Source organism: Polypterus senegalus, chromosome 14 (assembly GCF_016835505.1).
Source record: "Polypterus senegalus isolate Bchr_013 chromosome 14, ASM1683550v1, whole genome shotgun sequence".
Lineage (NCBI taxonomy): Eukaryota > Metazoa > Chordata > Cladistia > Polypteriformes > Polypteridae > Polypterus > Polypterus senegalus.
Window position 1 is genome coordinate 57,429,732 of NC_053167.1, and position 121,896 is coordinate 57,551,627.

The window sequence follows — 121,896 nt, forward strand, 5'->3', positions numbered from 1 at the left end:
TTAGCAAGAATTTCAGCAGTATGTCTGCCAGTTACAATTTCACAATGGAGCATAGCAAATTGTTTGTTGTCTTCAATCCAGTGTGCAGTTAAGCTCATAGAGGACTGTGAGCACCACGGAGATGTCCATGTGTCTGTTGTGAATGACATTCCCGTTGCATCAATGCAAGTTAAAACTATATGTGGAATTTTTTTTCTGAAAATTTTTTCATGATGGTATCTTTTAATGGGGCTCAAGAACAGCAGTTTCAGTTCATAAAACCACATCTTCAACTATTAAAACAGGCTGTACATCTGTGGATATCACCTGAGCTAGTGCTTCATGAACCTCTAAGGCTTCAGCACTGCACCATCGGGTCTACTGCTCCCACTGTCCTTACAGCTCAACTTTTGCTGTTTTATTATGCTGAATTCTATGGGATACTTCTATTCAAGATGATGTAAAAGGGGTGAGGTCATAAATGGTTCAGCCTTAGCTGACAAACCTCATGAAATTACCACAAAGACTGTAAATAGCCTTCGATTCATCAGCTTCAGAAACTCTGAAAAACTTTCACACTACTGTGTTTTTTCATATTTTTCAGTGAAAGGAGTACAAGATTCTACTTCTGAAAAATTACAGTATTCAAACGAATTAACTAAAATGAAAGAAGAAGGACCAGCATATTGTAAGTATGTGAACATTTTGCTTGGATCCCACCAGAAATAGTATTGTTGGGACCTCTAGGATGGAACCTCAGAAGGACATGCTTTTGTGGCTTCAGACTGCCAGAAGAGAAGGAATATCAGGGAAAGGCAGCATAAAAAGCAGCACTGAATGAGTGAGTGTGGGTGGTACAGATACTGCAGACAAAAATGGAAATATCTACAACATTGATATGTAAAGGCAAAGAAAAACCTGTGGGGAGATTCTGCAATCATGAAGTGTTGCAAACTTAACACCTATACTATAAACAGACCAGGGTGCACATCATCTGTGCATGGCCGCATTTGCAGTTGTCTACGCTAGTGTATAATTGTGTCAATAGAAAGCACCTTTGATGTGGCTTATTTCTACAAAAGCATACAGATCACGATACAGTATGTGACCGCCACAAGTCTCAGATTTGGACCCAGGCCTTGGGTCAGCTCAATGAGCGAGGAATAGTGTAGTATATGGGTTAGCTTTTGACCCCAGGCGAATGGAATGAAACGTGAGCAGACAAAGCAACTGGGACCTTGTGTAAGCAGTGATCATCTAAGCAGCTCGACGGATGCAACGTTGAAAACACTAATGGTCTTTTTAATGGCCAATCATTAGAAATAGGTGTAAAAAGGTTAATTGCATTCCTTAGTCTCTCACACCCCACCTCCCCATCATTACAGTATTTTTAAAATATGTCAAAAGTATTCAACATATTTTTTCAAATACAAATATTCTAAATGTTGTCATTATTTGTCTGAATTAGAAATACAATATTCGGTATAGCTCCACCATCTACTAAACTTTGACGGCAATTCTAGACTAGGACAATTTATTTGTCAGATTGATTTATCAGTTTCCTAATTGCTTTTATAACTGACAAGCTTCTTCAGAATAACAATGTTTTTCCTTTAAAATATTATGAACTATCTCTAAATCAAATCAGTGGCATTTACAATGCCTGAAATCCATCTCCACAAGATGCTATTTACATAATAAGTGCATACATGAGATTTTAACAGAACATGCTGGTAAATAACTGGCACACCTCTTTGCCAGTCTTTGTGGAAAAAGTGGAATACCCAAAAGCTATAAAAGGCAATGCATCTTTAAAAAATGGAGCACAATGAAAAGGTTATCAAAGTAGACATTCATTTAAATATGTTTAAGTCAAGTTGTTAAAAATCATACAAAGAGATGTGTATGTACAGTGGGTATAGAAAAGAATCATACCCCTTCAAAATATTTACACTCTGTTGCTTTGAAGGCTGAAATGAAGGCACACACAAATTTTTTTTCTATTTTGTATTCACTCAATTCAAATTTTAACAGCCAAGTGAAAGATACAATAGCAACACTTCAGGACAAAAAAAAGGTAAAACAGAAGCACTGAGATGGTTAAAGTTTCACCCACTTCGAAAAAATACTTGTAAACTCAATCAGGTGTAACTAATCACCTTCTCTATTGCACACCAAGATAATTGGCTTCCACCTGTGATCAACTGTAATTATTCTGATTAGTTCAGCGTTACAACAGCTATTCCTGCAGGATTCCAGCGCTTGGAAGGGCAACTGAAATCAATCAACTATGTGTGGCAAGGCACTGTCAAAGACTCTCAGGAATACATTTGTGGACAGGCAGGAGATGGGGGGAAAAAAAAATCAAAGGCTTTAACAACCCCTAAGAGCGCACCAAAATCAAATTATTTGGTCTTAACACCAAATGGTGTATCTGTTGGAAAGCCAATAGAACTTAGCATCCAAAGAACACCATAACTACAGTAAAGCACAGAGGTGGTAGCATCCTTTTCTGGGGGTGTTTCTGTGCAGCAGGGACTGGGGCACTTGTCAAGATTGAAGGAACAATACTGTCAAATTCTTGCGGAAAACCTGCTGTCCTGCCCCAGAAAGACGTCAATGGGAAGAAGGTTCAACTTCCAACATGACAATGACCTGAAGCACACAGCACAGTTGACCACACATTGACTGAAGGAGTAAAAGGGGAATGTAGAAAACTACTTTGATAGAGGGTTTTTTCATTCATTAACTTTTCATTATTATGTTTAAAGTAGATATTTTTTATACACATCAAACACAAATATATTACACATGATAAATGCATTCACTTTTCTCCCCACATAATATCAGACACACAAACGCAAGCATACTATACAAAACTTCTTGCAGTCTTTGGAAATGGTAAAAATGTAAACATACTTTACTGTTAAAAATCCCATAGAAAGAACCCCTGCTTTGATAAAACATCATGGAATTAAAAATCTTCCATTACATTATTCATAACTTTAATTCAGGCATAAAATGTAGCAAGTGTGTATACTGAGAAAGGAGTATAAATATGAACATTTTGTCATGTGACATTAATGAGTGAAAGGCATTTAAAGAAAAACTAACTAAACAGGCAGTTTTTATATGCAATGCATTTAGCCAAGTATTGACTAAATCAGGGTTGGTGAAGGTATGGGTTTTTGACACCATGGTCTATTATTCAGATGTGAGTTTTAACATGAAGGTAAAACTCCTATAATATTAAAATGCACTTAAATAAAATTAGCAGCACTTATACTAAATCTTTTTTTTTTTAAATTACAACAAACCTCATTTCTTTAAGTCCTTTGGTTTCAATGACATGTAGGATCTGTTTTGGTGTCATGGGAGCATCTGAAAAGTTTTCCAACACCTGCATAAGAAGGCAAAGTTAAAATTTTAATTGTCAGCATCAAAAAAATATTACCCTTTAATTAAAAAAGTACAGAAATCTGATGCCATTCTTGAGACAGTTTTCTTGGTATTTGCAGCAATTAGCTGACCTTTAGGTTTACTTTTTTTTTATATACTTAGAAAATATTTAGTTGAGGCTTTCAACCAAGTCTACAAACACTGAATGTACACATATTTTTTTCAGAAAATATTTTGGGTTGGTTTGGAATTCCACTCACAAGATATGGTAAAATCTGACGGCCTGTGTTTTCATTTTACTGAATCCACCTGCAATTAAGGTATTACTTATGATCCCACAATGTAGCAGAAGCATCCTTGAACAGCCAACCCATGTTAAAATAGTTGATACTGAAGCACAACTGTACCAATGAAATTGTTTTGTAAGATGGAGAGAAAATAAAATTCCATTTATTATCCATATTCTCAGCATGCTGTGCACACCATAAATATCACATGGCTGATCTTATGTAAATGCCTTGGCAATCACAAAACTACCAAATACACAAATTCCTGCCATACAGTCTGATGTGAGCCAATCCAATGTCAACATTTTCATTAAGGGAAGTTTAAAATGTCAAAGGGGCATGGATAAACAAATATCCTCTTGTATATCAGGTATTCTGTAAATTAACAGAAGTCTGGCAACTGTTTTGACAGGCTTATGATAAAACCAAGAACTTGGTTGGACAACTACAACTTTCTGTGGTAGAGCTAAAGATTATGAAAGTCTCCGCCTAGACTTAAAGAAATCATCTTTAAAAAATTAGAAATAAGGAACGTTCTACAGATTAACTATATTACTGCTTAAAAATAAAAAGGGGAGGGGGGAGATCCCTTTTTCTTTGAATATCTCAAAATTATACACACTACATACCGCCAACAATATTTAAAATGTTTGAATATTGATTAACAGAAGACATAATATTATTAACAGAATTTTTTAAATGTCTCCAAGAAGCATTACATCATTTTTAGAGGAGTATTCAAAATTATGGGTTTCATAGACCATTATATCACCTTCACATATTCTTTAGGGGTCAGTGGGACTTTACTATATGTACTGTGATGAAAGGTGGGGACAGACTGGAATCCCAGCTGGGATGAATCCCATCTACTTACCTGGTTGGGAGGCCAGGATAGGGGATGAACAGGGGAGAGAGCCTCTCAAGAGTACATATTCCCCAAACACACTGGGAGGCAACATTCCTGGCTCAGTATGTCCATTTATGTGCCCAAAGGGCATGCTAGGAGTTGTAGTCTTGTGGAGAACTTCTTCTGCGTCCATGGTTACTGCCTGGGATAACTGCATGGAAGGGCTGTCCCTACTTTTCAGGGCTCCAACCTCATCCTGGAGTGCTTCCTCCTAGTAATGCCCTAACACTGGAAATATTCCTGGGTCCCGTGTAGGGCTTCAACTAATGATTATTTTGATAGTCGACTAATCGTTCAATTTATTTTTTCGATTAGTCACGATTATTTCATGCCTGACTATTTTAATGCTCATGTCTGTCAACCTGTCAATGTCACCCTGATGTCTCTGCATTAACACGATTAAAAATTTATAATAATCAAATTAAAACAACCAGTGAAACTTATGAATTTGAAAATGATCAGATGTTTTTATATTAGTGTGACCATCACAATAAAAAAGAAATACATTAAACAATACAAACTAAAGTGCACATAGTCTTTAAACAAAAAAGTGCATTTAACTTAACCAAAAAATACATTGTTAAAACTGAAATGTTTTTCATATTTTAGTAATAAATATAAACTTTCACAAAAGGTTCAAGGACGATACAACAGATTCCGTGGTGCAGCGGTAGGAATCGCTGACTTATAATCAAGAGTCCCCCCGTTCGATCCTAACTGCCTCGTATATTTACCGTTTTGAGTAGTGAGTTGATCTTATTGTTAATATTATACAATAAACACATACATTTGATTTGCGTCTGTAACAGCCACTGTATTATATGTATAGTACTTGTTAAAGTTAGTTTATTTTTTTCACTTTTATTCTGTCAGTCACGATCACAATAAAAGTTAGTTTATTTTTTTCACTTTTATTCTGTCAGTCACGATCACAATACATACTACCACCATCCACTCCAAAAACCCTAAACCCCCCGGGATCTGACGCTATTACTTTTTATCTGCAGATGTGAATAACTGTAGATGTGAGTGGTGTTTTGAGACAATCGAACTGGGAATTCTCTGATCTGGATGGATAAAAGCTGACACACAAACGGTAGATAATCTGCCTTATTCGTATCTCATTATCACTTTATTATTTTTTTCATTCAATTTTATTGAGTGTTCCTGCTTACGCTGAATTAGTATGTGCCTTAAGGCCCGTGATGTCAATGCTGCACGGACAAAAAAATAGAGACATAGGTATATATGGTATTTGGAATTATTCATTTTATGACCTTATAGTACATTTCGGAAAACATTGTGGCACGGATGCAACATTATTCATAATCATTTGCGTACCTTCTTGTGGTTGTAATCAATGACCGCATTTTTTTTCTCCCCCGATCTTACCCAGTTTGCATAGGACTCCAGGACATGCAGAGGAAAGAATGTTCCTCTGCAAGGTGTGCCATGAACGCTCTTATTTTCTCAGTGGACCCCGTACATGCCTTAAACAGTACATGTGCCTTGATCGCCGCCAGGTCAACTTGTTATACCACAAGCAACTGGCCACCTGCGTGCTGCTGCTAGCACTGAATAAGTTCATGCCTTCTGGTGTCAGCGCGCAGCCCGGGCGTGGAAAGAAAGAGACAAATATATGTGACATTTTGAAGAAATCATTGTATGATCTGAATAGTACCACTCAGAAAACATCACACTAATGCAATACTATTTGAAACCGAACCAATCAGGTGTAAATTTGTTAGCTTTTTTTACTTTTATTTTCTCAGTCTCGTTCACGCTGCCCCTCCCCTCCTGACCTGACCCTAACTAACTAACATCGGCAGCATAAATTCTCAAGAGACGGTGGCATCACATCTCCAGGATACTTTCGTTTCAGATGCTCATGCATCGCGATGGTGCTGCCGTGAAAAGAAAGCTCCGCTTTGCATAATCTGCATTCAACTTTTTTTTTTTACTTTTTCGGTGAAGTGCTCCCACACTTTAGAAAATTTTTTTTCCCCATCTCCTTCCCCCTACTCTATCCGACTCGCCATTGCAACCACGTTTATTTTCCTCTGCATTCTTCTTCTCCTCAGACGTTCTTCTTCGTTGGTAGGACTGTGTGCGTCTTGACAAACAATAACAAATGATACTGCCCCCAGACATTCATGTAGTGCATTGCAATTACAAAAACCAATGTGGTTCTTTGTGACTGGAACATCTATTGAAGGTTCCGTTTATGACGGATCGACAATAAAAAAACTGCGGACACGATTTTTTGCAGTTGACACGTCGATTACGTCAATTAATCGTTGCAGCCCTAGTCCAGTGTAAAAGTTGCCAGCTCCAGTCACTCAGGGAAATTCAGTCAGGAGAAGGTGAACACTATACTCACCTGAGGAAGAAAGAGACAAGGAAAAGAAAACAATAATAGTGAGACTATGGAGTGTGAAGTGCCTGTGAGAAGGTATTCTGTAAATAAAGCTCTCGTTTCAACATAGAACTGTTGTTGCACTATCTGTGTCTGAGATTTGGGGGTCAGTGACACACCCTAGTGGCTATAGAACAAAATAGATGAAAATACTCCTGTATGAAGGCATCAAAAATTTAATATGATCTTTAACCAAATTATAACAATAAAGACATACTTTTTAATAAAACAACATTCATAAATTGTATATAGATTTTTAAATTAGAGCCATATGACAAAATAAATACAATTCGATGGCTTTTTATATGAGGACTTAATTAGCTGTCATCTAACCTTCATCAGGTCCTAAAATTAAATGTATCCTGAGGTGAAAAACACAAAAATGTACTTTAGTTTATTCATATTTTATTCAATGAAAACAAGCATATGACAAAGTACACCATGTGATTCAAAAGCGTGCACTCATTTTTGGCAGCAATTACTTAATCAGTGTCTTTACAAGTTCACATGACTCTTACAGTGTAATGGAGAATTCCTGGTCCACTTTTCCTCAAAAAACACATTAATTCATTGATGTTTGAGAATATCTGTTTATATATAGCCCTTTTAAAGGTTCTGTCAATAGGCAGAGGTCTGGACTTTTACTTGGCCATTCCAAAACCTTAATTCTTTTATTTTTCGTTATCCTACTGCAATTTTAAGTTTTTGGATAAAACTTTAGCTGCTGAACTAATGATCTTGAATGATCCTCAAAGTATATCCTAGAAAAAACTGAGGTTCATCATGGACAACTATAAATCATGCTTGAAGCCTGGTATGATAGTCACGTGGTGGGATGCTATACTTCATGTGAATAAGGACCAAAAAGTCCTGTCTCCACATTGTTACAGCGGTCTTGTAGTTCATCCAGATTACTTGTGGGGGAAGCTTGTCTTACTTGGCTCAAGTAGTATATGGGGAAGCAACACAATGTAATAAAGTGACAAGTGCATATTATAAACTATTCAATAAACAACAAATTGCATTATTAGTCTAACTACACTTAAAAGATCAATGTAAGTTGTCATGCTAAGTATATTTAAACTGTTTACCAATATGAACATGTGTTGATGTTAAACACTACATAATCAGAATATGAAGATTCAGATTTATAGATTCTACCAACATACTTAATAAACTTCAGTAAAGAAACTTAATGCCTATAAACTTGAGCAAGAACATTAACAGGGTACAAGGGCAAAATTCTCCTTATGTTGCAAACAAGGCTACTTTCATCAATTCAATGCACTAATGGAGGCTGCACAGTAAGATAAGTTTCTTCCAGGTACAGCTACCATTAAAAGCTGTGGCTAACTTTGTGAAGTCCAAAGATGACAACAAAGACAGACTGTTAAGCAAGGGTAGAGGATTAATGGCAAGTGTCCATTACATGAGAACCAGACCACTTTGGCTAAGACAAATACTCCTAATACTACTACTAAACCAAGAAAGACCTTAATAGAAACTCAGTTATGTTAATCTAATTCCTGTTTAGAAAAGCTGAGTCAATTGAAACCTGCTATCTTGCATCTTGGACTCATTAGTCAAATGTTTTGACCACAAGCAAAAGTGACTTCCTACTTAATTTGACTGTCAAAGACCAGGCTCACTAATGAGAACTGTTTGATGTCAGACACTCGATAACATATTAAGCCTTATGCCATGTTCCCAATACTGGTGGAACAAGTGAACTCAGGTACCACAGAGGACAGAACTATGGCTAGAGAAATGAAAGAGAGTGGAGTATTAGGAATGGTGCTTGAAATGGGGGTGTGAGGGCTGAATATGTTAAAAGAGGATATGTATGCATAGTTTCTAATACAGGTACTTGTCGACTTACGACCACGATTGGTTCCGACTGACTGGTTTTAAGTTGATCTTGACGCAAGTCGGCCTATGTTAAATAAAGGTAAGAATTTTAGACTGGGTAATGATATTGTAATCATCTTAAAGTAATATTTTATTAACATTTTCTTACTTTCTAAGTCAAACACAGCATACTACAGTACAACTGGCTTAATATGTGGAAAACATACAAAAATAAGAAATACTGTACATTTAAATTCCTGGCACCACTGGTACTTGGCTGCGGGTTGTTGATATCGCCTTCATCAGGCGAGGCTACGGACGGGGTGAGTTGCTCTTTTCATAAACATAGTGAGCTTCGTCTGAATGGTTTTGTTTTTTTTTTCTCTCTTCATAAATTTCGCAATAAGGACGAAATGTGTCCTCTGCGGCGCGTTCCTTTAAAGTAGCGCTTCCCGATTGGGGGTGCAAGAAAAGAGGTGCGAGCAACTGTTGCTGGGGGTGCCAGAATCCATCGAGGAAGAAAAATGAAAAACATTATTTGTACAAAATCTTAATTTGTCTATCCATTCCTAAATAATTAAATGGACAGGCTATTTCGTGATCAGTGCACACGCTTCTTGTTAAAACAGATGACTTCCGCTCTTACGCGCACTTGGTGCTGCGTGGGTATTATGAACTATGATATGAACTCATATTTTTTCATACTTATTCTCAAACCAAGGGGGTGCGAAATCGGCCTCGTCTGTCACAGGGGGTGCGAGGGTAAAATGAATCAGGAAGCGCTGCTTTAAATTCTCAAACAGACTTCTAGCCTTCGACTGTATTGTAAAGAGTTTTAACGGCGTCTGCTTTGAATCTGATCTTCCATTCTAATGTTTAACAATTTCTCCATTTCATGGATGGGCCCGGTACGTTGCTTCGTAATCACTGTTGATCGCAAAGATGCAGAACCTTTCACAGCTTCACAAATTCTATTTTTGTCCTTTAAAATAGTCGACACAGTAGAGTGTGATAACTTCATATCACATGCGATCGCATTCACTTTCTTTCCTCCTTCATACTGTTTTATCATCATCATTTTGGTGTCTAGATCAATGGCCGTTCTTTCCTTTTTGGCAGGCTGAGGAGTGGACAGAGACAATTTCCTCTTGGTAGACATGTTAGGGGTATATTATTATATAAAACTGCCAAAACAACAAGACACAAACACACGTGGGGCAACACTCACTGCTGCGTATATTATTACTGCTGCGTAGCGAGACTTGGGACTGCGGGAAACAGGCGCTGCCAACAGCTGGCGGGGGAAACTGTTGAACACGTCGTAAAGTCGACCAGTTGTAACTTGCATAGGTCGTATGTCGACACCTGTACTTTGTATAAAAGAATCATTGAGTTAACATGCACTTTAATAACTTTAAAGCACTTTATTTACAGAAACCTGTTTTTGAAAATGTCATGTAAACCCTTATTCTGATAAGAAAAACATGGTTTATTGGTCTCTGAGAAGCTTGGTTAACAGATGTAGTTTTTCTGCGAGTAATCCAGTAATTTGGACATGTAAACCCTTAATGGGGATACAGTTAAGGATTTTGTAGTCTGCACATGTCCACTGCACTCTGCTCATCTGCACAGCTCAGTAGCCACAGGCAGAAAAGACCATAAAAGATACATTTCCTAAGGCAAATGCTGAGGTGATTTCATAATTCCTACTCTTGGTTGAAATAATCCAACAACATTTCAGAAAATGCTAATTTTATGTTGATGAGTTGACCGTACAGTGCTAAACTCATTAGCACAATTTCAAGAGCAGTGGGGTAAGGCGTAAAAAATATGATTAAGTAGTCTGATTACATTTTAAAGTAAGACAATAATGCTTTATTGAAGTAAAAATATTTGTGTTGTTATTATTAGTATCCCAGCAGCCACTCCTTTGCAGAGCTCAGACACACAGCCAAGCAGAAAAGAGTGGGCTGCATGCAATCCAGTAATAGAAACATATTAATAAAGTGTCAGCTTAAATTCAGATTTTTGCTACGGATATGTTGAAACAGGGTGATCACGTGATGCTGTAGCCAGTTTTCACACTACAGATCATAAGGGGTTCAGTTCAGAGATGTAAAAAAAGGGGGATGAATGTTATTTACTTCACAACACATGAAGGACTAAACAAATTTACAAAACAATTATTACAGGTTTTATGCTCATTTTTGGAATTATGGTGACCGAGGATGACGTTTAAGTCTTTTTTGAACAGTTTAATGACATTGGAGTGTTTTTAGGCAGAATTTCAGATTACTTGCATATATAAGCATGGATTTAAAAAAAAAAAAAAAAAAAAAAAAACACTGGTTTCTGTCTTAACCGGGTTACTCACCTTATCCTAGTTATGAGTGTGCATTTAAACAGACTCAATGTGGAGAGGAGAAAGTGTTATGGAGATAGAGATTTGCTTTATTAAAGCGTGGACAATAGAAAAGGGAAATGGTGTTTTCGTATAGTTAAAAAACACAACAAAACAGGAAGGTGATGTAAGTTAAGAGAGTTTGTAACAGAGTAATAATCATAAATATTATTATTGGAAAGTGGAATTGCAAATGTAATAATCAGCATATGTGCCGATTAAGGGAAGATTAGAAAACATTTAGAAACAAGCTGGAAGCAGAGGGTAGGAGCCATAAGGGTTAGACACCGAATTATTATGGTTAATTAATATGAATGAGAAAGTGGAAGATGAGAGTAATATACCGTCAACTCCAGTTATTGGCACACTTTATGAAAATGAGCTAATATTAATATTTTTAAAAAGAACCACACATGCAATAAGTGATGCTTTGAGAATATGCAAATGGGTAAGCTATACATTTTTATTGAAAAAAATTTAATTTTCCCTTTAGTAACATAAATTTTCATAAAAATATGTATTCCCAAAATACTGATGCCCTAAATTTCAGTATTTGTTGAAGCCTCCCCTGTCAAGAATGAAAATACTCTTTCTACAATGTTTAACAAGGGTGAAGAACACTTGAGAAGGGATTTTAGACCACTCTTCCATGCAGAACATTTCCAACTCATTGAGAACCTTGGGTTTTCTCTTGTGAGCTGCCCTCATCAATTGAGGTCAAAGATTTACAGCTGGGTTCAAGTCTGGAGACTGAGAGAGACATTGTAAAACCTTGATTTTGTGTTGGTTCAACCACAGTAAGGGGCAGCTGTTACGAGGCTCCAAAAACTGAATGTATGAATGGGCACCGCACAGGTTTAACTTAAATATTGTGTAAATGTTGGGTTTGTGATTTGGTGGTCGGAGACCCGAACACAGAACTCAATGGCTGTTCTTCTAAGAGGGCTTTCTTTATTGCATGCGTGCAGTCTGTCTGACGTACCAAACCCCCAGTTCCTATCCTTCCCATTTTCTTTCTCCTTATAACCAATCACCACACAATAAACGTCTTTGTGAAATTAAAACTAGTTATAAACTTAGACCGCGAGTGTTCAGAATTAAAAAAAAAATTTTGTTATACATGTTTAATTATGGCAGCGCAGTGGGTAGCGTTGCTGCCTCGCAGTTAGGAAACCCGGGTTTGCTTCCCGGGTCCTCCCTGCATGGAGTTTGCATGTTCTCCCCGTGTCTGTGTGGGTTTCCTCCGGGTACTCCAGTTTCCTCCCACAGTCTAAAAAGACATGCACGTTAGGTGCATTGGCGATCCTAAATTGTCCCTAGTATGTGTGCCCTGGAGCCCAGACCGGGGTTTGTTTCCTGCCCAGTACCCTGTGTTGGCTGGGATTGGTTCCAGCAGACCCCTGTGACCCTGTAGTTAGGATATAGAGGGTTGGATGATGGATGGACAGATGTTTAATTATGCCATCCATTCAGGGTTGTGCCCATCCCAGCCTGCATTGTGTGCGAGGCAGGAGCAAATCCTGAATGGGGCACCAGCACATCGCAGGGTGAATACGAGCTATACATACACTTGGGTCAATATAGCATAACAAAACCCCACATCCTACATGACTTTAATAAGAAACTGAAGCATGCCGAGTACACCCACCGGATTTAAGTATCTATCTATCAGAAAAACATGCAAATTCAAGGCAAGGAACACCCGGGACCCCCTTGCAGTGAGGCAGCAGTGCAACCTCCATGCCACCATATGATTAATACATGCTTTAATGCATTTCATCTTGAAAATATCATCAAGTACTGTATTTATCTTAGCATTCTAAATGCTCAGGGAGCAGGAATATAATGAAATGAATTGATTCTGTTTGGTGATCGCAGCCTGTGCCTTGGCTTAGTGCAGAGAAAGTCAGTTTAAGAAGCACATAGCGATTAACATGGGTCGGGGAACACTTAACACAAAGAATTTAAATGTGCTACATAACTTATGATAGGGTTTGAAAAAAAGTCTAGCAAATATTCATTTTAAGATGAAGTTTAGTCTGCAGTGGGCTGGCGCCCTGCCCGGGGTTTGTTTCCTGCCTTGCGCCCTGTTTTTGCTGGGATTGGCTCCAGCAGACCCCTCTGACCCTGTAGTTAGGATATAGCAGGTTGGATAATGGATGGATGGATGTTCTACTTTAATGACAAATTACGAGAATAAAGTCAACATGTCAACTTTAATCTCGACATAAACGTCGAGAATAAAGTAGAAATGTCAATTTTAGGCCTTGTTCACACATGCGTTAAAATCGAGCGTTGTTTTGCGTCAGAAGGTCCGTGAGCTGGATCAAGCGCCGAGTGTTTTCTACACATAGGAGTCAATGAGAGTGTTCACACAGGCTTTGGTGACATGCATTTGTCCGGCAGCGCGTTTATACGCATCAAAAACGTTGCATGCAGCTTTTTCTTGGCGTTCAAAACCCAACGAACGCAAGGAAACCGCTTCTAGTTCGTTTTCTGCGCGTTTATTTAAACGCTTTGGAGGACCGGATATATATTTTCATATTGCTTATTTTATTTTATTGTCTCATGTAATTTGTAAACCATGAACCTATTAATTTATGTTCTAATATAATATTTGATAACGATTATGTAGGGGGGGCAATCCATGGCGGGGGCATTTCAGTGCATAACACCGATGTAAGCGCACACTCGACTACTGTTTCCTTACCTCAAAGTGACAAGTAGTCTCTCTTCAAGAACACCAAGTCGATATTGGTTGATCGGGCGTGCAATGTGGCAATGCACCAGCTGCAGCAGACAATCAAAAGTGGAAACCAACATCCGACAGTAATTAAAAAAACTTGCGAGGAAATTTTCGCATTTCTTCATAAAGCACAAAAAAACTTCCTTTAACCCGACGTTGTGCAGTCAGAGGATGAACCCAGTAGCGGCGTTTTTTCTCTCCCTACGTCACCGTATTACGAGTATTTTTAAAACAAGAAGATTAATATCTAACTTAGCAAAATGGTCCATATTGAAAGGAGGCACTTCAAATAAAACGACAAGGGTTTTCATATCCAGTTCCTGACACTGCCTCCACAGGTTAACACACAAACTAAAATTTGGGCTGCAGGCTGGCGTTAGACAGAGACAAACGAACGCCGGTGTAGAAGTCAATCGATCGCCACCACGATCGCCAGGACGTTTAGAGCAAGTTCGTTTATCCAAAAACTTAACGCCCGTGTGAACAAGGCCTTAATCTCGACGTTTATGACGAGAATAAAGTGTAAATGTCGAAAATAAAGTCAACATGTCTTCACACTATTACACAGTACCCAGGTACATTACACAGTATTGAAAAAAAATAAAACAAATACAACTTGGCTTGCAGTATTATTCAGTAGTATAGAAACAGTATTCACACATTTGAACATAATGGTCCACAGCTGACCTTTTAAAACCAAAGTATCTCCAAACAACAGACACAGCTCCTTTTTTCAGCAAAAGTTCTTGTGTGCCATCATGTTCAACTTTATTGTCTGCTACAGCTTCAGTTTCGGAATGTTTTCTGTCCATTTTCACCGCTAAAGAACTCCACTAAAGCATGTACTTTGTTGCATGCGTGTTTAAGGGGGGACCTTTTTGACTGCTGCACCGCTAAACAGTTTCCCGCTGTGCCACATTCCGAACATTGTTTAGGCTATTTAAACTGGTGTTGCGGTATAAGAAAAATCCATATCATAACAAAAATAAAAAAACTGTTTTTGGTATAAACCGGTATACCGCCCAGCACTACCGTGGCCCTGTTTGCATTTATTGGTAATTTCAACCCAATGCCTTTTTTGAGCCATTTCCCAATCTATGCAACTCATCAGCATTTTTCCCCTCGTTTGATTTGAGAGCTCTTTGGTTTTACCCTTGGTTGATGGATGTCCAAAGGATTTTATGTGTTACCTCATATTTACACCCCAGTGAAACAGGAAATGGTCAGACAACAATCAAAAGTTTCAAGATGCTAAAAGCAATATCAAAAAACATTGTTTCCAGAAACACACAAAACTTCTTTGGTTTTATTTATATTATTTTTCAAGGGTGGCAATCATTTTGTCACATGTGTTTTTGACAGAATAATCTATTACAAAGATAAAAACAATTTTGCTGGAATCATTTTTTTAGAACATGTAATAACAATTTCTCTGAAACATTTTTGTAAAATTAGAATCATTATATGTACAGTTGCAAGTCTGAAGTTTACAAACACTTAAATGAATTCTTTGAAACTTGCTTTATAACACCTACACAGATTTTATACCTACAAACTATAAATTTGGCATATTGTTTAAAGGCATCTAATTTGTGGAGGACAAAGGCAATGTTTTTTTCAACAATGTTCACAGACAGAGTATTTCACTTTTTATTGACTATGGGTCAAAAGTTTACATACACTTTTTTCATATTTGGTAGCATTGCCTTTAAATAGTTTAACTTGAGCAAAATATTTTGTGTAGCCTTTCAGAACCTTCTTACAATAAATTGCTGGAATTTTGGCCCATTCTTCCAGACAAAACTGGTGCAACTGGGACAGGTTTGTAGGCCTGCTTGCTTGCACGTGCTTTTTCAGTTCTGCCCTCAAATTTCAATCGTATGGAGGTCAGGGATTTGTGATAGCCACTCTAATATCTTGACCTTGTTACCACAACTTTTCAATTTGGAAGAAAAACTTATGACAGAGATTTAACTTCCTTGCTGAGCTCGAGATGTTGCTGCAGTATATCTACATAATTGTTCTTCCTTATGATGCTATCTATTTTGTGAAGTGCACACATAACTCCTATAGCAAAGCACCCCCAAAATATAATGCTCCTACTCCCATGCTTGATGGTTGGGATGGTGTTCTTTGGGTTCCAAGCCTCACCCTTTTTCCTCCAAACATAATGATGCTTATTGTGGCCAAACAGTCCAATCATGGATTCATCAGACCAGAAGATATTTATCCAGAAGGTAATATCTTTGTCCCCATGTGCCATTGCAAACTACAGTCTAGCTTTTTTGGCAGCTTTGGAGCAGTGGTTTTTTTCCTTGCTGAGTAGCCTTTTAGGGTATGTCGATATAGGACTTGTTTTACTGTGGCTATAGATACTTGTCTACCTGCTTCCACCAGCACCTTCACAAGGTCCTTTGCTGTTGTTCTGGGATTGATTTGCATTTTTCGTGCCAAAGTACATTCTTCTCTAGGAGACAGAATGTGTCTCTTTGCAGAGTGGTATGATGGCTATGTGGTCCCATAGTGTTTATACTTGCATATTATTTGAATGCAGAACCTTCAGGCATCTAGAAAATGTTCCCAAGGATGAACTAAATTTGTGGAAGTCCACAATTTTTTTCTGAGGTCTTGGCTAATTTTCCCATTATGCCAAACAAAGAGGCAAAGAGTTTGATGGTAGGCCTTAACAAACATCTAGGTGTCGATGCCAATTAGGCTAACTGGCTATCAGAAGCCAACTGTCTAATTGCATAAAAGCTTGAAATTTTCTAGAATTATGATATAGTGAATACAAAAGTGAAGTAATCTGTCTGTGAACATTGTTGTAAAAATTACTTTTGCCATGCACAGTAGATGGCGTAAACAATATGGCAAATTTATAGTTTGTCCGTATAAAATCTGTGCAGGGGTTATAAAGTCAGTTTTAAAGAATTCATGTAAACTTCCAACTTCAACTGTATGATTTAAATTAATGTTTTGGCTCACGTTCTTGAAAAAATGATGGTATTTCTGGAAAAGAAGAACATTAAGCGGGTGTGAACAAATGTCTGCTTACAAAAAAAAAACTAAAAAAAAAACATTCTGGTCAGAAGTAGTGACAGAAATACTAGTGAAGTATAACTTAAAACTGAGGGAAAGCCTGAGTGAAACACCCTAAGGCTTCTCATAATGGTCTTGGAGATTAAACAAAACATGCCTAAAAGGAGACATGAAAATCCACATAGTAACATGTGAGAAATGAAGAGAGAGGTGTTTAGAAAGTATATAAAAAAAGAAAGTAATTTAATCAGTTGGGAGTTCCCAGAGGGAAACGAGGAGGGGGATATTCAGGGAGAAATGAGAACACTGTGCAGAGAAGAAGTGGAGACAGTGCAAAAATCAAGTGGATATAGTCCACTGCAGAAGAGGAAAGATAAAGATGATGGAATGACATAAATAAGGACATTTAAATAATAGAATGTGAAACAGTTAATGGGCACAGATTTGTAATAGAGGGAGGCAAAAAGTAAGGCAAAGAGAGCAATGAAGCTAATCTTAAGATTCGCCAGAGTCAGGCAAGTAGACAATAAATATGGCAAGTTGGAAACAGAAGGAGGAGAAATGTATCTGTACAGGATAACAGAAAATTCACAAAGACCATTTCTGGATATTGGTTTTGTTGTTAAGTATTAGGATATTAAGTACAGAAAAAACCTGCAAAATAGGGGCAACATTAATAACAAAGGGAAGGTAGTACTCTAAGCAACTTTTAATTATGGAGAGTAGGGAGCAAATAGCTGAAAAGGTAGAAGGATCATCAAGATTGGAAAACAAACTTTTTAAAATTCTTCTATTATATCCGATTTTAAAACCATATTCTATAGTCTTGATGTACATGTTCAAAATGAGGGTATCAATGATTCAGTGTTAGAATTTAGTTCTTGTAAAACTGCTCCACTCAAGATATGCTGTAATAAGGGAACACTTGCTCCCTGACTAAATGAAACTACGCGACTGCTACACGCGCCTGTCAAACTGTGGAGCAGTTTTGGGAAAAAAGATGGACTGATTGTTTCTAAACAGATTTTTAGGATGTCTCTGTTCAACTTCCAGGTTGCAGTTAAGAAAGCTAAATATTATTTCTTAGTTGATTTAAGTATCCCGTCATTCTAAGAATCCTAGGGTCTAATTTGATTCAATTAATGTGGCCATTCACCCTCATTTTGTGATGGGATTAAATAGTGCTGTTCTTTCATGTGAGCAGTTTCTTTCATTCTTTGTCAGTAAAACTGATACAATCCGTTGTGGTATTGTTCCAAGTGGCTATAAACTTCCTACTGTTAAACATGGCATTGTCTTGGAATCTTTTGATCTTGTCTCACTTCCACAGTTAAAAAGTACTAGGCTGACCCGCCTTTTAAGGCGACCGACTTTTAAGTTGACCACTTCTGAAGGCAATTCAATATGTAGATCAATTTTATATTTTATACAAACTCACTAATTTGGTTATATTGCATTTGAGCGGTATTACTTTAATACTCGTAGTTTGTTATTTTCGTGATGTAATGTAAACTTTTTTTCTATATTGAGGTCGCCCTTTTGAACCCTCCTGATATTTACTACGCGGTGAGGCATTTGTACTCCATCAACATTAATTATTTCCAGAGACATAATTTTGTCTATTTTTCCAGCGCATCGCGCACAAAAGAAAGGGAACGATGGGAGCACCAGAACTCTGCTCACATCATGTCGCTTTGTGCCGCAAGCTGCAAGTAGTAAGTCTGTGATAAGCGGAATAACGCTACGCATTCCACTCACAGGACGGAAGGACAATCCCGACCGCTTTTATATAGTAAGAAAGAAGAAGAAGATATCGCACAGTCTGGAGTAGAAAATCATCTTTTACCTGGAAAAACGAAACTACAAATCCCATCGTGCATTGCAAAATGGACAGGGTGTGTGTGAAACTCCGCGCCTGTGTAGCACTCACAGGATGAAAGGACAATACCGACCGCTTCTATATACTGTAGAAGGACTATTGACACCCTTAAACCTACTCTCAGTCCTCTTGATATTGTACCACCACGCCTCTTAGTGGAAGCCTTTGATGTTTTGGGTCCATCTTTACTAGCCATTATCAATGGTTCTATTAGTGAGGGGTTTGTGTTCTTATTTTTTTTTAAACATGCTGCGGTGCGTCCCTGTCTAAAAAAGGCAGAATTAGATCCTGGAGTTTTAGCCAATTTTCGCCTGCTTTCCCAATTGCCATTCCTGGCTAAAATATTAGAAAGAATTATTTATAAACAATTGCTTGATCACCTTAACTCCAATAATTTATTTGAGATCTACCAATCTGGCTTTAGTCGTTATCATGGTGTTGAGATGGCCCTCCTGAAAGTATTAAATGATATCTCTATTATTACTGACTCAGGCCGCGCTGCAGTCCTTGTGCTCCTTGACCTGTCCGCTGCTATAATTGCTGTTGCGGCTTGAACATCCTGTTGGGCTTAAAGGGGCTGCTCTTAACTGGTTCAGGTCATATCTAATTGGTAGACACTTTTCAGTGACTTTAAATTCCTCTTTTTTGTCTATTGATCCTCTTAAATGTGGTATTCCTCAGGGATCCATTTTGGGTCCTATTTTATTCTCTATATACCTTCACCCTATTGGAGCTATTTTTAGGACATTTAACATTTCTTTTCACTGCTATGCTGATGATACACAGGTTTATATTCCCATCTGCAACTCTGCAATGAATCAACTGCACAACTGTTTTTTTGAACTAAGAACCTGGATAGCTAATAATTTTCTAGATCTGAATCAAAATAAAACGAAGGTGCTTATAGTGGGTCCATCAGCTAAAGCTCAAATTGGTCTTGGACTTCTCAGCTCTGCAATCTTGCGTGTTATTTTTGACAGTAACCTCTCTTTTGAGAAACAGATTAATTCTGTAGTCAAGAGATACTTTTTCCAGCTTTGTCTTTTAGGTAAGATCAAGCCTTTGTTTTATCTCCTAGGAATCTTGAGAAAGCTACTCATGCTTTTATCTTTTCTCGCCTTGATAATTGCAACTCGCTGTATTCTGGGATTAGCAAATCCCTGATATGCAGGTTACAGTTGGTCCAGAATGCTGCCGCTCGCTTTCTGGTTGGGGCAAGAAAGTACGATTCTGTTTCTATTTATGTTATTTATGTAAATTGTATGGTTTTTTTTTTCTTTTATTGTAAAGCACTTTGGTCACAGCATTCCTATGTGGTTTTAAATGTGCTATATAAATAAATTGACATTGCCATTACATAAAATGAAGACAGGAGAAGAATCTGGACCCTCACATATGCAATAAAAATGATGAAAACTAGAACTGATTAAAGTTGGATGGGGTGATGGAAAAGCCCAGATGCCAGCCTAGTCTCTTCATATAAAAACAAGGGAGCACATTATGAAAGTGTTAAATCAAAGGACAAGTTGGGTGTTTCGCAACACAATTTTGCATGGCAAATGAATATATACCATCTTTGTGAAGAAATAACTTCAACTTGAAAAATACTGAATTTATATTTTAAGGCCAATGTCGTACTACATGACTCTTCCAATGACTTTCAGGTGTAGCCTTCATAAAATCTTAACAAAATCACAGCGAGTTTTGAACAACTGCAGCGCTCATCCGTCACCAAAAGTAATGTAGCGCTACACCCCTATTAATCAGCCACAGCACTCTACAACTTGCTACTACATTAGTTAAACTGATTATATTGTGATGAGTTACAAGTTGTAGGGGTGTGCTGTTGTAGGTAACTGTTGATAGCCAATGATCCTGAAGTACTTTGCCAACATGAATTGATCTCATAATATTATTGTGCAAAACAGAAGAACTATGATGAAATGTTTAGATGAAATTGCAATCAGCCACCCCCTGTAACTCAGTTATTACAGTTTGACACCCCCAGAAGGAGTCTTTAAATCTGGTCTGCTCTCCATCTAAAAATTGTGTTAAGTCATGTAGTGTGACATCAAGTTAAGCAAGCTTGTAAGAATAGATGAACATCAGCACAAGTTCATTAAAAAGATGACTGAACATTAAATGTGCTATTCATGCACTTTACTCTGCCATCGATTATCTCAACAAAATGAGTTATCCCTGTATTTTTTTCCACAACATCATTTGTGAAAACCTGTGGTATACAGAGCTGGGAGTATATTTTCAGCCAGAATGGGTCCCTTTCAATAGTATGATACCGTAAAGTTGCAGTTAGCTTTTAGCAAACATACCAAGAAATTCTTTGACAAGGTTTAATCAAGCATAAAATTTATTGCCATTTAGTAATGTGCATTACTTTGAGTAATTTTTGTGCTTCACAAACTTTTTGCGTTTTTCTTTGTTTAGTCCGCTGACTGCATACAAAAAATTTTAATCTAATTCAGTTTCATATAAAGCTGGAGTCTTTAATTTCCTCAACTAATCTGATGCTTGTCCATTTATAAAGTTGTTATTCTGTTTGTATGTTTGGCAAGTACTTTTCACTAGAAGGGAAAAAATACCAGTATTGATAAAGAAAAAAAAAGTGCTAAATAACCTAGAAATTCTTAATTCTGTATTTAAGGACTGATTCCAAGTTTGTCTTATGAATTGTACTATTATGTGTATATTTTTTCTGCATACTGGAACATGACTGAAGTAATTCACAAGACAACAAAGAAATCTCAGATGTACATTTTTTATGAAATTTCATGGTTCAGTTCAACCATTGGCTGCAAGTATTTTTTTTTTAAATTGCTGTTGTCATTCTGTATCATTGTTTGTGAAAGATGAACTACACCCTGTGTACGTGAGGCAGCTCTTAAAGAAAACTATAAAACAGATCCACTGATGCATGTGTTAAATTTTAAATTAAAAGATAATGGTTGAAAATATTAAATCCTACTGTTATTCCAACAAACTTGTGTATGTGCACCCCTACATTTATCACTGTCTCAAATACGTAATATTAGAATCAGATGCACTGGATCAGATGCTAATGATTAGAACATCACGAGAGAGAAAATTGTCTTAAACCTTGGACATTTAAGGCCATGTCACATTTGATGGTATTTCCAACAATTTTCAATTTTCATTTACATAGTCTTAATGCGCCAGAGCCAATCAGTTACATACTCCTAAAGCAAAGTGCATAATGGCACATGCCCAGCAACTCATTCGAACTTGTCAATGACTTGCTCCAACAAACAGGTTTGATTTTGTCTTTAATAGTAGCAGCAGGCTCTGTGTGCATAGGAGCTGACAACAAATTAATGTTCATATAACATAGCAACAAAAAATAAAGAACGCAAACTATTTTGGAATTCAGAAACGGAAAAGATGCCCCTGTCTGATGTCTTGTCTCTAAAAAAAAAATCCTGGAATGTAAAAGCAAGGCGATGATACGTGATCTTCTCGGAAGTTCTCGAAAGACATTTTAAAGACCCACCAGACATAAAAAGACTGGCCACGGAGCGTCTCGCAGGGACATGGAACATAAGATTCTTGCAAGACACACCCTTCTTATCAAATAAGACCATGGACAGTGAGCAAAACATGCAGTCATGTAAAGTCACGTGGCACACACAGATCCTGTGCCTTTAGCAAAGAATAGCAGCGCGGAGAAAAGAGACCCAAGGCGCGATATATATGCAGAGAAAGGTACAGAATGTGAAAGCAGTAACAAGCGAAAGTAGGGGAGTGGAAATCAAATTTGTTTCTACTTGTCCATGGACAAGTAAACTTAGAAAAGCCACTTGTCCGCCAGTTAAATTCACTTGCCCATAAACAAATAACAAAAGTGAAAAATATTTATTTTTTCTGATCTCTTTTATTGATACCAAAACTGCCTTCTATTTTAAAACTGAAAAAAGTTCTTTCACGGAGTAGTATTTTGCGACCTTGCTCTAGAACATTATATAAAAGATTTCCTTATTTCAACTGGCTAATAAACAATGCCTTCATTAGAGCTACACTAGTTCTTTTTTCATATATTACAGTTACATAACAGAACACTGTTCTGATTCATTTTCTGCCATATTCTTCAGCATTTGTCTTGCAACATCTTCTCCCGCAAGAATCTTTACTATCTCAGACAGCATGGGCTGAATGATGTTCATTTCCGCTTGAGCTGAACTGCATGGTTCCTGGACTGATGATCCTGCAGAACTGGATGCTGATGATTGTTTTTTTATGAGTGATGTGCCTGTTGCCAGCCACAATTCCACAGCTGGTCGTGGGTCAAACTCTTCTAAAGAAGCAGTACTGAACAGCCTAGCATAACGCTCAATCTCCGAGCGTTCAGCTTTAGAAAACGCTTTTTCAATTGAACCAACATTTTTCTTACTTTTAGACTCATGTCTCTATCTGACGTACTAAACCCCCAGTTCCTATCCTTTTTCTTTCTGCACATAACCAATCACCACACAATAAATGTATTTGTGAAATTAAAACTAGTTATAAGCTTAGACCTCTGAATGGATGGCATAATTAAACATGTATAATGAAAATTGTTTTTAAAGTTCTGAAAACTGAGGTCTAGGTTTATATCTAGTTTTAATTTCACAAAGACATTTATCGTGTGGTGATTGGTTATATGGAGAAAGACAAAGGATAGGAACTGGGGGTTTAGTACATAAGATAGACACAGCAAACATGCAATAAAGAAAGCCTGCTCAGAAAAACATCCATTGAATTCTGCATTCGTGTCTATGACCTCCAGATCACAAACCCAACATTTACACAATATTTCAGTTAAACCTGTGCGATACCCATTCAAATATCCAGTTTTTTGGAGCCTCGTCACACCTGCCATAAACTTCTCTACACTGAACGTAGACCTGAGGACCCCTTAATGCATGGGACCAGCACTACAGTCACGCCACAGTGCCCCCCCACCACCCATGTCTAATACATGCTTTAATGCATTTCATCGTTAAAAAGATATCAATTATTTATCTTAGTATTCTGAATGTTTATTGAGCAGGAATATCATGAAGTCAATGTGCGGCGATTGCTGCCGGCGCTTCCTCGTGCAAGAGGAAGTCAGTTTAAGAAGCGCTCAGAGATTAACAACTGGGTCGGGGAACACTTAATATAAAGCATTTAATGTGCTACATTAATTTATGACGGGTTTGAGAAAATCTAGTAAATGAAACATTCATCTTAAGATGAAATTTAGTTTGCGACATTCTACTTATAAAATAAACTACGAGAATAAAGTGGAAATGTCGACTTTAATCTCGATGGAAATGTTGAGAATAAAGTGGAAATGTCGAGAATAAAGTCAACATGTCAACTTTAATCTCGACATTTATATTGCTCCCATAGGTTTTTCGGGGCCTGTTGTGCCAGCTTTAATCAAGCAATGATCCATTTCTCATCCGCGATGCTACTTGTTTCAGTTTCAGCAACACGCATAAAGCGAGAACAATGTGCTTACCGCAGTGCATTATGGGTTACGCAGGTAATTCATAATGACGTATTTGAAATTCCACAAGATGGTACATTTCCAAAGAAGTAAATATTACCGATGTTGTCGGGGGAAAAAAATAATCACGTCTAAGTGAAGATTTTTATTGATATTTCAGAACATTTGGAAACCTTTACAACGTTTTCTTCTTTATTTTTAATAAACTGACAGCGCAAAACCAACTTGTTATATATGAAATATTCTCTAATCAAAATGTATCTACAGACAGCTTATCAAAATTGATGTCACGCAATAAATTTCTTAACTCTTCAATATATCACAACCTACACGAAATCGCAAATTTCAGGAAAGATTAACTGCCTAACAAGCTTTATGTGGCGAAAACAATTGCATCGTAGGTGAAATGACCGCATTTTTATGTATAAAAAATTAATTTTATCAATAATATATAAAAGTTAGCGATTATAATGAAAAATCGTCAAATTAAATCGTAATGTCGGCATGAAAAAAAATGACCGCATCTCCAAGCGTGTAAATAGTAGGGTAAAATACTTATGTAAGACCACAAGAGTGATCCCCCTTTGAAAAATCAGCCGTCATTTTGTAAACAATATTGAATACCAATTTGAGACATGAAGAACATGCCTAAGTATACTGTTTCCGCACAAAGTACATACCCAAATGTTTAAAATTTGAAAGTAGTGGCAAAAATGTGCCCTGCACAGCACATATAATTCTTTTTTCTCCAGAAAATTGCACTTGTCTGCGGACAACTGAAACCAGAAAAACATCCTTGTCCGACGGTCAATTTACCCGTGTCGGACCAGTCGGGCGTTGGATTTCCACACCCCTGGAAAGTATTTTAGCATCCCAGCCAAGCTGAAGCCTTTTTTGTTTTAAATGACTATTAGGACCGATCGAGGGATGGAGAGAGTACAGCACGGCAGACTGATAGCTGGGTGCTGATTGATGCGGTAAGGGGAAGGCGAAACCCGTGGAAGGAGGAGTTGGAGAGGGTGCTAGAAAGTCATGTTTGGGGTTAAGCAGTCAGCGATTGTTAAAGTAGAACGTTTGTGACACTTTATTACGTCAGTCGCTACAGTGTCAAAAAAGAAGATAGCACAGATCTCATTGACGCAAACAAAAGGAAATTAGTTTAGGTCAGAGAATTTCAAAAACGGGGCTTAACTCACATGCATTTATTGGTTACCTTGCAAAAAAAAAAAAAAAAGGAATAATATTAACTGCTGATGATGTGGATCGTTTTGTCTGTGCTGAAATTCCAAATAGAGAAACCTATCCAAAATTATGGTACAAAGTCATTAAACACAAATCTCACAGACCTCATTTAAAAGATTCAGCATATTGGGACAGGAAAGATTCCAAATATTATTTTTACAGAAGTTCAGAAATAAAAGTGCAACTAATGAAATAGCAACAATTCAAAGAAAAAAAAAATCTTACAAGTGTGTATTAGGAAAACCAAACACGGGGGTTGGTGAGCGAAGCCCCGTAGTATTTTAAATTCCAGGACAGAATGGGAAAAATCAGTTACAAAAAACAGGCTAGCACGACTATTCTGGAAAGCCAACATATAGTTGGTAAATGTGTTATGCCAAGCAATTTTCAGTTGTGTAAACCGACATGGTCTGGCAACGAGATCAGCAACTGAAGCCATATCCCACGACTAGAAGTTGTGTAAAGTAAAAACAGCTTTAGGTTGGTTTGCTTTGTTGTTTAAGTGTGTGTTACCACCATGCCTAGATTAAAAGAGCTCTTAAGCCTTCAGAAAGATGGTTATTGATATCTATGAGTCTGGGAAGGGATTTAAAAACATTTAGGAAACAATCTCAAATCAACCATTACTTCGTTTGGTGAATTATTTACAAGTGCAGAAGATTTCAAACAATAGCTAACTTGTCTAGGCCAGGTCGCAGCTGCAGGTTCAGCCCGACAGCAGTCTACAAAATGCTGGAAGAAATCCCTAAGAATCCCAGAAGTTAATCACAGAACCTACAGTACAGGTAGTTCTTGACAGTGTTGACATCAAAGAGCATGAGTTTACATATGAAGTGTGCCAGGAGAAAACCTTTGCTATCCAAAAAGAACAATCAAGAGCAGATTAAAAGTTTCCCTATGAACACTTAGGCAAAGACCAGGACTGCTGGAACAATAGATAGACAGAACGTACCTGTCCCCCAGCTCTTAAATAAATACACACCAGAATGACTATAAAGAAAGAAAATAACAAAGAAAAATGTTCTGACTTGGCTGTCACAGTCACAGGGAGGCATATTGCCGTTGGTATAAAGGAGCCCCAGCAGCATGTCTTGACACACCTCTGCTGAATAATTTGTTGTCTGAAAGTGTATCAGAGAGAGGATGTACAGCATTGTTCACAATGGTACTTAGTAGCGTAGAGAGAATTGGAACAAAACTATCTCTAGTAGGTCTGAAGTGCATCCTAAAACTGAGCTTACCCTTTTAAATTTACTTGTTGGGCTCCTCCAGAAATGATGTTAACACAAAGAACACCACAGCATAGAAAAATTACAATGGCCATCACAGAATTATAGAAGAAGTGAAGGATGGTATTTCCCATATTAAAGGAATACAGTCTCCTAAGGAAAAGAGCCTGCTCTGTCCTTTCTTGTAAAGTTCCTGTGTCCAAAACTCAGTCCAAACGGTCATTATTGTGGACCTCCATGTACTTGTAGGGGTGCACCACCACTACATCTACTCCCTAAATAGAGACTGGACACAGGGGCTCTTTGGCACAGCGAAAATCAATAAACAGTTCCTTGATTTTGTTGATAAGATGCATACAATTCCTTTTGCATCAATAAATTAACTTCTCCACCTGCCTCCTATACTCTGGCACATCCCCTTTATCAATACACCCCAGAAGTGCAGAATCATCTGAGAATTTCTGCAAATTACATGACCTGCTTGTATATCTGTAGTTGGAGATGTACAGAGTGAAGAGAAAAGAAGACAGGAATGTTCCTTGTGGTGCCCCAGTGTTGCTTACATCTGTATCAGAAGCACGGTCCCAGAGTCTCACATACTGCAGTCTGCCCGACAGTCCCATTATCCATAACACCATAGCCCTTCTACCTGCATATCTCGAAGTTTACCCCTTAACAGGGATGTCTGGATGGTATTGAAGGCACTGGAGAAATCAAGAAACAGAATCATTAGAGTACTGCCAGCTTTGTCCGGGTGAGAATAAGCCTTGTGAAGCAGACAGAAAATTGCATCCTCCACTCCAATCTTTGTCCAATAAGCAAACTGCAGTGAGTCCAGGTGGTCTACCACAAGAGGACTCATACAGTCCAGGGGTAGTCTTTCAAAGATCTTCATAATGGGAGATGCAAGTGCCAGAGGTCTTTAGTCATTAGGTGAAAAGGTGCCGATCTTCTTGGAACAGGAGAAATGTAGGAGGTTTTCCACAGCAGTGGCACTTTCTGAAACCTTAGGGAAATACTGAAAAGGTGACAGCGCAGCAAAGTTGGTCAGCACAGACCTTAACAACTCAAGGACTGACTTCATCTGGTCCCGCAGCTTTTCCTGTGTGTAGCTTCCTCAGTTGTCTCCTTACTTGGTCTTCAGTTATGAACAGTCCACACTGATGGTCAGAGGAGGATTTATCAGGTGGAATTGTTGATGTAGTAGGGATGGTGTGGAAAGACTGGTCATTGAAAGAAGGGGACAATGGGAGGGAAAACATCTATTAAAAAATTGGTTCAGGACGTTATCTTTGTCCACATCCCCTTCTAGCACCTGGATTTCTCAAGTCCAGTAATTATACCCAATCCATTTCAGACATCCTTCATGTTATTCTGAGTGAATTTGTATTTTATTTTAGCTTTTACCTTTACTCATCTTTTTCCTTAGTATACATTGCACATACTTCAAAACCTGTTTGTCACCAGATTTGAATGCTATTTAACTTCTTAGTTATCCAGGGTTTGTTGTTTGGAAAGGCACATGCCGTCTTTGTCGGTACAACTGTCGACACATAAGTTAATATAGTCTGTAATGCAGTGACAGAGTCATTTAATATTGTCCCCATGTGACTTGCATATCATTTCCCAGTCTGTCATTTGGAAGAAGTCATTCAGAACCATTTCAGCCTCCAGGAGACACTTCCTCACTCTTCTGGTTGTAACAAGTTGCAATCTAATAGGCTTGTAGCTGGGAATACGATGAATCAGGTTGTGGCCAAATTTGCCTAAAGAAGCCAGTACATTACACTTAAAGGTATCTTTAACATTTGAATATAGCAGGTGCAGCTTATTTCCTTGAGTGGAACCGGTCACAAACTGATAAAAATTCGTCATGGTTTCCTCCAAAGTCACATGGTTGAAGCAAGTCAAATCAAGTTGGGAGCATGCACTGGTACAGTGTGTTGCCGCACCCACTACACGATGAAGCAACTTGGGATCCCGGTTGGCAACCCCCCCAGTCAGACATGCGGTCCAGTCCCACCCTCGAGAAATGACCTTCTATTTGCCGCAGCCAGGTGTTGTGTGGGCGACCCCTTGGTCTCTGATCCAGCCACTAGGGTCCCCAACAATGAGGATCTTATGAGCTGGATCAACCTCTGGGAAATGTGCCACATGGCCGTAGTGCCGTAACTAACGTTCCCTCACAATGCAGGTAATATGCTTCATTTGGGATTCCATGAGCAACTGCTCATTCGAAACAAAGTCAAACCAATGGTACCCAAGGATATTCCGGAGAGACAGTACCAAAGGAGTCCAATCTTCATCTCGGGTCACTGGATAGCATCCATGTCTTGCAACCATATAGCAAGACAGGAAGCACCAGGTCTCTAAAGACTTGGACCTTTGCCCTTTTGCATAGATGTTGGGAGCGCCACACACCCTTTCCAGCAACCTCATGGCACCCCATGCTCTCCCAATCCGTCTACTGGCTTCATACGAAGTCACCAGGGGCATGAATGTCACTGCCTAGGTAAGTAAACCTCTCGACAAAGTCGACACTCTCTCCGCAAACAGACACACTGCTGATGGATGTGCCCAAGAGGTCATTAAAGGCCTGGTTCTTGGTTTTTATCCAGGACACTCGCAAGTCCAGACACTCAGACTTCTCGCTCAGTCTCTTGAGCACCCCGATCAGAGCCTCCATTAACTCTGCAAAGATCACAGCATCGTCAGAAAAGTCAGGATCTTTGAATCTTTCTTCACCAACAGATGCCACACAGCCACTGGACCCCCATGACCTTGCCCAACACCCAGTCCATACAAGCACTGAACAGAGTAGATGCAAGAACACACCCTTGATGAAACCCAGAATCAACTGGGCAAAACACAGAGGTTCTGCCTCCACTCTGTACAGCATATAGGCCGGCCATGATATCCAGCAACCTTGAGGGGATTCCTCAGGATGTCCCACAGGGCAACTCGATCAACTATGTTGAACACTTTACGAAAACTGGAAAAGGCGGCAAAGAAACTCTGGCGATACTCACGTTTGCACTCCATGAGAACCCTCAGTGCCAGGATGCGGTCGATGGCAGACTTCTTAGGCGAAACACCTGACTGTTCCGGCCGCTGGTAGGTGAGTAAGTGATCATAGATCCTATTGAGGACGACCCTAGCAAGGACCTCACCCAGCACAGAGAGTGTTATTCCTCGTAGTTGCTGCAGTCCAGGCGATCACCCTTCCCTTTCCAGATAGGGACAACAAGTCCAATGAAAGGACCCCTGTACACATGCTCCTGTGGCGCACATACTTTATGTAAATCTGGAAGAATCCACCAGGTGGCAGTGCAAGATGCACGGTGAGAACAGGTTCGGCTTTGCTGTGTTGTGAATTGCCTGGAACACCCATTAAATTCTGATGACACCTTACTGCAATAGCTCTAAAAACGATGTCTAATGATTAAATCCATCAATCCAGGGATGTGTCCATTCCAGCAAGCATTGGGCACGAGGCAAAAATCAATCCCTAGATGGGGCATCAGTTCACTGCAAGGTGAATACAAGCACTCACATACACTAGCGTCATTTTACGGTCACCAAATCTGCATATATTTGGAAGGAAACCGGAGCACACTGTGGAAACCCAGCAGGAAAACATGCAAACTCCAGGCAGGAAGTAGCATCAACATGACTTCTTACGAGACAGCAGCGCTACGGCTTTGCCACCGTGTCACCCTGATGTGTGCAATTATTAAAAGTATTAATTATTTAAACAAATTAACAATTTAACTGTAAAATGCAACATACATACTTTAATGCATTTCATCATGAAAGTGATATCAAGTATAAATCTAAGGATTCTTGCAGAGAGTTGGAATATCATACATGTAATACGTCCTGTGTGGCAATTCCTGCTGTTAGGACAGGAGGAAGCCCCAGAAAAAAAAAAGACGGCACAAAAGATGGTATGTGAGACTATTAAAATGTATCATGTCATTACGATCGGGAATATGTGATGCTGGAATATAAAAGCACTACAAATGCATCTGTATGTTGGCATTTGCTTCACCACATCGAACCGTTCATCAAACATCAAAGCACACACATCGATCCCGCAGGATTCTCAAAGAGACTCGGATGTCACATCCCAACTTTTATCAAATTACGCCACCCGCGTTGCGTTAATTTCTGATGACCTTCCCAGAGGACACATCAAATGAACGCTGGGAATGCGTGGCACCCATGATGCATGTGCGTACGCGTTGAGCGTGAAGTATAAATGAGCCCTAAAAATACCAGTAAATTCATCAAGGAATGGCTGAAAAGAAAGAAATGTAGGGTTTTGGAATGGCTAAACCAAAAGAGAGACATATGTGGTATGATGTGCATGCAAAATAGCCCTCAAACAGTGCAAAGTGGAAAGAATTCTGCACTGAGTAAAGGGGGAAAACGGTCCCCTAGTCAATGTTTTCTATAATTGTCTACCAGTCTGACAAATCTATTTGAGGATGTGTCTGCTAAAAGGGGCAATACCCCTTTACATTTTAGGTGTGTTCTCATAGAATACAAAAAGCATCTATTGCAATCGACAATGTCTTTCTGTATGTCCGCATGAAAATGTAGCATGCCATGTTGTTTGAAGCCCAGTAGTCGACTTGCCTCTCACGGATTTCTGTGTGGTCGTCTCAGGGCAAACGTTAGCGTAGGCCCAGCAGCTACACAAGCGTGTTCAGCACTACGAGGAGCTGGAGACCCATCAGGTAATACAGGTGCTTGATATTAGTTTTTGATCTCCAGATCACTTGCATCAAAATCTGAGTTTGATAAATCAAGAGTCCAATTCAGAAATAATACAAAAAAGATAAATATACATGAAGTATTTTGCTTTGCATGTTGCACTTTGTTCTCTTTAAAGAAATTTGTCAAGACAGTGACATTTTTTGTTGATTTCTTGAATAGATCGTGCTGTGCTCATATTTCAAATGTCAAAATCTCCTATCGAAAGGCATTGGCAAATTAAGAGAAATTAGTTTATAGTTTCAATTTTATCTCAACAGCGGTTACACCAACTTGTATACTCTGCTGTTTTTAAATGATACTGACTGCAACCAGACTCCTAATACAAGTTCACAAAACACCAACAAATTGTGTATGCCAATAGTAAGTTACTTGCAGTCACTGGCTAACTGAGCATGCGCGAGACACTGCATGAGCTTGCACGGCTTGAGCACATGCAAGAGAACAAGCGTATCAGCACCTCCGAATTAATGAACATTTACTCAGTATTAACTTTACACTAAATCAACTTAACACCTCTAGTATCTTTAGATAATAACGATTATTTCTCTGGCACTAATCTGCATCCTACCCTACAAGCAGGTCCTCCAACTTGCAGGGAAAACTCAGGGGTTGGTAGCAGAACTGGCACTCCAGCCACCTTAAAAAAAAAAAAAAAAACCTCACACTGTTCCACTTCATCTGAACTAGTGTGGTGCAATACAACTGCAGCATAAAAAAGGCTGATATCAGGGCTCAGCTGGCCATACTTAACATTTTTTTTACTTCTTTATTGCCAGATGGGAAATCCACCGGATGTACTCATTCTACACTGGTGCAGACAGTTTCAAGCCACATCACTATAGCATATTTGAGCCCTGCTCAACAACTTTGTTTCCCTGCCTGTTTTACCATGTCCCAATTTGCCAACATCTACGTTCCAGATGCTGTTCACATTGAAAATAGACATTTTACAGTTGATGAAAATGCAGAACACAATAGTATCTGCACTTTCAATTAAAGCTGTAAACGTCAATAAAAAAAACTCAGTTATATTACAAGGCAAAGCCTCTTTGCTAGGAGGTCCGTTAGACTCATTGACTTGACGTTGAATTTTTGTCTGTACATGGGCAACATAGAGCAAACAACGTATAGAATGGCATCAACATCAGGCAAGAAAACAAAGTGCAACATGCAAACCAAAATACTTCATGTGTGATGTTTGCTTCCAGACTTTGGTGGTATTTATTTGAATCTATTGCTTCCTCTACCAATGGCATACTCCCTGTGCAATTGGCTACAACACAATCCACAAACTTTAATGATCGATAAAACCCCATGCTTAAAAGTTGCTGAAATGTTCTTTTCCTGGAATTCGGCACCCTTGCTTCACTAAACACACCTTTGCGCACTGTGGCCAGAAAGTTCTACTTTGACTTCATCAGTCCACAGGACTGGTTTCGAAAATGCATCAGGCTTATTTAGATGTTCATTTGCAAACTGCAGGTGCTGAATTTTGTGACTAGGATGTAGGAAATGTTTTCTTTTGATGACTCTACCATGAAGGTCATATTTATTAAGGTATCGATGCATGGTAGAAAAGTGCACCACCGCTCCAGAATCTGAAAATCTTCCTAAAGGTATTTTGCAGTTAAATGGGGGCTGGGGAGGGGTAATTTGGCATTCTAGTAAACTTCCAGACCTCACCTGGACCTCCACTGTTCCTGTTAACAGCCATTTCTTAGTAATATTATGAAATGTTGAAACAGCTATCTGAGAAAGTTTTGCTATTTTCTTAAAGCCTTCTTCTGCTTTGTGAGCATCAGCCCTTTTATTTTCAGAGTGCTAAGCAGCTGCTTAGAGGAGCCCATAGCTGCTGATTGTTGGGACAAGGTTTGAGGAGTCATAGAATTTATACAATTTTTCAATATGCATCACGTTGGGCTTCCTAATTATGATTATGAACAAGCTAGTAAAAGGTTTGAAACCTTGGTAAAAGTTACCTGAGACCTCAAATATCTTAAGGAACACCATGCAAAATTTTGGGCACCCCAACTTTTTTCACTTTACAATTATACAAAAAATACGCTAATCTTGCATAAAATATTGAAAAGAAATGTATCGTCTTCAACTTTATGCCTTTTGGTGAACAGTTCATCTACTTCTCAATTAACTATGCACAGTAACAGATATTTTAAGCAACATGTTACCACTTGTGGTCAGTTATCCTAGTAAATATACTACTAGGATGTCAAAATAACAAGATACTTTCAGTACTAGTCAATGCCAAAGTTCCAAAAACATAATGGTAGTAGTATTTTTACAGTTCCAGTACTACTGAATGACAGTCACCACCACACTCAGTCATGGCTACAAGTAGTAAAATTACTTCATAAAGGCACAGTAATGAAGGAAATAATGTGAATAAGAACTAAATATAAAAATGTCTCACAATGGTATTGATACAGCATTGCATCAACACACTGAAAAGAATAACAACAGATGTCATGTCTAGAAATACTCGGTCTTCAACGTAGTAGGATTTCAGCATGACTTCAGGAATTGTGCTTATAAGAAAACGGCCAAAAACACACAGGTTTTCATTATTACTACTTTTTTCATATTACAGAGATAGTTCATAAATAGATTAATATGGGATTTGCAAGCACGGTGAAATGACTGATCAGACTGAGTTAGTGTCACAAAGTTGTAAGAGGTATGGCATGTTGAATCATTTTATAACAACATATGATGTATATGTGTCAGCATCCATCCATTTTCTAATAGGTTTATATAGTTCACAGTCGCGGGTTTATGGGAATGCTGCATGCACCATATACTGTTATACATATAGGACTGTGCACACTAGGCGTGCTAACAGCAGATTTTAGCAAGTAAAAATTGAGGGATGTTTCAGATGAAGTGGCTATCTGACTTGCCAACAATGATGATGAAACAAACTGCTCCACTTGATAATTCCAAAATAAAATGTATTCTTTGCTTCGAAGCAAAAAACCACTGCATTTATGCCTGTTCGCAAAACTTCATTGTTAATACAGATATGCAAATGTTGGTGTCATTATTTTTTGAAGCCAAACTAATGCCCATCCATATAATCGCTAAAATGTGATAAACACAATGAAAGCACATGTCATATTTGAAAGATATGTTGGGGAGTGTAATGCAGTCTAACAGATAAACAGTGCCTGGTTGTCTCCACACATACCGCTTAGAATTAAGGCCAAAAAGTTCTATCTTGGCCTCATCAGACCAGAGAATCTTATTTCTCACCACCTCAGGGTCCTTCAGGTGTCTTTTAGCAAACTCCATGTGGGCTGTCATATGTCTTGCCTCTCCTCAGTGTGTGGAGACAACCAGGCACTGCTCATCACTTGTCCAATACAGTCCCCACAGTGAAGCATGGCGGTGGCAGCATCATGCTGTGTGGGTGTTTTTCAGCTGCAGGGACAGGACGACTGGTTGCAATCGAGGGAAAGATGAATGCGGCCAAGTACAGAGATATCCTGGACAAAAACCTTCTCCAGAGTGCGAAGGACCTCAGACTGGGCCGAAGGTTTACCTTCCAACAAGACAATGACTCTAAGCACACAGCTAAAATAACGAAGGAGTGGCTTCACAACAACTCTGTGACTGTTCTTGAATGGCCCAGCCAGAGCCCTGACTTAAACCCAATTGAGCATCTCTGGAGAGACCTAAAAATGGCTGTCCACCAACGTTTACCATCCAACCTGACAGAACTGGAGAGGATCTGCAAGGAGGAATGGCAGAGGATCCCCAAATCCAGATGTGAAAAACTTGTTGCATCTTTCCCAAGAAGACTTATGGCTGTATTAGCTCAAAAGGGTGCTTCTACTAAATACTGAGCAAAGGGTCTGAACACTTAGGACCATGTGATATTTCAGTTTTTCTTTTTTAATAAATCTGCAACAATTTCAAAAATTCTTTTTTTTGTCTGTCAATATGGGGTACCGTGTGTACATTAATGAGGGAAAAAATTAATTTAAATGATTTTAGCAAATGGCTGCAATATAACAAAGAGTGAAAAATTGAAGGGGGTCTGAATACTTTCCGTACCCACTGTACTACTAAATTACTAAAAGAGGACTGTTTGGAGCTTAATAAAAAGCTTACTATTTGCACTGAACAGTTTTTTTTTTTTTTTTTTATATAAAAACACTACACATTTGGATATTTATTTAACCACAAATAACTAATAAGTGGAAAAAAGTGAAACACAAAATGATAGCACTTTAAAGTATATGCCTAGGATAATACACCCTGTACAACGATTTGGATCAAATCCATACCCAAATTACTTTCAACATTCTACTTTAAACCCTGCTTGGATTGATAACGTGAAAGGATGTACATAAAACATAACATTATTGCTCTACAGTTGTATTATCACTAGTAGGATATGGTTTTTGGTTGAGAAACCCATTAAAGCAGCCTAGATTTTTAATCAACCTCTGACAGCACAGATATCAAATGTTATATAGGAGTATTTTATCAGTGAATTTCTTTACTCCTAAAGGAGGTGGTAACTGCATTGCAGCAATGCTGACTTCATTAGGATTTTACCAATCAGCACGAAGACCATTTAGTCACTTGCAATATTCTATTTTGAAATTTGTCACATTCCTAAAGCAAAACAGTTTCTTTCATGCTGTAAATTTTAGGATAGTCACAATATAAAAAAAAAGAACATGACAAAAAGACATGTTGTAAAAGGTTTAAGTCTAAAGATTTATCCACAATTAACTTAATGGACTTAATGCAGTAATAACAGGTTTACACCCCCACCCCTTTGAATTTAAAGATGAGAATTCAATTTAACTTTAAGGAGGGTATTGCTTAAAAGTTATTGAAGCATGTGCAACAGATTATTTTTAGCCAGTAGCAGGGGAATGATTTCTCTTTCAAACAGAAAACCAGTAGGTCAGATCATGACTGTTTTCTTTTACCTTTAATTACACAAGCTACTGTTCCCACTGTCCCTCCTAGAAGAAAGAATTAAATTATAATTTATGGATAAAACCATGAAAACAATCATCTAATGATATACAAAAGATGAAATACAACAACAGAGGTCTATGAGCAAAAAATTATTTCAGCATTTGGGCTACTATTACAAAATATCAGCTTATTATGTTTTGCAAAGTTATTTAAGCATGATGTTGTGGCATCTGTCTGTTTGTATATGTTTTTATGGTCTGGGGAGAACAAAGCTTCAACTGGTTAACTGATTGGTCAACTAGCTAAAGTAAACTCAATGGAAGTAAATATAAATGGGTCTCAGGGTCAGCAGTTAAAAGTCTATGCTGTTTTGCCAAAAATGTAGTGTAATAACACAGATCTGTGAGATATAATTCCAGCACTGAAGATTATATGAACAGCTGCCAGACTTAAAAAAGAAATTTCTAACAAATGCACTGAAGTGTCAAATGTGTTAAGTTTACAGTGCCACGTCTAAAAAGAAATAAACCTTTAAGCCTCAAATCCATGTTTACCCATTCACAGCTTAAACCCACTCCCTTCAGCAATACTTATTTCCTTTATTATTTATTTTAAAAGCAGAAGGAGTATCATAAAAAGGTACTTTATTTCATCCATCTATTCACAAACTTGCTTAACCCAATTCCAGCTGCTCACTCACATTGGTCTCATGTAGAGCTACCAATTAGCCTAACACCCACATTTTTACAGCAGGAGGGGAACACTGAATATATACGAGGAAACGCCATGTGGACAGAAGGAAGCAGTGCAAACTACAACAGACGCTAACTAGACCAGGATTCAACCCATTGTACCACTACGCCAAACACTGTTTGACTAAGCAATGCAATATTCATTGTCAAAGTAAACTATTTGACAATTTTCTGTACATACTTACATTCAAGTAACACCACGGTAACACAAATAACACACACCCATATACACCAATTACAAAAGCTCTAATCTATTGTCTTATTCAGAACAGTGCTGAAAATGTTAATCTATATAATAAAAGCCCAGCGCGGTGTCCGTGTCCGCGTTCCTTTTGTCTGTATAGCCGCCCCGTAGAAAAGCCCCAGTCCGCCCCCTCTCAGAATTCCGGCTTATCCCCCTCCGTTCTTTCCCCTTTGCTTTTATTTTTCCTGTTCCCGAAAATCTTTTCAAAACAAAATTAAAGAAATAGAGCGTCACATACTACTGTTGTACTAATATACTGTTAAACTGACAATTCTATAAAAATCTGAGGACATAATAAACAGGAAACTAAAAAGTCACATTGGATTGCCATTTTGAATTAAAGATCCATCGTTACTCCTCATTAACTGGTCAAGAGTTATCTCTATGGCTTGTGCCAATTTTTACAAAAGTATCTATTTAACCAAAAAGAGCATTTGGATTATGCAACACAAGTAACACAGTTTTTGTTGCCCCCCTCCCCCAAATGGTGTTTGCCATTGCAGGGCATTGGTCACAATTGGCTTATAACATACTTTTCTTTTTTACTACAGATCTACATAAAATGTAACACACGTTTAAGGATTTTTCTTGGTCATCACTGCAAAATGCTTTGGGTAAGTAACATATGAAAAATATAAATACAAGGTTTAGTGTTCCTTTAATAGTTTGCCTGCTGACGCCACATGCACAACCCACATATAAAATGCACTCAGGCTACCAACAGAAATTTACTGATGATGTTGTAGACAAACCAGACTTTTTTGACTGTGAATGGTAATGACTCGTGATGTTTTTGGGATAATTGCAAAACTTTTGGCTTATTTTGCAGAAAATGTGTTCCACTTTCCTTCAGCCAGAAGCTTCTAATTCTAAACAAGTGCTATAATGGGTGGATCCACAAATGGGGACTTGATTACAGGATAATCTAAAGTAAATTTCTGGAGTATATGGGGGGTATATCATCAACTTATATGAACTATTTACATTTGAGGGTCCTTGAGAAAAAATAAATAAGACTCCTAGGACGCTAAAATACCTTTTCTTCCACAATCCATTTTAAAACATAACTCTAAGTTACTTTCAACATGCCCTTAAGCCACAATTTCCCAACCTGGGCATTTCAGGCAGTGAGACAAACAGTCATGCTGCATTACGATTCAGCAAAATTGAGTGAAGTGCATTGTCCCGACTTTTATCCTGGTGCAATCGTTGTTTCGCAATGTGCCATCTTACATTTAGGTCATTTACTAGTTAGTACTCCTGTTCTATGACATGAAAGGAATCAAGCATTGTGTGAGCAATTGTCAGAAATTCACACCGTTGTGGGTTCCTTGCTATGAATGGAGCATTAGTAAAAGTGAGTAACTTTTACATTTTTTTTTTTAAAGGGAATCGAATTTGGGCCTTGCAATGATCTGTAGAAAGGGATGAGGTCTAGTTTTTATTTCTGTACAAGCCCAGATTGTGAAATGTAACCAATTTTGAGGTTTGACTAACATTTGTGCCTTTAGTGAGAGTGGTTTAGGTGGAACTAAACTGATGAAAAATGAGAAATTCGACTTCTTCATCTCCAAATGTGACATTATTTTTGTAGGGGGGCAAACATATATCAAACATTTTCTAGGTCTGCAGGACATAGAAAATGTCTGGAACCACCATCTTAAGCAAAGAAGAATCATTGGTTTGAACCACAAATGAACAGTGCAGAAAGATGCCAATGTTACCATTGGTAAGGGAAGAAAATCAATGTGCATATTAACATAAAAATAAAAGAACACAAAACAGAAATTTGTAAGTTGAACTCATTCTCTACCCAACTAACTGTGCCACATAGTATAGAGAGACAACTTCCTGTGAAAGGAATGAAATCATTCATTAAGCACGAGAATGTTTGCTCCTTCTCTTCAGTGCAGATGAATATGGAGGCTGTAAATACAGTTGCCATTTTTACTGAAAGAAAACCAAACATCTAAATTTCTGGTTAGCCACCCCAACAGCATAGAAATGACCCCTCATCTTAACTCAAAAAATACCTCCTTGAACTAAATTTAATTAACAAACATTTACAAGAAATACATGAATAAACTGCATTTTATGCAGATTCTGCTTCCAGCATAATGCACATAAAACCAAAAGGAAAGAAAAGGTGGTATGCTGTCATACCTCCCAGCCAATATGGTATCTCATTTAAAAAGGTTAATAACCACTGGTTTAAAAAGAAGCGATGCCCAAAAAGAAGCAGGTTAAGTTAGAATCCACTCAAGCGCAAAAGCAAACCTTATGTCTGCATTATTTACCAATCAGTCTCTCATTATTTCTTTGGGCACCTTTGCCCATTCATTTTTACAAGACTGTCGTAAGTGTATCAGGTTTGTTGGATGTCTTAAACAAATATCCCATTTCAGATTTTCCATTATTTTGACACAATAAACTTTTTGTGAAACAGTAAGTTTTTCTTCTCAATATGTTTTGACAAAATATTTTCTTGAAAGCTCACACTAGATTTTTTTTCTTAGTACAGTTTCAACCAAGAGCACCTAAATGTCTCCAAAGTACTTTGGGATGACTCTAAATTCATTGATTGGTGATCCAATTCCACCACTACACTGGACAGTTGTCATCAGATTACTTCAGTGGTTGGCAGATTTTAATTTTCCATCATTAGATCTTTTTGGCTGCAACAATAATACTGTATTTCAGATTTCATCCAAAGATTATATTGATATAAGGTCATCCAAGTAGCCTCGGACAAACTTAAATCTGTAACACTACTGCTTATGTTTCATGTTCTAGGACTTTCACTGATACACAGCCTGTGCTACATGAGGTGTTATAGGCATGGATCAAAAAAGGAAACATTTACCTGGATCCCAAATTACAGCATCTGACACAAGGAATAATCCAACTCCAGGTAGAGTGCAATTCCATGGCAGGGCAAACTCATTTATACCAGGTACAAACACTGGGCATCACAGCCTTACAAGCAGATTTACAAATGACAAGACAAAAAAAAATCTCTCTCACAGGTGTATTATTGCACAATACAAAAAAACCTTCCTTGTTATAAAAGTAGAACACTACGATAAACCTATACAGTGGAGCAATCCCACTATAGATAAATAGAAACTTTATTAATCCCAAGGGGAAATTCACATAATCCAGCAGCAGTATACTGATACAAAGAAACAATATTAAAGTATCAATTTTGCAAACTCATCAGAGAAATAGAGGTCAATGTTTTCAAAATGTAGGGTATAGCGTGTAATAGTGTATTAGGGCCTGAGTTGTTCACGTGCATTTTAGATCAATAATAAGGCACTGTGGAGAGACACTCCAGCAGCAAAAAATAAAGCCAAAGCACAAGTCTATAATCTAGAACCACAAGAGATATATACGCGGTTATAATGTATATACAAATTACTAAACTACCTGGGCAATATATGGCATTTATACAGAAATCTGTGTATCAATCTGTCTATGACAACTGGCTTGGATAAAAAATAAATAAATACACAGACTGTGTGCACGCACACACACAGAAATCCCCAGTACAGTCTCCTTTCTAGGTACTCAATTTTGCTAGTCAACATCCTGAACATGGGAAGATTAGACCAACTGGATGCCCCTTTATAGCCCAGTATAAGAGAATGCTTGACGACTGACTGTTGCTCTGGCCAAAGTTGATTTCTTCATTGCATCCAAAGCTGTTATGATAAGCTCTGGCACCCTCGTGGTGGGTGCAAATAAAAAACCAATATTCTTGAGTTCATAGGTAAAAAAAAATATTTAGAGACAAGTTTTAGACTCAAAATAAGACAACTGAAACTTCTCAATATAATATTAAATTATTTTCACCTTCAAAAAGATGTATTACAGGTAACCTAATAAACAGTGTTATAATTCCGGTATGAGCAACTGTAAGGTAATAGTTAAGTCTATAAAACAGAATAGATTTGCAAGGTTTAATTGCACATCTGTATATGTTTTAAACTTAAAGGCCTAGCCAGGAAAAGGTGCACATGCAAGCACTGTTGTACCTATTTACTGCCAACGAGTAAATCCAGGAAAGTGTTCAACTGTCCTAAACAATGATTCTGACAAATAACTGTACCCTTTGATGTTTACAATAATTTTAAATTTTCACAAATGAAACTGTCAAATACGCAGCTTCGAGCACCACCCCACAAAAACGCAAATATTGGTAAGATCCAAGCTTACAGTGATATTCGGGGGTTGATTTCATTAGAGACAATTAGGGTTCCTCGTGAGTTGTGTTTAACGCAGTGCATTTTAGCATATTCTCAAATTTCAAGATCTACTTCCTAAACAAAAGAATCCTCGTATTATCTGCTCACCGGTAGCGACTTTAGTAGAACGTTTTTCATTCTCTATCCAGCAAACCCAAATCCATACTCTATCCAGAACTTTCCGTCTAGGTATGATGTGCGGAATGGCACAAAAAATACACATCTTACAGTGACAGATGCTTAATCATGCCTTAAACTGTAAACCTTGAGGATGCGATTAGTGCCAACGCCCCCGCCTCCTGCAGGCTTTAGGAGGCCGACTTTTGAAAGGTTCCACTTTATTACGATCGCCTGCACGAACAAGCCTATACAATGTTGCTAAAATGACATCCTGATCAGCCAGAGTGAAATCGCTCTATTCGAATTTAAAGCATGCCAAACCACGTAACCCTGCACCACAGACGCAAGCGAGGTCAAAGGAACCGTCGCGTCACCCTCTTCAACACGAAAGGAAAAGCAACATTTTACTTAAAATGCAATACTGTAAAAAAAAAATCGAATAGAGACAGAATCTTCCTGCGCCCCTTCGGTTTCTGAAATCGCGCTCTACGCGACAAGAGAAGACATCCGCCACCGTCGATCGTTTAACCCGGCACGCGGATGCAAATCATTTACATCAGATTACATAAATGGGCCATGATTCCTTTTTTTATATATCATTTACAAGTGATATTACCATGCGAGCAGCCTCAGCCCACGTGCGCTCCTTCTTTCTCTTCTGTTTGTCCTTCATTTCCTCGGGTGGCTGCGTCTTTAGCTTTCCAAAACGCGGTGTCGACTAGTTCTTCTTCTTCTTCTTCTCCTCCACGTTGCGTATGGGCTTTTCTCTCCTTTTTTTAAATTGCGTGTTGTCCTCTCCACGTCGTTTTCCTTTCGTGTTTAAACCAAACGCTGCACATTCAGCTCTATCCCGCTAATGCTCGGTTTTCTTCTTCTTAGTAAACACACCGACTACAAGTCCATATATAAACACTACGCCGCCGCTGTTACCGCAGGAAATCCTCTCACTCTGGAATGCAGAAAGGGGAGCATAACAACAGGGTCGAAGGGCACACACTGCAGGAATGCAACACCGCCCCTCCCCCTTCCAAGCCACTGTTTATAAAGCAACGGCTAGGAAACCGTAGCCATTCTCCGCCATCTTGGCTCCGCCTGCGCGCTTCTCTTTGATAGCCGCGCGGGCCCTACTTCTCATCGACGGTGTATGAACCTTAAAGATCCTAGAGTTAAATTGAATACCAACCCGAAACGCCAAATTGCGGTTTTAAAAACTGAAACGATAAGCCGTGGTGTATTTACGATGGCTCGTGGAATTTACCATTTTTATTCAGGGCGGAGTGCAGATTGTTGAAGATTTTGGCCACAAGGTACTTTGGGATATGTAGTTTTCCTTCTTAAAAAGACTGCGGAACAGTACCGTGTCCGTTTTAAAACAGTCTTCGTTATATAGTAAACATTCAGTCAAGCGTGTTCCACTTTTATTCTGTACACTGTGCGTCCTAAAATGGCATGCTGGAGTTTTATTATAGCTATTTGAAAGTAAGCGTGTAAACGTATATAAAAAGGTATTGTTTTATTATAATATTAAAAAGTAACAATTGTATTATATAGCTAGAAACACGTTCATCAACATTGCCATTTACTTGTTTAGCTTTATCATTATTTAATAGTACGTAGTTTCAAAGAACTCAATTACCCAAAATGCACTGCAAGTTTGCGGCTTTTTGTCCGCCTTCAATTTGCGCTCCGTCCGTTGTCGTCATCGCGCGCTTGTTTATGTTGCTTCCGTGTTTATTTCGAAAGGCGGGTGTGCATGTTTTTAATTACATATATAAATAGTTTATCATTTCATTCACATTACAATACTGTACATTAATATTACAGTACTGCGTTCCTAGTCTATAACGAGTCAGCTGACTATTACAGCTATTCAGGATTGTAGGGATGCTGTTAGTATTTACATTAACAACGAGCAAGGCCACCGTTGAACCTCAGCGGGTTGTTAAGGCCATCGAAGGGCGTTTTATTCGTAAGTATTACATACAAGTAACATTCTCAAGTCTGCCGAATCCATTTAGGGATGTGGAGCCCACAATACATAAATCCTATTGTGCAGACTAAATGAGTGACGTGGGAAAGCTTATAAAGTCAGACATCTTAAGTTAAAGGTAAACGTGGAGTTTTTCACATAATTTAGTATTTATATCAAGTTTTAAGTAAACGTGAAATTGCAAAGGCACGGATTGACATATACATACATACATACATTCTGAGATCCTTACACTGTGTGCTGGAGCAGCGTTGGGGGCTACACTAAAGCATCCATCCAAGAAAAGGGGACTGTTACAAAAAGAAAGAATGATTAGATAATCTCGGAACGAATTCCAGCTTGTTGTAGCGCGATTTCACACCAGAGGAATAGCCAGTCCCAGCGATCCTGAATTAACACGCGTTTGCGGCAGAATCGACAAGCAGCTGTTAGTCGAGCACTGAAGTCGATCAATCACAGACTGACTGCCAGTCTGAGAAACATGGAGAACAGCCTTCCTCCATGTCACCAGAGCAAGAGGTGTTCGTGGCGGTGCAAGAAGATTAGCGGCACATCCAAAGAGGAGCAATACCGCCAAAAAAAAGAGATAATCAGTGAAATCTGTGCAAACGTTGTGTGGTAAATTGCTGAATTGTGCACATTGCACCTCTGCGCATACTACCCTACTTGAAACTTTATAGGCCCTCAAGTAGCATTGTACTCCATTGTTGCAATTTTAGCATAATCAAAAAAGTGTACAACCAATAACATTAAGTATTCAGCATAAATGGACTTGTTCTAGTTATTAATTTGAGAGATGTCAAACATTATAGGGCATGCATTAAACCCTGAATTGTCTGGTAATTACAGGGCAAAAGAAAGCAAAGGTTAATTACTTTGATGTACAAGTATGCAACAGCAGACTCACTTTGCCAGCTCTTTGAATGGTTACCCTGTTCAAACTTGAGGTCCTGGATTTTTGGCATCAGCATTTTTGCAGTAATGGGAGATGCATGGCATTTGATAGTATGATTAGGGGGCTTACCCCCCTGCTCGCTGTGCTCGCCAACCCCCCCTTTTCTGCAATATGCACCAGCCACTTCACATCTCTGCTGCTTGTGTTGTGAAGAGGAGGGCTGAACGCACCCCAAGGAGACACGTGCGCTCCTCTGAAGCCCCCTCTTAAATGGTGATACAATGGGAAACTTTTTTTTACCTCCTCTTTGCTCGATCAGCTCCTGGATTGCTGCTGCTGCCGTGCCGTTGTGATCTGCATCTTGTGTGGTGCTTTGAACAATTAAAAACCTGTACTGCAGCTGTCTTTGTCGTCTACTCTTTGTCTTTTATTTCTGGCCCCAGGCATGGTTAAATCTCTTGGCACAAAGTCTCGTCTCGCGGGACGTGCGTTCTTGATATTTTAGTTTATAATTTAAAAATGGAATAAAAATCTGAAACTCTTAACATTACATTAAAGTTTGATAAATTCTGAAAATAATGATACCAAACATATATATGTAGGTTTGAAAATAAGCCCGATTTCCATCCATCCATCCATTTTCTAACCCGCTGAATCCGAATACAGGGTCACGGGGGTCTGCTGGAGCCAATCCCAGCCAACACAGGGCACAAGGCAGGAACCAATCCTGGGCAGGGTGCCAACCCACCGCAGGACACATACAAACACACCAAGCACACACTAGGGCCAATGTAGAATCGCCAATCCACCGAACCTGCATGTCTTTGGATTGTGGGAGGAAACCGGAGCGCCGGAGGAAACCCACGCAGCCACGGGGAGAACATGCAAACTCCACGCAGGGAGGACCCGGGAAGTGAACCCGGGTCTCCTAACTGCGAGGCAGCAGCGCTACCACTGCGCCACCGTGCCGCCTAAGCCCGATTTAAAGCATGACAAATGTGACATAAAAAGTCACATAAAATCGTTGCACAAACTCTTGCACTTTTGGGCTTAAGATTTTTTATATATATAGAGTAGATATACAAACCTGAGCTTCATTTGTGAAAGCTATCAGGCAAATGAACTATAAAATAATACAGAAGTAATGTTGTTGCATTACAGAACCCCCCAAAAAATTTATTAATAAGTATATTGGGTAAAGGTAGCTGCTGAAGATGAGAGTCTTCAGAGCCATTTTTTTTAAAAGCGAGGGACGCCACAAATGGTGGGCATGTTGTTCCACCAGTGAGACTGTTATCCTTTATTATTGGCCAGAACGTTGCAGTTTTTAAATATGGCCTACCTGCAACACTGTGGAATTCCTTTTTGATGGTGGTTATTTATTTCTATCTCAGAAAGACAGTCCAACAGTTCCATCACTTGTAAAAGCATAAAATGTATATGAAAACTATGTTAATCTTACAGAATGTTGGAGAACAGAATAGGAAATCATCTCATCAGCATATGCTTACATTTTACCACGTATGTCTGAAAAACCATCTGGTCAAAAGAGGATGGTGTAGCATCATCAGAATTAAAACAATCATGGTAGCTCATCTCCACAATGTGGCTGCAGTGCTGCTAGTTTTACAGCCTACCATATCATAGAAGAATGCCGTCTGAGAGCCTGTCTACCGATTTCCTGAGTGTGACTCATAATTAAGTCTATTAACAATTTAGATGTTTGTGCTACATGTGATTGCAGTAATTTCTATTACTTTTGTATTGTCATTCATGTGGGTATATTTTGTTTATATGCCACATACTAAATATAATAAGTAACCTGTGCGTGTGCATGTGTATGTTTGACCAGCTGCCACTTCAAAGTTAAGTACAATTTTGTGATTGCTTTGGCAGCATGTGTGGCACCTCCAATGATGTGAAGAAAACTGCACTTTTTGAAAAAGATGGGAAACGTCCATGATTGTCGCATTGATGTCAGCTAAAAGCAAAGATGTATGACACTAAACATGTCATGTTTTAGAATTTGCTCAGATATATTAAAGCCTCAGATGTAAAACAGTAACATTCATCCAGACACTTCCCTGAGCATACCAAAATGTACGATCGGGTTACGTTTTTCTAGGCAGGATTTGGTGTAGGAGTTGGGTGTCTGTGTGGGTTGTTCATTCAGCAAGGGCATGACATTTTCAGCGCTTCACTGGCTTTTTATGCTTCTTAAATAATGCGACTGGGATCAGGACATTCACAGCCTTTGATCTTAGCAGTAAAGCATTCATCTTTCATGTTAAACCTGTCATTTGCAGGTTAGTTTCAGAGCATTGGTTGCTCTAGTAATTGAGCTGGATTTCATCAGATCTCTCTTTCTGGAACAGGCAAATCTTTGGCCCATTTGCAGAAAGCAGTGTTAGTGAGTTACCTGCACTTTGAGCCTCACTGCACATAATACTGTAGTAATCTCCAGAAATGCAGGTTTAGCTAAAATCCAGACTTTCTGGAACACAATTATCCCAATTATGATGAATCCTGACTTAGTGTAGATAGACAGATAGATACTGTAAGATACTTAATTAATCCCAAGGGGAAATTCAAACTGTAACTGGACTTCAGACCATTCCTTGCTTTTTGGAACCCAATGGGTTCATTACACATTCATCAAATGATCTTGTGTTTGGGATATGAGTGGAAAGCTCAGGCAGCTATAAGGAGAACATACAAACTCCAAACAATGGCCAGAGAGGGGTTTAAACTGTCACCTGGAGCTTTACTGTATATGTAAGCAGCATTAGCCATTGTGCTACCTCATCAATGATTTTTTATGTGTAAAATAAATGTACCTTTTTATATTTTCTTGTGACCAGGCCTTTTCAGTTTTTTGCAGCCCAGGTTGTTTTCAGGACGGTCAAAATAGTCCAAACTAAAGATGTATCAGCTTCATAATACAGAAAGGATAAAGAAGTGAATACCCATGGGTGTAGTACAGTGGCACCATAGCTTGTGGTAGAGCCAAATGGCTCGAGGGACATTGGTTTGAAGCAGGATGATAACCAGCAGATCACTGTCTGTGTGGAGTTTTCATGTTTCCCCATAGCTGTATGGATTATCGTTGGGTATTCCAGTTTACTGCCACTAAGTCTCTAAGTGACTATGAATGATACTTCTGGGATTGCTCTCAATCTTGCTAAGGAAAAAGAAAAGACAGATAATAGATAGCAAGAATGAACCCAGAATTTGCAAAGGCTGTGGGCCTAGGTAACATCTGGACATCCATCCATCCATTATTCAACCCGCTATATCCTAACAACAGGGTCGCGGGGGTCTGCTGGAGCCAGTCCCACATCTGGACAGGTAAGAAAAAATATTCTGAGCAGAGAAAATGTATCCCATGTCATCTGTGTGGTGGTGCATCATAACTTCCACTTGTAATGGAGGCATACAAGGAATTTTTGCAATAGTTTTTCAAAATCTAAAGAAATGAGGAAACTTTATAAAAAAATGTTTAGTGTTAATCCCCTTCAACAGTTACAATCTTCATCCAACAAAACCAACAGCAACAGACAAATATATTGAATAGGCGCATATCACCCAAGCAGTGACTACGAAGTACAGAAACTGTGCGAGTACAACAGGTTGTAGGATTTACAACAACTGTGCTCAGCTACAACATAATAGCAATAAAAAATAACAAAAAACGAAGCACAATCCATGTGAAGGTGTGTAGAGTGGATAAACGTCACGGGTCCTAGTGCTGGAGGCATGCTTTCACCTCAGTAATAAACTAATTGCTTTGTAATTTTTAATCCCATGTGCTGTGATTCATCCATTTTGTCTTTTCTTTGTTGATTAGTCCCCTCTCTTCTAATAATTATTTATCCATCAAAGAATAGGACAAAATGAACATCTCCAAAGCGAGAGTGACTTCAGGTTCTCAGCAATTGCCAGTTGAGGGGATGGAGAGCGACTGGTGAGTCACGTGGGACTCGTGGAGGTCAGCCGGCTGAAAAGCCACAGGGGCCGACTGTGATCCTTTACTCTATCTCTCTGTCTCCTTGAGTTATACCGCTTGTTTCTGTTTATCTTGTAACCGTAATAATTTAATTCTTCAGGTATCGGAGATGCCTGGTAGTTGCTGATGCTGCTAAACTGATCTTATGTCAAGATGAGAAACATTTTTTTTTCCTAAAACAGAGAAGAAAAAAAAGAACACTTCAACACACAAACACCAATTAAGCAAGTGACATTGTTCAAGAAAGGTATTTGCTCACCAGTATGTATTATGGGGTAGTGTCTGCTCTGTCACTATACTGTATGCAAACTGTTGGTGTATATCCGAGTACAACAAACACAACACTTTTCTGAAGATTGTACTTGTTAAGAATTCATCATCATAGTTTGAATGGTCATCCACCACACATGGGTATGAAGTTGGGCCAAATTCTCTCTCATCAGTCATATCTGTGGCCTCTGCCCGAGTTGGCAATGTTTCAATAAATTATACAATGAAGAGTCATTTTTATCTGCACAATAAAAGATTTTAAGTCTGTCATGTTCAAATCAGAATCATTTGTTTGGAAAATTTGTGTTGCTTCAGCATGCCTTCACAAATATTGCAATATGGCCAGCAATACCCAGGGGTTGGCATAAAACAGAACAGCCAAGTGAGTAATTTAAAACAAAAAATTAAGTTGCTTTTTTTATCTTTAAGAATTTCCTTATCAATAACAGCAACTTGCAATAAAATTATCAGCAGAAGCAAAATAATCCTGCACAGCTGGGTGCGAGCTGCACCGCCATGTTGGACTGAATTGCAGCTGTAAACTGCAGCGTTATTATTTGAGTGCGTCAAAATGCGGAGACGGACTTTGGTTACATCCATGAATAGTTCTTGCTGTGTGCTCAGTTAGATCAGGTCAGGCACCAGCTTCCTATGCCCAAGTAATTCAAAAAGCATCTTCAGAAAATAGATGAGCGTAGGCTTTGTTAAAAATATGGTGAAGGCTAAACCACACACTTTGTTCCTTTGTCAGGCCTAAAATGATCTACAGTGGTAAATATTTTGGTATCAAGTGTAATATTTTTGTCTCATTTATTTAACTGGCTTCTCTTTATCTACTTTTAGGACTGGAATGAAAATCTGATGATATTTAGGTCCTATTTATGCAGAAATATGGAAAATTCTAAAGGGTTCACAGACTTTCAAGCACCACTGTAGCCCTTACATTATGGAGAGCACAGCACATATTAGTTTGGGAGAAGGGCATTTTAAAATGACAAATCAAACGATTCAGACATGATTAAAGTGCACTGCAGATTTTAACATAAGGGTATCTGCATACATTTCAGTCACACCATGTAGAAATGACAAGACTTTTTCTACACAATCTCCCCATTTTAGGGAGCCATAATGTTTGGACAGGCATTTGGGATTCTTCATGTGTGTTTCATTGCTTCATTAGTGCAGGCATACGAGACCTTGACTGGCCTCTCTACCTGCAGACTGGCTCTGGAGTGCCACTGTTCAAAATGAGGACAAGAGCTGTGCCAATGAAAGTCAAAGAAGCAATTTATGAGACTGAAAAACAGAAACAAAACAAATAAGAGACATCAGTAAAACATTAGGAGGACCTAAATCAACAGTCTGGAATATCAGAAAGAAAAAAGGCACTGGTAGGCCAAGAGAGACCTCCACTACTGATGACAGAAGAATCTTCACAATGGTAAAGAAAAATCCCAAAACGCCTGTCCAACAGATCAGAAACAGTCCTCACGAGACAGATGTGTATGCGCCAGGGACGACTATCAAGTACTGAAAGTATTTAAAGCAACCTGCAGATTTCTGGAAAAAGGTCTTGTGGACAGAGGGTTCAAAGACGAACCTGTATCAGTGTGATGGCAAGAGCAAAGTGTGAAGACCACCTCATTTGTTGAACATGGTGATGGAGGTGTTATGGCTTGGGCACGTATGGCTGCCACAGGTACTGGCACACTTATCTTTATTGATGATGAAAATGCTGACGACACTCACACAATAAATTCTAAAGTGTACAGAAAAATTTTATCTGCTCAAGCGCCAGTAAAAGCCACCAAACTCAGGTCATGATACCAAACACACTGTTAAGACAACATAGGAGTTTTCCAAAGCTTGAAAATTCTTGAATGGCCAAGCCAGTCACCCAATTTACTGTAAATCCAACTGAGCAGGCCTTCCAGATGCTAAAGAGAAAACGTAAGGGGACAAGCCACCAAAACAAGCAGGAGCCAAAGATGGCTGCATTAGAAGCTTGGTAGAGCATCACCAGAGAAGATACTTGGCCCCTGATGATGTCTATGAATTGCAGACTTCAGGCTGTCATCGCATATATGGGGACAAAATTTCAGAACCTCATGTTCAAGTCCAAATCCAGGGTCTATTTTGGTGGAGCTTTGACATTCTATCAATGTAAGCACGCTCTTTCTAAGGGAAATTTAGCTTCCACCGTTAACCAAAAAACCTGAACATTAGTTTCACTGCAGTCTCTAAATTGGCCAAACTGGGGTGTTGAGAATGACTGTGTTCTGTGATAGACCTGCATCTCTTTCAGGGTTCACTTCTGAACTTACTCCTAATGTTATTAAGGTAGTGAGACTGGATGAAATGTCCCTTAAAAGCTGTAAAAATGATGTCAAACCTGCACTTTCGAGTAATTTAACAGTGCAAATAAGCCATCTAATTGATTAAATCAACTTTTTTGTCATTCCATCCATTTACAGGTGCAGCAGAACAAAGTAGCGTCTTAATGGGCCTCAGGACTACATGCAAGGTTAAAGGTTTATGTACAACAACATATAGTATGTCAAAAAGAAAAATCCTGACTAAAACACAGCACACAAGACTATACATTGTGCAATCAGACATGTCTAAATATATAAGCATGACTGCAGTCCTTGACTGGTGCTGTAAAGTGGTAAGTACAATAAAACGGCCAGTGCACTGAGGAGGGTTACAGCCTTGTTAAGGTGAAAGTCAATGACCGAGTTCAGCGATATGTTAAGGAGCCTGCCCTCCTAGGGAAAAATCAGCTACAAAGTCTGCCAGAACTACAGACGCTACAGTATCTCACACAGAAGCAAAGAGTCCACGAGAAGGGTGTCAACAGGTCATCTACTAAGCTGGCGGCTTTGCGGATACAGAAATGTCCTGAAAGGAAGGGAGAGACCCTGATGATGCTCTCAGCCGTTTCTACTATCCGCTGCATGGTCTTGTGGTCTGAGACGTTGTACTTCCCACACTAGGAAGGCTTACAGCTGTTCAGGATGTGCTCTGCGGTATCACTGTTGGTGGTGGTAAGGACGGGAGGGGAAAGCTTACTCTTCTCAGTCACGGCAGGAAATGGAAGTGCTTTTGTGCTTTCTTAGCTAAGGAGACAGTGCTGAGGTTATCACCGATGTGCCTCCATGATGGAGCTGCTCATGTGCAGTGGGAAGCAATCAGCATGGGCCTTCTTAAGTTAACACATTTATCCACATGAACAGATTGTAGTGTTTGCAACAGTCTTCTAGCACCTTCTCCTCTGTTCTGTACGCTGACTCATCATTGTAGCAGATGAGGTCCACCACTCATGAAAATGTGATTTGAGCTGTACATGGGAGAATAGTCTTGAGTTAGCAGAATAAACAGCAATAGGCCACCACACTCGCAGTCCTGGGTGGGGGGGATTCGGTCACCGATCCAGACTGTCAGAGGTCTCTCTATCAGGAAGTCCAAATGCTACAACTTCCATGTCAGTGTCTGGGAAATGGTTGTGTTAGAAGCTGAACTAAAGCCAGTGAAGAGCATTCTAACATTAAGTGCTTGTACAGGTGGGAAGGGGTCAGACAATATGGCATTGTGATGGGCCAGGTTAGCTCCACACTCCCTTGTCGCTACCTGAAGCCTCTTTAACCAGGAACCATTGGTGGTCATGAGCTGAGATGAGCCAGGCAAATTTTGGTGCACACTTTCAGCAAGGGATTGGTGCCTTTATTAAAACAACCAAATAAACAGTGCCCAAATGGTGTAGTCTTCAATAAATAATCCATAAAGTCTAAAGTGAATAAGGAGGTTAAGACAATCCAGTAAATAAATACAATAAAATGAGATTAAAATAATCCCAAGGCAGGAATCGGTTCTAAAAAAAATTCGCAATCCTAGGAGCATCCTTCTAAAAAAACCAGACGTCTCCCCTGCTTACCCCAGATGAGGTGTCTTGTCAACAGGCCCTGCCAACCTTTTCTCAGAAGTGTGCTGCGCCGAGCCTCACTTCGCTCCATTGTCTCCGGGAGCTCCCTGCAAACATCGGGTCACTCATGCTACACCAGCAAATACTCAGTTGGAGTGGCCCTCTTCACCCTCTCGAGCATTGACCCTATGGTCTTCTGTGGGGCTCTCCTCCCACCCGCCTCCATCTTTTCCTCTGCACCTTGGCCGCATTTGTTTGCGCGCTCTCTTTCCTCTTCAACCTCCTTCTTTCATTTGTTCTCCGCCTTCCCTCTGCCATTACGGCTCTTTACACAGCCTGATTGGGTGCAGATGAGGCATCCGACTGATCCACTCACATTTGTACACCAGTGAGCGATCAGCCAAGTGCTGGGACCAACCCCACAGCTGCACCATCATGAGCACAAACTGCATCCATTCTGAGCCTGCACACTCCCAGGATGCGATTATGTATTAGAAACCTGCACAGCGCCACAGACCACTTATCACAGTGCTGTAGGGTCTCCAGCTTTTATGGAGCCCACAAGCAACCCCTTGGAGCACTTCGTGATAACTGGTGTGAGGTGGCATGAGGAGATAATCATTAAGGTAAGACAAGGTCAGCTTCTTTAAATAAGTTAAATAAGTAGAAGAAATGGTTTATTGGAAATCCACCAGTCAGAGTGGGTCTCTGTTTCCTTAGGAGGCATTAGCTCTCCGGAAATGTGTTCTTTTGACATTGCGGCATGTTAAGTAACCGAAAAATATAGAAATATGACAGAAAAGGCGATATCCCTCCCATCGCGATTATGGCGGTACAGACATCACATGCGAGACAAAGATATACTTCAGCTTACTTTACTGACGGTTTTACGCGGTTACAGACGGGAAGCTTATGACAGACTCGATCTAGGTGTGGGAGTCTTGATCTACGCAGTCTGCCATCTTTCGTCACCACGCTGAAAGGGTTTTCCGGACAGATGACATAATCTTCCGCTTTAACTGCTTGTGCCATGTATTTATACTGTCTTCTCCACGTGCAGGCCCCTCTCTGGTCTCCAAACAAGGACAGTAAACTCAGACCCCACCTTCAACAAGAATAGCACAATGCTCACACTGCAGCTAGTCCCATTCTCCAAACTGCTAGGCTACTGGTTTCTAAATGCAGCCTAGTCCCTGTGTACCATACTTGGTCTGCCTGTATGAATGACTCCAACAGTGTGCATAGAGACAGTGACAATAAACTTATTATAACAAACTGAGTATAACAGCCTCCAGACTCAGGATTCAAAACTGAAGTACAGACAGAAGATTAAGATGATGTCTTGTGTCCTGGTAGCACGCAGTCTTACCAGCCAGGTTGTTACATGTCAGTCAGGTGGCATAGTAAGAAACATTTAATGACTCTGATCAGAGGTGAGAAAGCTCAAAGCTTTAGAAATGTAAAAGAATGTCTCAAGTGTTCGATGCAAGAGGAATGGAGAGGCAGACGGCAGCAACATCTTTAAATGTCGAACATTGGGCCCAACAAACACATGAGCTTAAAAATGGCAGCGGAAATTTTAGGTACAGTAATTGAGCCATGAGGAGGCACATGTAGAATGTGGCAGTCAAGCACTGCAGGATGCTAGATGGCCCAAACACATGTAAGCCTATTTTTTTTTTACCATTCCATTTACTTTGAAACAACATGGCTGAAATAGAAATCCAGTATACAAACAGGAATGGTAAACAGCAGCTTTGGAGACTTTGATCAAAACAGCAGGGAAAATGATGGCCACCAAGCAGTTTGAGGAGGTAGGTCCCATCAAATAAGTTTCTTACACTTTCTACTAGGCGTAATGGGGGAAAGCAAACTATATGCTGTTGCACAGTAGTTCTAAAAGTAGAATACAAAGGCTGCCATAGATAAGCAAATAAAAGGAAGGAACTACTGAAAATGTATTCACTTCTGCCAAATTTTACTCCTAGCAGATAATTTTGTCAATGCAAGGTTATCTCCTTATGCCATCTTTACAGATTATCCTTTTAAATTACATAAAGCAGTTCATTCTACCTTTCATCCCGTCATCACTTGTCATCTACGTGCTTATTTAGAAGACAGCGGGTCACCCTGACACTATTCTCCAAAAGGGCTTCACTCAAGTGCAGCACACTATTGCTTTTCACAGCTTTTCATTTCCATCATCTTGAATTATTAATAGCAGACTAATGTTAGTTAGTTAGAAATATTAAGAGCACTTAGTGCAGCCATCTGAAATCTCTCAAGGCATAGGTTCAGCATTGGGCCTGGTTGTTGTCCGCATTGTGTTTGCACATTGTTACTGCGAGGTGCTACACTTCCTAAAAATATGATGTAGAGGTTGATTGTAAACGGAAATGGACCAAGAGTGAGTCTGCTCCGTGACAAGTTGCCAGCATTTATTCCTGCCTCGTGCTTCACGTGAGAGGAAGGCCTCCCACGACTGCGGAATGGAGTTAGTGGGCTTGGGAAATGAATGATTTCATTCAGCCATCCACTTGGCCACCCAAAGCCATCAGTGTTTCTGATTTAAACCTCTCTCTCTCTCTAGTCCTTCTAAAATGATTGGGTTTTATTCGATTCAGCTCTTTGAGAACATTTGTCTTCCTGTAGCATTCACGTCCAAGTAAACAGTTTCTAATTCTTTTTACAAGTTTTAGTATCAGCTCACACTTTTTTGCTTTTCAATTTTTAATTTTCACTAATGGAGATAAATGCAAAAATCAAGAGTCTATATTGTTTATATGCTCTTAAGTTTTAAGAGTGAAACCGTTTTTCCAGATATATTGATTATTGTGAACAGGAGGCCGTCAGTTCCAACAATTATAACTTGAGAAACATCAAACTCCTCAGCAGCCCAGCAAGTCACCCACTGAGCAACAAGCAAGCAAAGGATATTTAGCAGATATAAAGAGGCGGCAATGCTAACAACATTACCCTCATTAATAGTGTGCTGGTATTACTATTTCAAGTTCAACTTAATTTTTAATATTTGGCTTCAAGCTACTTTAGGTGGTCAGGAAAGCTTATTAATTGTAGTAATTTTACTAGTATCTATCTAGCATTTCATCCTCTCTTAGAACATGCTTGATAGACAAAGAAATGCACTTGAGATTTGTGAACTCAGTCAATTACCAAAGAGCCACACCACATTAGACAAATCCCAGTCTCAAGCTCTGCCACTGGAATGACAATCGCTCACCCACTTTATCACCTTAATGGAAAAACCAGCAATGCTAAATCCACGTCACCAGAGCCCACCCTGATGCCACTAGGAGAAACCAGGAACTGACCTTAAATGGGCATCAAAAAAAACTGGAGTAGTTTGATTGAGCCAAAGATGTTGTAATCGTTGCATTTTGGTCATCAAGCTGTGTTTTATTCTCATGACACCAAAATGTATTTTCTTCAAGGAAATGTGAATAATTAATCAACAAGTGCGACTTTAACTTAAGGGTTGTGTCATGCCATCCTACCATAAATGCCAGTATGAGGCACTGCCTTCGATACTGGTGACTTATGAGTTTAACTGCACTTTCAGTGCTGTGCTACAATTTGACTTAAAAGAATTGCGGACCCGCTAGAGGGCTCGGTCTGTTTAAGGGAAGACTCAGTCCAGCACAAGTAGGAACTAAACATGGAAGAATTACATTGTGCTCTACACACACTCAGGCTCTGGATCTCCAAGTAGCTTAGTGTGTGTGTCAATTGTCGTCAAATCTCAGTTCAAGTAAATTTTATTGTGCCAGGAGGGGAAACATAGGTTGTCCATAATGTTTGGTGCAAAGACACATTTTCCCTTGATTTACCCCCTCTGATCCAAACTTTAATATTATAATTCAGATGTAATTAAAGGATATGTATACATTTGGGTTACAGTGCGTAGAAATGACACCACTTTCTCTACATAGCCCCTCTCATTTCAGTGCGCCATAATGTGTCGGACAATTGGCATCACAGGTGTTTGTGATAACTCAGGTGGACTTCATTAGTGCTGGCATACAGATACCCATGCTTGGTTCTACCCTTTGGAGTCTATAGTTGTGATTGTGCAACATGATGACAAGAGCTGTGCCAATGAAAAGTCAAAAGAAGCCATTATGAGGATCAAAAATAAAACCATTAGAAGCATCAATAAAACCTTGGGATCACCTAAATCAACTGTTAAGAATATAATTAAGAAAAAAGAATGCACTGGTGGGCTCAGTAATTGCTCAGGGAATGATAGGCCAAGCTCTAAAGAGTCTATCAGTACACTTAAACTAATTAAATTATCCTCGCTATTCATTTTCCATTTCCTTTGATCCTGACCAGTTCCTCCAAGCACTGGATTTCTGCCCAAATCTTTCTCCCCAATGTATTTTTACATTGACCTCAAGTAGCATTAAAAACCATTTAAAGATCAGGCCTGCCATCGTTAGCTACAATGCCAGTCTAAATCCCCCTCTAGCTGCTACAGCAGCAGTACTGTCAGTAGCCCCCCAGTGTGATGGTCTGGGAGTCTCTTCAACCCAAATGGTTGATAGTCCTGAAGCAAGATGAGCCTGGCAACTGAGGACACACACATGTAGCAAGGGGTTGATGAATAAGTGCCAACTGCTTTTATTTAATATCAAGTGCTATGCATCAACTCTTCCTTATAAATAATCCATAAAACCAGTAATAAATATCTGGCGGTTAAAAAGTCCTAATAAGTAAATCCAAAGGTGATTCTTTCAGAAACATGAGCTCCAATGCTTCCTTCAACAACCTGGTGTCACCTCTGCTTATCCTAAGTGGACCTTGCAGCCACAGGAGCCACCCGTCAAACAGGTGCAGTCATACCATAAATACCCGACTGAGGCCTCCATTGCCAGTCTTTTGGCTTCCATGAGGAGCAACACACACACGTATCTCCAGCCGCCAGTCCTCTTGTGTTTGAGGGCGACACCGCAAAATGTGCTGCTCCTAACTACCTAGGCATTGCTCAACAGGAGCTCTCCTTGTTCAGCCCTAGGCTCCTCCCCGAGACTCCTGCTCAAACACCTGCCTCCATTCCTCTTTAGCACTGGCTTTCCTGATCCGGACTCTCGCTCTCTCTTTTTCTTTCTTTCACATTAACCTCTGCTTTTTTTTGGTCCCTTGTATCTTCTCATTCTCCTCCCTCTCTCCTGTGCAGGTTCCTTTATACAGCCAGGAGCAAATGTGTCCCCTCCGTCCACTCCGAGGTGTGAATGAAGCACCTGACTGATATGCTTGCATTTTCATGCAAATGCCCAATCAGCCAAGCGCCACAATCAACCCTGGAATGTCGCCATCATTCGCACACCTGTGTCCGTTCAGAGCCTGCACACTCTCGGAACACAATTTTATATTTAAAAACCTGCGCTGTGCCATGGACCACTCACCACACCCAGTCATCTCTGTAGGCAGGCCAGCCAAGTTTGTTTCCCGCAGCCTTTTCCCATCCAGATGACACCTCCTCTGTCTAATTACTAGTTTAAACATTAGGTTTTCTCAATTACAGCTCACTGATTTCCAACATTTTGATATAATCTCAAGATGTTTGGATTGCTTTTTTAAAAATTGCTAAACATTTTAAAGATCAATCATGTTTGGGATGTTTCTCCACATCACTAATACATATTGTCAAAATTAGGCACGAATGTTCAATCATAAAAATAAATGAATAATGCATTTTTTGAACTTACTTATTCCATCACAGAATCCACAAGCTGAAAACTGTAATAGTGATGAGCAAGACAGACAGGAACTAGCCGTGGATAAGAAACCATTTCTTCTTAAGTACTTGACTTTCCATTTATGGCCTCTAATACCTTGGGTGCTTTGGTGAATGATGACTCTGTGAAGAAATTCTTAGCTTTATTAGAGTAAAACAAACCCAGATAGAGGATTCTGCCATTCAAGTAGATGGCACACCTTTAATAAGACTTGCAAATGCTCCCACCTAAATCCTAAAGGAAGGAACAATCAAAATGCCTTTCATCAGAGAAATTCTGAAGACCAAACACTCTCTATTTTAATGTTCTTAATCAAAAAAGACTCAGATAGGACTTCACCTATTTTCCATAGCTCAAGTGCCTTCACCAACCGCCCACAAATGCCAAAGCTTCAGCACACACTAAGTGACATTTATGCTGTGTCTTTTAAAGCCTAATGAGTTATTTTTTCAATTCTTTATGATTTTCCCCAATGGCTCAATTTCTGTAGACCAAGATATGAGTGATGAGACTTACAGCTTGCACACCAGCTTATACCATACTGCACTGCAAACAAAACCACTAGAATTTCAGAGTCGCACTCCATCTGAAGACAGTCACTGCCTTGTGGCCAGTGTTTGCGCAGAGGGGCTCCCACCCTCTATGGCTGAGTAGTTTTAAGAATGCTTTGTCTTTTTATGCTGATAGAGGTGGACACCGCTTCTTGGGCTGCGGTCAGTCAATTTCTAATAAGAGAATACACGAGTGGTGCGGAGAGATTATTTTAGAAATACAGTGGTGCTTTAAAGTTTGTGAAGCCTTTAGAATTTTCTATATTTCTACATAAATATGACCTAAATCATCATGAGATTTTCACTCAAGTCCTAAAAGTAGATAAAGAGAAACCAGTTAAACAAATGAGACAAAATATTATACTTGGTCATTTATTTATTAAGGAAAATGATCAAATATTACATATTTGTGAGTGGCAAAAGTATGTGAACCTCTAGGATTAGCAGTTAGTTTGAAGGTGAAATTCGAGTCAGGTGTTTTCAGTCAATGGGATAATAATCAGGTGTGAGTGGGCACCCTGTGTTATTTAAAGAACAGGGATCTATCAAAGTCTGCTCTTCACAACACGTTTGTGGGAGTGTATCATGGCACGAACAAAGGAGATTCCTGAGGACCTCAGAAAAAGAGTTGTTGATGCTCATCAGGCTGGAAAAGGTTACAAAACCATCTCTAAAGAGTTTGGACTCCAGCAATCCACAGTCAGACAGATTGTGTACAAAGGGAGGAAATTCAAGACCACTGTTACCCTCCCCAGGAGTGGTCGACCAACAAAGATCACTCCAAGAGCAAGTCATGTATAGTCGGCGAGGTCACAAAGGACCCCAGGGTAACTTCTAAGCAACTGAGGGCCACTCTCACATTGGCTAATGTTCATGAGTCCACCATCAGGAGAACACTGAACAACAATGGTGTGCATAGCAGGGTTGCAAGGAGAAAGCCACTGCTCTCCAAAAAAAACATTGCTGCTCATCTGCAGTTTGCTGAAGATCACGTGGACAAACCAGAAGGCTATTGGAAGAATGTTTTGTGGACGGATGAGACCAAAAGAGAACTTTTTGGTTTAAATGAAAAGCGTTATGTTTGGAGAAAGGAAAACACTGCATTCCAGCATAAGAACCTTATCCCATCTGTGAAACATGGTGGTGGTAGTACCATGGTTTGGGCCTGTTTTGCTGCATCTGGGCCAGGATAGCTTCCCTTCATTGATGGAACAATTAATTCTGAATTACATCCGAGAATTCTAAAGGAAAATGTCAGGACATCTGTCCATGAACTGAATCTCAAGAGAAGGTGGGTCATGCAGCAAGACAACAACCCTAAGCACACAAGTCGTTCTACCAAAGAATGGTTAAAAAAGAATAAAGTTAATGTTTTGGAATGACCAAGTCAAAGTCCTGACCTTAATCCAATCGAAATGTTGTGGAAGGACCTGAAGGGAGCAGTTAATGTGAGGAAACCAACCAACATCCCAGATTTGAAGCTGTTCTGTACGGAGGAATGGGCTAAAATTCCTCCAAGCCGGTGTGCAGGAATGATCAAAAGTTACCGGAAACGTTTAGTTGCAGTTATTGCTGCAAAAGGGGGGCCACACCAGATACTGAAAGCAAAGGTTCACATACTGTTGGCACTCACAAATATGTAATATTCAATCATTTTCCTTAATAAAGTATAATATTTTTGTCTCATTTGTTTAACTGGTTTCTCTTTATCTACTTTTAGGACTTGAGTGAAAATCTGATGATGTTTTAGGCCATATTTATGCAGAAATCTAGAAAATTCTAAAGGGTTCACAAACTTTCAAGCACCACTGTACTTCACCATTATTAATTACTCTGTCACTGATGGGATATGATGGGCAATCCTTCAGTCTTAAAGAAAACTGGAAAGGTGTTACCTTATTAAAGAAATCCTAGTTTGTGCATCACCTTTTCATCCACTCCCTGAACAGTGACCAGACAAAGTCTCTTTGGAGCAGCTAAAGCCAATAACCAGTTCCTTAGTTTTGCTGATGTTATGATGTAGACACCTCTCTTTGCATCAAGAAACAAAGTTTTCCACTGGACTCCTATACTCTGTTGAACATGACTGCTCAGCTGGAAAATGCACCTGTTCTTGTGAAATTCAATGGACTTCTTGGCATATTTAAAAAATTGGATTAATTTGCATTAGCTATGGAGGTCAGCAGGTATTGTTCTAGGTTGCTTAAACTGTTAACCAATTTCACCACTTGAGCTTACTGTACATGGCATTACTGCAACAAGCACTTCTAATCAGAACATTACCTTCAGATGGTGCATGGACTTCTGTGTGTTGCTATTAACTATTAAAGGTCCACTTAAAATATCTGCATTCCCTACCCAGGTACAATCCTCACTCATGCCAGAGAAAGCCTTATACCACATGCGGTCTCTCTCACATTATGGGCCTGTCACCCTCACCATTCACAGGGAATTAAGTGATTCTATTATATTTATTTTAAACCACATTTATTGTTCTTTCCTATTTTCCTATAAATTTACTCAAGTTACTACGTGGTCAGTGCAATAAAAAACAGAAATTCAGCAAAACCAAACATGTAAAGAACATATGAAAATGGACAGCTGTATTTTTTGAAATACTCATATTAAGGAAAACAGATGCATCTTTTCTAAAGGTATTTGTGTTCTCTGTCTGAATCAGAGTATGAAAGAAAGAGCTCTATAATGACAGTTATACATCAAGCAGTCCAACACTTTGTACGTGACAGGAGAGATACAAATTTAAAGTCAGAAACAGAGAGGATTCTGCATAGTAGGCCAAAGGCAACACAATGCAAGTTGGTCTGGGAAAGACTGGTAATGAAATTACACAAAACAAATACATATAATTAGCATTGGCCAAGTTTGTGAAACATTTAAAAAGTCATATAAGAATGACATTTTATATACAGTGTTTTTAAGTACACTTGGCTTAATGTCCTCCAGTATGAGCTTAGTCATTAGCCTTTATCAGTTCTATATCAGCGAAATGAATTACTATTTAGAATTTGAGCATTTCTACACTTTGACTTGTGAATGAAATCTACCTGTATGTATATGGACAGTAGTAGCTAAGGTTAGAAGGAAGAAAACAATTACTAAGTTTGAAAATGCTAATCTGAATTTTTATCATTAAAGCAAGTCACAAAAATGATATTTAATCAGCCCTGACTGCTCAGAACCTGAATTAGATAAATGGAGCAGGAAATCAGTTGATGCACAAACTAAATTAGTATTAAACAATATTTTTAGGATATGATAAAAAAAAAGATTATCCCAAAAAGAGTAGAACACACAAACACAATTTTAAAATTCTCATCCAAAATAAATACTCTATAAAAAACAATGTTCTGAGTGAATTAATGCTTTGGCAAAAAGAGCCTGAAGCTTAGAAGTCAATACAGATGCTCAAACAGTGATATCCTTTATCACACCATGACAACGCACAGAAATATTTTATAATCAATTTATCATACTGTGTATGTCAAACCATTTGTAACCTCATTTTGTCTTTGTAATCATATTGTTTCATACTCAAAAATGTTCTCATTAAAGGACTACAAAATAAGCAAATTATTATAAGCAGTGCCTGACTAATATCAAAGGTGAGTTCATTCTACCCAGAAAGCTGCAATACAGCACAGAGAACAACAATAAAGCCAAATTACACTGTCAAGATTTTTAATAAAATTATCTGATGCAGTCCTTAAAAAACAGTAATTATCATATAAGTAGAGTTACTTGGACCTGAATATAAACAACTTTTGAAAAGTGATGTGACAATTTGGTACATGAGTTTTGTCATGTATATATTCAATACATTTTCAAAACATTTTTGTCTCATGCTTTAAAAGATGCTAAACAACAATGGACTGGAATAACTTCATTTACAGGGTTGTAGTTAAATGTTTTTTTATAATTCACATTAAACTTTTCAACAGTTTTTAATGATCTTCCTAGTCTAGAATTAAACACACAGGACTGGAGTTAAAGTAGACATGCACCATCTTTAACAAACCCCAAACGATATATGTACACTTACAGACTGAAAAGTGAATACAGCTCGATCAATGTGATATAGTGGAGTACACCATATCTAGAATTAAGTAGACAACACAGTGGAGTAGCAGCTAAAGACCCAATAAGATGCTGAAACACTGAAGAAGTCCTATCCATTCTAAGAAAAAAATTGTATCATACAAGAACTAGGCGCCAATGTATTATGACAGCATTTCGACATTTACTGTGTACTACAGGGCAGTCACAATTAAATATTTTTCATAAAGGTTTATAATAAACAAAAATAAATGATAATTTCATCAAAACGATAGCCTCTTTTTTCTGACCACTTACAATTAATCAGAAAAAAATACTTAAAGAAAAAATAAAGTTAACTAAAACAAACAAATACAGAAATTGTTTTTAAAAAGTTACATTCTTAAAAACTGATCTGTGCAGTAAACAACATATTAAGTACAAGACTTTAATAAAAACTGTATTATCTAATAAGTTAGAACCCTTAAAAATCTACAATGTTCAGATCAAGATTCATTTTTCATGTTTCTATGAACATATGTTCAAAAAGAGGTATCTATTCCAACTATACATATATAATGTATGTTCATCTGTTAAATTATATGAAAAATTCACATGATTAGCAGCAAGCAATGGCACTATTCACAGATGAGGGCAGTAATATAAAGAAGCAACAGATTTACGATTGACAAATACAGGTAAACTATAAATTGCTCAGAAATTTAAAGAGAAGCATTTTCATATAAGATTTGCATTGTATGTTTGAAACTACTAAATGATGAACAGTGTTAATTTTCCTCCACATTCCATCTCCTGTTTTTAAAAGTCTTGTGAAACCGCAGATATTTTAAGGCACCATGTGTCTGTTAACTGTATCATAAAAAGGAAGGGATAACGGGTATGGATTTTGAAAGCAATTCAGTTTTAAATTAAAAAACAAGTTAATGTGTTCTGTCATTTCTTGTACACACACACATTATTTACGATGATCCTGAAATTCTGTTTACTTACATAAAAATGTACTAGTAGTTCAAGCCTTGTAAATGTACCCAATGTAATCCTTTATTGCCATGTTTCTCCAGAAAGTGCTCAAAATGAATGCGTTCAGAATGCTACAAATTTGTGGCAAGTCTCTCATAAAAGATTAACAAAATGTCAGCAGAAATATTCATGGAAAGACTTGACGTTTTTCTTTCAGTGCAAAGTATCGACGATGAGCTATAGAACTAGTCAAAATTAAAGCATCTGCATTTGTCAATATAATAGCAATCAGTTGCATTTTCTCAAGTTAGAAATGTTAAACTATGCCCCCTTCCAAGAAGATTAAGTAAAAATGAATTGGTGTGGAACCAGATCTTCGTTTCCATTGATACTACAGGCAAAACAAATATTCTGGTTTTCAAAAGAAAATGTGTAAGCTATACACAGAGAGTGCAAAACAGATAATAAAAAAAGCCTACCTTAATGAATGGAAAGTACTTTCTAATATTTACTATGGCTATCGGAATAATAAATGTGATCCCAGCGAGTCCAGCAAGAGCTACAGCACTTCACCAAATAGCTCTTCTGAAAAGCATTCTCACCAGTGCTCCTTAGGATCAATGCAGGGATATTGCAAAGAAGTGCAGCCTCAATATTAAAAAGCGAAAAATAATTTGAAAAAGTATGTACTTAATGTTTCAGGAAATAACTTCACAATGGGCATTTATTAAATCAGAAGAGTGTCATAACAGTCCAGGAGGTGTTGTCCATTGGTGCTTGGATTATCAGAAATCAGGTTTTTCAATTAATGGGGTATTAATTTTTTTCAGCATCCAGTGACAATGAAGCATGGAAAGTAGATTAATATAAGTTATAATACAAACGATGAATATTAATCAAATTCAGTTTGGTATAGTTGCTACCCATTATTTGTATTTTTTAAAAGAAACCCCTTCATAGCAGCTAACAACTTTATTCTTGTCCTGCCTGGGTAATATCCAGTTGTTCCATAAAGCCATCATGGTGATTTACTTGGGAACAAGGCCACGTGATTGTGGGTATAATGAAGAACCTGAGCTGCTTGATGACACAGAGGAAACAGGTGTGGTAGATTTCCTTCCAGTTTTAGGTCTGCCAAGAGAGAACAAAAACATGATCAGGGCACTGTATAAGCTAGCAGTATGCATTAAGATATTTAAAATGTATTAATGAAATTTATCAAAATATAAATTCAATAAAATACATTATGCAAAAACTAGATCTAAATGTTCAATTTGTCTTTTTGCAATGAAACATAAAATTCGATAAATTATATAGCAAACAAAAAGCAAACACCAAATATTTAATAGTCCTGCTTTTATGTGTGTAACAATATATTATTATTTTTTTAGTTACCGTTTTATGTTTACGTGTTTTAAATATAACAACTTGAAAACTTGGAGCAAAAAAAATTTCAACCTAAAAAGGTGCATGCAACTTTTATCAGGGCCATGCATATTCCTGTGATGAACAAAAATAATTAATATGAAAAGAAATACAGGTAAATATGTGCGTTTTTCAACTCTTTATATACATGAAAATTACATAAAAAATAACTCGGGTGTTTTTATCTTTCTCTTTATTATATAAACTACCAATAAATATCATTCTAGTCTTTGCTGTCACAAAAATTACATTGCTCCTTCTGGCAGTGGCAAATTCAAAGAGAAATTAGGGTTAGGCTTAGCAGCAGCTGTTTATAAATTATTAAAAAAAACAAAAAACAAAAACAAAGCTGCAAGAAACAAGAAATCAATTTAAATTCAATCGAGCGAGTCTTCCATATGCTGGAGAGAAAACATAAGGGGACAAGCCCCCAAAACAAGCAGGAGCCAAAGATGGCTGCATTAGAGGCTTGGTAGGACATCACCAGAGAGATACTCAGCACCTGATGATGTTTATGAATCACAGACTTCCAAGCAATCAATGCATGCAGGGATATGCAACAAAGTACTAAATATGACTTTAATGCACCTGCCATTGCTATGCTCTAAACATTATGATGCCCTGAAATGGGGGGACCATGCAGAAAAAGTGTTGCCATTTGTACATGTTGTGTCCAAAATGTATGCAAAAACCCTTAAATGAAAGTCTGCAATGTGCACTTTAATCACATCTGAATTGTTTGAATGTAATTTTAAAATGTGGAGCAGAGGGGTAAATCAAGGAAAATGCATCTTTGTCCCAAACATTATGAAGAGCACTGTAAATCCAAAAGCAGTATTCCATAGCACAACTACAAAGAAATGATTTTTGTTGATGCTAATTTAATAGTTTTTTTTTTTTTTAATTAGCAGGAATTTCCTTCAAAACATACTTATTTCACTATGCAAGTATTTCTGTGTGGAAATAGAGCATATTTTGACAGCTGTCACTTTAAAGCAAGAATGTTAGCCGACAACCCACAATCAGGTTATATGCAATAGAAAGGAGTCTGAAGAGGGGCACAGCCTAATATCTCTGGTGGCGATTTGTCTCCTTGACTGGCCTTCACCAAAGTGCTCCTACAATATGAAGTCACAGAGAGCAGTAGGCTGCATTCTGCTTTAGCACAAAGAAGGTTCAATACAAATGATATGGGTGTGGGAGTTTCATTTTATGAGGAAGGAAAACCAAAAAACAGGTTGCTTCAAACACTCACTTAAAACCCGTCAACATAACAGATAGAACACCTTCAGCCATTACCTTACTGTATAACTGTTTGCATTTTTATTAATTGCCAGGATATGTTCAGTTAATGTACTCTATTTTATAAAAACTGCACTTTTTAGACTTAAATTTTAGGTTGTTCCATATTTCCTGACAATGCTTTCAACTGTCCTATAAATTCCAGTTTCTAAATAACAGGATGGGCCCCTATTGAAGCCCAATTTATCACAAACGTTGTGATGTCTGTCCTCTATATAAACATGACATTTATTTCCCCCCAACCCCTTTTCACTAAAAACAGCACATGGTAATAACAAATCATTTTTTTGTGTGGAGTTTGCGATTAAGTAGCATTCATCTGTAGTTATTTCACCCAAATAACCATTCTTTTGCCATGAACAGCTGTATTATAGTACAAAAGGTTCCTCTTGGTAAACAATTTTCAGAGGTTCAAAACAAGATTTTTGTAGATATTATGCTATTCAATTTTACAGAACATGAATTTTCATGTTACTATCTAGTTCCACTAGTAGAGAAGTAGTTAGAGGAACTATATTTGGAAACAAGCTAATATCAATGTTTCAAGTCTGTGATGCATATACTTGCACCATTTAACCACCTTCAACAATACAATGTCTCCAACCAGTTCAAACAAATGTTGCCTTAATTGCGAGTATGAAATAAAAAGCACATATAAGGTTCACTCTCAAATCATACTTAATTAACCATCATTGAAAAATGGGGAAACAAATTATGAAAAGCAATCATTTTTAAGTGAACAGTCAAAGATTTAGATAAATTCTTTGTTGTAGTTTTCAACAAATCAGCAGCCTTGGCTTAGTACTTCTTACAAAATGTACTCTTCTTGAAAATGCTTGTTGAGAGGAAAAGCTGGGTGATAACAGTGTTGGGTTAACAATGAAAATTATAGATAAAGAAAATAAAAATCTATTCTTCTAACCTGGACTTTGTCTTTTTGCTGCCAGCACTTTCAAAGGTGGATGCATCCACTTGAATTTCATCTTCATCCTGAAGAGCAGCTTCCAGGGCTGCTGCTACCTTAGGAGCAATTGTTGGCCCCTCATACTCTCTGGTAGTTCGACTAGGCATGTCAAGTTCCAGCAATAGGATATTCTCCGCCTGAAAGATGAGAAAAAAAAAAAGGTAAACATGGAAAATATATTTTGTCAAATCAAACAGAATAAAAATAAAAAAGCTACATCAAAGAACACAAGGTTCAAAATTTACATTAAATATACATAATCACTATACGTATGAGCTAGGGCTTCAGAAAGAAAATAGCATATAAGTGTGTATAATCACTGTCTCTAACAATATGAAAAATGGGATTGGATCTTTATTTTACATTGAATGAATATGACCAAATTTACAGAATAAGACTTGAGGAATCTCATCTTATTCTCCACCTGTCCATATGCCAATTTGCACCACATCTAGTTTATCCAGCCATATATTTTTCTTTGTATTTACAATTTTATCATATAATGATTTGTATTTTTTTGTCCAAATTCTGGCAGTAAAATTAATGTTTAGGTATGACGAGACGAGACAACACCAAGTACAGATGAGAAAATGCTATTGAAACGAAATGTAACCAGCAGTTTTACAGTCTGGCTCTGTAATTAATACTGACTGATGGCAGAACTGCAGCCACTCAATTAACACAGTTTATTGTAAAAGGAAAATGTACTGAGTAGTGCTGCACTGTGTACTGAGACTAAAAAAAACATACCAAACCACCATTTTTTTTAACAAACAGTACTATACCAGTATCATGCAAAATCTGGTAACCTTGTTACATGAAAATGTAAATGAAAATGCTTTTTTGAAAGGTAAGCTCTAGATCTTTTTTGAAAACTTCTGGCAGTAACCTAACTCCATAGCGGTGCTGCGCCTGTGTGTTTTCCAGGGGTTAAGAACTCAACAGGTATGTAATGGCATTTATAGGAAAAAATAAGTTAAAATTAATGTATTTCAATAGGTTAACAAGTGTAGCATTTTTACACGGCGCAAGTTCACAAACCTTCCAGAGCTTTTCTGATGAACAGACACAAAACCAAACTACTTCACGCCTAATTAATGTAAGTCTACAAAGTGTGATGCAAAATGTCATACTAAATAGCGTAATGGTTTCAAATACAGTTCAATTTAGACAGTTTTAATTAAAGGTGTTTTTACATTCTGAGTCCATTTTCTCTGTTCCAAATATGGTGGGGGTGTGATTCATTACTTTGTTTCAATTTCCAGTTCAGTTGCATTTTACGCTTGAAACTTTCAAGTGAATTTAAAATACAAATAAACACCCTGTGGACGTGTTATGGACTTCTTCCATTAAACAGAAACATTTTTTCCCAGGAAAAAAGTCAAGGAAAGACAACAACAGTTGCATTTTCCATAATCATTTGATTCATTTACCAAAACACAGCTTTACAAGCAAAATGCCTATTATCGAATAAGTGGAAGGCTACTGTAAAAGTACTGTATACACTACCATGCCTGGTATGAAAAGGATGAGTTTAAAGTAGGAAATTGGTCTCGTCCGATGCGAGAGATGGACGTCTGAAGTGGAGCTCCGCTAGCAGTGGTGCTATTTTTCATATTATTTGCTTATTATTCTGAGATATCCTGTATTTATTCAACCCGAGAGGGACCGCTACAGTATATGTAAACACATATAAACATGGCCAACAAGAAGGGGGGTCCGAAAGAATCGAAGACTAAAGCTACATCCAAGCTGCGATCAGCAAGCCCTAGTTCGAGATACGGCCTCTCAGAGACAGACCTGGATCAGATGGGCGAAAGTACAGACTCCTCGGGACCACGGTCCGCTACATCGTCGCCTGCTGAGAGCGAAAAGGGGAGCGAAGGTGCGATCGTGAGTGCAGATGTGGATAGCTCGCCGATTGGAGAGGATTACCTGAAACTGGAAAAGGCCGGGAGGTCCGCGGCTTCAGTTACGCAATCACGCGGGACTGGAGCAGCGGGGACACCGGCTTCAGCAGAGTCTGCTGCTTCATCTACGGTACAAGAAGGCACATTTGAGCTATCTGAACTGAAAGTGTTGCTCGCTGACCTCAGGCAAGATATAAAGAAAAGCGAGAAGGCTAATGAGAAAGCAACGGCAAAGGCACATGAGAGACTGAAACAGGAGATGAAACAGGCCAATGAATGTCTGCGACAGGAAATCCAACAGGCAAATGAAAGGCTTCGTCAAGAGGTACAGCTTGAACTTCGACAGGTGCTGGGTAAAATTGAAGAGCGCATTGAGAAAAACTCGGCTAAACTGAGCACGCTTGCTGATCGATTGGAGCATCTTAGTGAGACATTCACGAATCGGATCGAAATAGCGAACATCTAGCTGCCAGTGCCGAGGAAAGAGCAGTAAATGTCAGTTGGAATGTAAAAACTCGGAGAAAAACTTGGAGACAGACTGGCTGCTTTAGAAGATGGGAATAGAAGGTATAATGTCAGAATTGAAGGCTTGCCGGAGAATCGAGAAAGTTTAAACCGGTGAAATTCGCAACTGAACTTTTTCAAAATAATCGGGCGACTTTAAAGCAGAATCTGAGATAGCAGCGGCTTACAGCGTCGCTGATCAAACACCGTCAGACCCGACCAAGATCTTTTATAGTCCGTTTTGAACGATTATCATTTAAGTTAGAGGTGATGGAACTCCTCAGGAAAAAAAAGGAAGATATTATATATGAAGATTGCCAAATTCGCGTCTTCCCTGACTTCTCTCCAGCAACAGCTATCAAACGCCGCCTTCTATAATATTAAACAGCGGCTACGGCAAGCCAATGTCAAATCGGCCTCCTGTATCCGCAAAACTGAAAGTGGAATGGCAGGGCATTTCTATGTTTTCGCTAGCAAGGAGGAGGCAGAAAATGAGTTAAGAAAGCTGATCCGGGACTATTCTGATACATAATTGTGAGTCATGGCGGTAAATGATAAAGCTAGGATTAATAATCTACTGTCTGATCTATTTGTTTTAAAATACGGGTTTTTTATCAGCATATATTCTCATATTCTTATATTATTATTACTTACTTATTACTTATCATTACTTAGTATTACTAGGGCGCTAAATGTTTGTGTTTTATTGTGCTTAATTACGTTTTCCTCCTCTTTTTTTTTTTTTTTTCTTTTCTAATTATTTCATGTGTACCCTAAATGAGACTGTTCAATATCATACCCTTGGTTTGCTGTTATTGCTATTACTGCATTAAGACTTGTTATGCTTGTTTTGGACACATCTTTAACACCATCACCTGGGTTTATTATCTGGGGATATCATCTTAATGCACTAAAATTGATGAAGATTATATGTATGTATGTATGTATATATATATATATATATATATATATATATATATATGTATATATGTATGTATATATATATATTAAGTGCAAAATTCTTTTCCTTTTTTTTTTCTTTTCCTCTTTTAAAGACTATATTGGTAACAGATATCTCTATCTTTTAACCTTAAAGCGCCACTGCATGGGGGCTTGATGTGCTTTGGGCGTGCTCTGTCTCTGGGTATGTCAGAGGACTGGGACTGCATGAAGTGGGTTTTAGCCTCACCTGGGGAGGCAAAAAGGGAGGGTGGGGGGTTAAGGGGGGAAGAAAAGAGAGCAGGCTTGATCTATATCTAATCTATCATCTCAATCTTTATAATTATAACTATCAACGTAATAATAAGCTGCATGGCAACAACTCTTGGGGGAATAGGAAATTAAGACCTAAACTATTTCACTTCCAGTTAAGACTATAATATGACACCAAAACTCAGAATCAGTGTCTCCATGATGGGACAGTTAACCGTAAGCTGGAATGTTAAAGGCCTGAATCACGAATTAAAGAGAAAGAAAGTACTTTCTCACCTAACAGGTCTAAATGCTAAAATAGTATTTTTACAGGAAACCCACTTACTAAGTAAGGATCAGTTCCGGCTGCAAAAGACTGGACTGGCCAAATGTTCCATTCTAGTTTTACAAAGAAAACTAGAGGGGTGGGAATTCTCATACATAGAACAGTACCATTTGTAGCATCAGATGTAGTATTGGATCCTGAAGGGAGATATGTGATGGTCATGGGAGACTTATCTAACTGTAAAATGATTTTGATAAATGTTTATGCACCTAATGTTGATGATAAGGAATTTATACAAAATTTATTTGCATCCATTCCCAATCTGAACACTCATAAACTTATAATGGCTGGGGACTTTAATTGTGTTCTAAATCCACTTTTAGATAAGACTTCCTCCACAGGGGGAACGGCAACTAACACCGCAAAGATAATTACAAAGTTTATAACTGATCACAACTTATCAGATCCCTGGAGGTTTTTAAACCCAAATTCAAGAACATATTCTTTCTACTCACCAGTACATCATTGCTACTCAAGGATTGATTACTTCTTTATAGATAATAACTTCTTGCCTAAGATTAAATCTTGTAAATACGATGCTATTGTTATTTCAGACCATGCTCCGATGATCTTGGAGCTGAAATTACTAAGCCCCATACACTCACCCGCAGATGGCGTCTCAATCCGCTTCTATTAGCTGACGAGAATTGTACTGAATTTATATCCAAACAAATTGAATTCTTTCTAGAGACAAATACATCCCCTGAGATCTCTGCAGGAACACTCTGGGAAACTCTTAAGGCCTTCTTAAGAGGACAGATTATCTCATATCTTTCCCACAGAAATAAATCCGAAGCGAAGAAAGTAGCAGAGATAAAAAGCGAAATTACTAAAATAGATGAAGAACAAAACAAAATAAGGACTTATTACAATGTGCATCATACAGACCAATTTCACTTCTGAATAACGACGTTAAAATACTCTCTAAAATCATAGCTAGAAGGATGGAGAAAGTGCTCCCTCAATAATATCACAAGACCAAACTGGATTTATTAGGGGCCGACACTTATCTTCAAATCTTGACGCCTGTTTAATGTAATATACTCACCAACTAAATCAAACACCCCAGAAATATTATTATCATTGGATGCAGAAAAAGCATTGACATGATTGAATGGAAATACCTTTTACTATTTTGGAGAAGTTTGGGTTTGGCCCGAACATTTGTGCATGGATTAAATTACTGTATACTAACCCAGAAGCTTCAGTTTGCATCAATAACATTTGCTCAGACTACTTTAAACTAGAACGTGGCACAAGACAAGGATGCCCTTTGTCACCACTGCTGTTTGCAATTGCCATTGAACCACTGGCAATACATTGTCGAAATACTGATCAGATAAAGGGGATTAGCAGAGAAGGACTGGAACAGAAAATCTCATTATATGCAGATGACATGGTACTGTATATATCGGACCCAGAAAATTCTGTGCCTGCAGTCTTAGCAGCACTCACAGAATTTCAAAAGCTCTCTGGTCTCAGAATTAATCTGAATAAAAGTGTACTCTTTCCGTGAATTCAAGCATATAATATTAGATTAGACACCCTTCCTTTTATCATTGCAGAACAGTTTAAATACCTCGGGGTAAACATCACAAGTAAACATAAAGCTCTTTATCAAAAAATTTAGTGTCTGTATGGAAAAAATTAAACAAGACTTGCATAGATGGTCAACCCTTCATCTCACACTAGCTGGAAGAATTAACACTGTTAAGATGAATATTCTTCCTAAGCTCCTTTTTATTTCAAAACATACCAATATACATTAATAAATCGTTCTTTAAGCAATTAGATTCAACAATAACCTCATTTATTTGGAATTCTAAACATCCACGCATCAAAAGAGCGACCCTACAAAGACAAAAGGCAGAAGGCGGCATGGCTCTACCTAACTTCCAGTTTTATTACTGGGCGGCAAATATACAGTCGATAAGAACCTGGACACAAATAGAAGAACATACACAGGCATGGACCGCAATAGAAGTAAAATCCTGCAGTACTTCTTTGTATTCCTTGCTTTGTGCTCCAATAAACACACGTTATCGGCAATACACTAATAACCCAATTGTGCTCCACTCACTTAGAATCTGGAACCAATGTAGAAAGCATTTTAAGACGGAGAAGCTTCTTTCTGTGGCACCTGCAAAAGAACCACCTCTTTCAACCCTCACAAACATATGCAGTTTTAATATCTGGAAAAATTTGGAATTAACTTGCTTAGAGACCTTTATATAGACAACGCCTTTGCATCCTATGAACAATTACGTTCCAAATTTAACATTCCAGCTACAAATTTCTTTCACTATCTTCAAATCAGGAACTTTGTTAAACAGAACCTTCCAGATTTTCCTCATCTTGCACCCTCATCCACGCTGGAAAAATTATTGCTCAATTTCAAGGAGTTAGACTCCATCTCTACAATATATAAAATCCTTTTACAATCCCTTCCTTTCAAAGATCCAAGAGGACACTGGGAAAATGACCTCTCAATTAATATATCAGAAAAGGAGTGGAAAGTAGCAATGCAGAGAATTCACTCAAGCTCCATATGCAAAGCATACAATTATACAACTCAAAATTATATATCGAGCACATCTGTCTCGACTAAAACTCTCAAAATGTTTCCAGGGCATGATCCAACCTGCGAACGTTGCAACCAAGCCCCAGCCTCACTAGGTCACATGTTCTGGGCCTGCTCCAAATTAACATTATTCTGGACAAAAATTTTAATTACCTCTCAGACAGTCTTGGACTCACAATCCCTCCTAACCCATTAACAGCTGTGTTTGGGGTTCTTCCAGAGGGTCTTAAAGTGGAGAAAGACAAACAAACTGTGATTGCATTCACTACACTGTTGGCACGCAGACTTATTCTGATAAACTGGAAGAACCCAAACTCTCCTCTTTTAAGTCAGTGGGAAACTGATGTGTTATATTATTTAAAATTGGAAAAAATCAAATACTCAGTTAGAGGATCTGTGCAGACTTTTTTCAAAACATGGCAGGATCTAATCAGTAATATTTTGAAATGATTTTATAAAGCACAGAGAATTTGTTGATTTAGGTATTTTTAAAAGCCTTAAATTTTACACCGTTTGGCTTGCTCTCTCTCTCAAGGGTGGGGATCGATCTGTTCTTAGCATAATTCTTTTTTTTTGTAAAAACTTGATTGCTATGTATTGATTGTAATAAAATTAATAAATAAAAAAAAAAGTAGGAAATTGTACAAAAGAAGGCAAGCTTTGCTGAACACATTTACTGATGTGCTTCAGTTTTATGATATATCAGTTGAGTTCTATTTCACTATATTATGCTGTATACTTAACTCTCCACTAATCAGCATATGAACGTAATCTCAATTTAGGCATATCTACTATCTTTAAGGACATGTTCTGTATCTTTCAAATCGAAGTTATTTTTCCATAATCATGGTATACAGTATATTAAATTGTTAAAATTGTATAATAAAGATAGGCATTCTTTTATAAATTTTAAATATACCTTGTCTGCTCTTGCAGCTTACAGTAGGGCTAATAGGGACACAGGTCCATAAAGAGAAAAAAGCCTTAAACTTTATTCATTTTTCCAAGCCAAAAATGATATGGGGTACTGACTTGTGTCTTGAGATTGCATACATAATTTAGACAATAAATTCATATTGTTCTAAGTAGGAACAAAGTAAAAAGCACAATACTGTTGTGACATTCAGCCATTTAAGAATTACACTGGCTAAACACTTTATTTCATCCTCCTCTATGGCAATCTTTTACTCCACAGGGCTTGGATTTACCTCGGGAAGTAACCGAAAAGCACCATTATTAACATTAAATGATGTGCAGAAGTGAAGTGCAGTTTCAGTTTTATAGACAATAATAACTGACAAGACAATAAGTCTTGTTCAACAGTGTATTGGAATCCAGAGAAGAACTTTGTTTCTTGATGGAAAGAGGGGTGTCACATTTTGCATCCCACATGTGGTATAAGGATTTCTCCTGCTTGAGTGAGGATTGTACCTGGGTAGGGAATGCAAATTTTGTTAAGTGGACCTTAATAAGTCCATGCAACATTCGAAGGTAATATTCTTATTAGGCTCAAGTGGTGAAATTGGTTAACAGTTTAAGCAACCTAGAACAATACCTGCTGAACTTCAAAGCTGATGCAAGTTAATCCAATTTTTGAAATATGACAAGAAGTCAATTGAATTTCACAAGAACAGGTGCATTTTCCAGCTGAGCAAAGTCATGTTCAACAGAGTATAGGAGTCTAGTGGAAAACCTTTGTTTCTTGATGCAAAGAGACATGTCTACATCAGAACATCAGCAAAACCAAGGAACTGATTATTGGCTTTAGCCACTCCAAAGGGACTTTTTGTCTGGTCACTGTTTAGGGAGTGGATGAAGAGGTGATGCACAGACTAGGATTTCTTTAATAAGGTAACACCTTTGCTTAAAGCTGCAGATTGCCCGTCATGCCCCATCAGTGACAGGGTACTAATGGTGAAGTATTCCTAAAATAATCTTTCAACACCACTTTTGTACTCTCTTATTAGAAACTGACTAACTGCAGCCTAAGAAGCGGTGTCCACCTCCATCAGCCCTTTCATATCAGAGATCCGTTAATCTGTTCCTGGCCAACAGACCCTGAATATCAGAAAAAGATGCCAATTCCTTCATGAGCTTCTTTGACTGTTGTATTATCCATCCATCCATTATCCAACCCTCTATATCCTAACTACAGGGTCACAGGGGTCTGCTGCAGCCAATCCCAGCCAACACGGGGCGCAAGGCAGGAAACAAACCCTGGGCAGGGCAACAGCCCAACACAGGACTGAATGTTGTATTATGCATCTGTTAAATCTTTGATTTGACTCTGATGGTATGGTAAGGGTCAAAATAAGTAGGGTTTATGTTGAGTTGGGCTAGCTGTAACCAATCAAGCCTATCCGTTTTTAATCGGTTCATTCTAATTATCCCGGTGTTAATTAACATGCAATACATCAACATAGGCTACTTTGGCCACAATCTTTTTTTTAAGTCTGGCTACTTTTTAATTTCAAAAGAGTGGGAGCAATAAGGCTTAGAAAAATGGTATGGTCGGAACAGTCCTTCTTTCACCTAGAATACTGCATTTATTTTCTTGATTTTATTACAAATCTGTGATGTCCCTAGCTAGTATCACAGCCAGAACCCAAATTCTTTTGCCATTTTTAAACATAGCACAACTCAGATATCAAATACAAATGTTATTCACAGCTTGAAGAAATCCAACTGAAACACAGATACTGCAGTTTAACTCATCATTATAAAGGTGGCTTAACCTCTGAGTGTATCCTCTGATGGATATTATCCAAATTATTGCAGAACCTGATGTATACAGAGATTACCTTTCATTTTATTGGAAACAACTGCCCAGTCTTTACTCTCATATTTGTCTGAAAACTATTCAATAGGTGCCTTTAAGCAATTTTTGAAGTGATTTTTTGTAAAACTGTCATTTACTGTTGTGGTCTTATGATTCAGGCACTAACACGATTTAATAGACAGTGAAAAACAGTTCTGAAGTAAACATTATTTTCCTGTCATCATCATATTTGTGCTCTGTTTTTCAGGTTATGGCTACATTAGAACCAGGCTGAGATAGGATAGAAAGGCCTGGTCAGCCTATCTTGGTGAAAGCTTAAACACCCACTGGGCAGTCAAAATAGAAGGCCTCTAATATTTCCTAGGTCTGCCCCTGATCTTCTCCCAGTGGGCTCTGCCTCATAGACTTTCTAAAGGAGACATCCAATGGGCATCATAAATACATGCCCAGACCACCTCAGCTGGCTACTCTCAATTGGAAGAAGAAGCTGTTTTACTTGTAGGTCATCTCATATGGCTGAGCCCATCATGTTATGAAGAATAAGTGCAGCAAAGCTATGGAGGAGCTATATTTCAGCCACTTGTACTTGCAACCTCATTCTTTCAGTCAATATGCACATCTCCTTACCACAGACGAGTATGAGAAGGTAAACCGACCAGTAAACCAACAGATTTACTTACAGACTAAGCTCCCGCTTCACGCATCATTTTTGTCCAGTACGTTTGTGAAACTGTACCTACTCCATTAATCTGTTGGTCAAACTAATAATCATCTCTATTCATACTCAAGATACCTGAACTCCTCCACTTTACACAGCTGCTTGCTCCTTCCCTCCAAAAAAAGTCACATTTTTCCAGGAAAGGAACACAAACTTAGATATGAAGATACCCTTAGGTTCTCAGACTGGATACCCTCAAAACCTCAGACGTGCCTTAATATCCTGTTCATGAAAACTGTGAATAAGGAGAGAAGTCAAGATACATCCTTGGGTGGAGATCAAAGCCCACACTAAACAGTGCTGACATAATAACAAGTAATCAGAAATTACTCTAAGTAAAGGAGCAAAAGGCATGCAACAGTGGTCCCAGAATCCAATATGTGACACCACTACGTAGCAACATACCATAAATTACAAAGTCAAAGCTTTTCCCAAATCTAGAAACCGTAAGTAGATGGGATAGGTAAATTTATATAATCCCTCCAGCATTTATGATAGGATAAATAGCTTGTTCACTGTTCCACTGCCAGGATGGAATCCACTTTGTTCCAGGACATGGTGAGAAGGTTTGTGTTTATCAAGAATGGTGCCTGTACATATATGTTATCCACAATTGACCTTCTTACTTTTCAAATTAAATTGAAGAGAACCTCAACCAGAATGGGGATATAGGGACACATTCCTGGGTGCACGCCTGGAAGAGGTATTCACTGGCAAATACCTGCTGGTCATGAGACTCACAAAGCCTAATCAGACTTGGCAAGAAAAAGCGGTGTGCAACTGCCATGTGAGCTCACCCACCACAAGGCAAAGGGTGAGAGTTAGGTGTAATGCAAGACTGAACCAAAGTACAGTATACTAGACCTTGGCAATAGAAACATTATTAAAATGCATTTATGAAAAGAACATGAAAATCAAAAGCAAGTAGGATTTAGTCCTTTAGAGCTGTGGTTATGCTTTCAACTGTGATGTGTAGACAGATGTCAAGTATTACAGTATCTCACAAAAGTGAGTACACCCCTAACATTTTTGTAAATATTTTATTATATCTTTTCATGGGACAACACTGAAGATATGACACTTTGATGCAACATAAAGTAGTCAGTGTACAGCTTATATAACAGTGTAAATTTGCTGTCCTATCAAAATAACTCCGCACACATCCATCAATGTCTAAACCGCTGGCAACAAAAGTGAGAACACCCCTAAGTGAAAAATGTCCAAATTGTGCCCAATTAGCCATTTTCCCTCCCTGGTGTCATTTGACTCCTTAGTGTTACAAGGTCTCATGTGTGAATGGGGAGCAGGTGTGTTAAATTTGGTGTTATCGCTCTCACATTCTCTCATACTGGTCACTGGAAGTTCAACATGGCACCTTATGGCAAAGAACTCCCTGAGGATCTGAAAAAAAGAATTGTTGCTCTACATAAAGATGGCCTAGGCTATAAGAAGATTGCCAACACCCTGAAACTGAGCTGCAGCACGGTGGCCAAGACCATATAGCAGTTTAACATGACAGGTTCCACTCAGAACAGGCCTCGCCATGCTCGACCAAAGAAGTTGAGTTAGGACTGGGTGTTTAATCGAAAAGTAATCTAAATCTACATTCAGAACCTATAATCGATCAAATTTTTCCAGGTCGATTATTTCGATTACTTTCCCTTTAAAAACACTACCGTGTGTGGAGTCACGTGACCCCGCTCCATTACGTTACGTTATTCCGCCGACATGTCGAGCATGGAGAGCTTAAACACTGACACAACTGAGCAACAAGAGCAGCTTATACCAAAGAGAAACGCAGTCTCCGTCATTTGGACACATTTTGGCTTCAGTAAGGATGACATCGAACAAAATGAAGTCAGATGTAGACACTGTAGAAAAACAGTTTCGACGCCCAAAGGTAACACCACCAATTTGTTTCAACACCTTAAGCACAATCACGTTACTGAATATGAACAGTGCATGGCTCAAAAAAAACAAAAAGAGACTGACAAGCGCCCAGCAACAAGTGCCTCCGCAAAGCAGATGTCGATAACACAAGCGTTCGCAAATGCCACACAGTATGAGAAGAGTTCAAGATGGAAAGAAATAACTGATGCTATTTGTTATTACATCGCAAAGGATATGACTCCCTTGGCTACAGTGGAGAGAAGCGGGTTTAAACACCTCGTTAAAACTCTCGACAGAAGATACACTGTGCCATCGTGATCACATTTTTCTAAAACTGCGCTGCCAGACATGTACAAGACATGATGTAAAAATGTAGCTGCTGAACTGAAAAATGTTCAACACTTTGCAGCCACATTTGATCTCTGGTCAAGTAGGGCGATGGACCCATTCTTGAGCCTTACTTTGCACTACATTAACGACGATTGGAAGCTGCGCCAGAGATGCCTTGAGACGGCATATTTTCCAGCCGATCACACAGCAGATATGATTGCGCAAGGTCTGAAAAATATGCTTTCTGAATGGGACCTCACGGAAGAAAAACTTTCAGCCATTACGACAGACAACGGTGCTAATGTTGTCAAAGCTGCTGCGCTTGATGGATGGTTACGGCAGCAGCGTTTTGGACACCGACTACACCTTGCAATTGGTAAGTACACGTCAGCTTAATTAAATATAATAGCATTGGGATGTTATCAAATTGGGCATATCTGGCGTTTACTATATTCTGGCTACGCTAAATATGTTCATAAAGCACCTTTATAAATGTTAAAATATGCTTGATAATTACAGTGTTACAATGTTAAGTTCACATTACAATGTAACAGAACACTACATCATTAAAGTAAAAATCATTGTGTTATAAAAATGTGTTGTTACTCTGATATTATTTAAGAAATATAAGAGGCTCATTAATTTTGGTACTGTTAAAGCTTCAGGTATAAATAAAATATTGTCAATAATAATAAAAAAATTATTAATTTTGTGTGTTTCAGAAAATGGATTGAAAGATCAACGTGTGACACGTGCAGTGAGGGTGTGCAAAAACATAGTCAGTGCTTTTTCCTATAGCTGGGAAAAAAGAAGACATTAATGAAGGTGCAACAAGAACTGAACCTGCCACAACACAAGCTAAAAACAGCATGCGTTACCAGATGGGGATCAATGCAAATGATGATTGCAAGAGTCCTCGAACAAAGGAAAGCTATTACACAGGTCCTTTCTGAAGACAAAAAATCCAGGCAACTTGTTCCATCGTGGGCTGACCTGGATGTCTTAGAGGCTGTCAGCAAGGCTCTTTCCCCCTTGATGGAGTTCACAGACGCCCTATCAGGGGAAGAGTGTGTGACCATTTCATTTGTAAAGCCTGTACTGCACATCCTCAATTCACGAGTGCTTGCTGAGGAGGAAGACGATGTGGATCTGACTAAAACTATCAAAACCAGCATCCTCAGGTACCTTAAGGAGAAGTACTCAGATCCTATCACAGAAGAGCGACTGGACACAGCCAGTTTTGTTGATCCCAGATTTAAAGCTACCTACATTTCTGCTCACAATGTCCCCACCATTCAGGAGAAAGTGAAAACAGAGATGGAGAAGATGTCAGAAGCTGAAGTCTGCAGAGAAAGTCAGATTACAGAGACTGCAGAACCAACAACTTCATCAGCAGTAGCAAAAAAGCAAAAGAGGTCACTTTCATTAGGAAGCTTTTTTAAAGGGAGTGAGGCAACACCTTCAGCTACACCCACTCTGTCACTTCAGCAATCGCTAGAAGCAGAGATGAGCAGCTATTTGGTGTCCCCCATGCTGGATAGTGAGGCAAATCCACTGGACTGGTGGAGGAAACATCATGTACACTTTCCCACTCTAAGTAAGGTGGCAAAAAAGTATCTCTGCATACCAGCTACTAGCACCCCATCAGAGCGGGTTTTCAGTTCGGGCGGAAACATTGTTACATGCCTCAGGTCCTGCCTGAAACCTGAAAAGGTTAACATGCTTGTGTTTCTTAGTAAGAACTTAGAGTAAATTCATGTTCATATAGTGACATGACAAGATCGCTAAGATCACTTCATGCAACAGTGTTTAGAGAGTTCTATTTTCATTATAACAATTTGTTGTTTACACTGATACATTGCACATTAAAATATTTGTTTACAGAAGATGCAAGAAATGCACTGTTTAAAATATTATTTAAAGGATATATAAGAGTTATTTTATTTAGAAGAGATATTGCTTATTTTCTACTTTTAAATAAGAAACACATTGAAAATAATTTACTTTGTTTCCAAAAGTGCAAGTTATTTATTTTTACTTTTTTTTATAAGAACAAAGTGACTGTTCGTTTTAGGCAATGTGTGCTTTAATTTCAGTTGTTCAGCATTGATGTTCAATAAATAATCACAGATAGTAGATAGTGTGTTTCCTTCAATTATTTTAAAATCAAGTAATGTACCCTTCATTCAAAAATCTCTCACATGTAATATGTGAGCATATTTACTGTACAAAACTTGTCAGTGAACTATGAGGGCAAAAAAAAAAATAAAATAAAATAATCGTTCATTAATCGTAATCGAGTTAAAATGTTCAATTAATTGAGATTTTGATTTTAGGCCAAATCGCCCAGCCCTAAGTTGAGTGCACATGTTCAGCGTCATAACCAGAGGTTGTCTTTTGAAAATAGACATACGAGTGCTGCCAGCATTGCTGCAGAGGTTGAAGGGGTGGGCAGTACTTCAACATGATAACGACCCCAAACACACCTGCAAGATGACCACGGCTTTGCTAAAGAAACTGAGAGTAATGGTGCTGGACTGGCCAAGCATGTCTCCAGACCTAAACCCTATCGAGCATCTGTGCGGCATCCTCAAATGGAAGGTGGAGGACCGCATGGTCTCTAAAATCCACCAGCTCCGTGATGTCGTCGTGGAGGAGTGGAAAAGGATTCCAGTGGCAAACTGAAGCTCTAGTGAACTCCATGCCCAAGAAAGTTAATGCTGTGTTGGAAAATAATAGTTACCACACAAAATATTGACACTTTGGGCACAATTTGGACATTTTTCACTTAGGGGTGTACTCACTTTTTTTGCCAGCGGTTTAGACATTAACGGCTGTGTGTGGAGTTATTTTGAGGGGCCTGCAAATTTACACTGTTATAAAAGCTGTACACTGACTTTACATTGTATCAAAGTGTCACATCTTCAGTGTTGTCCCATTAAAAGATATAATAAAATATTTACAAAAAATTTGAGTGGTGTACTCACTTTTGTGAAATACTGTACTTTTGTACTTGGCACAAAATTCAAATAACTTGAAATACTGGTGCGAGGAGCAGACAACTGTATGGTTTAGTGAAAAGGATAATGGAATGTCATGTTTAAGATTCAGAATAGCAGTCAGATACAAATTATTAGAGGGACTATCTAGTTACTCTCCACATTAATCTACAGTTGAAGATGGTGCTAATCTGAATTAACATGTCAGGATGTTTCACCTCAGTCAAAATAAATTACTGAATTTGCATTTACCACTGTACACTTTTTTGATTTCAATTGTCTGGAGCCACTTTAACCAACTAATTAAAACTAATCATCACACAGGTTACACCTCAACTTTGGTAACACAAACATACCTCACAATGACAAAGTCAACATATCTAATTTTGCCACAACTGCATTACACTTTCATTTTGTAAACTTAAAAGTAGTATAGAAAATGAAGACAATGTCCTCAAAGTCAGAACTGCTTTAATTTTTTCTGTCAATTTCAAAAACCACTTCATTCTGAAAAGGGTCGTGATGGGGGTGCTACAGCCCACTCCAGCTAGTATAGTGCGCCACACACACAAACACAACCCAAACACCACACTAGGGCCAATTTAGCATTGCCAATCCGTCTAACTTGTATGTTTCTATTTCTGCTATAATAGTATCAACTTTACCCGTCACAGCCAAATGCATAAGCATAATGTGTTACATCAAGATACACTAACAGAAGATTATGAAAAGCAACTGCGATATTAAAAAAACACTGACAGAAATACTATTATTATACAAAAATGGACTTTATTGCCAAATCTGCTTTACAATTACATAACAAACTTAAAATTCAGGTGCATATTAAATCAATCACAAAGTTTTACCAAAAAAGGAAAACTACTAACCCTGTATCTTGCTTCTGGTCGCATCATCATGGACATTCTTGCATGTTGGCTTAGTGGTCTCTTGTATCCCACAGCAGACACTGGCCTAGTCATCATCTTCTGATTGCTAAATACGGAAAATCCGGACTCAGTAGTTATAGTAATGAATGTATCTGATCACAAAATTCTACACTTTCAAATATATTGCTATTTGACTACTGCAGTCTCATCACGACATCATGAGTTAAGCTTGATGGGGGATAACAAGTGAACCCATTGCACAACTTTTACTGCTTGCTAATTTAAATATTATAAGCAGTGACTTTTAATCTCATAAAATTTATATTGCAGCTATAAATTATTGATGCAAAAGCAACTGAACCTCCACTCACCCGGAATAAACCATTAGATACTAATGAATTGTTTTACAAGTATTATTGCAGGCATTCACTAAGAGTATCCCCATTGGATCTGTTTTGCATTCAAGCACAGTCAGAATATGCTTGGGTATACAAAATGTTAACTGTCTACTTACTAAGTAAATAACTTTAAAACATTATAGTTTAACTTAATAATGTTTAGAATCCATTCTTATGGTCTATCACATGAAAGCAATTAAAAATAAAAAACAACTCAAATACTCTCAGTTACTAATGAACAATAACCAAAACTAAGAATTGAGACCAAAAATGCAAATATAAAAAAAAAACAAAAAAACTACCGCTTAAAGATGTGAAAGATTTTTTTAAATCACTAAAGCAGTAAAAAAGCAAATAACTGTAAAGCAATAAATACATAATTTTTAGATAAAATATCATAGTTCAAGAGAGTCAAACTTACTCCTCAATGCGAGTGATGGGGTGCAGTTTCCATTGATCTTCTTCCTCATCAAAATAAGCTCGGTTCATAGTCTTATTTTTCTCCTCCATTGGAATAAAGTTTTCAATAATAAGGTGCCTGGAACACATGGAATGAAAGCTTTCATTTTCTTTACTAAAACACGTATCCCATTCACACTGCTAAACACATGCTACATTTAGTAGAACCACATTTATCCACAATAGCAAATGGTAGTCCAGAACTAGCTAATTAAAAACCATCCCTATTTAAAAAATGAACACTTCTGATGAGGTTCTTAAGGCCATTATTTGTACCACATACAATGGGACATCTAATAATAATAATAATAATAGTACATTTTATTTATATACAGTAATCCCTCCTCGATCGCGAGGGTTGCATTTCCAGGTGAAAATCGGCAAAGTAGAAACCATATGTTTGTATGGTTATTTTTATATATTTTAAGCCCTTATAAACTCTCCCACACTGTTTATAAATATTCTCCACAGAGTTATACAGTAAACCCTTGTTACTGTACCGCGATAAATGAATTTCCATGAAGTAGAATTCTTTATTTATAAATCTAATATTTTTGCAGTTAGAGCATAGAAAACCTGTTTACGACCTTCTATATACATTTTCTAACATTATTAGAGCCCTCTAGACATGAAATAACACCCTTTAGTCAAAAGTTTAAATTGTGCTCCATGACAAGACAGAGAGGACAGCTCTTTCTCACAATTAAAAGAAGGCAAACATATCTTCCTCTTCAAAGGAGTGCACGTCAGGAGCAGAGAATGTCAGAGAGAGAGAGAGAGACAGAGAGAGAGAGAGAGAGAGAGAGGGAAAAGCAAACAATTAAAAATTAATAGGGCTGTTGGGCTTTTAAGTATGCGAAGCACCGCAATAAAGCGACCGCAAGGAAGGGCACAATGTGAAGGTGGTCTTTCAGCATTTTTTAGAGGAGCGTCCATATCCTCTAGGCAAACAGCCACTATGTAAACAGCCCCTCTGCTCACACCCCCTCCGTCAGGAGCAGAGAATGTCAGAGAGAGTGAGAGAGACAGAGAAAAGCAAACAATCAAAAATCAATACGTGCTGCTAGACCTTTTATGTGTGCGGAGCACCGCGTATATCATTGAGGAGTTTTATTTAATACGTTATACGTGCTCTGATTGGGTAGCATCTCAGCCATTCGCCAATAGCGTCCCTTGTATGAAATCAACTGGGCAAACCAACTGAGGAAGCATGTACTATAAATTAAAAGACCCATTGTCCGCAGAAATCCGCGAACCAGTGAAAAATCCATGATATATATTTAGATATGCTTACATTTAAAATCCGCGATGGAGTGAAGCCGCGAAAGTCAAAGCGCGATATAGCGAGGGATTACTGTAGTGCCTTTCCCATGCTCAAGGCGCTTCACAGAGTCTTAGAAAAAATAGCAGGGTATATGTAACATTGGATACAAATGTTTTCCTAAATAGAACAATGAAACAAATAAAGCATTAAATAGAATAAAGAACAATAAACCAGAGCAAACTATTAAATTCAATACTAAAAGAAAAACCTAACAAATAACGTAATTTGTGATATAACACACACACAAATTATCCTGAGCACCTGGACAGAGAGGTAAACTGAAAGAAAGGGCAGAATGTTAAGTTAAAAGCCTTCCTAAATAGACGAATTTTAAGTTGTTTTTTAAAAGAATGAATGGAGTCAGCTGATCTAATTAATTTCGGGATGTCATTCCAAAGTCTGACTGCTATGTAGCTGAAGGCCCTGTCACCCATAGGGTGCAGATTAGTGTGAGACACAACAAGATTACCAGAATCAGAGGACCCTAGTAGGCGAACAAGAGCATAGTGATGGAGAAGGTCACTGATGTAGTCCGGTGCAAGGCCATTTAAAGCTTTGTAGGTTATTAACAGAATTTTATATACTATCCTGTAAGACACAGGGAACCAATGAAGGCGAAGCAGGATGAGTGTGATGTGCTCACTGTTGCTGGTTCGAGTAAGGACTCTTGCAGCAGAGTTTTGAATCAATTGGAGCTGTGGTATAAGATCAGAAGGGGCACCTGCCAGCAGCAAGTTACAATAATCATTGCAGGATTTGATGAAAAAGTTGGACAAGTTTCTCAGCATTAGAAAAGGAGAGGAATTAGCGAACACGGGATATGTTATGGAGGTGAAAGTAATATAGTTTCTTAATGTGGGTGGAATAAAAAAGGGAAGAATCAAAAATGACACCAAAATTCCTTGCATCAGAAGAAGGTCTGATGATATCAGCATAAAGAGTGACTGGTAAGAAGCTCATTTTCTTAAGTAGCATTTTAGTGCCAATTTGCAGGAGTTCAGTTTTGTTGCAATTTAATTTTGAAGAGTTCTGCTCCATTCAGGTTTTAATTTCACTGAGGCAAGTTGTGAGCTGAGAAAACTCTGATGAAGTTGCACTTTTACCATTGAAATAGAGTTGAGTGTCATCTGTATAAAAATGATAACCCAGTCCATAGCTACGAATAATATGGCCAAGGGGAAGCATATAAATACAGAAGAGGGCCAAGGACTGAGCCCTGAGGAACTCCTTGTGACTGGTGCTGAGCTGGATCTGCTGTTGCCAAGACTAACAAACTCTTGCCTATCAGTCAGATAGGACTTGAACCACTGGAGGGCAGTGCCAGAGATACCCAGCATGTTCTCCATGCGGGACAGTAGAATGTCATGTCTGACTTGAGTGTCAAATGCTGCACTGAGGTCTAACAGATTTAATATGCTGGCTTGTCCAGAGTCTGCTGCCATAAGCAAATTATTAGTTACTCGAAGAGCAGTTTCACAGCTGTGCTGCACCCCGAAACCAGACTGAAAGGGTTCCATCAAATTATTAGAGGTTAAGTAATTGGTGAGCTGGGAGGCAACACACTCGAGAACGTTTGACAGAAAAAGTAAGTGGGGAAATAGGCTGAAAATTGTTAAGATTGTCACCATCAAGACCAGACTTTTTTTTGGCACAAACCCAGTGTCGAGGGATGTATTGATTATTGTCGTAACAGTCGAGATTACGGCATGAAGGCAGGATTTAAGAAGTGTGGTGGGGATGGGGTCCAGTACACAAGTAGTTGGCCTCATCTTACAAAGCAGGTCATTAACAAATGCCGATGTGACTGGTGAACATTTAGAAAAGGAGCTGGATGGAGTGGGAAGACAGGGAAGGATATAAATGGATGATGGATTTATGTTAGTTGAATTATTTAGATTTTTAATTTTACTGCAGAAAAAGTGGAGGAATTTTTCACAGACTTCAGTAAAGGAGGTAATTGGGCCAGACGCAGGTTGAAGTAATTTATTAACTACAGAGGACAAAACCCTTGGGTTTTCATGGCCACTTTCTATTATTCTGCCATAATGTGTGTTCTTGACTGCAGTTAGTGCATCCCTGTAAGCCCTTTGTCAGAGAAAGCCTGGATGTGAACAGTGAGGCCAGTCTTACGTTACACTCTTTCAAGGTGTTGGCCAGTTGCTTTCATTGATCGTAGCTCTGAATTATACCATGAAGCTGAAAGCTTAAAGGAAACCTCCTTATGTTTTAAAGGAGCTGTTTTATCTAGTGCTGAATGAAGGGCCGAGTTATAGTGGTCAACAAGACTATATAATGTTGATGGCATAGGTGAAGACAGAAAAAGATCAGAAATGGATCCAGCAAGAACAGAGGGACAGATATTTTTAAGGTTTCAGAAAGAAATTTGTTGTTTACAGGTAAGAAGAGGGAGAGGTAATGAGACAGCGAAAAAGCATTGCTTTATGGTCAGAGTCCCAAATCACTGTGTTTCCGACAGATAATCCAGATGTGCGGATCAGGTCCAGTATATGACCACCAGAGTGGGTAGGAAAATCAACATGCTGCACCAAATCAAAACAGTCCAGTAAGGATAGGAATTCATTTCTCAGTTTGCATGTAGTAATGTCAATATGGATGTTGAAATCGTCAAGAAGAATGACTCTTTGGGAAAGTGAACTTAAGTGGGCTAATAATTCAGCCAGATCAGATATAGAAGATGCATTGTATTTTGGAGGACGATACACAACAATAAGCGAGACAGGACCAGATTTTGTTATTAGCTTAAAAGCCAGACAATCGAAAGACAATGGGGATTATTTTGATGTTTAAGTTCGATTTAGCAATTACTGCGACTCCTCCGCCTTGTCTTGAGCTGCAAGGCTCCGTGAAGTGAATGTATCCGGGCGGGGTCACCTTCGTGACAGATGTAAAATCATTTGGTTTTTGCCAAGTTTCTGCCAAGCACAGCAAGTCAAGGTTTGAGTCGGTAATGAATTCTGATAGCACCAGTGCTTTGCCATTAAGAGATCTTGAGTTAAACAGTGCAATATTAGCCAATGTGGGTTTGTTGTGTGCAGATCCTTGACCAGAGTTTATTTTAACATATTGCAGATTTGGCACACTGACACTCCCATTTCCAAAGCTGTGAGTAGGATGGCATATTCCTGAGCAAATGCTGCCAGTGAACTTTTCATTTCAGCCCAGCTATGGCGGTGACCTGACCCACGATGTAAAAATTTTGGGCGCTGCACAATACCATTGTCTTTTACAACACATCTAATGAGGCAAAGGAGGGGAAAAAGGCACAACTAGGGGCAGTATGCCCTATATGAGCAAAGGAAAAACTAGAAAACCTTGACACAATCACCTAGAGAAATCAAGGGCTTCGGTGGATTGGGGTCAGGGGTTGAAAAGACATCGAGAGAGAGAGAGAAAAGGAAAAGATGGAACCAAGAGGAAATGGGCAATACTTTTTCAGAACAAAACAGAGAATATATTTAGTGAAATGAAATAAGGTCTTAGATATATATATATATATATATATTTATATATATATATATATATATAGATATAGATATAGATATAGATATATAGATATAGATATATATAGATATATATATATATATATATATATCATATATATGTCACATATCTAAGACCTTATTTCTTTTCATTTCACACGTTATACTCTGTACTATCACTGGCTAATCTTCGGGGGGTAGTATAATATATCTTGATTTGATTAAATATTTAATGATAGAAAAAAGCAAATCTTAAATAAAATAGTACATTAAGATCTTTAAATTTTCAATATGCTGTATACAGTCTGTAAGTATACATGCACAAGAAGTGACTGTGGTTTGTCTTATGAATGTAATGTATATAGTCAAACTCATATAATCTATTTATGCTGGGCACTTTTTCAGCCAGCAACTGACTGTCCAAAGAAAAAGCACTGTACTATTAAAACAGAAATCATTATGCAGTGATGAACATCTGTATTCTGATCTACTTTTGTCTATGTGAATGCATGAGATATTTAAGGTTCTGTAATATAAGGCTATTTGTTACAATAATGAAATCTGTTTAAAAAAACCAGTCTCTGATCAACTAAGGCACCAAGTGATCCACTAACTGTAAATGGCAAGGCATGACTATTTAACAAGCAAATGTCCAAGATTAGAGAATCTTAAGGAATTAAAACAAATGCAAACAATAACATACACTGTAGTGGCAGCATGGTTGCTCAGCGATTAGATATACTGCCTCAGAGGTCAAGCAGTGCTGGTGCTATTTCCTCTCACACTCCAAAGATGTCAATGCAGTAGCAGCTTATTTGGCAAATCCAAACTTTAATCTATGCACATGTGTGCCCTGAAAAGGACTAGTGCCCATCTGGTGCCCTACCTAATTTAAATTCAGAAAAGAAATGAATGCATAGATGGACAGATAAAACAATAAAATATTTGCTGATCTTCAGTTTAAGCATAAACATCCATTTATACTTGGGCACAGCCTGCTGTAAATGTGGTGTGCACAGAGGATGTATGCCCTTCTCTATTTATACTTCAAGCATTCACTGTGCAGTAATGCATGGTAGAAGAATCATATGGGTTCCCGCACCCCAAATTTTTTCTTTGCCTTCACATATTAATTTGCAGATATTTCCATTTCTGCTTGCATAAACGTCCATGTTAGCCTAGGGTGTGGGCAATTTCTCATCATGAATTTGTGGACATTTGGCTATCACTGTCTGCTTTCCAATTTTGGACTGTGTAGGTGCATGTGGCAACATTTCACACAACTGTTCCCCCAATAAGTAAGTGAGTATTTACTTGTCTGCGCTTTTGATGTACACAGGGCATTTACAATATTTACATTTACAATATACTGGAGGCACGTAGTTGTCAACGTGAGGGTCCATATGCCAAGATTGAGAATGAAATTTATGGCACACACACCACAGTGAACTCTTGCAATGACACAGAAATATCAAGTATAAACAGGCCTTAAAAATCAATGTTGTTATTAAGTTACACACTTGAGTTTGAGATCCCTCGTGAGCTCATTCTGTGTCTGTTCTAGTTCTTGCCTCTCTTTTATGTGGTCTTCTTGTACATCTTGGATCTCGGCCTTTACCGCCTGCAGCTTTGCAAACAACTGAAAAAATAAAGAAAAAAAATATGGTACATGTACCTACTGTAAACTTAATTCTTTAAATGTTTGCATAACATTACTAATTTCCTATTTAAAATGAAGAAAAATTATAGTGTATCATGCCATGAACACAGTCTATATTGCACTCATTTCTTTGGAAGAAAAAGAGAAAATGTCTACAAAGCAATTTTATAAAGTTTATTGGTTAGTCAAAGAGGCATAAGCAGGGAGTTATTAAGCAAGGTGCAAAATAACTTATTTTAAAACAAATGATTACAAAAGATAGGTTCTGCACAAAATACAGCAATACTACTTAGAATATACATTAGTTCATTCTTGTTTCACAATTTGTTAACAGGGTTTTTGTCAGGTGGCACACAAGTCCCATAATGATTAAAGGTTAATACTGATTTGGGTTTATTCCAGTAACAAAGGTGCTTCTCCATCAGGTTTGCATCAATTTCTCAATTACATTAACAAATGTCAAATCTCCCATTCAAATTTAAATGATAAAATTATATATGCTTATTGGCATTTGTGAAAAAAGAGTTGTACAACTTGAATGCTTTCAAAAATTATGCAAAGAATAGTTTTTTTAATAACCTATAAACCTTCTAGAAAGTGCAGTTAACAGAAAAAACAAAGGAAACTGCTCATCATTCTGTATGTTGGCAAATTTAGTATGCTTGTTTAAGCCTTTTTTATTGATGGATGTTTCTCATGGTGGACTTTTTGAGGTGCTTTACTTTTATATATTCCATTTGTTTTCATTTATTAGAAAATATTTCATGTTCCTGTCATCATGGAGACTTTAACCATGTAACGCTAGATAAAACATTACCTGCCTTCTTCCAGTATGTGGACTGTAACACCCGGGGAAATAGGGCTATCGGCCTATTGTATGCAAACTTTAAAGACGCATACAGCGCCACCCCGCATTTTAAATTTGCTGCCTGCGCTTGGGAAAGCAGATCATAACCTGGCTCTGCTTCAGCCTCACTACAAACCAAGAGTGAAGGCGCTACCTAAAACCACACGATCATTCAGGAAGTGGTCCCCTGAGGCAGAGCAGGCTCTGAGAGACTGCTTTGGAACTACAGACTGGGATATACTGCTGGGGTCACGTAGTGAGAACATTGAAGAGGCTGTTGACTGCACAACTGATTACATTAACTTCTGCATGGACATTGTAGTTCCAGTAAGAACAGTATGCTGCTATGCTAACAACAAGCCATGGATTACAAGTGACATCAAAGGCCTTTTGAACCAGAAGAAGAAGACAGAACCAGAAGACAGCGTGCAGAAGGAACTCCGAGTCCAGCTCAGGGGGGCGAAAGAGCAGTACAGGAGAAAGCTGGAGCAGAAGTTGCAGAATAACAGCATGAAGGAAGTGTGGGATGGGATGAAGATGATCACTGGCTGCAGCTCGAAGCGGGGTGCCACCATCGAGAGAGACGTGGAGAGAGAGCAAACCACATGAACAACTTCTTTAATAGGTTTGACCACCCTAACCCACTCTCACCTCGGAGTACTGCATCCTCCAACCATCCTTTTGCTGATACCAGCAAAGGTGAGACATCCCCACCCACAATTATAGCAGCACAGGTGAGCAGAGAGCTGAGGAGACTTCGTGCCAGCAAAGCAGCGGGTCCAGATGGTGTATCGCCATGACTGCTGAAGGTCTGTGCTTTGGAACTGGGGAGACCTCTACAGCGCATCTTCAACCGGAGCCTGGAACAGGGGAGAGTCCCGAGGCTTTGGAAAACATCTTGTATCACCCAGATGCTCTGTGTAAGAAAGGTCAGAGCCGACTATACTTTCTTAGAAGGTTGGCTTCCTTCAACATCTGCAATAAGATGCTGCAGATGTTCTACCAGACGGTTGTGGCGAGTGCCCTCTTCTACGCGGTGGTGTGCTGGAAAGGCAGCATAAAGATGAAGGACACCTCATGCCTAGACAAACTTGTTAAGAAAGCAGGCTCTATTGTAAGAATAAAGTTGGACAGTTTAACATCTGTAGCAGAGCGACGGGCACTAAGCAAACTCCTGTCAATCATGAAGAATCCAGTGCATCCACTGAACAGTGTCATTTCCAGGCAGAGTAGTAGCTTCAGTGACAGACTTTTGTCACTGTCTTGCTCCACTGATAGACTGGGGAGATCGTTCCTCCCCCACACTATGCGACTCTTCAATTCCACCCAGGGGAGTAAATGCTAACATTACTCAAAGTTATTGTCTGCTTTTACATGCATTTTTATTACTCTTTAATTTTTTTTTTTTTTGTATCAGTATACTGCTGCTGGATTATGTGAATTTCCCCTTGGGATTAATAAAGTATCGATCTATCTGTCTATCTATCTATCACAAGACGGTAGTTTCTATGGTGTTAAGATTTCCCAGTTCCTGACTTACTATAGTTTAACTTACTAAAATTCATTGGTAAAGATTTGAGTACAGGAGAACAACAGGACTGATCTTTGTTTTCGACCTTCAGCTCAGTTACGTTGCCTCTCCTGTTCCTACCCTCTATACCTTATAGTCTTTTCTGATAAACCAAAAGAAATCAATATTTGGTGAGACCACCCCTTTCACTGAAAACAGCAACAATTACCTTAGGTTTACTTGAATCCAGTTTCTGCATTACTCTATGGTCAGTTGTTCGAAGCCTCTTTGGAATTGGGGGGGTTTGGGTGTCATATAATCAGTTCCTATATTCCCTGTTTTTTCTGTAATTTTTTTTTTCTTCTTATAGTTTACAACCTTTGTGTTTGGGGTCTTTGTCATGCTACTGAATGACATTGGAACTGATCAGATTCATCTCTGATGGAACTGCATGATAGATAAGAATCTGTATGTACTTAGCAGTATTGGTGTCATCCAACTCTGTTTGCAGAAATGCAGCCACAAAGCTCCAGGGGCCTCATGTATAACGCCGTGCGTAGAACTCGCACTATAACATGGCGTAAGCACAAAAGCCGAAATGTGTTTACGCACAGAAAAATCCAGATGCAGGAATCTGTGCGTACTCCAACTTCCACGTTCTTCCGCTACATAAATCCCGATCAGCGTGAAAACTAAGGCTCGTGCACGCGCATTATGTAACGCCCCAAATCCTCCCAGAATTACGCCTATTTGAATATGCAAATCAATATAAATCGCCCTTAAGCGCAGCCTTCTGTGAAAAGACAATGGGAAAAGCACGGGGAAAATATAAGAATTTCAGCGAATACCAAGTGGAGGCAAATGAAAAACATACTATTTGTTCAAATAAACCGTGGTATAATCAACAAAAGGAAGTTGATCGAGTGACATAGCGTGTTGGAGAAACTTGAAAGCTCACATTCACAAATCGCACAGTGCCGGAAATAAAAAAGAAGTCACATATCAAAGTCGTCGTGAAAAGCCGAGTTGTAAGCCCACTGTCTGAGTGTCATATGAAAGCTTATTAGGGTACAGAGAAAAAAGGCACACAGTGAGGAAAAAGCACGAAATGTCAACTTCAATCTCGACATTTCCACTTTAATCACATAGTTTATTTTGTCATTAAAGTAGAACATTATAAACTTAATCTTAAAATCGTTTAATTAACCAGTTTCTCAAATCACATCGTAATTAAAGCAGCACGTTAAATGCTTTGTTTTGTATTTGATCTTCTATGTGCTCTGTGTGTGTGAATCACTACTGGCTTTTTAAACCCGGCTTTCTTCCTCCAACTGGACACAGAATCAATTACATTCGTAATATTACAGTTCTCTGAATAACTAAAATACTGAGATGTATACGTGATATTTTCATGATGATAGTTAAAGCACGTTATTAAACGTGTTTCACTTCGATGAAATAATTTATTGCAGCAGTACAATCAGGGGCGGCTCTAGGCTTGTGGTGGCACTGGGCAGAGGAAGAATCGGTGGCTCCTTCCCCGCCCGTCAGTAAGGTAGCTTATGCACAACGTCCGTTGTGGACACTGCATAGCCGCCTCGTGCTCATGACACAAGCATTTAACTTTTGCCGAAATTTGTCGCTGTGTTTTTAGCTGTGTTGTTATTTTCTCTTTCTGTTTTATATTCAATATATATTGGCGTAGCCGTCACTGCAGTCAGTGCTTTTCTTTCCCAAGTAACCGATCGCCATACAATCAGCTCTGTAATAGACGTTAAGCCATCTGTAAGCTTAGCGCCGATTCTTCAAAACGTTTAAGGAACACTGAAATATCTTCGTAGTACATGTTTAATTATTCTATCATACGACACTCCCAGTGAAGCGTATAGATTATTTAAATGAAGTTAAAGTTTTATCTGTATAATTTAATAAACATAATTTGCTGAATTTCACCTTATAAATGATATCGTTTCTGTTTCTGAAATGCGAGGTCCGTACAGGAAAGACTTTAAAACATTTTGCAGTGGCTGAGACAGCATGTCCTTGAAGCTGTATACCGATAATTCTCTTTCCGATCAGCTGCTGCTGTGATTCACACTCAGATACAGTGATATAAATACTTTGAGTGGTGCAGTGAGAGAAATATTGAAAAAGATGATCCGCTGTGGCAACTCCTAACAAGAGGAGCTGAAAGAAGAAGAAGAAGTAGTGAGAGTAACAACGGTAAAGCAGTTATGGTATTTGGAATACTATGGCTGTTCCCTCTACCATTATATTGTTACAAGTTAATTACAATCAGATGCATTACACTAATAAACAATATGCGGTTAGTTTCGGTGTATTTATAAAGCCGCGTCAGGAAAATAAGGTGTACCCACACAGGAACAGTAGCACTGCTTTGACGCCGGGTGCCGCCAGTCTGCAAAACCGAGCGGAGAACTTGCGTACGACAAGGTATGAGGTACCGTGGAAAAGTGCGTGGATTTACGCCAAGTGTAGGTTTTATACATCGCAATTTGAACGTGGAAAAGTTCTTACGCAACGTTTCTGTGCGTACGCACCGTTTATACATGAGGCCCCAGATATCCTCCACCATGCTCCACTGTTGCCTACAGAGATTTATTCACAAACTGTTTTTCAGTCCTTCGGCAGACAAACTGCCCTCTGTTAGACCCAGAAATCTCAAATTTTGACTTATTACTTCAGAGTACATGCTGCCATTTTTCTGCAGCCTAATCCTTGTGCTTTTGAGCACAGGTGAGTCTGGAGAATGGCTTTTTGCTTTTAAATTTCCAATGAAGACCACTTCTGATACAGAATGTAAATGGGTGTACCAGGATCCCAATGGACTGGCAGTAGTACTGGACATATTCAGATTTTGAAGTGAAGTAAGCTTAATGTATTTTTAATTTGCTGCACTCAGTTTCCATGGCCAACCACTGCCTTTCCAGTCCTCAGCTTTGCCCATTTCTATTCCTGCATAAGACCTTGCACAGCACATCTGGAAATACCTGTATGTTGTTAAATTTCTGCTTGGGAGACACCTAGATAATGCAGGCTAACCACTTTGTGTCTTGTCGTGCTGCTCACTTTTAACATAGTGTAAGATTTCTTTCTTACATTTTATTCATCTTCTTCATAATACGTTACTAATAACGATAAAATTCTATGGTGAACACAATGAGAATCTGAATGCACAATATGGCAACTTGCTGTAATTGCCATGCCATCAACACAAAAGAGCATCACTTCTGCATCTGGTTTATGGCTGTCCCAAAGCAACTGTTATAATTAAACAAAAATAATTCCATGACAACCAAGGTTCCCTGTACATCACGCCCCTTCAGTGATGAACATTACAACTATTTCAACTGTACCACTAAACAATAAAAATAAGTTAACAAGGGCACAGACCTCTGCATCCATTTACCTTTCTAAAGAATGGTGAGGAGACAAAGCAAGGAAGAAATTAGCTTTGGCTATAACACCTACACAGATACTAAAACTAACAAACACTACAAAGAGGAGAATCAAACTAGTAACTGACTATGAATGTCTGTGCATTGAGAATAGTCTCACACAGACTTTACCCAGATGCAAGTCAATCCCAATCAAGAGCAGGATGTACACTTGCAAAATTTTCTCTGTATAGAGAACAATCCTCAACCAACTGGGATAACCGAGGAGCCGAAGTTATTTTAAGTCAACATGAGCATTAATGTGTGTGTAGCTTGAGGTTAAAACTGTGTGTCCTGGATGGAAAACCTCAATCAAATTACTGACAAGTATTCTCAGAAATAAGCTTTCTTCTTTCATGTTGCATTTGTACCTTTTCGTTTTGCTTAGTCTGTTTTTCTGCAGTCTCCTCATATTTTTCACCACACATCTCTTGCCAATGCTGCCATCTTGGCCATTTTTTTGAGTGACATTCTTTTTAATTTTCAACAGCTTGCCTTTTTGAGCCAATGTAAAACAGTGCATCTAGCTATATATTAAAGTTTTCTTTCTTTGAACATTTAAACTAATTTAACTTGTACATCTGGAGAGAACATTTATTGCCATTTCCTGCCATCTCTTACAGACTTGCATACTCCTTCTGTACAACGTACATACTGCTTGATTCATGTGCATTACATTGTGTTAGAGCTGTTTTATAAAGGTATCAGTAAGCCTTGTAGTTTATGGGTATGTAGGTGCATCCTGTATTGAGGTCAATAATTTGATGCTCATACATACATTATACAAAGCGAGAAATGTTGTTAATAAATGTAAAAAAACTGTACACATATGAAAGAGGAAGAAATCAAGTGAATAAAAGAATATAAGCTACAACAGAAAAAAAATTAGGATGGTCTTTATAAATTAAACATCTAAAATGAAATGAAGTTCTCCGTTTCTCCTGCACCTTTTAAAGTCATCAATATTTACCTTTTTCAGTTTTTTTGTCTTAATGTCTACTTCTTGTTGAAGTGAACTATATGTTTCCTTCAATTCCAGAGTCTCTTCATCACGACTTTCCATCTGCTGTTGCATCTCTCTCTCTCTTCTTTTCTACAGATAACAAAAAATAAAATACAAAAGTTACTGTTAAAAAGCATCACACAATACAGAGTTTGCAGATGAAATGTTTCATTTGTATTAAACTATCCATCTTTAAAACCTACTTAAGAGCACCATTAATGTAATGATTTGTATTAATGTGGCAAAGTGTTTAAATATCTTGCATAAACATCTGCTTGTGCTCTTTCCATTTTTATATAGTACAGTACTGATATTTTTTCAGTTAAACCTTACTTATCTGATATATAGAAAGTTTTAAAGTTTCTCAATAAATGAATATCACATCCATTAATCCACCTTTCCATTTATGTGCTTGGTCAGGGTGTGAAGTCAAAGCCTGTTGATTAACAAATCACCATATGGCACCACTCACTAGTACAAAAACAGTTCATGGCAATTTAGAGACTTCCTGGGTCTAGTGTTAAGATTCTGGAATAATCCTGTGTTCAGATAGCACAACTCTGCATAGGAGATATAAGCTGGGAGGACTCTTGACAATTGTGCTAGATTCATTGAGGGGGAGCCCACTCTGATGAAAGCATTCAATTTACCAGAGGGGACGTGCTTATGTGAGAAAAAAATAGGTTACGACACCAGATAGGTTGAGAAACATTGATTTAGATGATACACCTAAATTGCTTGGATCAAGCAAAATGACTTGCTTTAATCAGACAACATGTCAACAAAGAAGAAATAAAATTTTTTGGTAATTCAGAAATTACCAAAACTTTAACAGAAAATATGACTAATGACAAGACAAATGATGCAGGGAAAATTAGAGAAGGGTAATACCTAACTATTTTTATCATAATTGCTTTCCACCATGGCTCTGCTCTGTCTGGTATGAGGAGATTCAAAGCTTTCACTTTGGTCCTTCAAATTATCTTCATTTTTTTCTCTACTGACTGCCTCTGATTTCCTCTCATTACTTGTAGCTAGCTACATAATTTTTTTTATCCTTTCATAACCTGAAATAAAACTTACTTAAACAGACACAGCAGTTTAAGCTCAGTAATAACTAGAAATTATAAAGAAATCATTTACTGAGGTGCTGTTCTGTACACTATAAATTAACATGATGTGTATATATACCAGGGATGTGGAGTCGGTTGATAAATGCTCCGACTCCTCAGTTTCTAAATCTTCCGACTCCTCTGTATGTACACTGTGTGCACAATGATTAGGCAAGTAAGTATTTTGACCATATCATCATTTTTAATGCGTATATTCCAACTCCAAGCTGTATTAACTTGAATGTTTATTGGATTTAAGCACGTCCGTCAGGTGATGTGTATTTGTGTAATGAGGGAGGGTGTGGCCTAAGGAGATCAACACCCTATATCAAGGTGTGCAGAATTATTAGGCAGCTAGTTTTCCTCAGGCAAAATGGGCCAAAAAGAGATTTAACTGACTCTGAAAAGTCAAAAATTGTAAAAAGTCTTTCAGAGGGATGCAGCACTTTTGGAATTGCTAAGATATTGGTGTGTGATCACAGAACCATCAAACATTTTGTTACAAATAGTCAACAGGGTCGCAAGAAACGTGTTGAGAACAAAAGACGCAAATTAGCTGCCAAAGATTTGAGAAGAATCAAACGTGAAGCTACCAGGAACCCATTATCCTCCAGTACTTTCATATTCCAGAGCTGCAACCTACCTGGAGTGCCCAGAAGTACAAGGTGTTCAGTGCTCAAAGACATGGCCAAGGTAAGGAGGGCTGAAACCCAACCACCACTGAACAAGAAACATAAGTTGAAACGTCAAAACTGGGCCAAGAAATACCTGAAGACAGATTTTTTTCAAAGGTTTTATGGACCGATGAGATGAGAGTGACTCTTGATGGACCAGATGGATGGACCTGTGGATCAGTAATGGGCACAGAGCTCCACTTCAACGTGGAGGTGGGGTACTGGTATGAGCTGGTATTTTTAAAGATGAGCTAGTTGGACCTTTTTGCATTGAAGATGAACTCAAAATCAACTCCCAAACCTACTGCCAGTTTTTTGAAGACACTTTCTTCAAACAGTGATACAGGAAAAAGACCATGATTTTTATGCAGGCCAATGCTCCATCACTTGCATCGAAGTTCTCCACTGCATGGCCAGCCAGTAAAGGCCTTAAAGATGAAGTAATAATGACATGGCCCCCCTTCCTCATCTGACCTAAACCCTATCGAGAACTTGTGGGCACTTCTTAAACGCTAGATTTACGGGGGAGAAAAACAATACACCTCTCTGAAGAGTGTCTGGGAGGCTGTAGTCACTGCTCCACAAAAAGCTGATCGTCAACAGATCAAGAAACTGACAGACTCCATGAATGGAAAGGCTTATGACTGTTATTGGAAAGAAGGGTGGCTATATTGGTCATTGATTGATTGATTTATTTTTTGAAATGTCAGAGATGTTTATTTGTAAATTTTGAGGTGTTTGTTTATTATTCTCACTATAACAGATGAAAATAAACAAGTGAGATGGGAAAATTTTCATTTTTCCTTTAGTTGCATAATAAATCTGCACACTAATAGTTGCCTAATAATTGTGCGCACATATGTATTCAAAAATACAACTTGCCTAATAATTGTGCACACAGTGTATATACTATGCTAATGTATTTTCTACATCCATTGAAGGAAAGGAAGGCAACATACATGTCATTTCACCACAGAACTACTGGCTAGGAAGCCAACACTCTACTATAATGCCAGATTAAAGACAAACACACTCACCGGCCAGCTGATCAGCAGAACGAGCCTCTGCTGGAGACAGGTAGGGAGATCTGTGTTCTCGGCTCCTTCGGCCCCCTTCACTAGCGCATAGCGAAGGGGAGCCGACGGAGCTGAGAACACACCAGATGATTTTTCAGGCGTTTGACACGTGATGACTCGTTGAACGGCCGAAAAATCGGCAGTGCATCTGTAAATGTATGGGGGGCTTTAGGCTAGGTTCACAGTTCCCTGTAACAGTGGAACACGACACAATGGAAAGTGGTGCTGCACCTTACCTGTGCATTACATCCCATATAATAATGCATACAGTCAATGAAAAGCATGCTTCATGGTTACTTGACATGTTCGTTTTGTGGTAACATTATGCACTGCATGCATTGGGCTTTATTCTTACAGCAGAGAAGTAGTTCATTATGACTGTTTGTGAATTGGGACATTTCAACTTACTTTTTTAATTCCTATTTAAATTTAGTAGGAGTCGGAATCGGTTAACTTTTTGCCGACTCCAGGTACCCAAAATTGTCTCCGACTCCGACTCCACAGCCCTGATATATACTGAACTCACAGTAAATTTTAGCCCCAATTTCCACTTGTACTTTTATCATCTCATTATTGGAAATGATCATTATCGTAAAATACACTTCTCTTGTTCCATCCAACTTTCATTTAGCACTTCACTTGATAACATTATTCTCTCAACATCGGCTACTGTCAGGAACCTCATTGTGACATTTGATAGATGTACTATGATGAATGATGAAGGAGAAACATCACTTAATTGATCAGGGAGTTCTACTTTTTTCATTTTAACATACAAAATCTCAGACCCTTCCTCACTAACTATGCTACTCAACTCTTTGTTGAGGCGCTTATCTATTGATTGGACTAGTGAAACGTGCTATTAAGAGGGCTCTCAGAAACAGCTATCTGACTTCTCAAACTCATCCTAAATGCTACTATTCAAATTGTACATTTTGATGACTATTTTGCATTGCTTTGCCCCTTTCTAGGGTTAATAACACAATTTGTTGTACTGTAGTTCTGAACTGTATGTTGGAAAGAGTGTGAATATTATACATTTATACTGCCCTTTTCATTAACATTTTAAGTAACTTTTTATAGCCTAAAAAGACAAACACCTGAGATTTTAATTATTTCTAAAACATCTAAACTGAATCTGAACCCCACTGTTCACCTAGGCCGCTGAAATTTTATACCAACTACTGTCATTCACTTGTTATCAAGCAAACACTAGAAGCAAAAATGCATGTAACCATAAGTCACATAAGAAGAAAAACATCTGGAGTCTCATGTGAAAAATGTGCTTATGTACAGACACAAATGTCGGAATTTGTAAAACATGAACTTGGTGTAAAAACTGGTTAATCATTATAGCAAAATTAGACCATCCATAAGTTCTATGGAGACATTATTGGTGTTGGAATTGTAGCAATTCCAGGCATAGGACAATAAAGTGAACAGAATATCTAATTTCATTGCTCATTTAAATGACACGTTAAGTCACATTTCAATTTTCTTTAATATCACAGTTAACCAACATGTTCTTTCAATACAGTTTTCTTTGTTGCATAACATGCAATGTATACAATTAATGTTAACAGCCGGAAAATGGTGTGCTGTGTGTTGTACAAGATAACTAATAACAGCAGAGTCAGTTCTTTTGGACAGTCAGGCTACACAAGAAGTGTGTTTCAGAGATCATGATAATTTTTTGGCTCATGATAATGGGTGGTTTATAAGCTGATTTAGACTTTCTATATATGTTCTCTTAGAGTCGTGTGCTGAAATGGGTCCCACATTACAGACCATAATGCATATATCATATGAACCCTGTTTCATTACAGATTTTAACCACCACACGGTATTTGGCCACGGGGGCTATTCTGCACTGGCGGACAGTCAGGAATTTCACAGTCATCCCTAAGCTGATGACATTTATATGGGATGGCATAATTAAGCTGCTACCCAGATACATCCCATTTCAAACATGGCGAGATCAAAAGCCATTTTGCAAAGATGGCTGTTTTTTTAATGTAATCAGTGCATTTGACTACACACACATTGTGATGAAGGTACCATCACAGAATTAATTTGATTTTGTAAATCAACAGCACCTTTATCCAACTAATGAATAACTAATACACGATACTCAAATGTGTCTGATTAATGGTATGCGTTTGGGCCAGGTTAATCCACAATTTATTTCCCCCAAACCTAACCATAGTTTGGGAAGCAGACTTTATGCTGGGTGTGATGTTTGGCTTCTTGCTAAGCAAGCCTATTTGATAGCATAGCAATTAAGCTTAGAACATTACAGACAACTTGTATAATGTTTCAGGAGTGGGTACACCACAAGAAAGGAGATATAATGAAAGTCGTTCACATGATCAATGATAGAACGGACCATTGATTCAATAAAACACAGATGGTGTCTGGACTTGACATGTACAGTCTCACCAAGGATTTCCACATTGTGATGGCTTATGCAGCACTCAACAACATATCACAGAAACCTGCACTTCCTCTGCCATCTGCAAGAGGCCTAAATGAGCACATGGTCCCTCTCCATTAGGACATCAATGCAATGGCAAAGACATTTGGATGTTGTATTTCGAATGTAAGAGGCTTGTATGTATTGCAACATGGCAAAATGTGGTGTCCAACCTGGTTCATTAAAAATGTTTTTACTGTCTCACAGTTCTGCAAAACAGCCAGATGTCTACTGGCCGCAGTCTAGGCACTGCATGATGGCCCACTGCTATTGCTCTCTCCACTTAACTGCTGTCACTTGCTCCCAACTCTTGTTTATTCTTTTATTTGTGACTCCTGTAGAGAGACCAAGAAAATGAATGTTTTTGAGGTTATCTACTTTAGTCAGTAATACTTTTGAGTTCACATCGACTGAGTTTTGTTTTGTGTGTTCTTTCATGGTATGTGGTACAGACATTACTTTTAGTGATTAGATCATGATTATTTAAAAAAAAAAAAAAAGCATTTTTAAACTATATATGTTTATTGGCAAGTGGTGATAGGGAGTGGCTAAAAACGAATGGCCGAGCACACAGTTCCAAGATGGTATGACATTTATAAAGGAATTTGTTGTGACATGTGGCGTACATTGCCCTCCATAAAGTTTGGGACAAAAACACATTTTTCCTTCATTTAACCCTATGCTCCACAGCTTAATATTACAAATCCAACAAAAATGAACCTCTCAAACTCACTGCTGTGCCACAAAATAAGCACCCCTCATATAATGAATTAGGTTTAGATGTGCATAAAAATGCAAAGGCAGAAAAAGCCGGATGTCTGTGTGATACTTAAAGAATATTTTGCATAGCAGATTTCACAGCTTTGGAAACTCACCTGCTCTGCAATTTCATGTCGTTTCTGCTCCAATATTTTCTGTTGTTCGTTTGTATGATCAACAATATTTTTGCCTCCAACAAGCAGCTTACTTTCCATAGCCTGAGGGAAAAGTATAAATTACTTTATTCATTATTATTGTTAAAATATATATGATAACTACTAGTCTAAAACCATAATGTTGAAAAGAAAAACAATACATTTATAGAATAAGGCATATATTTTGGGAATAGGACTATCTGAATATAATTCATGGCATTTAGATGTAAGTGGTAATCTGGGAAAATAGAGAAAAACAAATGTATTCATTTTGATACAGTTTAAACATAAAGTCTCTACATGAATATTCTACATATACAGTACACAGTTCTTGGTAATGCACTGTCCTTATGTTTCTTATATAAGTATCCAAACTTCACATATTTTGGGAATTGTGTTTGCACATTGTATAGAAAATACTTACTTACAACCTAAAATTAGAATTTATTGCTGCTAACAAAAATGTGCTCTCCTTTTAAGGACATAAAACAAGCCTTACGCAAACGTAGTTTAGTAAAGTCAATAATTTAAGAAAATTTAACTCAAACAAAACCCATCATTTTACCTTTACTTTAGCTGCCAACATCTCACTGGCTTCTCTTTCTCTTTTGAAGTCTTCCATTTTTCTCTCTTTTTCTTTGAGAAGTTTTTGTTTCTCATCTGCTACTAGGCTGTGGTCTTCTAAAATTGCCTTCTTCTCTTTTTCCAATTTGTCTTGTTGTTCCCTCCAATAGTCAGAGTCATCTTTGTCATCTACATCATCCTCATCGTCATCTTCATCAAACTCCTCTCCACCTTCACCTACATGCTTCCTCCGAGCTTTTTTCCTTCTTTTTCCTGAACGCCTTTCTAGCTGGGCCTTCAGCCGAGCAATCTCTTCTTGGAATTCACGAAGAAGAGCATCCTTTGGATCTTCATTTACTCTAGGTTTATTTTTGATATTTTTAGCTCGGTTTGCATACCGCAAGGTTGTTAGAGTCTCCTCAATGTTGTAAGAAGCTGGACCAATGTTGGCCACCATGACTGTTTTTGCATTGCCTCCTAATGAATCCTGAAGTAGTCGGGTAAGTTTGGAATCACGATAAGGCACATGAGTGCTCTTACCATCAACCAGTGCAGAGATAACATTTCCTAAAGCAGAAAGTGATAAATTGATCTTGGTAGCTTCTTTCAGTCTCTCTCCTTGAGCTCCTGTTTTAGCTTGACGTTCACTGCCAGCAAGATCCACCAAGTTCAACTTTCCTACTCTTATATGATTTTCTCCATCAAGTCCCAATTCACTGCACTCAATGGTGATGACAAAAATAGCATGAGATCGTGAACTATGCTCATTCATGTTGGTAGATCCCACAGAGCGGTTTTGATTGCCAACATTCATAACATGCTCTATCTCTTTAACACTTTTTGTAACAAAAGAGGATAAGTCTTTTACATAAACACCAGTATCTGGCCTTTCTTTTAACTCCAATCTTTTTGACTGATCTTTTGAAAGCAAGTCTCTAATTTCTTCTTGGTAAATTTCCAAATATGATGCTCGTACAAGGTACTGCTGATTCTGGGACCTGGAAATATGTGTAAATATATGTTCAAAGGAATTTGGTATAACACCTCTTCGTTCTGGGTCACTACGCACTCCTTCCATTGTATATGTTTTGCCTGTTCCTGTTTGGCCATAAGCAAATATAGTACCATTGAATCCTTGAAGAACAGAATCAACAAGAGGCCTGAATGTTTCATCATAAAGTTCAAATTGCTTTGAATTCCAGTCATACACTGAATCAAATGTAAAAGTCTTTGGTAGTTCACTAGGTGCACCACGAGTATTCTTCACAGAAACCTGACCCAGTTTCACATCCACAGAGACTACTCTTTCGAAGTTGGCAGCAATCTCTTTCTCATTCATAGGCCGGCACCTGACTACCACCTTCACAGATTCTGAGCTCTTCAACTTTGACATTTTGCAGCTGATTGTGCTGACCTGGTTTGCTGCAATTTAATCTGTTTTAAAGCCTATGGGAGAAAAAATAAAAATCTAACATCAAAAAAAGACCATAACCTTTTTCACATTACTCACTACTGAAATAGCCAAACAACAGCCTTGTGTTTAAATTACTTCATTAAACTAAATTAAAGCAACATTTGAACTCTTCTGAACACTGACTTAGAAAAAGGCTCAAGACTCTATTCTGCAAACCCGTTTACAACTTTATCTGACCACAGAAACTAATTCTGGCCAGGTAACTCAACATAAAACACATTCACATGTGGTCTACTTAAAAGACTCAAACCTAACCCCAATCTAACCTCACAAACGGAATCTCTTACTGCTTCTACAATGACACAGCAACAACAAGCAAACTTCACAAAGAAAAAATTTCAGCCAACAACAGATACTAGGGTTAATAACCTGGGAGATATCAAAGCTTCCCAGCACATAGCAGTCTTAAATTTAATTAATAACAATGATATTACATGTTGTTGTTAAGCACCTTTAATGACACTCAATGCCATTGTACATAAATAAATTAAAACAAAAACATAGAAAAAATAAAACGAATAAATATGACAGTCAAAATAAAATACAATTTGAGAAGACAGTCTAAGATAAAAAGGCAGGGAGCTCCATAATCTGGGAGTTGCAAAACTAAGGATATCACCCAGTGACTTGCAGTTAGTGTACAGGACAAAAAGAAATTTCATATTAGATGACCTTAAATTGCGTCAGTGTGTGTAGCATTGTAACCTGTTCAAAATATAGATAGCACCATTGCCATGAAGAACTTTATATGTTAGCAAAACCGTGTTATAAGAGATCCAATATTTAACAGGTAGGCAGAGCAAGGAAATCAGTAAAATGGTTATAAGTTCCTAAGGTATAGCATTTGTTAAAATTCTGCTGAAGACTTGAGTAGATGATTTAATCTATTTATCACTTTGCCTTGAAGCACCAAGATATATGGAGCATTGCAAAAATCAAGCTTAGAGGTGACTAAAGATCAAACAAGTGTTTTAGTGGCATGATCAATGAAAGGAGATCTAAATCGCGAGATGTTCGTTAGCTGAATGAAAACAGATCTAATTAACATTATTAAAGTGGGGTTCAAATGACAGATTAGAATCTAAAACAACCTCCAAGTTCCTAATTTCTGAGGAACAAGGCAAGATGCAACCATTGAAATTAAATCTAAAGTTTCCAATAGCTTTAAGAAGAGTCTATAAGCAACATCTTGGGCTTGTCTCCATTAATTTTTAAATAGTTAAATAGCACAACCAAGAGTCAGTGTGTCCAATGCATTTAAACAGAGTTTGGTGGGAAACCAGAGGTGGGCTCAAGTGTGCCAATATATCCAAGTCTCATACACACAGAAACTAAATCCCAGACCGTATTGTTTAATAATATCACCCAAAGGGAGAAGATCAACTATATTATAAAAAAGCTAAGGTCTTTGTGTTCTGTACCTTAGAGTAATATGATTGGTCAGTTTAGCTTTGGCAACATGATTGAAAGAGGAAGTGCAAGTGTTAGACAAACAAGGAAGCAAAACAGCATAAGAGGAACAGAGTGAAAGTGAGAGATGCCTCCTAAGATGTGAGTATAAAGGTATACAGGAGCAGAGGAAGGTGCCTTGAAAATAACTTAACCGAGTCCGAGTAGCAGGCTTTACGGGAACACACTGAAGAGAGAAAGTGCAGGTGAAGAGAAGTTCAGATACGGGCGAAAACAAAGTATAGCAACTAAAGGTACACAAACAAATAAATTAATCTACTACCTGTCTTAGACAGGTAATGTGGATAGTAAATAATAAAAAGCAATATGGCCATGAGAAACATCTTGTGCAACAGGGGAACGTAAAGGAGTTGTGACTGCTAACAGACATATATTGCAGCCTGTCAGTTAGTCGGGAAGGCTCCGGTGTCTTTAGTCAAAATGGAATCTTGGAAAAAAATTCTACAGTATACTTAGAGAAATTACCTTGATCAAGACCTTGCAATTAGAAACATACAGCTATCATGCAGCAAGAAACATGAATTTTGTCTTTTTCACATACATAAAAATGTATACAAGTAACTGAATGATATATGATTGTAATGCCCATCAGGAGAAGAAGAATCAGTATCAGTACTACTTGATAGGCCCCTGAACATAAAGTGAAGAATGTTCCAAGTTTAGTACAATGTCCATTACCATTACTGCTGCAGTTGATTTTGTTTAAACGTGTCAATATTTTGAACAATATTGTGACTGACCATTATATCTCCTGGCAAAAGCACACAATGGCATGGTGCTTTCATCACAATGCTACCCACAAAAAAAAAAAACTATTAAAAATTTAATTTTCACAAAATTAACTTTCAAAAAAATTGTTAAACATTTGTTCAAGCTGTTCCAGGTTAGTTGAGGAGTGGCAGTGGACAGCAAGTTTTAGATTTCTCTATAGATATTTGATTGGGTTAGGATCAGGACTCTTACTGGGAAACTCTGCTCTGTTGGGCCCTTGAGCAAGGCCCTTAACCTGCAATTGCTGAGCGCTTTGAGTAGTGAGAAAAGGGCTATATAAATGTAAAGATTTTATTTATTTATTATCAATTCTCTTCATTTTAAGCCACTCCACTGTCAACATGTCTGTGTGCTTTGGGTCACTATCTTACAGAAAGGCAAACTTCCTCCCAGTTTAAGCCTTCTAGTAGCGGAGTTCAGGTTCCTCTACAAAATCTGGGTGTACTGTACAGCATTCATCTTTCCTTCAAACCTGATCAGTCTGCCAATCCTGCCTATTGAAAAGCACTTCAACAACATGATGCTACCACCACATTATATGATAGAATGGTGTTACCTAGCTGATGTTCAGAATCAGATTTACAACATACATATCATTTAATGTTCATGCCAAAATGTTCCACTTTAACCATGTCTGACCACAAGACTTTACACCACACATTTGCAGTAGCTTCCAAGTGACCTTAGACATTGCTGAGCGATGAATGTACTCTCCAAAACTCTTACTTTAATATACAAGTTTAGAACATCCAAGCTTTACAGTTTAAATATATTTCCTGTGGACAATGATAGCAAATTTCTAATTATAAGTACATTACTGCAGTTAAAGCCAAACCAGTTCAGTGTCTAATTCTGGATGAGCCCAAAGGTATAAGCATTAGCAAATGTCTAATCACTTTTATGGCAATCCTGAAATAATGGATTCAACATTCATTGAGATAATATTTTTACAAATGCAGCTTTCAAGTGAGAACCAAAGTAAAAATTGCAGGAGATATCTGGAAAACTAAATCATCAGTAAATGTCATTTGCGTAAGTATTTTCAATTGACTAATGTTCCTCACATGTACTGATGCAAATATCTATATTACTAACCTAAGGTTGTATGAACGGATGGCAGAGGACAGAACCAAGCCGTGCACAATACAACCGCCACCTGAACGAGAACGTGCACAATACAACCATCACCCGAATGCAAACGAGCACAAAACAACCTCAGCTTGAACGCGAACGCACACACCACCACATATACAACCTTTGTTTAGTAATGTAGATCTCCAAGCCGGGATCCGCCTCCATGGTCACTTCAGCACGCAAATCCGCTGCCGTCACCATCAGGGAACTAGGTGCCACCTAAAGTGCATGCGCACAGTGCCTCAGCTTCCCAGAGTCAGTAGGTGGCGCCCAAACAACACAACCTGTAGGGATTTACCTTTTTGAGCCTGTATTTCGACATGGACAACTTTATGTTGCCTTTTCAAGAGTCCGGCGTTCATGTGACGTTAAAGTGAAGGTTTTAACTACTCCATACCAGGCACAGCTAATTCAAGGACAGGAAACCATCTTTACCAAAAATGTTGTTTATAAGGAAATTTTTGATTAACTATTTTCAATTTACCATTTTATGAATTTTTTGTTTCCAATTTACTTCATTTAAACCTTTGCACTCCAATATTTTTTTTACTTATAAGTGCAGTAACATTTTGGACTTGAATAATATAACAATTAAATTTCAATTTTAGTTTTAATAAATTGGTTAACTTTAGTATAAATATATTTTATTTAATTAAATTTAAACTTTCCCAGGACGCTCCCACCCTCCATGATTTTTTATCCCTCTAAAGATCAGCGGGAACAGAAAGTGATTGCTATTCTTGGATTTCCGATTCTTTACAGAATTGGGGGTTTACTGGTAAATTTTATAATTGTCATACATCTCACAAAGCGATTTAAAAAAAAAAAAAACTAAGAGAAACTAATTGGAGTAAACTGTTGTGACAAAAACATATTTTAAGATTGTTTAAATTAATATAAATTAAGTATTCTGAATAATCTTGGTAATTACTACTTTATGTAGCATGGATATACAGTTTGGATTTTTAATTTTTTGTATAATTTAAGCAGTATGTACAGTGTTTTTTAAATTACTGAATGGTTAAGTCAATACATTTGGTAGGTGTAGACAGTGAGATAAACCAGATAGTACTTGATGATAATATCTTTCTTAAGAAAATAAGATTATAAAAATCCCCTGCATCTGTTGTTAGCTTAATTGGAAATTCCTCCCCTTTGTCAAAAACAAAACTCAGGCCCTGAGGTTTTTCATTCCTGTCATGGTGGTAACCCTATGATACACTGGTGGACTCCACCAGCTTATGGAGTTGCCAAGTTGAAGAAAAAGGCCTTGCGTGCAGTTTTAGCAGACTCTAGATCTGACTTAGATGCACTGGCAAGCAACTGAAAATGACTTTCATACAGCTTTTAAGAAGTTTCGGGAAATCATCTATTTACTCAGGAAGGTAGTACAGATGCACAAGGGTAGAATAATTCTGACAACACCTGGAGATAATGTTAAGACGGAGAAGGTGCACTTTCCACTCAGTGAATTATGGTTGCCTGGTATACCAGTACTGACAAATTATTGAAAATTCCAACTTTTAAAATGCTACAGTGCCAGCATTTTGTACATTTCAGTGCTGAAAATAAATCCCTGTACCCCTGGCTCTTCCATGTATTACACCTAATATACAGGTAGTCCCCAGGTTACAGACATCCTACCTACGACTTACGAACAGGACCACAGCTGGGACGCATGCACCTCAGTAACTGCCGCTCCATCATCTTCGGCCTGGGGACTCTGCAAGTGGTGGCAGGACGAAGACTGGAGGGGGGCGATTTCGTTGCTCACACAGTGTAGTGTCCCTTGGGCGGCTCCCAGCAGCAAGCGGTGACCCGTGGCCCATAGTCACTGGGGCCACAGCTATCGATCGTGTGCAGGACGGAGGCTTGATGGGGCGGTTCGCTGCATGCCCATCACACCGCTGCAGCTACTGCTCCTGACTGGTCGCAGGCTGGATGGAGCAGAGGGGGGCGTTTCACTGCCCACCCACTACACAGGGCTGTCTCGTTCGTTCTCGGTGGGCGGCTGGTAATGCTGCAAGTGGTGACCCGGTTGTGGCTGAACAGAGGCCATTGAGGGTGAACGAGGTAGCGGAGGGTAGCATTGTAGTGTGCCTCGGGTGGCTGCCCGTTGAATGGAGGCAGTGGTGGGTGATTCACTACCCGCCTTTGGCCGCACCGTGTTTGTCCTCGGTGGGCAGACACTGCAGGCAGCATACTGTAGTGGAGGCGACTGTGTGGCGGGCAGGTGGTGAACCGCCCCCATTCATTCCCAATAGCAAGACTTCTTGTACTGTTACGAACATAGCAGAAAGTTGTCACTTGTTAGTACAGACGTGTTGACGTCTGGTGCCTTCCTGCTGTGATAACGTGTACAGAGCTGTGCAGAAGAGTTCATCTTAACCTTTTGTCTTCACCCTTCAAGAATGTCTCTGAAACACAAATCTGATGTGCTAGTGATACAGTAAAGAACAGAAAAACGATCACCATTGAAGATAAAGTAGAAATAATGAAAAGGTCAGAGAGAGGTGAAACTCCATCATTCATTGGCAGAGCACTTGATTATAGTCGGTCAACAATAGCTTTTGTTAAAATAATGTACCTGTTCCGACTTATATACAAATTCAACTTAAGTACAAACCTACAGTCCCTATATCATACTTAACCCGGGGACTGCCTGTATATATTATAGTTATATAAATGTGCTGGAGAGTCCAAGTGGGAGCTCTGTAACACCAGTGCTCAAAGATTTGCAGAATTCGGTGGAGTAGGAAGGTGCATTTGTTTGTTGACTTGGAAACAAAGCAGCCGTGAGACAGATATAGGGGGAGTTATCAATTATTTGCTTCACATTTTGGTACCAATACTGGGGGTCTCAAAACTGATAAACACTGATGTCAAAATTTAGTACCAATCCAACACTACAGTGAAGACACTCTGCTGGAATCGGGTTGGCCCCATTTCTATGCCTGAGGTTGCTACAGTGAGTGAAAAGCTCCACAGTGGCAAAGCTGGTGCACTGGATGAGAACTGACCAGAAATACTTAAAATACTGGATATTGTGGAGTTTGAGGGGCAATGGAGGAGGTTATGCTGGAATACTGGAAGAAACTTAATTCGATAAGTGAACCTCAAATCCTCAATTAACAATGTGAACTCTGTTCTGGAATATCCATCTGTGCTTTGAACCCTGTGGTATCTTTTGCGGCTCTTTCCAAAAGTATAATGCTTTGAAGCCATTGCTGCATGTCATTTGTTCTCTACATCTGTGGAGCTACAGTTGCTTTTGTATGTTCACAATTAAATCAATTCTGTTTAGCATGGCCATGACATTACACTAAGGTTGCTTCTCGTCTCCTCTCCTATTTAAGGTTTTCAGAGAATTTTAAGGTGTTGCTAAGGCTTGAAGAGGTGGAAAGTTGAGTTATTTTCTCTGGTCTAGTTAGTAGTGTTGTTGCTTCACAGATCTAGCTTACTCAATTTGAAAAGCACTCCTAGATTGTGAAGCCATCCCAAAAAAAAACCTGTGTTTGCATGGATTTTCCAACCACATCTCCAAACTGACGACTATAATCTCACCGTGTGTAGAGGCGTGTATGAAAATGGGCACCAAGATCAGTGCTGCCAAGATACACTATGCCCATGAAAATCTGAATTAGATTAAGCAGATCTAACAATATAATGTTTCCTTCTCATCTGACTGGAATTGCTGGCATGCGCTGGACAGGTTTGCATCCAAGTGTAATACAGTCAGGATGAATCTTAGCATGAAGCCAACATCCTCCACAGTAGTAGATTTCTACAGGTAGGGGATGAACAGTTACGTCAAGTGGAAGAGTTCACACACAAGGATAGAGAGGAGTATGACACTCATCAACAAACCAGTGGTGCAGTAGCTGCATTTCTGCAGAGGCTTTACTAGGCCAGGAAACCAAGTCAACTGAAAATGCTTTCAAGTTACCTGGTCAGCGTACACAGCGTACACCCCTTGTACTCACATATGGTTAAGAGGTATGGCTAGTGACAGAAATATAAGTGACTGAAATGACCTTTCTGTATAGAGTTGTTAGGCTCAGAATCCGTGAGATAACAGCATGCAATGCAATTTAAGGACATGCCTCCGATATGAACTTCTTATCTATCGAAAGACTAGGAATGACCTGGGCATGTACTACTATTATCAGGCACAGTTGACGAAGTTAAGACCTGGAAGGATTATATTTCTACTTGCAACTAGGAGCTCCTGAGAATTTCCCAAGCCAAACTGGGGACCAATTCTAAGAACAGAGAGGTTTATTTTGTCCAGCTCAGGGGGTTCCCATTCTAACCAGGAAAGGTTGATTCAAAGTTTAATGATAAAGAACTACTCAAAGTACAATAAGGTTATAATGACTGAAAAGTAACTAATAGCATGCTCTTTCTTCTGATCCAGAGAAAATAAAAATTTAAAACCTGATTTTTATTACTAATAGCAAAAATGAGTTGCAAGTAACTCTTTTTAAATTTAACATATAGTCTAACACTGAACTCAAAGTAACTGTTTCTGGTACATTTCCCCAAGTATACCTAAAGCTACAGCCTTCTGCAAGCCTTTCTTTACAAACAAGATTTAAAACTTTGTACTAGAAGTGATTGATTTTTACTTTGCTTCCATAGTAAGATAGGTAAAATGACAAGATTCACAAAGCATCAACCAAAGCAAAGAATCAAACAAAAGATGCCAAACTTTTTCCATCAGAACACTTGGACGAAAAGATAAAAAGTATGTTTCACTACAACTAAAATCAGGTGATACACTGGTTCTGATCTTAATGAAGCCATAACTAAACATCAAATATACAAAATTACTAGTGATATTCCTTGATGTCACATTTTTGTTGCAGCCCTGGCAAATGGAATACATAACATTGCACATATACACTGAACAGCCACAATATTAAAAACCAATGGCAGGTGAAGTGGATAACATTGATTATCCTCTTACAATGGCACCTGTCAAGGGATGGGATATATTAAGTAGCAAGTGACCAGTTGGTTTTTAAAGGTGACGTGTTGACAGAACAGGAAAAATGGGCAAGAACAAGGATCTGAGCAAGTTTGACAAAAGCCAAACTAATGGCTATACGACTAGGTCATAGCATTTCCAAAACAGTAGGTCCAAAACAGCACCAGTAGGTGCTCCTGGTATGCAGTGATTAGTAACTAATAAATGTGGTCCAAGGAAGGGAAATCGGTGAAACAGTGACAGGGTTATGGATGTCAAAGGCTCACTGATGCACAATGGGGAGCGAAGGCTTGCCTGTTTTTATCAACTCCAACAAAAGAGCTATTGTAGCACAAACTGCTAAAAAAATTTAATGTAGGCCAAAACAGAAGTGGCCAAACACAAAGTGCATCATAGGGTGCGATATTTGGGACTGCACACCATTCAGAATGCCAATACAGTCAACCCCCATGAAGTCACGGTTCAGACATCGCAGGCTCAGTCATTCATGGATTTTTCCTTAGAACCTAACTAATAATTATTTGCAGTTACCTCCGCAATTTTTTTATGGTTTTTCATGGCAATATATAATTTTTCATACATTTTAACACTAAATTAAGAATATAATTTACTAATTTAAGAAATATTAATGTAAATTCAGCTAAATTTCCATATAAATTATAATACTGTATAAATTTTATAGCACTGTAGTGAGAACACAAAGCAACTGCAAAGGAAAACGCGGCTTGGGATGGTGAAATAACCCTGTACTCTGAGGCAGGAGGTTTGAAAGTAGCCAATCCGAGAGTGTTATTAATTTCTCCTTGCTACCGATTAGCTGCTACCCTGTGACGTATCTCCAGCAGATGCAGCCCTGCATTCTTGCATCATCATAATTTTACCGCATGTAGCTATGTTTTTCAATTAGTTGTTCTTATAGCCCTAAGATGCCGTCCAAACGCCTTGCACCTTCTAAGGCTTCCGGCAATGAACTTAAGCATGGGATCCCTAAATGGTTCAGGATATCAAAGTTAATAATGGCATCGATGCTGCCATTCAGACATATAAAACCCTCCTCGCCACCATGAAGAAATAACTACAGCAACTTCCCATCACAATGTTCCTCAATCCTATCAAGAAAAGCCAACACGAAACCCCATCAGAAGATACAACTCCTCCTGAAGTGCCTGAAGAAGAGGCACCACCCGAGGAGCAATTAATCCTCTGCTTTGTTGTGCAGTCATTATCTTCATTACAAAGCTTCATCGTACTGTACTGCACAGCTAATTCATCATCATCTTCAATCAATATAATCCATTATTGGTAAGTACCCATAAATTTTACTGTAGTTTTATTAAATTATTACTGTATTTACCCTACTTATACCAAAGACAATGACAGTGCATACCAAAAAAAAGCAAATTTGCATGAATTACAGTACATATAGGGGTAACATCTGTATTTTACATTCTAGCACTGCGGGAGACATGGCAGTACAGTACTGTAAAGTATACAGGTTTACCTTTACATTCTGTTTTTAGGGTAATGTATTAAGCTTAAGAGTTTGAAATGAAATTAAAGTGTTTTGGGGCATATTTAGGGTTTAGACTATAAAAATAGGCATTTTTTTAACCATATCCAAAATTCACGCTTTTTCACAATTTGCAGGTGTTCTAGGAATGTAACCCCCACGAATTTCAGGGATTGATTGTACTCACCCCTGTCCACAGCCAAAAGCATCAACAATGGGCAGGTGAGAGTCAGATATAGACCACTGAGCAATGAAAGAAGGTGGGCTGGTCCAATTAAATATTTTCTTTTAGATTACATGGACAGCCGTGTGTATGTGCAACGTTTACCTTTGGAAGGAGAGCAGGTGGAGGCAATGTGATGCACTGGGCCATATTTGGCTGAAAAACCTTGGGTTCTGGCATTCATGTAGCTGTTACTTTAACTCACACCACCTACCTAAAGATTGTTGCAGACTACATACACCCTTTCATGTCAATGATATTTTCTAATGGCAGTGGCCTCTTTCAGAAGAATAATGCGCCCTGCTGCACTGCAAAAAGTTTTCACGAATGGTTTGAGGAACATGGATCTCAATCCATTTGAACATCTGCAGGATATGCTGGAAAAACAATTCTGATCTACTGAGGCATCACCTCGCAACTTACAGAATTTAAAGGATCTACTACTAAGTTCCTGGTACCTGATACCACCGGACACCACCACACACCTTCAGAGGTCTTGCAGAGTCCTTGCCTCAAAGGGTGAGAGCTGTTCTGGCAGCACAAGGGGAACCTACACAATATCAGACAGGTGGTTTTAATATCTTGGCTGATCTGTGTCCACTGAGGCCTTGTGACATCATTATCTGATATGAAAAACTCTGATATACTGTGGACACAGACATGGTGATGAGAGTTAAAAACACATCAAAATTAGGGTGTGGAAGTCCAGTTGAAGAACTGAATGATCCTCATCATGTACATGCATCTTGAGGCATATGTGCACTGTATTAAGTAAAGATGACCTGGGCAAGAAAAGTGAATTTGTAACTGAAGCAGAAGCTCTTCAAATGTATATGTTAGGGTGATCAGTAACTAAGCTGGCTTGTCGTTATGGGGTCACTTTACTCTTTGGTGGTTTTGTGCTTACACTTATAACATATGTAACAATTAGAGGCTTACGTTAAAACACATATGTGGAAAAATAAATGAAGCTAAATAAAAAAATTGTCCCTGTGGTTTTCAAAGTCTGTCTTTGCGACTCTTGAATCAAGAACATCAAAAGACTGTACTGCTGAGCCAAAAAGGAACTTGTAATATTAAAATCCTAAATGAAGCCACCGCTCAACAGTTCACTGTAGGCAATAACATATTAAGTATTCCATACTTGTCAAAAGCATTCACTTTTTTAGCATAATGGCTGACTAAAACAAAATGCAAATCATTCGTAAGTGTTCAAAATCAGCAGTATTTTAGACCAAACTTGAATTGATAAATGCATTAAAAATCCAGCCCAAACTAGTGCAAATCAACAAGGAGGAACATTACTTATTTTTACAATTAAAGGGCACATAACCATCCATGAGTGAAACAAACCCATAACTGTGACAAGAGAAAAAGCTCACCTATATTTATAAAAAATAAATACAACACCATCTCCAAAAATTTGGGACACTGTGTCAAACGTAAATAAAAACAGAATGCCATGGCTTGCAAATCAATTAAACCAATATTTAATTGAAAATAGAACATGAACAATATATCAAATGTTGAAACTGAGAAAGTTTATTTTTTTGAAAAATATGCTCATTTTAAAATTCATATCACCTTACAAGTTTCAAAAAAGTTGGGATGTAGCAACAAAACATAGTACAAGAATTCAAAAAAAATAAATAAATAAAAAAAATTAACACACACACACGATGAAAAATCTCACAACTAATTAGATGAATTGGCAACAGGTCAGTAACTTTAGTTCTGCGTCTCTGGGATGCTCCATTTATACCAATTAAAGATGTGGAGGGGTTCACCACTCTGTGAAAGACTGCACAGGCAAATAGTGCAACAATTTAATAATAACGTTCCTTAATGTAAAATTTCAAAATATTTGGGATTCCACCATCTGCGGCACATCATATCATTAAAAGATTCAGAGAATCCAGAGACATCTGATGGCACCCAGGCCACTCTGCATTAAAAACAGACATGATTCTGTAGTGGATGTCACTGCATGGGCTCAGGAACACTTTGGAAAAACACTCCCTGTGAACACAGTTCATTGCTATATCCACAAATATAAAGAAGAAACCATACATGATCCAGAAACACCGCCACCTTCTCTGGGCCTGAACTTATGTAAGGTTAACTGAGGTGAAGTGGAAAACTGTCCTGTGGTTTGACAAATCAAAATCTGAAATTCTTTTGGAAATCATGGACACCACATCCTGCAGGATTTAGAGAAGACAGACCTTCCAGATTGTTATCAGCACACAGTTCAAAGCCAGCATCAGTGATGGCATGGGGTGCATGAGTACACATGAAATGGGTAGCTTGCACATCTTGGATGTACCATTAAAACTGAACATTATATAAAGTTTTTGGAGCAACATATGCTGCCACACAGGTGATGCAATACAGTGATAAACCTGCTCCTGTCCTAACTTGTCTGAAACATATTGCTGGCATTAAATTCAAAATGTGCATATATTTTCCAAAAAAACAAAAAAATTCTCAGTTTCAAACATTTGAAATATTGTCTTTGTGGTATTTTCAATGAAAGAGGGTTTACACTTATTTGTAAAATTATTTTATTCTGTTTTACTTATGTTTTAAACAGCATCACATTTCACATTTTTGGAAAGAGGGTTGTACTAAAGTGAAAAAATGCAACTAAAACCACCACAAAGTGTTTGTAAGTTACAATCACACAACCTGCTAAAGAAACATGTAAGCAACACCAAATCAGACTAACAATCAGCAGTTAAGAATATAAAATATTTGCCTCCTACACATCTACAGTGAATGTGTATTTATCATTTAAACTGCAAAAACATGTGACCTAATAAAAATTTAATGTCATACATTCACATTTTATAAAACCAAAAAAATGTCAAAGGACTGAAGCCACAAAGTATGAATGTATAATTCCAGCATGTCTGAACTGACCATAACGATATGCAGTGTTGCCATTTCTAAATCTAAAAGTGAAGATTAAAATGGTTTTCTACTGTGCTGCTCTTATATGCAACCAAATAATTCTATATCCTAAAATATGGGGATGATATTTCTAGTATTTATGGTTTACAATGTACTAGTGGCATGCCTGGTGCTACCAACTAAATTTTGGAACAAAACACTGACCAAAAATAGAAAGTCTGAAAAATTTGGTAGAGATTGGTTCAAAGGTGTCTTCAGCATCAATAAAGGAAAATGTTGGCAAAATGTAGAAAAAAAAGTACTCTTGTCAAAACCACTAGAAAACTTGGTGAGCTCTCACATCTGCTGCAAAAGATAGCTGGAACAATCTAAAATAGTTAAAGCTTACATTGAATTTGCATTGGGCCACATTTATTTTCATTGTAACTCTACTGTTAAAACTGCAGCACTCTACGTTAAAACTGCAGCAAGTGTTGTCCTAATCGAGAGAAGTACATTACTGAGATTCAGCAGCAAACTTGGCACACTCCCAGGGCAAACCATTACATTTAACAAGCAATCGACAGATTTAATTTCAGTTGTTCACAACTAGAGACGGATGTGTTAAACTGAAGTTGATGTTGGCCTGGCTCATTGTGGATGCACTACTCAAAATCCCTGGCAAAGTCCTGTACCTATAGCACATGGTTAAAAGTGGTATTTAACAAGTATTATAAAAGGTTCAGTCATTTTGGGTAACTTTGAATTTTGAATTTAAGTTTTGGGCAAGGGGGCCTGTGTTAAAACTACAGGAGAGTTTTGCCCAGTCCAACACAGGTATACTAGTCACATCCAATACTGTCATACACCCACATCTACAATACTGGGTAAAATACAATTTTTCACAGACACTTTAAAAGGCCACATTCATTCAAATTTTGGACAAATGGGGCACATGCATTAAACTGAGGGTGTGTTTTGCCTGGTGGTCAAACATGGCTACACTAGTCAAATTTGTTAAAACAAACATGGCACAATCCCACATCTAATGCATTGAATTGTGGTAGTGGGTACTGTGCCACTTTCATTTCCACAGCTTCTCAGGAAGAGAAATTCCCAAATTAAGCTGTGCCTGCAATCTCAAGTCTGGCCGAACAGTGATGGTGTTTACAACCCCACTGGCACGCCGGGTTCATTCTTACATATGCTGCACTGGGCATCACGAATGTACTGGATAACTGCAAAGGATTAAAATCTTATTGGGCCACATTTTTAATACTGTCCACGAAAATGACTAGCCTGTTAAATTCTTCCTTTAATCACTGATCAAGCTTTACGATATAACACAAGGAATGTCTTTTAAAATATTGTGCTGTGGGAATAAGGAGGTAACTTCAGCCTCGTGAAAGACTACTTGACCAATGTATTCATAATCTTATTTTGTGACTTAACATGACTTTTTAAATGAATCATCAGATTTAGAAAACTCAATACCTACACATTCAAACATGTCACCCCATAAAAATATAAAATTGTAAATTCCCGAAGAGCAACACTCGGGTCATTTAAATCCGTTCGTTACAAAAAGCCGCCTTTCACTAATTAAATAAAGTGAAACCAAATAAAGATAAAAGGCAGGGGAATTTACGCATATAGCCCCACGCAAAAGAAAAAATCCCGACGAGGTAGAAAATGAATCAAAACGATACCTTGAGCAATACTGTGAACGGCCTAGCAACGACAAAACAGTCCATTAATGATGGAGCAAAACAGACGCCAGCAGCCAGTACTTTAACAGAAAAAAAGAGATATGCCGAAATGTGCAAAACCACGACTTTTCTAGAAAGCTGCGCATCGAAACATTTACTACATTTGTTTTCAGAGGAAGCTACCTGCCAAAGAAGATCTCCCTGCAACCAGCCATTACTGCTCAGCGTCTTCACTTTCCCGGATGGAAGAGCGACACTTCCTTGGAGACTAACGAACTAAAGCGTCTAACGACGAGAGGAGCAACGAGGAGCCGAACATTGCCGAAGAGAGCCGAGCGTGCAAGAGGGCGTGGCTAGGACCTGAAAGCTGGCTGGCTGGCCCCGATAGTCAAAAAAGTTCTTTAAGCATTTGATTTTTTGGTAGCTTTTCATTTCATGCGATGGTATTTTCGAAGCAAAATTCCTTATCGGATGAACTTCAAAACATGAGTTTGTTCAGAATTCCAAAACAATGCAAACGCA

The 121,896-nt window shown here is 38.4% G+C and overlaps 2 protein-coding genes across 5 annotated transcripts in view; both read right to left on the reverse strand.

Annotated features, from left to right (window-relative positions):
- Positions 1 to 43,201, reverse strand: part of asxl1 (ASXL transcriptional regulator 1) — a 138,982-nt gene extending 95,781 nt beyond the window's left edge. For 2 of the 3 annotated variants that reach the window (XM_039736125.1, XM_039736122.1), the window contains exons 1-3: positions 42,593 to 43,200; positions 3,297 to 3,379; positions 2,139 to 2,141 (exon numbers count right to left, since the gene is read on the reverse strand). In XM_039736125.1, coding sequence (XP_039592059.1) covers positions 2,139 to 2,141; positions 3,297 to 3,379; positions 42,593 to 42,649 — 143 coding nt within the window. In that variant the 5' untranslated portion in view covers positions 42,650 to 43,200. Of the gene's footprint in view, positions 1 to 2,138; positions 2,142 to 3,296; positions 3,380 to 42,592 lie in introns of all 3 variants that reach the window. The other variant, XM_039736124.1, reaches the window with a different exon arrangement.
- A 19,850-nt stretch (positions 43,202 to 63,051) lies between these two features.
- kif3b (kinesin family member 3B) lies at positions 63,052 to 121,665 on the reverse strand. 2 transcript variants are annotated; one of them, XM_039735060.1, is made up of 9 exons: positions 121,558 to 121,665; positions 105,203 to 106,647; positions 104,599 to 104,700; positions 98,356 to 98,478; positions 91,431 to 91,549; positions 85,049 to 85,165; positions 84,230 to 84,335; positions 68,053 to 68,231; positions 63,052 to 65,534 (listed from the first exon to the last, which is right to left on the reverse strand). In XM_039735060.1, the coding sequence occupies exons 2-9, from the start codon at positions 106,592 to 106,594 to the stop codon at positions 65,432 to 65,434; spliced, it is 2,241 nt and encodes a 746-aa protein (XP_039590994.1). In that variant the 5' UTR covers positions 106,595 to 106,647; positions 121,558 to 121,665; the 3' UTR covers positions 63,052 to 65,431. The 2 variants fall into 2 exon arrangements, with proteins under 2 accessions (XP_039590994.1, XP_039590995.1); XM_039735061.1 differs by lacking the exon at positions 121,558 to 121,665 and adding an exon at positions 121,375 to 121,458.
- Positions 121,666 to 121,896: the final 231 nt, after the last annotated feature.

Bases quoted from the DNA above. Each gene is read 5' to 3' on its own strand.
- kif3b (XM_039735060.1), bottom strand. From the start codon at position 106,594: ATGTCAAAGTTGAAGAGCTCAGAATCTGTGAAGGTGGTAGTCAGGTGC. The intron at 98,479-104,598 runs GTGAGTTTCCAA...TGTTATCTGTAG, and splicing joins GACATGAAATTGCAGAGCAG to AAAAGAAGAGAGAGAGAGAT. The intron at 65,535-68,052 runs GTTAGAAGAATA...CTCTCTTGGCAG, and splicing joins AGCAAAAAGACAAAGTCCAG to ACCTAAAACTGGAAGGAAAT.